The sequence below is a fragment of the Coffea eugenioides genome, chromosome 11 (genome assembly GCF_003713205.1).
Source record: "Coffea eugenioides isolate CCC68of chromosome 11, Ceug_1.0, whole genome shotgun sequence".
In the NCBI taxonomy this organism is placed as follows: Eukaryota; Viridiplantae; Streptophyta; class Magnoliopsida; order Gentianales; family Rubiaceae; genus Coffea; species Coffea eugenioides.
In genome coordinates, this window is record NC_040045.1 from 31,145,473 (window position 1) to 31,258,750 (window position 113,278).

General features: G+C 36.6%; 3 protein-coding genes and 1 pseudogene across 5 annotated transcripts; 3 read left to right on the forward strand and 1 right to left on the reverse strand.

Moving 5' to 3' along the window:
• The first annotated feature begins 29,674 nt into the window (after positions 1–29,674).
• On the forward strand, positions 29,675–33,117 carry LOC113753973 (receptor-like protein kinase FERONIA). Its single transcript, XM_027298255.1, has one exon. It carries the CDS (start codon positions 30,146–30,148, stop codon positions 32,819–32,821), a length of 2,676 nt encoding a protein of 891 aa, XP_027154056.1. The 5' UTR covers positions 29,675–30,145; the 3' UTR covers positions 32,822–33,117.
• Positions 33,118–38,275: 5,158 nt separating this feature from the next.
• LOC113753975 (NADH dehydrogenase [ubiquinone] 1 beta subcomplex subunit 7-like) lies at positions 38,276–102,123 on the reverse strand. Of its 3 annotated transcripts, none has more exons than XM_027298260.1 (2): positions 101,658–102,123; positions 38,276–38,472 (listed from the first exon to the last, which is right to left on the reverse strand). In XM_027298260.1, exon 1 carries the CDS (start codon positions 101,971–101,973, stop codon positions 101,665–101,667), a length of 309 nt encoding a protein of 102 aa, XP_027154061.1. In that variant the 5' UTR covers positions 101,974–102,123; the 3' UTR covers positions 38,276–38,472; positions 101,658–101,664. The 3 variants fall into 3 exon arrangements, with proteins under 3 accessions (XP_027154061.1, XP_027154059.1, XP_027154060.1); XM_027298258.1 differs by lacking the exon at positions 38,276–38,472 and adding an exon at positions 97,309–97,574 and having other exon boundaries at positions 101,658–102,122; XM_027298259.1 differs by lacking the exon at positions 38,276–38,472 and adding an exon at positions 97,309–97,569 and having other exon boundaries at positions 101,656–102,121.
• Positions 42,112–45,325, forward strand: LOC113753974 (receptor-like protein kinase FERONIA). The gene has a single exon (XM_027298257.1). It carries the CDS (start codon positions 42,522–42,524, stop codon positions 44,991–44,993), a length of 2,472 nt encoding a protein of 823 aa, XP_027154058.1. The 5' UTR covers positions 42,112–42,521; the 3' UTR covers positions 44,994–45,325.
• LOC113753972 lies at positions 88,035–91,109 on the forward strand (annotated as a pseudogene).
• Positions 102,124–113,278: the final 11,155 nt, after the last annotated feature.

The window sequence follows — 113,278 nt, forward strand, 5'->3', positions numbered from 1 at the left end:
GTCAAACCCCTTACTCTTCAGGTTTTCTTCTTACATTGCTTCTTCGCCATATTTTTGTCTATTTTCTATCCAGTCAAGATTTTCACTTATTAGACCAATATAATAACAAAATAAAGTAGTTTCCATTCAAAATAAAGCTCAAATAACATAATTAACTAGCAACTTATACATATAAATACACTAAATTTTATACCCTATCACATTTTTCCATAGAAAGTTGAAAATTTACCATTCTCACAACAAAATCTTAAGTCTCACAAACTCTGAGGATATAAGGCTTTACAGACTGTGAAAATGTGAAGAGGGAAGTAGTTGGATATTATTAGCAATCATTTTCTAAACATTGTTCCTTCTCTGAAACTATGGAGCATAGGTTATCCAAGATTATTAAAAATAGATTAACCAAAAAGCAAGGGGCAAAGTTGATTCAGAAAATTACTGACTTAGAGATTCAGCAAGCTTTATTCAGCATGAAAGAAGGTACTTCACCAGAGCCTGATGCTTTCACTGTGGATTTTTTCAAAAGAAATTGATGAATATTAGGTGCTGGTTTGATTAATGCTATATAGTACTGTTTTCATACTCAGCATATGGCTATAGGATTGAATAGTACAATCATCACTTTGGTTCCCAAGATAGCTTCACCTGTGGGAATGAAGGAATATGGTCTTGTTGCTTGTTGCAATGCACTCTAAGAAATATATTCTAATTTCTAGGGTGCTTACTGAATTATTTAAACAAATTTTGGAAAGTCTGATATCTAAGAGGCAAAGTGCCTTTTTAAAAGGTTGAAATATTTCAGATAATGTCCTATTGATGCATGAGTTTGTAAGGCCCAAAGACAACCTAAGATGGGGGTGAATTAGGTTGATTAAAAATACTTTATTAAGTTTATGCACTTTTTCTTTAATAAAAAATTTACCTTCTTTTCAAGTAGTGATCAGCCAAATAAATTTAAAGAAGAGAGCAATGTTGATCAGAAATAAGAATGTATATAGGCAATGAGAATTTTATTAAACTAAAAGGAGTAAGATAGAGTATCAAACCGATTGTCTACCAAGCTTTCCTCAAACTTGAAAACCAATCACAAAGATGAGCACCTTCTCTTTGATGAAAAATAATCAACTCAATGTACAATGAAGGGATCACTTCCTCCTTGCCCCAAGCCTCACTTAGTCAAGCTAGGAAGTTTTACTATCACTCAGAAAACTCTCAACAAAGCTACACTATTGAAAATTTCAAACACAAGAGAAGTGCTACAAGAACTTCACACTACTTGGAGAACAAACCTTGCTTAGGAGACTATTTTCTAGCTAAAATATCTCTTGAGATCTTGTAAACAAAGTGTGCAAAAGTCTCTCTCTGGTTCAGAATCGTTTGTATTTAAAGGGGACCAAAAATGGGTTTCATTAATGCTTCCAACGGATAGAAGGCAGATGAAGAGTCAGCTAGCCATTGGGGCTGTCGGACATCCGACAGCTTAGTCATCGTCTGATCCCATCGTCCGAAAATTAGGGCTGCAAACGAATCGAGCCGCTCGCGAGCGGCTCGAGCTCGAGCTCAAAATATTAAGCTCGTTAGCTCGCGAGCCGGCTCGCGAGCTTGGGTATATATATATATATTTTTTTATTTTTATTTAATAATAAAATTACGTATATTATATATTTTTTTCTTATTTTTTTTTTTCATAGTAAAACATTACGTATATATCCTTAATATTTATTATTATTAAGAAAAATATTATTTTATTTTTTTTTAAAAAATAAAATAATTATTTTTATTTTTTTTCGAACACCAGCTCGAGCTCGAGCTTCGGCTCGACTTGATTCGAGTCGAGCTCGAGCTCGAAATTTGCCGCTCGTCGAGCTCGAGCTTGGTAAAATTTAGTCGAGACTCGGCTCGATTAGCTCAAAGCTCGACTCGGCTCGGCTCGTTTGCAGCCCTACCGAAAATCAGCCAATGTTGACAGGTTGTCGAAGCCTGTGCAATAATAAAACCTGCTCAAACTAAAAGTAATTTCTGTAGATAGCAGTAAGCAGGGTCGAATCCACAGGGACTGGGAGTAATTGTTCCTTTCCAAATTCACAGTGACAAATGGGGTGTTTTATATCAGGAGTGACAATTTAAACAATTCAACTAAAAATAAAATGATAAAAATAAAATAGCCAACTAGAAATTAAATAACAATTTACTAAAATCTAATAAGTGATAATTAAGGATCTAGCCAAGGAATAACTTCAGCAATGGTTCACCTAGTTGATCATTGAAGCAAAGACAATTCCAATTATTCATCAATAAATAGGTTATAACTACCAAACAAGCGATGTCAGTCAACCCCTCCTTACTGTGTCGGTGATCAAGGTACGCCCGTTAATCACTGCTCTAATTGAGAAATAATCCTAGGTACGCCCATAGAATTTAATTCCCCAATTGCCTTACGTATTAGAGAAGCCCTATTCTGACCAAATAACGCACTACCAGGGTTATTTTAGATTAGCCCGCGTATCCCCCTGACACGACTCTGATCGTGCCAGTTGCCACTATTTTGAGGTAATTAAACAATTACGGATTTAATACTCCAATTGACAATAGATTACCTAATCAATTAATTATCCGGATCCAAGACAACCAATTAATTAAATAACCATAAGTATAGTAATCAGGGAATATGCGAATACCAATAAATAAAAGGAAAAGTTTAAATTAAATCGATCTCACAATTTTTAGGCGAACCAGAGCCTTCGTTGCTCCTTGACTAGAAGGGAAAAGTTAGTTCATACTTGATGAGCTAAACCCACCAGAAATTGTAAAGAGAGCTGCGGCCATCAATTCAGGAAATGCCCAACTTCAATCCGGTCAAAACAATAAAGCACAGTAAAGTTGCAGAGTACAATGGACTGTCCTTGCTTGTCGGCTCATCCGACGGAAGAAGAAAAAGAAAACACCTAAAAGCTACTAATGGAAAAGTCAAGGCTGATCCTACTTTTTCCTCACATACGTGAGAATGGCTATTCCAGGCTAAGCCAAGTCAAAATTGAAACTAGCTACAGGACGAAAAAAACTCCAAAACAAAGCCAGCCCCCAATCTGATCGTCTTCTTCTTCTCTTTATTGCGGCAGCTCACAGCAGGAAGAGAAGCCCTCCGTCCGTCATTCCTTTGCGAAAATTACCAAAATGGGCGTGACATCTCCCGTTCCAAAAGTGCCCTTGGGACAAGATTTATCATCTGAATTCTTTTCCTGTCAATTTGGCACCTGTTATCATATTTTCGTTCTACTCCCTGAAATATACGTAAATTAAGAAAAATGAGTAGAATCCAGCAATTAATCCACATCAAGTCAGGTAATAGGGGAAAATAAAAATAAAATAAATAGATAAATTTTAGCCTATCAATTCCCCCCACACCAAAACCATGCTTGTCCTCAAGCATAAGACACCAAAATTTGATAATGGTCATTGCCCAATCTACCAAACTGCAGCCGCGAGAGAGCAGCGGTCAGCGCAGGGGCAGAGTCGCGCAGTTGGGGTGCGCGTAGGTGGTGATGGGCCGCGATGTGCGGCAGCCGTGGCGGAGTGGAGCTGTGAGAGAGAGACGCACAGAGCAGCCGCAGCGCGCGATTTCAGCAGCGATGGCGTCGGCTTGGGCAGAGCGCGCAGGCGGAGCTGGGGTGGTCGGCGTGCGTCGCGGTTGGGCGGCGCAAGTGGATGGCAGGCGATGGAGATCTGCTGGTTGGCAGCAGTGGAGGCGTGGGTTGCGACTGATGGCTGCGGATCGAAGAGAGAGGGGGAGAGCTCGCGGCGTGAGCGGAGCTGGTGGGACTGATGGCGCGGCGCTCGGTCGGCGTGCACAGAGAGAAAGGGAGCAGCGGGGCCGTGAGTGTGTGGCAGCGTGCGTGAGTTGGGCGGCGGGCAAAGGGAATCGGACAACAGAGAAGAAGAGGAAACAAGGGAGAAGAAAGAAAGAAAAGGGAAAGAAGAAAGAAAGAAAGAAAGAAAAAGAAAGAAAAGAAAGAAAAGAAAAAGAAAAAGAGAGAAATTGATGTTTTTTTTTCAGTTATGAGGCTCTTTGAGCCACGGATATAATTTTTCGTTCTTTTTTTTTTTTTTTTTTTTTTGAAAATTTGGAAACTAAAGCTACGGTTGATAAGAAATGTTTATTCTATTTTTTTCTTTTGTTCAACTTTTTTTTTTTAAAATCCTTACCTTTCCCGCGAACGTGACGCGGGCACGTCAAGAGAGCAAGAGAGCTCCCAGAAGTTTCTGATCGTGAGCTTCCTGCACGTCACCACGCGGGCGCGTCATGACTGAAGGGCACCTATAAATCAGCAAAAACGAAAACTGAAACCCAAGATCAGTCGAATTCAAGGAGAAAACATCTAAACTACCACACGAAAATGAACAAACAATTAAAAGGAACAATTGGGTTGCCTCCCAAGGAGCGCCTTTCTTTAATGTCTTTGGCTAGACATGGTAAAGTGTCACTGATTAAGACACGGTGGTGCGTCTAGATGTACTGTCTCCACTTCTCCACCTGAAAAACTTTCGTAATAGTGTTTGAGACGGTGTCCATTCACCACAAACTTGTTGTCTGTCTTAGCACTTCGGATTTCGACTGCACCATATGGAAAAACGTGAGTAACAATAAAAGGTCCAATCCAACGGGAACGTAGCTTACCTGGGAATAGCTTGAGCCTTGATTGGTATAGGAGGACCTTCTGACCAACTTCAAATGTTTTTCTTGAAATTTGTTGGTCATGAAATGTCCGGCTTCTCTCCTTATAAATTAATGCATTTTCGTAGGTTTCGTTCTGAATCTCCTCCAATTATTGCAAATCCAACTTTCGTTGGGCACCGGCCTCCTCTAGATTCATGTTGTATTGCTTTATCGCCCAAAAAACCTTGTGCTCGAACTCCACTGGAAGGTGGCACGGCTTCCCGAATACCAGCCTGTACGGTGACATCCCTATAGGAGTCTTGTACGCCGTCCGATAGGCCCAGAGTGCATCCTCCAACCGTTGACTCCAGTCTTTCCTATCGGGGCGTACCATTTTCTCCAAGATGGATTTGATTTCACGATTCGACACCTCCGCCTGTCCATTGGTTTGAGGGTGGTACGACGTTGAGACCCTGTGGAGTACACCATACTTGCGAAACAATGCAGCTATGGTTTTGTTGCAGAAGTGCGTTCCCCTATCACTGACAATAGCTCTTGGCATTCCAAATCACACAAAAATATTAGCTCTGATAAAATCTGCAATTACTTTCGAGTCATTAGTCCTAGTGGCCTTAGTCTCCACCCATTTGGACACATAATCAACTGCCAGCAAAATATATAGAAAATCAAATGAAGTAGGAAAAGGCCCCATGAAATCTATACCCCAGACATCAAAAATTTCAACAAAAATCAACGGGACCTGGGGCATATGATCTCTACGGGCTATATTACCTACCCTTTGACAACGATCACATGACTTACAAAACACATAAGTATCCTTAAACAATGAAGGCCAATAAAATCCACTTTCTAAAACCTTATGAGCAGTTCTCTTAGGTCCAAAATGACCTCCACAGGCAAAAGTATGACAAAAAGTTAGAATCGATTGAAATTCCACTTCACTTACACATCTCCGCATCACTTGATCTGCACATCTCTTCCACAGGTACGGGTCATCCCAGATGAAGTACTTGGCGTCGCTCTTCAATTTATCCCTCTTCGATTTTGGCCAACCTGCAGGAAAATTACCAGTTACCAAATAATTGACCAGATCAGCATACCAAGGCAATTGAGAATTTAAAGAAAATAAATGCTCTTCAGGGAATGCATCTTTCAACGGCTCGCTATCCTCCCCAACTGGTATGCGACTCAAATGGTCTGCTACTAGATTCTCTGAGCCTTTTTTATCTCTTATCTCTAAGTCAAATTCCTGCAGTAGCAATATCCACCTGATGAGTCTCGGTTTGGCATCCTTCTTGGTCATTAGGTACCTTAATGCTGCATGATCAGAAAATACAATTACTTTAGCACCTAACAAATATGACCTGAATTTTTCTAAAGCAAAAATAACTGCAAGAAGCTCCTTCTCAGTAGTGGAGTAATTCAGTTGAGCTCCATTCAGTGCTCGGGACGCATAGTAGATGACGTGGGCTGCCTTTCCTATTCTTTGCCCCAACACAGCCCCTACAGCATGATCACTGGCATCGCACATGATCTCAAATGGTAGACTCCAGTCAGGGGGCTGGATGATTGGGGGTGAGGTCAACAACTCTTTCAACTTGTCGAAAGCTTTCTCACATTTGTCATTGAATTCGAAGGTCACCTCCTTTTGTAAGAGTTGGAACAACGGGGCCCCAATTTTTGAAAAATCCTTGATGAACCTCCGATAGAAACCTGCATGTCCAAGGAAAGAGCGTACCTCCCGCACACTAGCGGGGTAAGGCAAAGCAGATATAATATCTATTTTAGCCCTGTCAACCTCGATACCCCTAGACGATACAATATGACCCAGGACAATCCCGTGTTCAACCATAAAATGACATTTTTCCCAATTAAGCACAAGATTAGTCTCTATACACCTTGTCAGGATCAATTTCAGGTTATCTAGACATGTATCAAAACTATCACCATACACACTGAAATCATCCATGAAAACTTCAATTATCTTTTCCACATATTCAGAAAAAATACTTACCATACACCTCTGAAATGTTGCAGGTGCATTGCACAACCCGAATGGCATTCGTCTATAGGCAAAGGTCCCGAACGGACACGTGAAGGTTGTCTTCTCTTGATCCTCCAGTGCAATTGCTATCTGAAAGTAACCTGAAAATCCATCCAAAAAATAATAATAAGCTCTACACGCCAATCGTTCAACCATTTGGTCAATGAAAGGGAGAGGGAAGTGGTCCTTTTTAGTGACGGCGTTTAGCCTCCGATAGTCTATATACTGCCTCCATCCAGTGGGTTTGCGCACTGGCACGAGCTCACCCGTCTGGTTGGCCTCCACCGTCACCCCTGCCTTCTTTGGGACTACCTGGATCGGGCTCACCCAGGGGCTATCTGATATTGCAAAAATAATCCCCACATCTAGCAATTTTAGAATTTCTTTCTTTACAACTTCCATCATGAGGGAATTGAACCTCCTTTGAGCCTGCCGTACAGGTTTGGCACCCTCTTCTAGTCTAATTCGGTGCATACAGATGGCCGGGCTGATCCCCTTGATGTCTGCGATTGTCCAACCTATCGCCTCTTTATGCTCTCTAAGGACCCGGATCAGTTTCTCCTCCTGGGTTTTTGACAGTGCCGATGAGATAATCACCGGGAGTGTCTCATTATCACCCAAATATGCATATTTCAGGTGCTCTGGTAGAGGTTTCAATTCTAGTACAGGTGCCTGCACCACAGATGGCAATACCCTCTGGTGAGGTTCGGGAGTAAAAATAGGTAAGACTTCATACCTTTTCGTGGTGGTCTGCAATGAGTTTAATGCACCTATTGTGCATTTTAGATCCTCGCTCCACTCCACCTCAGGAGTTGTCTCCAACTCGAGGTGCTTTGTTAAAGCCACCTCTAACTCATCCCTGCCAACAGTTTCAAACACTTCCTGCACTACAGGGTCAATAGCACTCACAGAGAAAACTGAACTAAAGTTGGAGTTTGAGGGATATTTCATAGTATCAAAGATATTGAAATGCATAATTTTCCCATCAAATTCCATGGATAAGGTACCCTTATTAACATCAATTTTTGTTTGTACTGTGCTCATAAAGGGTCTACCTAACAACAAAGGTGAGGGATCGGGGGAGTGATCATCATCCATATCAAGTACATAAAAATCAGCTGGAAACACCAAATCATTAACTTTCACCAACACATCTTCAACCAACCCATCAGGATATGCATTAGTGCGGTCAGCTAATTGAATGATTATTCCAGTTTCTTTTAATGGACCTAACTTTAGAGAAGCATATATAGATTTAGGCATGACATTAATTGATGCTCCCAAATCCAACATGGCTCTTCTAATCACAGTGTTGCCTATCCTACAGGGGATAGTAAACATACCTGGGTCCCCACACTTTGGTGGAAGCTTTTTCTGCAGGACCGCTGACACATTCTCCCCAACAATGACCCTTTCATCTCCCCTCAATCGCCTTCGGTTGACACACAAGTCCCTTAGGAACTTGGCATATTTTGATACTTGTTTGATGGCGTCTAAGAGGGAGATATTTATCTCCACCTTGTGAAACACCTCCAAGATCTCCTTCTCCTTATCCTGTTTCTTCGATTTTTTCAACCTGTTAGGAAAAGGAGGTAGGTTAGTTTTAACTGTAATTACTGGGTCTGGAAGTACCTTTGGATCTGCACCACTGCTGTCCTCCCTCTCAAGCTCATTTTCGATCTTTTCCTCATCCTTATCCTTAGGGATTACAGGTTCAGGCCCCTGAATTTCCTTGCCACTCCTCAAGGTCATGGCGCTCACATTCTTCGGGTTCAACTCAGGCTGAGAGGGCAATTTACCCTGGTTTTGGGACTCCAAACGGTTGATTGATGTGGTCATTTGACTCATCTGAGTCCTTATGTCCTGCATTTCGGAGTCCGTCCTTTGCTGATTTTACGTAATGGTTGCCATCAGCTGTTTCATCATCTCCTCCAAAGATGGACCAGAACTTGGGGGCGGAGGTGGTCGGGGCTGGTATTGCTGCTGGTACCCTGGTTGCTTATTTGGCACGAAATTAGACTGCCTGTTCGGTGCAAAGTTGGGCTGCATATTTCCTCTATAGCTGAAATTCGGGTGGTCCTTCCAGCCGGGAATGTAGGTACTTGAATAGGGGGCATAGGGCCTTCGTGGCGCGGGCGCGTGACCAGCCATGTTCACTTGCTCTGCACTTTCTTCCTGGAGCATTGGGCACATGTCTGTAGGATGACCCATACCCGTGCATACCCCGCACACCTTGGCCTGAGATGCACTTCCTACAGCAAGTTGCCTAACAAAAGAAGTCAATTCAGTCAACTGCTGCTGGATAGAGGATGTCTCTACCTCGTTCACTTTGCGTACCGGGACATCCTCCCTTGTACCAAATTGCAGCGAATTCTCTGCCATCCCCTCTATTAACTCCCTTGCTTCCCGAGGGGTTTTGTTCACCAGTGCCCCTCCGCTTGCAGCATCAATTATACTCATATCTTTGAAAAGGAGCCCCTCATAAAAATACAATATGAGCAACTGCTCACTTATCTGGTGCTGGGGGCACTTGTTGCACAACTTCTTGAACCGCTCCCAGTACTCATAGAGTGACTCCCCTGGGTGCTGCTTGATCCCGCAAATTTCTTTCCTTAGACTTGCAGCCCTGGATGCAGGAAAATATTTTTCTAGAAATTTTTTCTGTAACTGGTCCCACGTGATAATGCTACCTGGTGGCAGGTAGTATAGTCAGTCCTTTGCAGAGTCTTTCAATGAGAAAGGGAATGCCCGTATTTTTATTTGCTCTTCTGTGATTCCCGGGGGTTTCATACTATTGCACACAACATCGAACTCCTACAGATGCTTATACGGCTCCTCACCTGGTAAACCATGGAAAGAAGGTAAAAGATGAATAAGGCCAGATTTTAATTCAAATGGAGTGCTATTATCTAAATTTGGGAAAGTAATGCACAAAGGTTGCTAATTTAAGTTTGGAGCAGCCAACTCCCTTAATGTTCGTGCATTAGCCCATGGTGCCTTCCTCCTGGTCAAGAGTCACTCGAAGTGTCACCAAACGATCTGTTGGTTCAACTTCTGACTCAGGTCCTGAGATGGCAGTACTGATGCTCCTCTCTAGGATGTCTGATTTCCTTCCTTGTCCTACGCGCGGTCTTCTCTACTTCAGGGTCAAAAACCAAATCACTTGTACGAGAAGACCGAGGCATACACTAGAAAAAAAAACCAGAAAATTAGAACAAAAAATGAGTTTAAAAAGAAACAAATAATAACGCCAGTCCCCGGCAACGGCGCCAAAAATTGACAGGGTGTCGAAGCCTATACAATAATAAAATTAAACCTAATTGCCAGTTAAAATGACCAAACCCAATTCCAAGTACTGGAGCAGGGACTCTAGGTGTGCAATGGGTTACTTGATTCACCATGTTCCCGAAGAGTTTGCTTGGTCCGATATACCCAAATGGAATGGTTATTTCTTTTCACAAATAATTATGAATTCGTAGACAGGGCAAGTACGGTCGTATCCACTGGGACTGGGTATACTTGTTTCTTAAGAAATTCAAAACAACACAAGGGGTGATTTTGTAGGAATGATAACAATCAAATAAATTCAAATAAGAAAATAAAAATGAAAATAAATAACTGACTAGAAATTAAACAATAATTCACTGAACTCAGAGTAACAATAATTAAAGGTCCAAATCAATTAAAACAAGGAAACACTTAAAAATAAAATAAAGTAGGCAACTAAAAGTCAAATGGCAATTCACCAAAATTAAGGTAATATTAATTAAAAGTCTAGCCAAGAAATGACTTTAGCAACGGTTCACCTAATTGATCATCGAAGCAAAGGCAATCCCAATTGTTTATCAATAAATAGGTTATAACTACCAAACAAGCGATGACAGTCAACCCCTCCTTACTGTGTCGATGATTAAGGTACGCCCGTTAATCACTGCTCTAATTAAGGAATAATCTTATGTACGCCCGTAAGATTTAATTTCCCAATTACCTTACGTATTAGTGGAGCCCTATTCTAATCAAATAACGCACTACCAGGGTTATTTTAGATTAACCCGCGTATCCCCCTGACACGAATCTAATCGTGCCAGTTGTCACTATTTCAGGACAATTAAACAATTACGGATTTAATGCCTTAATTGACAGTAGGTTACCAAATCAATTAATTATCCGGATCCAAGACAATCAATTAATTAAATAACCATAAGCGTAGCAAACAAGGAATATGAAAGGCGAATGAAAGTTACAGGTAACAATTGAGTCTCTTAATTGTTTCTAGCATCCGTAGAGCAAAGCTACTCAAAAGGTACAAGGAGGAAAAGTCAAAGTAGATAGCCTCCAATTCTCCTGACATGCGTGAGAACAAGCAAAAAGGAATTCTAAAGGAAGAAGCTAATGAAATGCTAAGCTAGTCCTCATTGAGTTTGTTTGGATAAGAGTTTATTTGGATGATTTATTTGAGATATTTACTGTAGCACTTTTTGTGATATGATGTATGTGAGATAAAAAGGTGATTAGGATTTGTGAGAATAAATTTTGCAAACCAAATTATCTCTGTCCAAACAAACTCATTGTCTTTCTCCCAGCCGTGGAGAATGCCTACAAAAGGCTCGGAGGAAAAAGTCAAAAAGTGCGGCTCTCCAGCCCCTGCTCTCTTCCTTCTCTTTTTTTTCTCCTAATTCCCCGCGGCACCTCAGCAGAATGAAGCCCTTCCAGCCGTCATTCCCTTGCGGAATTTACCAAAATGGACGTAACATCTTCTTTTCCAAAAATATCCCTGGGTCAATCTCTATCATCGGGACTCTTTTTCTGCCAAATGTGCACCTGTCATCATATTTTCGTTCTACTCCCTGAAATAAGTGTAAATTACGAAAAGTAAGTAGAATCTACTAATTAATCCACATCAGGTCAGGTAATAGGGGAAATTAATAATAAAATAAATAGATAAATTGCAACCTATCACTTGTTCAAATAATTAAATTGCGAGCACAATTTCCAGATTATCCAATAAAGAAAATTCGTCTAGATAATGCTGGTGAATATTCGTCACATGCTTTTGACGATTATTGTATGTCTATTGGAATAACTGTTGAACATCCTGTAACTTATGTTCACACACAAAATGGCCTAGCTGAATCATTCATTAAACGGTTACAATTAATCGCTAGACCATTGTTAATGATATCTAAAACTTCCTTCATCTGCTTGGGGACATACTATTTTACATGCAGCAACACTTGTGAGAATTAGGCCAACAAGTTATCATACTTATTCTCCCTTACAATTAACTTTTGGTTATGAACCCAATATTTTTCATTTACGAATATTTGGTTGTGCGGTATATGTTCCAATTGCACCGCCCCAACGAAGTAAATTGGGCCCCCAAAGAAGATTGGGGATATATGTCGGATATGAATCACCTTCAATCATTAAATATATGGAACCATTAACAGGTGATTTATTTACTGCGAGATTTGCAGATTGCCATTTTGATGAATCACATTTTCCGACATTAGGGGGAGATAAAAATCAACTGAAAAAGGAAATCACTTGGAAAATATCATTGAATTTTCTTGATTCTCGTACTAAAGAATGTGAATTAAAAGTTCAAAGGATTATACATTTGTAAAAAAATTACAAATCAATTACCGGATGCATTTAATGACTCCAGAAGAGTTACTAAATCACATATTCTTGCTGAAAATGCTCCGATTAAAATCGATATCCCTGAAGGACAAATTATAAGTGCTAATAAGTCTAAAGCACGCCTGAAGCGTGGGAGACCTCTTGGTTTCAAAGATAAAAATTCTCAAAAAAAAAGAGGAGTAGATGAATCAACAATTAGTGACAAAATTCAACATCCTGAAGAGGTCGCTACTAAAGAACCAATTCTTGAAGAAAATGAAATTATAGAAAACTCAATAAATTTTGTCACTTTAAGAAAAAGTTGGAACCGAAAAGAAATAATTATTGATAATATTTTTGCATATAACGTAGCACTTGATATTATGGCAGAGGATGAGGATTATGAGTCTAGATCGGTTGATGAATGTCGACGTAGAAATGATTGGCCAAAATGAAAAGATGCGATCCAATCTGAATTGGACTCACTGGCTAAAACGAAAGTTTTTGGACCTGTATTCCAAACACCTGAAGGTGTAAAGTCAGTAGGATATAAATGGGTATTTGTGAGAAAAAGAAATGAGAAAAATGAAATTATGAAGTATAAAGCAAGACTTGTAGTCCAAGAATTTTCACAAAGGTTTGGATTTGATTATAATGAAACGTATTCACCTGTAGTGGATGCTATCACATTTAGATATTGATAAGGATTTATTTTACGTATTTTTAAGTGCATTTTATTAGTTAATTTTGGTTTGATTATTTAGTTTTATAACTAAAATAACTAAGATTTTGGTAAAAAAACTACATTTTATATTAAAGTGGCTAAACATTGCATTTTATGGATTTTTATGGTAAAAACTTCATATTTTGTAGGTTTAATGATTCAATCATCAATGAAGTATATTGAGAAGATATTTGGAGGATTGAAGATGGATTAAAGTGGTGAAAATAAAATATGAAGTGTAAAAGAAGAAATGCAATTTGAATCAAGAAATATCAGCTTTGACAACTCAGACACATTTTCGTATTTTGACTATATCTGCAGTTATACATATTGGATTGAGATGATCTTTATACTATTTTGAAGCTAAGAGATAGATCTACATTTGGTATGAAGACATCAAAGTCCAATTCAGCCGTTTTCATAGTTCAAAAGTTGAAATACCGAAATTCAACTCAGCTGTCCAAAGTGGAAAATAGAGTTCTGACCAGTCTTTAGTATTTTGGTCATATCTCAGGCTACAAAGCTCTGATCTGGATGATTTTTAGAGCATTGGAAAGCTAACTCAAAGGGCTACAACTTTGGTGTTTTGCACAAAAGCCAGTTCAGCCTTTATGATAGAGAAAATCGCAGTTGAAGTAAGGACAAAGTGAATACGCGAGTACACAAAACGCGAGTTGTAACCGCGTTTTGTGTAGGCGCGTTTTCTGGCCGAAATTCTGCAATTTGCTCAGTCAATTCTCTTGTGTTCAGACTACTTTCCAGCTATAAGTTGCAAGAGAATTCGGTGCACATGCTTCAGAAGACAAAAGGGCAATAAAGATGGCTTATTTTCAAGTCAAAAACATTTGTTATTGACTATCTTAACAATTTCAGATTTGAGAACCCTTAGAGCAGCAAATTTGGACTAGAGAGGAGCTTATCATCAGCTTATATGCAGAGACATTTGAGGATGAAAAGAGATACGGGAGAAGCTTGAAGAGTGCAGAAATGTAGTTCTTCCATTTCCTTAGTGTAGGATAGTGTAGTAATTGTAGTTCATCCATTCTTGTATAATGGCTAGATTAGGATGAAAATGGAGATGAAGAAAGAGAAGTTGAAGCTCAAGTGACATGGGTTATCTCTTCTCCAACTCTTTATCTTTTGTATTGGATTCTTAAATATAGTTAATATGCAAGTTCTGGATTTTGTGTTTAATATGTGTCTTTAAAGTTTATGCCTAGAGTTATGGTTGAACTTGCTATATTTTGTTAATGATGTTTATTTGGTTATTTGGTCATATTATTTTGAGCAAGTTATTTATTACTTTTGGTTATCTAATCATGATTAATTGGTCATTAATTATGATAATCTTAAGGTGTTAAGTTTGCAATGAAAGTAGAGGTGCACCTATGTGGCTTAAGTGACTTGTTTCATGTAATTTCATAGAAGAAATGAACTTGTAATTAATTTCATAACCACGAGAGTAGGTATGGCTTAATTACAAGTATAGTTGATTCACTACGATACATTAGGAAATTACGCCATAACTAATCAAGATAATAGCATTCACTTAACCGATAATCTCATTTGCAAGAGTAGTAAGGAATTCCATATCTCTAGGAGCTTTCTAGTATTATTTTCTTAAATTTTATATTTGTGGTAGTCTAAATAATAAAAGAGTTTGAAAACATCGGTAATTGCATTCTTCCCTGTGGGATCGACCCGATATATACCCTAAACTACTAGTTGATCTGTATACTTGCAGTGAACGGGTGTAATTCGGTATTTTTTAGCTTGCACGTATGTAAAATACCCGTCAAGTTTTTGGCGCCGTTGCCGGGGAAGATTTGGCAATATCGGTGTGAAGAGTAACTTTTTATTAGTATTAGTTATTGTGTGAATGTTATTTTCTGTTATTTTAGTGTTTTTATGTGTATGTGTTTTATAACCTATTCTTCTTACTAATTTTGCTCTTAAGTTGTTTAAAAGCAATTTTAGGTGATGAGAAGGGTAGGTCAATTTGGAGGACAATGCTTGAGAAGTGGAAGATTGGCAATGGATGGTTACCAAGTGCAAAGCTCCTTCAACAGAGGTAACCAAGAATTTACTGAATGTATGTCTTTTGAAGATGGTTTGAAGGTGCTTAAAGGCAAAATTTGATGTAATTATGTTACAAGTTCAAATGGACACAATTATACATGAAATTGAGCAAGGGAGGAATGTTAATACTTTTAATTCTTATCATGTGATTTGTGACTTGTGTGGAGGTTATCATGCAACTAATACATGTATGCAAGCACAAAATGTGGATTACTATGATGAATTAGAGCATTACAATCCTTATTTTGATCAATACAGTGCTAATTGGAGCAATTCTCTTTCTTATGGTTGGGAAAATCAATGTGCATATAGTGATTATCCATATTTTTATGATTATCAATCTGAAAATGTCCAATATAAAGCAAAACCATCTTGGGAGTTAGCTATAGAAAAATTAGCTAATGTGACTTCCGACCGTTTTGATAGGATTGAGGAAAGAATAGATGAATTAACTTCTCACTTTGGCAGAATCAATGAGCAATTGAGTGTATTGTGTGAAGTTATTTCTTCTAATAATTTGCAAAATGATCCTAGCATGAATGGTGGAAATGTTGTATGTGAAAATGGATTGCATTTGGATGAAAATGATGAATCTCAATTATATTTCAATGAGCAAATATCCATTTCACATGATAATACTTTTGAAACTAACTTTGAGCCTCAAGAGGTGAGTTTTAATGACTCATTTTTCACCTCTCTTGAGGAGTGCAGTGAAAGTATAGGTTCTAAAGGTATTCCTGCCCAAGATACTCTCATGGCATTTCATTTGGTAAGTTCTCAAGTGGTGCATATTCAAGGTAATATCTATGAAACACTTGGGATAGGTAAGTCACTTTTATTTCTCATATCATTAAAACATGTGACTTTTACTATAAAGTCACCTTTTAATGATCCACCACGACCTAAAATGGTGGATTATTCTTTAACCAAGCCTCTTTGAAAAATGAGGTTCAATAGTCGAGCCAACGACTATAAACAAAAGCGCTTATTGGGAGGCAACCCAATGTTTTGGCTATTTATGTTATTTTTGCGTGATTTTATGTTTAAAGTATGTGTTTGAGTTATTTTGTTATTTTTCATTTGTAGGTATTGGAAATGGAAGCAAAAGTGACCAAATGAGGTGAAAAAGACGAAATTTGATCAAGGAACTCAACCCCTCGATTTGAGAAATTGTTGTTTTTGATCGTTAAAGGGGTTAAAATGCATGTTTTGATCATTTTACATGTGCATGCATTGAGTATATTAGCAAACAAATGATCTATGATGCATTTTGGGAAATTGGGGTATCATTTGTAATTATTCAAAAGTTAAATTTCTGCTAAATTTCGCAGCAGAAAACGCGTTTTTCAATGAAACGCGCCACTGAATCGCGTTTTCATAGAATCGCGTTTTCAAATCTGCGCCTATAATGAAGAAAACGCGCCTTCAAAACGCGACAGGAAGTCGCGTTTTCTACCAAGTCGCGTTTTACAGCCTGTTCAGAAACCAAAAACGCGCCTTCAAATACGCGACTTAAAGTCGCGTTTTCTCACGTAGTCGCGTTTTCAATGCTGCAAATTTTGTGAAGAAACGCGACTTCACAAAACGCACCTTGAGCCGCGTTTTCTTGAGCCGCGTTTTCTGAGCACTTTTTTTAAAAAAAAAAAAAGAAAAAATGCAGTTTCCTTGATTCTCTTTTTCTTCTTTTCCTCATATATTTTATTGTACCTTCAGTTTCTTATTGTGTATTTTTTATAGGTACATCACCAAAACAAGGGCTTGAAGTTACGGATCCCCATTTTGTTTTTTTAAGCCTTTGTTATCACTTTTGTTTCTCATTTTCCATTCTTAGGTTTATATGCTACGGTTATCACAATAGGAAACCACATGAAGCGATGAAGACAAGCGAACAACGTACCTTGAAGCTTCATATTCAATCACATCATAGGGGAGTATTACTTTCTTTATCTTGATTTTCCTTCTTACACATTGAGGACAATGTGCATGTTAAGTGTGGGGGGAAGAATTGAGATTATATACATTGTATGTGATTGACTTATTAGTTGCAAATATTGGACTTGTGTTAAAACTCAAAATTTTTCTACAATCTTGTCCAAAATTGCAAATTTGCCCCAAAAATTTTAAATTTTAAATTTTAAATTTCATCCAAAGAGGTAACAAAGTTCCATACCATTAGTAGTTCAAATTCCTTCTACATTTGAGATAAATATATGTGATTTGGAAACTTCTTTTCTCAATTAACTTGGAAATGACTATTATGTGATTATAATTTTTGCATTTGTAGGAAAGTATATCCTTTAAAGTGGACAAAATTATGCCTATATTTTTTTGCATATTTGATGAAATTTCTTCGCTTTATTTGATTTTATAAGTTAAGTGATAAATATGGTTAATAATTGCAATACTCTTCTCATGATTATGCTTTCAAGGGAATGTTATTATCTTTACTAAAAAATGAAAAATGAAAAAAAAAGATCTATTCTACTCCAATGATTCTTGTACTTAGTAACCGGGAGTCTTCATTTACAAATGTCGACTTTCGCGTAAAACAGTACTTGAATTAAGAGTATGCAAAGCAACTTGAGTATGTGAAGTGTTGAGTAACCGGTGATCTTCATCTAAAAATGTCGATTCTCGCATCAAAAGACACTTTCACAACTTAAGTAATATTTAGCTACGTTATATGAATAAATATCTGTTTAAGTAGAATAAAAAGATGATCATGAGTTTAGAAAGCATTTTATTGACCATATGAGTTACTTACTTGTAAGATTGGAAAAGGATGAGAAATTGAATTAAACTTGTTATAATTATGGTATAATTGGCTCTCCTTTACTTGATATTATGAGTACTTGAGGTTATTGAATGATTGCATAATAGTTATTTACTTTGTTTTGAGGAAATGAAGTTGAAATGCTACATATGTTTATTTTCAAATTTTGATCATTATTGGTTTGTATTTCTTATTGCTTGAGGACAAGCAATGGTTCAAGTGTGGGGGTATTTGACAAGAATATATTTTACGTATTTTTTAGTGTGTTTTATTAGTTAATTTTGGTTTGATTATTTAGTTTTATAACTAAAATAACTAAGGTTTTGGTAAAAAACTACATTTTATGTTAAAATGGCTAAACATTGCATTTTATGGATTTTTATGGTAAAAACTTCATATTTTGTAGGTTTAATGATTCAATCATCAATGAAGTATATTGAGAAGATATTTGGAGGATTGAAGATGGATTAAAGTGGTGAAAATAAAATATGAAGTGTAAAAGAAGAAATGCAATTTGAATCAAGAAATATCAGCTTTGACAACTCAGACACATTTTCATATTTTGACTATATCTGCAGCTATACATATTGGATTGAGATGATCTTTATACTATTTTGAAGCTAAGAGATAGATCTACATTTGGTATGAAGACATCAAAGTCCAATTCAGCCGTTTTCATAGTTCAAAAGTTGAAATACCGAAATTCAACTCAGCTGTCCAAAGTGGAAAATAGAGTTCTGACCAGTCTTTAGTATTTTGGTCATATCTCAGGCTACAAAGCTCTGATCTGGATGATTTTTAGAGCATTGGAAAGCTAACTCAAAGGGCTACAACTTTGGTGTTTTGCACAAAAGCCAGTTCAGCCTTTATGATAGAGAAAATCGCAGTTGAAGTAAGGACAAAGTGAATACGCGAGTACACAAAACGCGAGTTGTAACCGCGTTTTGTGTAGGCGCGTTTTCTGGCCGAAATTCTGCAATTTGCTCAGTCAATTCTCTTGTGTTCAGACTACTTTCCAGCTATAAGTTGCAAGAGAATTCGGTGCACATGCTTCAGAAGACAAAAGGGCAATAAAGATGGCTTATTTTCAAGTCAAAAACATTTGTTATTGACTATCTTAACAATTTCAGATTTGAGAACCCTTAGAGCAGCAAATTTGGACTAGAGAGGAGCTTATCATCAGCTTATATGCAGAGACATTTGAGGATGAAAAGAGATACGGGAGAAGCTTGAAGAGTGCAGAAATGTAGTTCTTCCATTTCCTTAGTGTAGGATAGTGTAGTAATTGTAGTTCATCCATTCTTGTATAATGGCTAGATTAGGATGAAAATGGAGATGAAGAAAGAGAAGTTGAAGCTCAAGTGACATGGGTTATCTCTTCTCCAATTCTTTATCTTTTGTATTGGATTCTTAAATATAGTTAATATGCAAGTTCTGGATTTTGTGTTTAATATGTGTCTTTAAAGTTTATGCCTAGAGTTATGGTTGAACTTGCTATATTTTGTTAATGATGTTTATTTGGTTATTTGGTCATATTATTTTGAGCAAGTTATTTATTACTTTTGGTTATCTAATCATATGATTAATTGGCCATTAATTATGATAATCTTAAGGTGTTAAGTTTGCAATGAAAATTGGAATTTAACACTAGTTCAAAGAAGTGATAAGCCTAGGGAGTACACTCACGAAAGTAGAGGTGCACCTATGTGGCTTAAGTGACTTGTTTCATGTAATTTCATAAAAGAAATGAACTTGTAATTAATTTCATAACCACGAGAGTAGGTATGGCTTAATTACAAGTATAGTTGATTCACTACGAAAGTAGGTTTCACATACATTAGGAAATTACGCCATAACTAATCAAGATAATAGCATTCACTTAACCGATAATCTCATTTGCAAGAGTAGTAAGGAATTCCATATCTCTAGGAGCTTTCTGGTGTTATTTTCTTAAATTTTATATTTGTGGTAGTCTAAATAATAAAGGAGTTTGAAAACATCGGTAATTGCATTCTTCCCTGTGGGATCGACCCGATATATACCCTAAACTACTAGTTGATCTGTATACTTGCAGTGAACGGGTGTAATTCGGTATTTTTTAGCTTGCACGTATGTAAAATACCCGTCAGATATCTTGTGAGTTTTGCAGTACATAAAAAATTAGATATGCGTCTAATGGATGTTGTTACTGCATATTTATATGAAAATCTTGAAAATGATATTTATATGAGAATCCCTGAAGGATTCAACATGCCTGAAGCATGCAAATCAACTGCTAAAGATATTTATTCTATTAAATTACAAAGGTCTTTGTATGGGTTCAAACAATCTGGACGTATGTAGTATAACCGCCTCAATGAATGTCTAACTAAAGAAAGTTATACCAATGATCTAATATGTCCATGTGTTTTTATCAAGAAAAATGGATCAAATTTTGTGATAATTGCGGTATATGTTGATGATCTAAATTTAATTGGAACTCCTGAAGAGATTCAAAATAGTGTTGAATATTTGATAAAAGAATTTGAGATAAAAAATTTTGGAAAGACAAAATTCTGGCTTGGTTTACAAATTGAGCATTTGAAAGGTGAAATTTTTGTTCACCAAACTGCTTATACCCAAAAGGTATTAAAACGATTTTATATGGATAAAGCACATATATTAAGTACCGCAATGATCGTCAGATCATTAGATCCTAATAAGAATTCTTTTAGACCACGAGAGAAAAATGAAGAGATATTTGGTCCTGAAGTACCATATCTCAGTGCAATTGGTGTACTAATGTATCTTACTAATTGTACAAGACCTAATATATCATTTGCAGTGAATTTATTAGCAAGATTTAGTTCCTTACCCACAAGACGACATTGGAATAGTATTACACATATTTTTCGCTATCTCCAAGGAACAATTGATTTTGGTTTATTTTATTCAAATAAATTCAAACCTGAATTGGTTGGTTATACTGATACTGGGAATTTATCTGACCCGCATAAAGCAAGATCTCAGACTGGTTATTTATTTACATATAGAGGCACAGTCATTTCTTGGCGATCTACAAAGCAATCACTAACCGCCACTTCATCGAATCATGCTGAAATAATAGTAATTCATGAAGTCAGTCGAGAATGTGTTTGGTTAAGATCAATGACCCACTATATTCGAAAGAGTTGTGAGTTATTCTCCGAAAAAGAAAATTCTCCAACTACATTATATGAAAATAATGCAACTTGTATAGCTCAATTGAAAGGAGATAGGACAAAACACATTTCACCAAAATTCTTTTTTACTCATGATTTGTAAAAGAATGGTGAAATTGATGTGCAACAAATCCGATCAGATAATAATTTGGCAGATTTATTTATCAAGACATTACCAACTGCGACATTTGAGAAATTGGTGAAGAGTATTGGAATGCGACAATTAAAAGATCTAAAATGACGTTTGCATCAGGGGGAGAAATTATTACACAAGAATAATGTACTCTTTTTCCTTCACTAGGGTTTTTGGTCCCACTGGGTTTTTTCCTAGTAAGGTTTTAATGAGGCATATTCTTTGTGTAATGGACATCCAAGAGGGAGTGTTATGAAATAACAAAAAAAATATGAATGTCCCTTTGTATTTCCAAGGGGATTAATTCATGATTTTATGGCTACATTATGTATAGAAGTTACAATCCATAAATCTATTCATGTAGTGGAAAAACCGTTTCATAAGTTTCTTCATATTATTGTAGTAGTGGGTGTTTAATATGATTTATGTATCTTTGATCTTGTAATACCTATATATAGAGGTACATTGACACCCTTTGGGAGCACTTTCGTATTTTGTTGGAATACAAGAATATCACTCTCCATTTCTCTACTTCTTTCTCCAATATTTCACTTGATATTATAGTAGCTTATTTTATTAGTTTTATAACAAAAAACCCTTTCTTAAATATTTTTTCTTGCGAAGTCAATAAGTATAATATGGCACGGTTTTGATCACTTAGGATTCGTTTGGTTCACGGACCAAATAAAATGGGATGACTCATGCTCGAATTATTAATCCTGAATTGAGTCATTTTCAAATAAATAATATAAGTTATCTAGTGTTTGATTGGTTATAAATTGGACAGGATATGTTGGGAAATAATCTTATCCCGTGTTTGGTTGGAAATTGGATGAGAAAAGATTACCATTTTAATGACCAAAGTACCCCTTAATTTGTAGAATTCTTTTTAATAAAATAATTTAATATTTTAAAAATATTAATAATTTATTATTAAAAAAATAATTTAATAAAAAATTTCATATTTATAACTTTTATTAAAATAGAGTAGTTTGAAACTTTAGAATTATAAAGTAAATCATGCGTTTTAATATATAAAAATTTGCATTCACTCAAACTCAACCCATTCGGGTTCTTAAAAATACATTTTTGACCAAGTTTTTGAATCTAAATTTGAAATTCAATTAAATAATGGGCTGAGCTTTGCTAAGGTAGGGTTAAATCGATTAAAACCTAACCCATTTAAGAGTTTTAAATGAGCGAACTCAATCTAATATAGAAGATTTTTCTTTGGACCGAGTTTGAGTTTATTGAAGTCCTCATTCGCAAAGGCCAATTGATAAGGTTATATATTTATATAGAATTTGGTTTAGAAAATAAGCTTAGTAAGGATAATTTAGTCCAAGGGCAATATAGTCCTTCTATTATGATGTTAGTATGGCAAATTAGTCAAAAAATTTAAATTAATTAATAGGGGTAAATTAGTCAAAATTTTAAAATAATAAATAGGAGCAAATTAGTCAAAAAATTATTCGTGCTCCGAGTCTTGATTATTCCTCAACTAGATAAAAGGATTTAGCCTTGCCGCATAATCACAAAGCAATTGAAGGCTTTCGATGGAATAGAATTTAGTTGATGGAAGAGGAAAAAGCCATGAATCTTTGACTAATGTTACGAAGAAGAAAAGAAAGACAAAAGTTTCCAAGCTAAAAGACCCAGCCCTAGTCTATTCTTGTTTTCTTTTAAAGCTCCGCCGCCGTCCTCTAGCTAGCCGAATTAGAGGTTGTTTCTCAAACGAATTGCTTCCTTATTTCCCTCCTTGAATTGCTGCCAAAAGTCGTCTTTGACTTTGTTTTCTTATTCCCGCAAGTTCAGAATTTGTTCCCAGAGAAAGGCGGTAGTTCCACGGATAGGACCCGTGGTCCGTCTTTTTCACGCAGCTCTGTATTATTTGGCGTGGGCAAGCTATAGAATGTCTAGTCTTCTGAAATTTGCCTCTTCTTGTCACTTTTAACACCACTCGTCTGCCAATAACACAAATACCAAATCTGAGCAGAAATCCAGTGTCTTGCACAATAAATGACCAAAATTAAGATCAAATACCAACGAATAAAACACACAATTATATCACTATCAAAGAGGGAATGGAACACATTGTACTGACAGTAGACATTTTGTGGCAGATATGAAAATCTAGAAACCACTTTCAGCTCAAGAAGGAAAGGAAATGTCCAGGAACAATGGCAAGCAAAGCAGTGCAAGAATGGCAAGAATATAGAGTAGTGCAAAGAGGGGAAGATGGGGAAACATGGAAAGATAAGGAGAATTCTGAGGTTGAGGTCAAGTGGAAACCACCTACAAATGGTTTCATTATGTTAAACATTGATGCAACTTTGGATAAGAAACAAGAGAAGGCTGGTTGGGGAATTGTAACAAGGAATGAACATGGAGAAGCAGTATGCACTTAAGCTGGAAATGAAAGCAAGAACAGTAAGGCTGAGATTGAAGAAGCGTTGCAATCAGAACTGCATTGACGAAGGCCAATTAGGAAGGTTGGAGGAAAGTTATAGTCCAATCAGATTGCAAAAATATGGTGGACAGGATTGCAGAGAGTGGTACACTTGATCTTGTGATAGGAACAATAGTTGAGGACATATTTAGTTTTATACAAAGTTTCAATAAATGACATCTTTCCTTTATCAAGAGGGAAGGTAACTATATTAGTCATCATTTAGCAAAATTTGCCATAAACCTGGTTAAGGAAGTCTGTTAAAGGGATTCTTTCCCTCCCTGGTTAATCAACTTAGCCAGAAATGAAGTAGGAGCAATTGCTCCATCCTTGTAATCCTTTGTGTTTGAAATACAAAGCTATTATTGTTCGGTAAAAAGAAAAACTTAGTTAACTCAATTAATTGAAAATTTTATGTCTATAGTTAACAATAGAACATTTTGAAAGACTACATACAACCTAGATTCTTTGTTGCATTCAGAGAAAGAAAAGGTCCAACCCCCATTAATATACCATGTGTTTTAGTCATTTTTTATTGAAAAAGAAAAAGAAAAAGAAAGCCATATTGAAGGTGACAGATTGTGATATTACTAGGCTATGGAAGTTGGCATTCAGCAACGTGTTTGCATTAAGAATAGGATAAATTACCTTTTACTTCCGTGGTTTGGTGTTTTATGACATAACTTCCCTATGACTTAAAAATTTATATATACTCTTCTCATGATTTGGGTTAATGTGTCACTATTAGTTTTTTGTCCAAACAAACAGCCAATAATAAAAAACAAATTTAAACTAATAAAAAGATAAATTTACTCTTTCATTACTTCTTTTTTTCGTCTAAACATAAAAAAGAAGAAATTAAAATAAAAAATAGATAATAAGAACTAGAAAATATCATTAAAATTTTGGTTTAAAAACATATAATGATATTTGTGGTCAAAAAAGGTTTGATATTTTTTGTTTCTTATTTATTTATTTTATGTTCCTATTCCATCTTTTTGGTTTCTTATTTATTTTTTTATTTCCCTTTCATCTCTTTGGTATTTGGAGAAAATTAAGATTTTATAGGTTAAAGTATAGATTTTCAAAATCATCTATTCTCTTCCCCAAAAAAAAAGAGAGAGAGAGAGAGAGTGAGAGAAAGAAAAGGAAAAAAGGAAAAAAAAAGTGAAAGGATGAACTGTCAATTTATTAGTTGACTTTGATATTTTATTATTGATCATTAATTTTAACAAAAAAACTAATAGTAACACTTCAACCCAAACTATGAGAAAATTATATATAAATTTTTTGTTCATAAGGGGGTTGCATGGTAAAATACCATACCACACCACGGGGAAGGGGATAATAGGTAATTTATCCTTAAAAATATAGTAGTGGTTAAGCATACAAAACAAGGATATGACTCTGCAGCTATATTCATGTAATCTAAATTTTGGCTGGGATATGAGAATTCACATTCACTTTCACACTTTGTATTTATGGTTACTGGGATACCAGGAAATAGCAGAACAATCCCTACATTGATTCATTTACTTGGTCTGACATATGCTCTATTTATAGGTTCAAAGAATCTGCATGGAGTTTGGTACTGCTTCAGGGGTCAGGAACATGGATAGACACAATTATGACACAAGATTTGAGTCTGGTTGCCATATTTTCACAAGAAAAGGTCCATTTTGCATCTGATCTTTTAAAACCAGTCCATGAGGCTTGCATTATAAACACATAATTCAGTAATCTGTGAGATACTGAGACAGCCTCCGAATAGACCAAAAGCTGTGTCCACAAGATGCTTAATAGAAAAACAAAATGCCAGAACAGGATCGGCTATCTCCAGGTAGCATTACATAGAAGAGTTTCGAACAGAATTTGATGCACTAATAATGACACAATCTCAGCAGCCTCAGCAACCTGTTAAGAACATTGAACAAACATCATTAGATACGTTGAAATGAAAATGATAAACAAAAAAGAGAAGAAAAATGTCACCACAATAAATAGTAGAACAACTAGAAACTGGTTTTCCAACATAAATCAGACCAGTAAATCCATTTTCCTTTTCCTGGTCCAAGAACTTCCACAAGAAAAAGACTTCAGGCCTCCAAATATGTATTTATATGCTCTATGGTGAACAAGTTCCTGCTACATGACAATTAAAGACGAAATTTGCCATCCTAAACGCAGCAATTGTTTAACACCAAAACACATGCAATTTGCTGTAACAGAGTGGAAAACTAAGTTACTCGGGCTTGGGTATGAAAGTCAGATATGGGTATGTGTCTAAGTGTCTAGTTCTTTAATCATCTAAAATCAGGATAAAGGGGCACTTCTAAAGAGTCGGATACTGGTACTTAGGTATGATGGACATTCTAGGAAATATACAAATTATGTACATCGATTGTTGTTTACTTATATACGAGCAGGGCACTTTTCCTTGGGAGCTTGTTAGATTTCATTTATACAAGGGAAATTCAGAATTTTAGATAGGTCTTCTTTCTCTCTAACATGAAAGTCCTAAAGTTTTCCACTTCACTTTACTTCTCTCGTCCCCCTTCACCATCAACATCCACTGACAAAAAAGAAAGACCAGTACCAGTGTCAAGTTATGTCGACGCGGGTACATTGGGGTACAACAAAGAGCCGGAGTAACATAGGTGGAAAGGTGATTTTCAGGTAGCTAATCTGTTAGTGTCACCAGTTTGACAAGCATGGTGCAGCTTATACCCATTATGGCAACAATGGCTTTCACCCTGACAAAATTATACATAACTTGATGACTATGTCTTGGAAAATCTTTTGCATTGCTCAGGCTTCCAAGAAAGATAGATGGTGAGAGACTGAGAGTGATAGCTGGAAATTTCAATCACTTAATAAAGCTCACTTCTCTCTTCCTTTCTACCTGGCACATTAGAATCAACTTTCCATTCCATGGAACTGGTCATGAAAAAGTTAATGTGTGTTAGGAACCAAATATACCCCTCATCTCAACACACATTATTTATATCTACAGCCAAGCCCCACAAAAACTTTGGTTTTAAGAGGACAGAAAGCAAACTCCTACAAAAACAGTTTCAAGATTATAATCGTGTTTGAAGTTACTGATGACAAGAATGATAAAATTCAGCTACAGCTTTGCCGAGTAATGTCATCAGAAAAACCACTTCTAACAGGCTTGAGTATCATTCTTCAATGCAAGTATAGATACCAAACCAGTAACATGCCAACTTGCACTCACAGCAGTTTTGTTACCAGCAGTTAGCCAGTAGGGTTTCAGACTTCAATCACAGTATGAGAGCTGCGAAAACACTATGCAATGAAAGTTGCTAATAAGCAACTGTTAAGAATTGAACTTTGTTCCAACCTCGAAAGGAAAAGATATCAGAAACTATAATACTCAACAACTGTTATTTGCCTATATCTCTCTCTGCCCCTAACTCAAGCATACTTCCCATTCAACTGTAGTTCAAACTCAATAAAAGCCCAGATTCCCAGGACTACAGCTTATTGTTAAATGTGAGTATTATCCTCAGCTATCTTTTCTGTGGAAAAGATGTTTAATCAGATTCTTTCCTAGCTGGGGATACAATGTATCTCTACATGCCCCTTGGAAGAGAGCTTTTGGCTACAAACCTCAATAGGCCACAATTGTTTTCCAGCTTAGCTCCACCACATGGATAATTTCCTATTTCTTTTTTTTTTCAAGTCCTTTTGCCCAGTATCAAGTGAAAAATGAGGCTCATAGAAGCAATGAAAGCTGTAACTGGGCAAATCTTGGTGGTATTGACCAGAACCAACTACTAAAGCACCCCAAATCCCATGGTTTTTTCTTCATGCGAGCAGTTGCACTTATAGCCAGTTTGTCACACATCACATAGTCTACTCACTTAATACAACTAAAAAGCAGTCACGAAACACAACTGCTCTTAGTAAAAAAAGAAGCCATCCATTTAGCTTGATGATTTCATAAGGTTCAGACTGATGCTTTGACAGAATTTGGTAAACATCAGGTACAAATGAAAATACCTAGACAGAAACCTGATGTACTGCAGGTGAACATTTATTATCTAGTACAAAGGCACTACATTTGCAATCTTTTCCATTTTTCCATTACAACAGAATGATTAGCTTCAATACTTCTGAGGTACAAAATTACCAAAATTTGTTCAGTTGACAACAGAAAACTAATCAGGCCATTATAGTTAGCACATCTAGATACAACTTTGGGAGTTAGAACATTCAAAGGTATCAAAAAGCTAAACACAGATCCACACAAAGCAAAGGAACTAAAAAGTTCTCTCGCTGAGTATGTCTGAGCTGCAACAGAGCAAATACATCCTAAAACAAGTACATAAACGTTGTCTCTAAAGTGGCACTATTCTTTGCCTGCCAACTGAAGCAAAACTCCAACCAACAAAAGTAAGGTACAAAAGAAGGATATAAGCTTTATCACAAAGAACCACATAAATGAGCAATGCAACACTCTTGAGTCTTGACAGATACAGAAATTCACTGAGAAACTCATAAACTTGAATTAAACCACATTCGATTGAAGAAAACGTAAATAACCAATTACAAAACTAAAACAAGAAAAATCCTTGATTAATACTCTCTCTGTTCCATTGACACTGTCATATTTTCCTATTTGTAACTTACAAAAATTGGCTAACACATTTGCATTCAATTCCTCCATTTACCGTTCAAACACTCCCTAAAAGTCCAATGCATGTGTCTTTTCATGAGCCCACAGATTATTACAAACGAAACTAAGACAACTTGTTTTGTAGTACGCGCTAGTTGGCATTAAGAAACTAAAAGCCATCAAGTGTTCTGATGCACGCGCTAGTTGGCAATCACATCTGCGATTGGACAAACATCTTGGCTCCACAATTCTTAATGTCTTAGTACAACACTTCAAGCTCTTCACGGGGGTGAAACGAGAAACTACAGCATCAATTTTCAAATTCTATCCACTCTTCATAAAAATTACAATTCCCGAAGTGCAATAAATTTTATGGGATGAAGCGAGTAATTCTCAATAGCAGACCAAAACTGTCATTAAATTGTCTATTATAAGAGTCATTAGCTCATAAATTGCAAGCACTTCAACCAAAAATTACATTTCTATGCCAAAAACCCCATTCAGAGATAACCTTAAGACTGTCAAAACATAGAGATTATAAATCGTAAAGACTGTCAATTTAAAAAACTAAAGCAAACCCACTTAACAAAACCTATCCAACCGTCACCCAAGAAAACAAAATTTTATGTACTTTCCCTAAGATTAAACCAAATAAAACTTGAAACCCAGAAAAATGTCAAAAAGCCTCCAAAAAAATCCCAGGTAAAATCATCCAAAATAAAACTCAAAGAAAAAACTAAAAAATAATTACCTTGTTTTTGTTGGGCTTCGGCTTCCCGGATCTTCTGCATCCGTTCCATGACAAGCTCGTACTCGCACTTCTTACCTGCTTGATTGATTAACAAATTGATAAGACCGAAACAAGTAATCTATGTGCATATGCCGCTCATATGCTCTGCCTAATCAATTATAAATGTAAACAAAATTCACCGCTCGAGGTGAAGCAAAAATCAAGAGTCGGCCTTGTTTGAATTCCCATTTCTTCCCAAAAAATTTTACACTTTGCGTTAATGCGTCTTTCAATCACTTTTTTTTACCTCATGTGTATCGTATAGTTACAATCCATTTTTTCACAAAAACTCCAGAAAATAGTAGTATCAATTTGCGATCCCAAAAGCAGCAGTCAAAATGACTGCTGCACTGTCCCACTCACATCGGTTGAGCTGAAGGAACTACAATTACACAGTCAAAATGACTGAAGCTCTAATAGAAAGGCCGCCAGAGTTGCTCCAAATTAACCGGTCCATATCCGCTGCTAGTACAGCAATGATACTGAAAGATGAAGTTGCAATCTTGCTGCTGCTAGTCTTCTCATTGAAATTAATAATGTCTTAGTATCCACAGAATTTTCTCAAGTACCCCACAGCTTTCTCTTCACAGACTCGACCACAATTACCATGGTCCCCCCAGCTCTCTATTGGACTCTTTTCTCATGGCAGCCGGCTGCCAACCAGGGTGATAGACTGATAAACCCAAGAATCTTTTTCTATTTTGCTAACTTCCAAGAAATAATTTCAAGCAGGAATTTGTCCCTTTCTTTACCTGCCTCCAAAAGAAATTATAGAAATTATTCTTTGGAGTATGGGAGTATAGTATAGTTTGAATCAGTCTAAAGACTTGACTTTTCCGACTTGGCAAGTCCACGCAGGAGTTTACAGTGACGGAGCCATCCTCACTTCATTTTCCAAGGACCAATAATTCCTCCCACCTCATCCTGCAAATCCTACACCAGCTTTAAACCGATCATCTCCATCGATGTAGGAGTAATCTGTGTGTTTTGGGGTACCCTCTTAATTTTGCTCCAATGTTTACTCTTCTTGTATACCTTTCCTTTCTCTTCAATCTCTTGTTCATCATCACTTCCAGCGGTACTCCGCCTTACAGCCCCACAGATTACATCCTGATCATTTGCGGATCATCCTCAAACGCAAACTCTACCGATGGCCGGAACTGGTACGGCGACGCCGGCTCAAAATTCACCCCTAAAGACATGGCGAATATATCATCAGCTGTCACAGCCACCGACCAAGGCCCTTCGGTACCTTATTTAACTGCCCGTATCATTCGTTCTAATTTCTCCTATACCTTCCCTGTCTCCCCCGGCAAAAAGTTCGTCCGCCTTTACTTCTACCCGGCCTCCTACTCCAGCGACTTCAACGCAACTGAATCTTTCTTCTCTGTCATGGCTAATAACTACACCCTTCTGAGCAACTTTAGCGCATTTTTAACAGTTCCTGCCGGGGACGATTCACCTGCCTACGTCGTTAAAGAATTCATCGTTAATGTTCAGGCTATGAATCAATTCCTCAACGTTACCTTTTTGCCCTCTACGCAGTCCTATGCGTTCATTAATGGAATTGAAGTTGTTTCAACCCCGGACGGACTCTACATGGGCAACCATGATACGTCCAGTAATCCCCTCAAATTCGTGAATGATCTCAACAATCCGTTCGAGTTTGATCAAAACGACACTGCCTTCGAAGCTCTTTACAGGCTTAACGTCGGAGGACAAGCTGTTTCTGCGTTAGATGATAGTGGGATGTTCCGAGCGTGGGCTTCCGATGACAACTTCACCTGGGGCGGAGATCAAGGGAATCCATTGAGCATTAATCAAATTGCTGTCAAGTACACTCCGCAAACCCCAAATTACACTGCGCCAGCGATAGTTTATGCTACCGCAAGGGCGATGGGCAACTTTAGCACCCGCTTCAACTTGAGCTGGATGTTCTCTGTTGATTCTGGATTTGATTATCTCCTGAGGTTGCATTTTTGCGAGATTAACCCTGATTTGATTACACAAGAGAACCAACGGGTGTTCACGATATTCATCAGTAACAAAACAGCTGAGCCAGAGGCTGATATTATATCTTGGACCGGCGGCCCCGGAATCCCGATTTTCAGAGACTACGTCGTGTTCGTTCCACACCCACAGGATGGTCGCCCGAGCAAGCAAGGCTTGTTTCTTGCTCTGCACCCAAATCTCGACGTCAAGCCGAAGTATGCTGATGCAATCTTGAATGGTTTAGAATTGTTCAAATTGAACAACAGCGACGGCAGTCTTGCCGGGACCAATCCTGATCCGGCGGCGGGTCCCAATTCCCTGATGCCCAACAGCAAGTCACCGAAAAAGAGGAGAGGTGTAAAATCTGTACTTTTTCCTATCGTGGGAGGGGTGGTCGGAGGGGCTGCCTTGGTTTTGATCATCGGTTTCTTTATTTCCCGGCGGCTAAGGAGACGGGTAAAAGATTTTGACCAGAAAAGTGCTTCAAAGTCATCCGGGGTCCAACTTTCAACCACGTCCAGGTCATCAAAGACAACAAGTGCATCAAGGTCTTCGTCACTGCCGCTAGATCTTTGCCGAAGATTTTCCCTGGAGGAGATCATCTTTGCTACGGCCAACTTCGATGCTAAGTTTGTGATCGGAACCGGAGGATTCGGAAACGTGTACAAAGGGTACATCGACAATAGTCTAATCACAGTTGCTATTAAGCGATTAAATCCTTCGTCAAGTCAAGGGGTCCGCGAATTTCGAACCGAGATCGAGATGCTGTCGAATCTAAGGCATCTTCATCTGGTATCCCTGATAGGTTACTGTGACGAGAAGGGAGAGATGATCTTGGTTTATGATTACATGGCCAATGGCACCCTTCGCGACCACCTCTACAAAACAGATAATCCACCCCTCCCGTGGAAGCAACGGCTTCAGATTTGCATCGGCGCAGCCAGAGGGTTGCATTATCTCCACACCGGCGCCAAGCACAATATCATCCACCGGGACGTCAAGTCAACCAACATATTGCTGGACGAGAAATGGGTGGCTAAGGTTTCGGATTTCGGTCTGTCCAAGCTAGGCCCCAGCGGTGGAATCCACAGCCATGTCAGCACGCAGGTGAAGGGGAGTTTCGGCTACGTAGATCCGGAGTATTACAAGAGACAGCAGTTGACGGACAAGTCGGACGTGTACTCGTTCGGGGTGGTTTTGCTCGAAGTGCTGTGTGGACGGGGAGCCATTATTCCGAACTTGCCCAAGGAGCAGGTGAATTTGGCGGAGTGGGGCAAGAGGTATTACGCAAAAGGGATCATCCACCAAACTGTAGACCCTCACATGAAGGGCGAGATTGCTCCCGAGTGTTTGAGGAGCTTTGCTGAAACGGCGATCAACTGTTTGAAAGATCAGGGGATTGAACGACCCGGAATGAATGATGTAGTTTGGAGCCTCGAATTCGCGTTGCAGCTTCAGGAGGCGGCTGAAAATGAGAGTGGTCGACGTCCATTTGCTTTCCGTATGCATGGGTTGGGAAGAGATGAGCAAGCTACAACTGAGGATGACGAGGATGTGTTCTCAGACTCGGGAGTTGAGAAAGATTCTGCCGCCATGATGAAGAGCCGTAGTATTACGACCGGGACATTCACGGCCAGTAGTGACATGTTAAAGTCTGATAATGTTTTCTCCGAGATCATGAATCCCACCGGCAGGTGAGGATTGTAATCAACAGATTAAACCTCAAAAAATGCACTTGGGATCCTCGGTGACATGTTTTCTATGCCAATCCAATGCCACCTATAGTATTGCGCCAAGTGTCCTGTTATTATTTACACTAGTATTAAAAAATGTACGTGGGATATTCATGTCTCAGGAGTCTAGCGTGCTATGTCCTTGTGCTATTTTTTTATTTTTTTTTGGTCTGTATTGGGCAACCTATTTGTAATGTCAAGATAGTATATTTTTGGAAATGTAATATTAATTAAGGAAAGTAAATAAATATTGGGAGTGTTTTTGAAAATGTAAAATCAATTAAAAAAAGTAAATAAATACGATAGAAGGTTAGTAAGATTAGATGGGAAAAGTATTAAATGCAATGGAAGGTGATAATTCATGCCTTAGGAGTCTAGCGTGCTATGTCCTTGTGCATTTTTTTTTTTTTGTATTGTGCAACCACTAAGATTTGACAAAAAAAAAAACCATTAAGATATATTTGTGGTGTTAAAATATATTTTTGAAAATGTAAAATTAATTAAGGAAGGTATATAAATATGAGGGAGTATTTTTGGAGATGTATGATTAATTAGGAAGAGTAAATAAATACAAGAAATGCTTGGTAAGATTAGATGAGAAAAGTATTAAATGCAAGGGAAAGTAATAGCTATTAGTATGCGTATATACATGATAGGTTAGCTGAATTTTAAATATCTTAATAAAATAAAAGTACCTAATGGATATGGGTATCCATTAAAAAAAACCCTTTCTTAAATATTTTTTCTTGCGAAGTCAATAAGTATAATATGGCGCGGTTTTGATCTCTTAGGATTCGTTTGGTTCATGGACCAAATAAGACGGGATGACTCATGCTCGAATTATTAATCCTGAATTGAGTCATTTTCAAATAAATAATCTAAGTTATCTAGTGTTTGATTGGTTATAAATTGGATAGGATATGTTGGGAAATAATCCTATCACGTGTTTGATTGGAAATTGGATGAGGTAAGATTACTATTTTAATGACCAAAGCACTCCTTAATTTGTAGAATTCTTTTTAATAAAATAATTTAATATTTTTATAAAATATTAATAATTTAATATTAAAAAATAATTTAATAAAAAATTTCATATTTATAACTTTTATTAAAATAGAGTAGTTTGAAACTTTAGAATTATAAAGTAAATCATGGGTTTTAATATATAAAAATTTGCATTCACTCAAACTCAACCCATTCGGGTTCTTAAAAATAGATTTTTGAGCAAGTTTTTGAACAGAAATTTGAAATTCAATTAAATAATGGGCTGAGCTTTGCTAAGTTAGGGTTAAATCGATTAAAACCTGACCCATTTAAGAGTTTTAAATGAGTCGAACTCAATCTAATATAGAAGATATTTCTTTGGACCGAGTTTGAGTTTATTGAAGTCCTTATTCACAAAGGCCAATTGATAAGGTTATACATTTATATAGAATTTGGTTTAGAAAATAAGCTTAGTAAGGATAATTTAGTCCAAGGGCAATGTAGTCCTTCTATTATGATATTAGTATGGCAAATTAGTCAAAAAATTTAAATTAATTAATAGGGGTAAATTAGTCAAAAAATTTCAAATAATTGGTAGGGGCTAATTAGTCCATTTATTATCATATTATTATGTGAGAGTATGGTTATATAATAGTTAGTATGAATTTGTATCACCCATAAGGGCAAATTAGTCTAAATATATTATATTGGTAGTAGGAGTAAATTAGTCAAAAACTTTAAAATTAATTAGTTGGGGCAAATTAGTCCATTCATTTTATATTATCATGTGGGAGTAGGGTAATTTAATTATAAGAGTATAAATTTATATTTTTTGTAAGAGTTTTTTTGTAAGAGTTAATTAGTCTAAAATTTGATCATCCTATTTGTTAGTTATCCCAGGATAACTAATATCACCTCCCCCATTTGATTATTTTATCCCATAAATAGGGGATTAGTTCAGTTAAGTAAGATGTGTCATCCTATATATAAAATGTAATCAAACATGAGATAACACATGATAATTAATCCAATTCTGTATCATTCTATGAACTAAACAAGTCCTTAGTACTTTGATAACTTCAAGGACTCTGGTCGAAATTTATATTTGGACACAATTGACCCCATAAAAATAAATCTATACTGGATGCAAATGTGCCCTTAGAATTTGTAAAATTGTGTGACTCTGCCATCATAGGAAAATATTGATAAGATGGGTAACATTGGAACAAATTTTGAGTTCTCAAGGGAAAAAAATAACACTTGAGGTTATTAATGGACATGAAATGATAATTTGGATTGCATTTTTCTGAATTTTTTGTAAAAAAATTATTATAACGATTTGATATATGTGAAGTAAAAAGATAATTGAAAAATGCGTTCAGAAAAACGTAACAATTTTTTTTTCCAAAAATTGCTTTCCAAACAAGACCTAAAGGCATTTATTGAAGGAAAAATTTCACCAACGATTTTGTGTAGCAATTGGATAATTGACATATTTAGAAGAAGCAATCCTAAACAATTATCCATACATACAGTATATATATAAGGAGAGAACAGGGTTGGTGTAAATTTTTTCGGTTACTTTTTGTAAATCCTATGTTATCCTTCAAATAAAGGGCAAAATGGTATTACCATCTCCCAAAAATAAACACACACACACACATATATATATATATCTCCCATTTTGTAAGTCTAAAAAAACTTCTAATATGGTAATAATGGCCAATAACTTTTTATCAAAAAAAGAAATCGAAAAACAAATTATTTTCATTCATATATCTAAAATAAATCCTCAATAACTACCAATAACTTTATTAACTTTCTCTCTAAAAATTTACTTATTTTAAATGTGTACACACATAGAATGTGCCCTTGTCACTAGTTCAGTATAATACTTTGCATGAGGATATGCATGTTTTCCGTTGAAATGTCATAAATGAATGGCTATTGAGTAGGGATATTAATTAGTTATTTGCTATTTAAGATACACAAATTGCTACTATTGTATCTACTATTCTATTTATTTCTTTGACATTGCTTGATAATTCATTTCAACATTTAAAACTTAATATATTACCTTAACATATTCAAACGTGTTTTTGAATTGTCTAGATAAAACTTACTCCAAAATATAAGTGATAAATTGTTCATTTATTACTTAATGCAGAATATGTTTAAATGTTAGGATTTCAGTACTCAACAAATCAATAATTTAATGGATTCAAATTTCAAAACTTTAAATTTCAAATTTTAGATTTTATTTTTATCAAATGCACCGTGTCCATTTTCAATATTTTCTTCAGTTATTGATTTTTTTTAATGTGTTCATAAAGGCAGGGTCTCTAGAGATGACAGTGTGCCACACTGCCACCCAACATGGCATGGCTGATCCATCACTTTCGTATTTGGGGTCCGCATCAGATGAATCTAATTCTTTCTCTGAGTGATAAAAATTTGTTTGGAGAGTTTTTCCTAACTTTTGACACTTTGATTTTTAGTTTCCTTTCAATTCTAACATTAGTTATGAAAATAACCCACATATGTTCTCTTGAAAAACCTTTTCGAATCCATTTGGATTAGTTGTTTTTTAAGGTGTTTTTGAAATATTTTACTGTAGTAATGTATACGAAAATTTTTTACTGTAGATGTTGTTTGTGGTGTTTTTGGAGGAATTTTTGAAATCTATTTTGGGGTACCTTTTAAATTAAAAAATATTTTAGAGTGCTTTTTAAAAATTAATACTACCACTTACAACCATCACCACCCCTACCTACAACAGCCACCACCCTCTCCCTCTTCCCCCTCCTCCCTTTTCCTTCTCCCTCTCCTTCCTCCTACTCTTTTCCCCTTCCCTCTTCCTCCTCCCCTCCCCTTCCCCCCAACCCCACGCCCTTCCTTCCCCCTCCCCTCCCCTTTTCCCGACCCCATCACGATTTAGTCCAGGCCAGATCAGGGGGCAGGGGGTGGCGGGGAAGAAGATGGGAGGAGGAAGAGGAAGAGGGAAGATGAGGAGGAGGTGGTGGTGAATTTTTGGTGATAGTTGGAAGATGTTGTAGAAAAGTTCTATTTTAAAAATTTTGAGTACAACAGGTAATCTAAAAATTTTGAGTACAATAATAAAAATTTTTAAAAAGTAATCTTAAAGGTAATCTAAAATTTAGTTTAAATTTTTTTAAAATTTTTAAAATATCTTAAAATATATTCTAGAAACTCTTCTACTCTTAAATATTTCAAAATATTTGCTAAAAATATCCCAAAATATGCTACAGTAAATTTTTTTAAAAATACCCCCAAAAATAACTAGTCCAAAGAGAGCCTTTCTTTTCAAAAGTTCCAAGTCAAAGAAAGAAACCAGAAAAAAGAAAAAGAAAAATCAATTTGAAGAAAAGGAAGATGACATTGACAGCCACCTAAACATGGTGGAGCTCTATTAAAGGTTTCTATCCGAAAGGGAGACCTAAAGTATTCTACTCTGTCCCAACTCCCAACTACAGCCATAGGTTCATTATCATCATCTAAAGTACGCAGAAGTAGCCACTGGGCCAAAGGCCTGGTAGTCACCCCCAAGCCTTTAAAAGTCTTGGCAATGCAGGAGATCAAAGGTTTGACTCTTGCCTCCCATCCAAAATTGTCACAATATTTGATGGTCTTAATTGGTCATATTCGATGGAATCTTTACTCATATCACTACAGAAGTAGCAGTAGAACTAGGGACAAAGGAAAAAGTTCTCCTGACAATAGATAGGGAAGGATGGAGAAATATCACTCATGAATATTATGAATATGTTTTTTTTTTAAATTATACCAATTTTATACCAATTTTAACTCTTATTTTTGTGTATGAGGTGTTAAATTTATCAAAATTTTATGGATTAACTTTTTATGTACTCACAATGTAATGGTAGTGTTTTTTTTTTTTTTAAATACTAACGGCTTTGAATGTATGCCGCATATGTGCATAATTTGAATTTAAAATCTAAATTCATATTATGTAATATGATCTAAACATGACAGTGTAAAAAAAATTATACATTGACAATGTATAAAAGAAGTTTTCCAAATTTTGTTACCTTATTACTTTTGTATGTGCATCCACAAAGTTAGGCTACATGTTGCTGTCATTTTATAAATAACTAAGAGGATAAGTCATTGTCCTTCTTGAAATTTTAAAATTTTTTTTCAAAAATTGATGTATAATTTGTAAAGAATACGTCAAAAATTTATTACGTGTTTCATAAAATTAATTAATTAAAAAATATGAGTATTTTTCAAAATATTCACTACATTGATTCATTTACTTGGTTTGGCATATGCTCTGTTTATAGGTTCCAGACATTCACAACGGGGTCATTCAGAAACATGATGAGACACAACTATGACAAAAGATTTTGAGTTTGGTAGCCAAAAACCAGTCCATGAGATTTGCATTATAAACACGTAACTCAGTAATCTGTGAGATACTGAGACAGCATCAAAATAAACCAAAAACCGTGTCCACAAGATGCTTATTAGAAAAAACTAAATTCCAGAACAGGATAGTCTAGTTCCAGGTATTACATCGAAGAGTTTCGAACAGAATTTCACGGATTAATAATGACACAATCTCAGCAGCCTCAGCAACCTGTTAGAACATTGAACAAACACCATTAGATACGTTGAAGTGAAAAAGATAAATAAAGAAAAAGAGAAGAAAAATGTCACCACAATAAATAGTAGAAGAACTAGAAACTGGTTTTCCTATTGATTTTTTTGTTCCGAAAGAAAAAAAGAAGATATGCAAACAACAATAACCGACTAAGAAGACCACAAAATTTCGACACGACTAAGAAGACCACAACTTTTTAGGACAATCCACTGTCCCAAACGGATCCCATACCAGTACCGGTGTCCAAGTTATGTCGACACGGGTACATTGGGGTAAAACAAAGAGCTAATCTGTTAGTGTCACCAGTTTGACAAGCATGGTGCAGCTTATACCCCTGATGGCAACAGTGGCTTTCACCCTGATGAAAATATACATAACTCGATGACTATGTCTTGGAAAATCTTTTGCATTGCTCAGGCTTCCAAGAAAGATAGATGGTGAGAGTGATAGCTGGAAATTTCAATCACGTAATAAAGCTCACTTCTCTCTTCCTTTCTACCTGGATCGTAAGAATCAACTTTCCATTCCATGGAACTGGTCATGAAAAAGTTAATGTGTGTTAGGAACCAAATATACCCCTCATTTCAACACACCTTATTTATATCTACAGCCAAGCCCCACAAAAACTTTGGGTTTTAAGAGGACGGAAAGCAAATTCCATCAAAAAAACGGTTTCAAGATTATAATCGTGTTTGAATTTACTGATGACAAGAATGATGAATCCAGCTACAGCTTTGCCGAGTAATGTCATCAGAAAAACCACTTCTAACAGGCTTGAGCATCATTCTTCAATGCAAGTGTAGATACCAAACCAGTAACATGCCAACTTGCACTCACAGCAGTTTTGTTACCAGCAATTAGCCAGTAGGGTTTTCAGACTTCAATAACAGTATGAGAGCTGCGAAAACACTATGCAATGAAAGTTGCTAACAAGCAACTGTTAAGAATTGAACTTTGTTCCAACCTCGAAAGGAAAAGATATCAGAAACTATAATACTCAACAACTGTTATTTGCCTATATCTCTCTCTGCCCCTAACTCAAACATACTTTCCATTCAACTGAAGTTCAAACTCAATAAAAGCCCAGATTCCCAGGAATACAGCTTATTTTTAAATGTGAGTATTATCCTCAGCTATCTTTTCTCTGGAAAAGCTGTTTAATCAGATTCTTTCCTAGCTGGGGATACAATGTATCTCTACATGCCCCTTGGAAGAGAGCTTTTGGCTACAAACCTCAATAGGCCACAATTGTTTTCCAGCTTAGCTCCACTACATGGATAATTTCCTATTTCTTTTTTTTTCAAGTCCTTTTGCCCAGTATCAAGTGAAAAATGAGGCTCATACAAGAAATGAAAGCTGTAACTGGCCAAATCCCATGGTTTTTTCTTCATGCGAGCAGTTGCACTTATAGCCAGTTTGTCACACGCCAAATAGTCTACTCACTTAATATAACTAAAAAGCAGTCACGAAACACAACTGCTCTTAATAAAAAAGAAGACATCCATTTAGCTTGATGATTTCATAAGGTTCAGATTGATGCTTTGACAGAATTTGGTAAACATTCAGGTACAAATGAAAAAACCTAGACAGAAACCTGATGTACTGCAGGTGAACATTTATTATCTAGTACAAAGGCATTACATTTGCAATCTTTTCCATTACAACAGAATGATTAGCTTCAATACTTCTGAGGTACAAAATTATCAAAATTTGTTCAGTTGACAACAGAAAACTAGTCAGGCCATTATAGTTAGCACATCTAGAAACAACTTTGGGGTTAGAACATTCAAAGGTAGCAAAAAGCTAAACACAGATCCACACAAAGCAAAGGAACTAAAAAGTTCTCTCACTGAGTATGTCTGAGCTGCAACAGAGCATATACATCCTAAAACAAGTTCATATACATTGTCTCCAAAGTGGCACTATTCTTTGCCTACCAACTGAAGCAAATCTCCAACCAACAAAAGTAAGGTACAAAAGAAGGATATAAGCTTTATCACAAAGAAGCACATAAATGAGCAATGCAACACTCTTAACAGATACAGAAATTCACTAAGAAACTCATAAACTTGAATTAAACCACATTCGATTAGAGAAAACGTAAATGACCACTTACAAAACTAAAACAAGAAAAATCCTTGATTAATACTCCCTCCGTTCCATTTCATTGACACAGTCATATTTTCCTTTTAAGTTCTCCCAAAATATTTATAACTTACATAAATTGGCAAACACATTTGCATTCAATTCCTCCATTTACCGTTCAAACACTCCCTAAAAGTCCAATGCATGTGTCTTTTCATGAGCCCACAGATTATTACCAACGAAACTAAGACAACTTCTTTTGTAGTACGCGCTAGCTGGCATTAAGAAACTAAAGCAATTAAGTGTTCCGATGCACGCGCTAGTTGGCAATCACATCTGCGATTGGACAAACATCTTGGCTCCACAATTCTTTATGTCTTAGTACAACACTTAAAGCTCTTCATGGGGGTGAAACGAGAAACTACAGCATCAATTTTCAAATTCTATCCACTCTTCATAAAAATTACAGTTCCCGAAGTGCGATAAATTTTATGGGATGAAGACCAAAACTGTCATTAAATTGCCTATCATACGAGTCATTAGCTCATAAATTGCAAGCACTTCAACCAAAAATTACATTTCTATGCCAAAAACCCCATTCAGAGATAACCTTAAGCTGTCAAACATAGAGATTATAAATCCTAAAGACTGTCAATTAAAAAAACTAAAGCAAACCCACTTAACAAAACCTATCCAACAGTCACCCAAGAAAAAAAATTTTATTTACCTTCCCTAAGATTAAACCAAATAAAACTTGAAACCCAGAAAAATGTCAAAAAGCCTCCAAAAAATCCCAGGAAAAATTATCCAAAATAGAAGTCAAAGAAAAAACTAAAAAATAATTACCTTTAGATCAAGCATTTGGCAGTTTGAGGAATAGGCTGCGCCGCTGGGGAGCCGTGTTTTTGTTGGGCTTCGGCTTCCGGGATCTTCTGCATCCGTTCCATGACAAGCTCGTACACTCTCTTCTTACCTGCTTGATTGATTAACAAATTGATAAGACCGAAACAAGTAATCTATGTGGATATGCCACTCATATTCTCTGCCTGATCAATTATACATGTAAACAAAATTCACAGCTTGAGGTAAAGCAAAAATCAAGAGTCGGCCTTGTTTGGATTCCCATTTCTTCCCAAAAAATTTTACACTTTGCGATAATGCATCTTTCAATCACTTTTTTTACCTCATATCATATCGTTACAATATTTTTTTAACAGAAACTCCAGAAAATAGTATCCAGACGGGCTATTTGCGATCTCAAAAGCAGCAGTCAAAATGACTGCTGCACTGCCCCACTCACATCGGTTGAGCTGAAGGAACTACAATTACACAGTCAAAATGACTGAAGCTCTAATAGAAAGGCCGCCAGAGTTGCTCCAAATTAACCGGTCCATATCCGCTGCTAGTACAGCAATGATACTGAAAGATGAAGTTGCAATCTTGCTGCTGCTGCTAGTCTTCTCATTGAAATTAATGTCTTAGTATCCACAGAATTTTCTCAAGTACCCCACAGCTTTCTCTTCACAGACTCGCCCACAATTACCATGGTCCCCCCAGCTCTCTATTGGACTCTTTTCTCATGGCAGCCGGCTGCCAACCAGGGTGATAGACTGATAAACCCAAGAATCTTTTTCTATTTTGCTAACTTCCAAGAAATAATTTCAAGCAGAAATTTGTCCCTTTCCTTACCTGCCTCCAAAAGAAATTATAGAAATTACTCTTTGGAGTATGGGAGTATAGTATAGTTTGAATCAGTCTAAAGACTTGACTTTTCCGACTTGGCAAGTCCACGCAGGAGTTTACAGTGACGGAGCCATCCTCACTTCATTTTCCAAGGACCAATAATTCCTCCCACCTCATCCTGCAAATCCTACACCAGCTTTAAACCGATCATCTCCATCGATGTAGGAGTAATCTGTGTGTTTTGGGGTACCCTCTTAATTTTGCTCCAATGTTTACTCCTCTTGTATACCTTTCCTTTCTCTTCAATCTCTTGTTCATCATCACTTCCAGCGATACTCCACCTTACAGCCCCACAGATTACATCCTGATCAACTGCGGATCATCCTCAAACGCAACCTCAGCCGATGGCCGGAACTGGTACGGCGACGCCGGCTCAAAATTCTCCCCTAACGACATGGCGACTATTTCTTCAGCTGTCACAGCCACCGAGCAAGACTCTTCGGTCTCCGGAGCCCCTTATTTAACTGCCCGTATCATTCGTTCTAATTTCTCCTATACCTTCCCTGTCTCCCCCGGAAAAAAGTTCGTCCGCCTTTACTTCTACCCGGCCTCCTACTCCAGCGACTTCAACGCAACTGAATCTTTCTTCGCTGTCATGGCTAATAACTACACCCTTCTGAGCAACTTTAGCGCATTTTTAACAGTTTCTTTCGGTGGATCCTCATCTGCCTCCCTTGTTAAAGAATTCATCATTAATGTTCAGGCTATGAACCAATTCCTCAACGTTACCTTTTCGCCCTCTCCGAAGTCCTACGCGTTCATTAATGGAATTGAAGTTGTTTCAACCCCGGACGGACTCTACATGGGCAACCATGATATGTCCAGTAATCCCCTCAAAAACGTGAATGATCCCAACATTCAGTTCGAGCTTGATCAGAACGACACTGCCTTCGAAGCTCTTTACAGGCTTAACGTCGGAGGACAAGCTGTTACTGCGTTAGATGATAGTGGGATGTTCCGAGGGTGGGATAGCGATGACAACTTCACCTGGGGCGCAGATGAAGGGAATCCATGGAGCAATAATAAAATTGCTGTCAAGTACACTCCGCAAACCCCAAATTACACTGCGCCAGCGATAGTTTATACTACCGCAAGGGCGATGGGCAAGTTTAGCACCCGATTCAACTTGAGCTGGACGTTCTCTGTTGATTCTGGGTTTAATTATCTCCTGAGGTTGCATTTTTGCGAGATTGACCCTGATTTGATTACACAAGAGAACCAACGGGTGTTCAGGATATTCATCAGTAACAAAACAGCTGAGGAAGAGGCTGATATTATAAATTGGACCGGCGGCCCCGGAATCCCGGTTTTCAGAGACTACGTCGTGTTCGTTCCACACCCACCGGATGGTCGCCCGAGCAAGCAAGGCTTGTTTCTTGCTCTGTACCCAAATCTCGACGTCAAGCCGAAGTATGCTGATGCAATCTTGAATGGTTTAGAATTGTTCAAATTGAGCAACAGCGGCAGTCTTGCCGGGACCAATCCTGATCAGGCGGCGGATCCCAATTCCCCGATGCCAAACAGCAAGTCACCGAAAAAGGGGAGAGGTGTAAAATCTCCGGTACTTTTTCCTATCGTGGGAGGGGTGGTCGGAGGGTCTGCCTTGGTTTTCATCATCGGTTTCTTGATTTCCCGGCGGCTAAGGAGACGGGTAAAAGATTTTGACCAGAAAAGTGCTTCAAAGTCATCCGGGGTCCAACTTTCAACCAGGTCCAGGTCATCAAAGACAACAAGTGCATCGAGGTCTTCGTCACTGCCTCTAGATCTTTGCCGAAGATTTTCCCTGGAGGAGATCATCTTTGCTACGGCCAACTTCGATGCTAAGTTTGTGATCGGAACCGGAGGATTCGGAAACGTGTACAAAGGGTACATTGACAATAGTCTAATCACAGTTGCTATTAAGCGATTAAATCCTTCGTCAAGTCAAGGGGTCCGCGAATTTCGAACCGAGATCGAGATGCTGTCGAATCTAAGGCATCTTCATCTGGTATCCCTGATAGGTTACTGTGACGAGAAGGGAGAGATGATCTTGGTTTATGATTACATGGCCAATGGCACCCTTCGCGACCACCTCTACAAAACAGATAATCCACCCCTCCCTTGGAAGCAACGGCTTCAGATTTGCATCGGCGTAGCCAGAGGGTTGCATTATCTCCACACCGGCGCCAAGCACAACATCATCCACCGGGACGTCAAGTCAACCAACATATTGCTGGACGAGAAATGGGTGGCTAAGGTTTCGGATTTCGGTCTGTCCAAGCTAGGCCCCAGCGGTGGAATCCACAGCCATGTCAGCACGCAGGTGAAGGGGAGTTTCGGCTACGTAGATCCCGAGTATTACAAGAGACAGCAGTTGACGGAGAAGTCGGACGTGTACTCGTTCGGGGTGGTTTTGCTCGAAGTGCTGTGTGGGCGGGGAGCCATTATTCCCAACTTGCCCAAGGAGCAGGTGAATTTGGCGGGGTGGGGCAAGAGGTATTACGCAAAAGGGATCATCCACCAAACTGTAGACCCTCACATGAAGAGCGAGATTGCTCCTGAGTGTTTGAGGAGCTTTGCTGAAACGGCGATCAACTGTTTGAAAGATCAGGGGATTGAACGACCCGGAATGAATGATGTAGTCTGGAGCCTCGAATTCGCGTTGCAGCTTCAGGAGGCGGCTGAAAATGAGAGAGGCTAATTGATTAGAATATAGGTGTAAAAAAGAAAAGTCAGATACTTGCGGATCTCACAGAGCCCATGTATAAAATTATGGGTACCGGGCTGTCTGATAGAGCCCATGTATAAAACTATGGGTACCGGACTGAGACAGCCCGACACCCGACAGAAACCCTTTTTTTTTTTTAACATGTCAGTGTCAGCCCGGCACCTGACACATTTTTTTTGAAAAAAGATGTCAAGTGCCGGGCTACACCTGACATCCAATTGAGTGAATTGCAATTCATCCAATTGAGTCAATTGCAATTCACTTTATTTGTTAAGCTAGTTGATAAATGCAATTCACTTTAATTAGTTTAGTGAATTAATTAGTTTAATTAATTGAGTGAAGTAATTTTAAGAGATTCGATTAACTGTATTTAATTAAAGTGATGGTTTTATTTGTTACTAGGTATTCTGCCCTGACGCTATGCATCAGGTAGGTTGGATCCGGTATTTTATTATAATGAGTATGAGTTTGAAAAATTGGAGGGCGGAAAGAATTATTCAATCGAACTTTAACGTCAAGTATGTCTTGAAACTCACTGCAACATCAAACAACTAAGATCCAGTACAGAGGAGGGAAAAAAAGGATAGCCCTCCGTCATAATAAAAGAACAAAGCCATAATTTTGTTCAAGGAAAGAGACCTTGGATCTGCCCAGAAAGAAGTTTTATCCAACTCAGGAACTATAAGCGACCATGTCTGGCAATTGCGACCATGTCATATATCTGTAACCCAATAACATAGAGGAAAAGTATAGGTTATCAAAAATTGCTGTCATAAGCCAGTTCAAACATGCAAGCCACATTATTAAGAAAGCTACTAATCGCCGCCCACATTTGGTTAAGGCCTCCGTTGCATGAAACCATTAGATAACCATTAATTGTTCTTGTAAACTCCTACATCAAAAGGTGCAAATTTCAAATCTGATTGTAGGTGGGGGAAAATAGTAGTCAAAATACCAAATACAATTCCAAGAAGGGACAAATTAATGATCCATGCTTATTCCAAATAAAACAAACAACACATTTATGATTAACCGCTGCAAATAGAGAAAGCAGCAAAATCCACTGATGCAGTAAAACAACCTAAGAGGTTTGTTATACCAATTACTTCATTTCAAAACAAAACAAAAGATAAACAACCACCGCAAACTCTCAATTCTGCAAGTGCTTGGAGCAACCAAATCTCTCAGGAACTTGCCGCATGCTTCTCAACTTTTCAATAATCAACCAGCAGTCCAAGTCAGTCGTTTCATCCATCGGTGTGTGAAATTAAACCCCACTTTCCTAAATTCAAAGACCCTTAGATTCTACATTATAAAGCACCATGAACACCACAAATACACCCACCTCATATCCACCATCCTTTCCGCTTACATTCACCAAAATATGAGCTTCTACTTCCCATCTTTTAAAGCGATCAACATCAACCATCAAAACAGCAAATTCATTACAGCGCCCAAAAATAAAAATCAAAGAGCAAAAACAGAATCAATCAAGTAGTAATACTCATTCTTGGGAGGAAGAACTCGAGCAGGGACATCTTCAGGGGCAGATTTAACATCCAAAGCGGAAGCAGAACCAGTAACAGAATCCTGAGAAAAGCAAGATGGCCATCCCTTCAAAATTCTAGGACCAAAACTTTCACCCAATGCCGTTAACTAAACCAAGCAATTCCACAACATCACAGATGTAGTAGCCCTTATCATCCATAGCTTCATTTCGACCGTGAAACCATGGAATTTTTAAACTTCTCTACTCTACTATGTTGAATAATATTTCCACCTTTCAACCCCATCACCCCACCTAATCCTAACCCTAGCCCCCTTAAACCCCAGTTCTTCCTCCTCCTCCAAACACTCTCCTCACTCTTCTCTTTCTCTATTCTGCACATATCCCCCATACATCAAAATTCCCCGCCTCCCCTTTTCTTCAAAAAAATCAACAACTTCTCATTAAATTCTGCAGAAACTATTACGTTTAATCTATGAATGAAAAAAAATCCCTGATCTTAATTTACAATCTAATAGAAAATTCAAAAGGAAAACAAGGGAAGGAAAAAACACCGCCCGGAGAAAGCTAAGAAGAAGAATGAGGAACGGGAAAGACACTGGTAAACAAGGCGAAGAAAAGAACGAGAAGAAACAAGACCGACAAAAGAATAGGAAAAAGTAGTAGCTCTTCGCGGCCCATTTTTTCGCGATGGAAAAATAAATAAGAAGGTGTTTATAAAAAAGATGTGATTTTATTTAAAAATAAATGGAAAAGGACCAAGAATGGGACTTAAAAAAATGCGACAATTTGGGTCCAAAATTTAGTCTAAAAAGGGTTTTTAAGAAAAAATAGGAGTCGCCACTTGGTATTGAGTTTGGGTGTACCAAGTCACCAAAAAAGTGTTTTTTAAATAGAAATAAAATAAAACCCTTTTTGACGACTCCAGGTCTTTGAAAACAGAGAAAATAAGTTCGGGAGTCACGGTTGAAGAAAGAGAAGGCAAAGGTTCGATTAACTCAAACCTAAGGCACCCTTTCAACCTAGTCTAAGCCAGTTGCGTGGTTTAGTCAAAATTTTCTTAATTTAACCCTTAAATTTATCACATTTGGATATTTCCTATATGGATGCAAAAATAAAATATCGAATAGGACAAAATATCCATTCAAGGGTTTAATTGATATCAATCGCATTGATTGCGAAGGCCAAAATAATTCATTGAAGGGGTCACGAATATGCAAATGATGAAATTGAAAGAAAATAAAATAAAAAAAAATTAAATTATATACATAGGTATAAGTGATCAAAGAAAAAGGAAATGCAGCATAATGGGTACGGGAGACAAAAACTCGTGACATAATTTTCTTATACAAGGATTAATGGGGTATTTAAACTAAAGAGTTATAATCACCTATATCCATGTTCAAAAATAATTCTCCTAATATGAACAAGCAAATGAACTAACTTATTTCATAATTTCTTAAATGAAGTGCAATTCTAAATGATTTGATTAACACATATAGAGGGTAGGGGGTAGAGGATAATATAATAGAAAATATCATGCAAATGAGAAAATTCTAAAAAATAAAATATACATGGAAATGTAATGGATATCATACAAAAGATGAATCTAATGCATGAACAATCTAAGGGTCTAGCGTTGGACTAACCCATTTCTAAAGGTCCTTACTAGCATTGGACTAGCAAGTAAATGGAGGGAGAAACCACAACTAGCGTTGGACTAGTGTGGTGACGTCATGCATTAACAGTAGTGTGGTGACGTCATGCATTAACAGTACATAGTAAACAAATAAAGTATAAATTAGGATAAATAAACACATAAGAGCACGTAGCACATAACACATAAGCATAATATCTAAATGCAAATATCCTAAGAAAAGCAGTAACACAGAGCAAGTAAGCATGCAAATCACAACAAGCAAATAAGGCAAACAAGCCCTAATTATTACATTAGGGGGAGGGCCTACTACAATCTAAAATGGGAAATAAAATAAATAGTTAAAATAAATACCTAACTATTACAATTGTGGCATTTAATTGCCTTCCCAAATAATTTCGAATCAAATTAAAATAAATATACAAAATTAAAACAAGTAAATAAATAAATAAAAACATTCAAGAGGCATGCAATTAAGCACATAAAGTCACATAGGGCACATAGGGTCAAATAAAGTCAAAAATAAGAGAAAGAGTGTACCTCCCCTGAATTGGTACCCTAATGAAGTAAAATTACTTATTTACCCTCCAAAAAATAAAGAAAAGGTCAAGGCATCACTTTAAGTAACCAATAATCACATAAAAAGGGAATGAATATGAAATTGAATTAATCGAGGCACTTAAATGAAGGTGAACAAACCATGTCTATGAAATTAAAACAAGTAAGGATTTAATTGTAAAAATTAATAAAGTTTTGAGGCCAAAATTAAAGAAAAATAAAGTTAAGGGACCTATTTGCAATTAAAATAGGGACATAATTGAAAGAAATCAAAGGCCTTAGGGTCACAGTATACTTAATGAAAAGTACAGGGACCATTCTACAAATTCGTTGACCAGATACTTGGCTAAACAGGCCGTTGGGCCATTTTTCTTATTTGTTTGGGCCGAAAGCTTCCTAGCCCAACTGAAAGCCCTAAGAAGACAAGCAGGCCAGCCTATCTTTGGTCCAAGCGAAACCCAGCTAAAAATATATATGGGCTTTATTCCCAAAGCCCATGTCAACAACCCAGAAAATAAGTCATCAATTCATTTGTCAAACCCAACCAACAATTCCAAATCAAATCACATCTTATTTATGAAAACCCAACAAGATAAAAACTCAACTAAAAAATTACTAAACTCTGATTATGCATTAAATCCCAGAATTAATCTACTTAAAAACGCATTTAAACATGGGAAATAGGATCAGAACTCAATTGCAAAATGGTTCAATTGCAAAAGTTTTTGGGCCATATTAGAATTAAGTAAAAGTTGGGGGATCAAAAGTGTAATTTTTCCAGATTTTCATCCAAAAATCCAAAGAAGATTTCTGCAATCGGAAGTTTTATGCGACTCCTGAGTTCATCATCCCAGACACATTTATACAAAGAAAACTCAAACAAAAGCCAACCATTTGTCAACTAAATCAACACAAAAACTTCGACTCATTTCCTCAACAAAATTTTATGATAAAACATTCCTTATGACTTTTAAAAATACCACTATAATTTTAATTTCATGAAAAAAATAAAAAAAATCAAAAGTCTAGATTACAAAATCGACAAAACTTAACTAAACAACCTCTCCAAATATTGAATAGTCAGGATTATTCATTTTTAACAACAATATATGCACAAAAATAACATTTTTATTCGACTTTCCATTTAAATATTTTTAAACAGTTTGCATGCCTACACAAGAATCATTTCTTTTTCATTGATCTAACTTAACACATTTCCAAATTTTCACCAATACAACCATAATAAAAACAGCAACAGTAAGAGAAATTAAACAACCAAAATATGTCTAATAAAAAAACTGAAAAATACCTCAATGAAAGGGGAGTTTCTTGGCTAAAGCTTTGAATAAATTCCTAAGCCTCAACCGTTTATTTGTTTGTTGTTTTTACCTCCTTCAAGCTTTCTTTGATCAAAGGACCAGTGTCTCTGCAAAATTTGTTTTCTGTCCGTTGGCTCTGCCCAAGCCCCCAAGAGAAGAAGGATTCCCGTCGTCCCTCAAATGAGTTTCCCTTGAGTCCTTTTTATGCAATTTTCTTCTTATTGGATCCGTTGAGAGCCTTTCCTAGTCAAAAGGTGGTGATGCCATCATGAGTCATTATGATGGCTCATTATTATTATTATTATTATTATTTTTTTTTGAATCCAAGGAAAGAAAGACCATAATTTTTAAATTTTTTTTTTAAAAAACAAACCTGCAAAAATGAGATAATACACGTAAAATGTAAGAAAATAAATAACACCTTAAATGAAAAATAATTAAGAAAATATTAAATTTTGCCAAAAATTTGGTGTCTACAAGCTCCCAAAACTCTGAAAGGGCGCGTACTGGATTCAGCTCAACTCACCAGAACAGAACGAAGAACGCTAAGAACAGAACAGAACAGAACGAAGAAGAGAATGAGAGGAAATTGCTGACCGTCAAAATGTTGCCATCGAAGAGAGCCACGCGGACAGAAGTGAATTTCCAGCAAAGCCATTGCCATCCAATCCCAAAATGCCCCTCAAAGTCACAACAATCGCAGTATAACCGGTCCATTGTCCACTGTTCATAAGCTATTCATGCTTTATATATGTAAGATTTATTAAATATTCATTTATTTGTTATAAATGATTTAATTATTTAATTATAATGCATTATTTGTTGTTATTTGTTATTATTTGTTGTTATTTAATTACACTTTATTTGTTGTTATTTGTTATACTATTTGTTATTATTCGTTGTTATTTAATTACACTTTAGTTGTTGTTATTTGTTATATTATTTGTTATTATTTCTTATAATTATAGAATCGCAATTATTTATTTATTTGTTATAAATTATATATATTTGATTCAATTAATTAATTATTCAAATAAGCATATTAATGAGGTTCTAAAATGCTATCAACACTCGTCTCTAATAGGTATAACATGTCAAGTGATAATTGCTTGGTGATTCAAGTATATTGGGGTGGAAAAATTATAAACGAAGGAGGGTCAATTTCATATGATCCTTCTATACCGAAACAAGTGTTGTTCCTTACAGAGATGGTAGGTTATGATGATTTGGTAGACAAAATATATAATCTTCTGGGTTTAGATCGGAATCTTCTGGGTAGACAAAATATACAATCTTCATTACATGTTTGCTAAATATCAAATATTATAATATGGGAATTTAGCCTTTTATTATTTGAATGCTTATCGTTATTTTTATATTTAGCCATTTCACCGTTGTCACGCTATGCATTTTTTCCTCTTTTTTTGGTCCTTTTTTTTTATATATTGCACAATAAATTTAGTTTTATAAAATTATAGTGAACATTAAAAATTACATAAAAATTCTAACAAATTATTTCTCAACAATTTGAGAACTACATCTTATTACAAAATGAATGGTATATTTTGTTTGAAAAACATTTTCGTAGTTTAATATCCTATAGGAGTAATTAGTGATTTTGCACAAATCTATTTTCTTCTTTTTCTTACGTTTCAACTTTGAAATGTAAATTAATTAACTTAAATTTCAAAGTATTTAGTACTTCAGGTCGACTCAACTTTTTATTAAACTTTTTTTCTTGTTTTGGTTTTTTGAATGGGAGATTTATGAAATTATCCTCACAATACAAACTACGAAAAAAATTCAGAACTTAAATAGATGTTCTATTAGTATGCATTATGTTCAATTGGTAAAATGCAAAAATTCAATATAAGTACCAACACGAGAATGAATACAAAATCTAAAATGTTTAGGGTTTATGGTTAGGGTTTTGGGTTTTGGGTTTAGGGTTCAAGGTTCAGGGTTTAGGGTTTAGGGTTCTGATCTTTAGGGTTTAGGGTTTTAGGCTTTAGGCTTTAGGCTTTAAGGATTAGGGATTAGGGTTTTAAGGTTTAGGGTTTAGGGTTTAGAGTTTAGGGTTTAGGGTTTAGTGTTTAGTGTTTAGGGTTTAGGGTTTTGATCTTTTGCATGATGCAACATGTCACAAATTGCGATTGATAATTACTAATCATATCACAATTTCAGCCTTACGATATTTTCTTGAGAATAAAATGAGAAGCTATAAATGAAAGAGGAAAATTCAAAATTAAAAGAATATGAATACTAGATAATTGTATTTCAAGTCAAGTGATTTGAATTCTACTGGGAAAGTTTCACTAAGAATTTTTTGTTACTCGGCACATTTTGTTTGGTAGACTTATTAATTTTTTTTTATTTTTCAGAAAAATTCGGTCAGGTACCGGGCTGACACAGTCCGACACCTGATAGATTTTTAAAAAAAAAATTCCTGTCAGGTGCGATTCTATAATTATAAGAAATAATAACAAATAATATAACAAATAACAACAAATAAAGGGTAATTAAATAACAACGAATAATAACAAATAGTATAACAACAAATAATGCATTATAATTAAATAATTAAATCATTTATAACAAATAAATGAATATTTAATAAATAACAAATTAAACCTAATTCATCACCTTAATTAAATGCATTTAATCGAATCTCTTAAAATTAATTCACTTAATTAATTAAACTAATTAATTCACTAAACTAATTAAAGTGAATTGCATTTATCAACTAGCTTAACAAATAAAGTGAATTGCAATTCACTCAATTCGATGTGAATTGCAATTCACTCAATTGATGTCAAGCCCGGCACTTGAGATCTTTTTTTTAAAAAAATGTGTCAGGTGCCGGGCTGGACAGCCCGGCACCTGACATGTTTTAAAAAAAAAAAGTTTCTGTCAGGTGCCGGCTGTCTCAGCCCGGTACCCATAGTTTTATACATGCACTCTGTCAGATCCGCAAGTGTCTGACTTTTCTTTTTTACACCTATATTCTAATCAATTAGCCAAAATGAGAGTGGTCGACGTCCATTTGCTTTCTGTATGCATGGGTTGGGAGGAGATGAGCAAGCTACGACTGAGGACGACGAGGATGTGTTCTCAGACTCGGGAGTTGAGAAAGATTCTGCCACCAGGATGAAGAGCCGCCGTAGTATTACGTCCGGGACATTCACGGCCAGTAGTGACATGTTAAAGTCTGACAATGTTTTCTCCGAGATCATGAATCCCGCCGCCAGGTGAGGATTTTAATCAACAGATTAAACCTTCAAAATTGTACGTGGGATATTCATGTCTCAGGAGTCGAGCGTGCTATGTCCTTGTGCTATTTTTTTTTGGTTTTTTTTTGTCTGTATTGGGCAACCTATTTGTAATGCCAAGATAGTGTATTTTTTGAAATGTAATATTAATTAAGGGAAGTACATAAATATTCGGAGTGTTTTTGAAAATGTAAAATCGATTTAAAAAAGTAAATAAATACGATAGAAGATCAGTAAAATTGATGGGAAAAGTATTAAATGCAAGGGAAGGTTAGTGTTTTTGATAATTCATGCCTTAGGAGTCTAGCGTGCTATGTCCTTGTGCATTTTTTTTTGTATTGTGCAACCATTAAGATATATTTGTGGTGTTAAAATATATTTTGAAAATGTAAAATTAATTAAGGAAAGTATGTAAATATGAGGGAGTATTGTTGGGGATGTATGATTAATTAAGAAGAGTAAATAAATACAAGAAATGATTGGTAAGATTAGATGAGAAAAGTATTAAATGCAAGGGAAAGTAATAACTGTTAGTATGTGTATATATGATAGGTTAGGTGAATTTTAAATGTCTTAATAAAATAAAAGTACCTAACGGATATGGGTACTCATTAAAAAAACTGTTATGAAATAACAAAAAAAATGTGGATGTCCCTTTGTATTCCCAAGGGGATTAATTCATGCTTTTATGGCTACATTATGTATAGAAATTACAATCCATAAATCTATTTATGTAGTGGAAAAATCGTTTCATAAGTTTCTTCATATTATTGTAGTAGTGGATGTTTAATAGGATTTATGCACCTTTGATCTTGTAGTACCTATATATAGAGGTACATTGACACCCTTTGGGAGCACTTTTGTATTTTGTTGGAATACAAGAATACCACTCTCCATTTCTCTACTTCTTTCTCCAATATTTCACTTGATATTATAGTAGCTTATTTTATTAGTTTTATAACACGTTATCAGCATGAGTATCTACTTTGGAGCAAAAGGTGAAAACGGAGGCGCTACTTTGAACAAAAGTAAAACACAAGATTTTGCCGAAATTCTGCTTGTATTTCTTCAAGTGACTTTTGAGGTAAATTTCTAACTCAAAAACTTATTTTAATTTCTTATGGCTAATCTTACAAAACAAGAGTTCGTACCTCTTGATATTTCTGGAAAAAATTATTTATTATGGGTATTAGATGTTGAAATTCATCTTGAGGTAATGGGTCTTGGTAACACTATTGTTGAAAAAAATGAATTCTCAAACCAAAACCGTGCCAAAGCTATGATTTTCCTTCGTCATCATTTAGATGAAGGATTAAAAATAGAGTATCTTACTGTCAAAGATCCTCTTGTCCTTTGGCAAGATTTGAAAGAAAGATTCGACCATCTGAAGTTGGTCGTTCTTCCAAAAGCCCGATTTGATTGACTTCACTTACAGCTGCAAGATTTTAAATCTGTCAATAAATATAATTCAGTCATGTTCAGAATCACTTCTCAATTATCATTATGTGGCGAAAAAGTTACTGATGAAGATATGTTAGAGAAAACATTTTTTACTTTTCATGTCCTAACATGCTCCTGCAGCAGCAATATCGAGAGAAGGGATTTAAAAAATATTCTGAACTTATCGTATGTCTTCTCTTGGCTGAACAAAATAATGAATTATTGCTGAAAAATCATAAGTCCCGACCAACTGGTACAAGTCCATTCCCTGAAGTGAATGCGACTCAATTTCAAAATTCTGGTCGAGGTCGTGGACGTGGCCGTAGAGGTGGCCGTGGAAGAGGCCGTGGACATGGAGGTGATCGTATTAAATTTATGCCCCGTGAAAATTTTAACCGTGGCAAACAACAAAATGTTTCCTAAAAAAGGAAAAATAACTACGATCAGAAAAATGGAGGAAAGAAAGTTTATAAAAAAAAATGCTATTGGTGTGGTATGGAAGGTCATTGGTCTCGTACCTGTCGTACGGCCGAACATCTTGTTGATCTCTATCAAGCATCATTGAACAAGAAAGAGAAAGGCGTTGAGACAAATTTCATTAATCAAAAGAATAAGGGTAAACAACAAAAAAGTCCCCTGTGATTAAGCAATCATACATAAAAACCCCCTGTGATTTCATATCATACCAGTCGATACCCCGTGGTTTGAATTAACCTGAAAAGTGGACAGAAATCGTCAAATATTCGGCGTGTGTCTTAAACGAACTGCAAAGGCGCGTGCATATGCGAAAAACAGATTTCCACCACCAACTTTCATCTGATATGCCTACTTTACCCTTCACTCTTTAATAATAAGAGGCCAGCTTCCAAGTCTTCCGAGTCTTCATGTTCGGCCAAAATTGAAAATTGAAGGCAGCATTCGAAATCTGTCCAGGCAGTTCAATCAAGCAGAGCTTGCAGGCTAGCAAAGGAATTGCAGGAAACAAAGCCTTAAGGTAAAAATGTGAACTGTATTTGTATATATTGGGTCTGCAAATTCTGAAGGAAAAGTGGAGAAAGTACCCCAAGATGTCTTCCTCAAGCTCTCGACCAACAAGCGGGGGAAATGGAGGCAGAGGTCTTCGATACCAGTACAAGGTATGTAATTGTCGAAGGAAGGCAAAGCTAAAGATTGTTGAGTCGGAAAAGCCATCGAAAGGATTGTTATATTTTGTGTGTGAAAAAGATGAATGTGGGTTCTTTTCATGGTGTAACCCAATTTACAGAGACGAGCCAAATCGAGATGCACCTGTTCCCGTAGTGAGCCAACCTGTTGAAGAAAATGCGTATTTGGGTGGCGTGCTCTCGAAACTGGAAAATTTGGACAATGAAATGAAGAATTTGAAATTGCTAGTTGGAGGTTGTGTTATGGTATCTATCTTTTCTATTTTACTGTTGTTGATGTCTACCAGATAAGATAATGGTAGGCTGTTGTTGATGATGTAGTTCTTCATCTATCAAATTGCTAGTTGGTAGGCTGCTGGTGATGTATGGAGTTTTGTTGCAGTGAAATTGAACAAAATTGGTAATCGACATTTTGTAGTTTTGTTTTGGTAATCTGCATTTTGAAAACACCAAAAAATGAACGAAATAAACTAGCTGGAGTTTTGTTTGCACATTAGTAGTCTTAGCTCAACTAGCTGCATTTCAGCAGGTAGTCTTAGCTCAACTAGTTGTGGAGTTTTGTTTGGTGTCTACCCCAACCGAATAATGGTCAGATTTGTTCTAGTGTTTCCACTACGGGTAAGAAATATACCTGCTAAAAATTGGACAACAACCGATACAGAAGACAAACAAAAGAAGATTGGACAGCAAGTAATATAGAAGACAAACAAAAGAAGACAAAATTGAATCTAGTTGCCAGTTGCCATTCTACATAACATTCATCTCAACTTGCCAAGAACATAGATTCAGAACTATTTCCAGAACAAAGAGTGTAACTACAAAATCTGTTTCCAGATTATTTAGTAACTACAAAATTTGGTTGCCATTTTAGGGAACCAAAATCTGGTACCCAAGAACTTCATTCAGTCACCACAAAAATAGTAAATACATAAGCTAAGTGTATGCAGAACATAGATTCCATCACTATTTCCAGAATCATTCAGTGACTACAAAATCAGCTTGCTATTTCACACAACCAAAATCTGGTACTCAAGAACTTCATGCAGTCACCACAAAGAGTGTAACTACAAAATCTGTTTCCAGATTATTCAGTAACTACAAAATTTGGTTGCCATTTCAGGGAACCAAAATCTGGCACTGTTGAACTTCATTCAGTCACCACAAAAATAGTAAATACATAAGTCAAATGTATGCAGAACATAGATTCCATCACTGTTTCCAGAATCATTCAGTAACTACAAAATCTGGTTGCCATTTCACACAACCAAAATCTGGTACCCAAGAACTTCATCCAGTCACCACAAAAATAGTAAATACATAAGCTAACTGTATGCAGATCAGTAGACATTACATTTTCATCGACAACCAATCATTGTACATTCCAGATAGTTGCAGATATCATTGCAACTGCATGTAATATTCCAAAATGAAGGTCTAACTACAGCTAGACAACTATTAGGCAGGTAATTAAGGCTGGATAGCTTTTGATCTCTTTGGCCTTAACTTGCACAAGACATCAGTAATAGTTGGAGCTGTGGCTGTGGTTGCTGTTGCAGTGGTGGCATCGGCACTGTTACTCCCACTCATATTCGTACCATGCACAGCTGCAATTACATATATAAAGAGAACATAGATGTATATCAGAACTCCATTTGTTTTTATGAAACTCATTAAATCAATGTAAAAGCTTGGTTGAGTGTACACCTTCCTAGCATGTTTGCTAGTCATTGTGGTACTTTGTGCAGTAGGAGCTCCTTTACTAGTTGACTGTGGTTGAGTGGACGACTCAGCAATTGGTTCAACTGCACTTGCTTCAGGTGCCTATAAGAATGATATTTAACATTATTAATACATACAGATGCTATACAAATGACATTTAAGTGTACAAGGAAAATTACCTTATAAAATTTGGAGTTAGGGTGAATGGGATTCTTGCACGTCCGTGAGTTATGCCTTGGCTGAAAACATCTCTTGCAATGTACCACAAGCCCCTTTCTAGTTGATACTTGACCCTTCTTAGGCTCATCTTGTGCTCTCCGGCGTAGTTTCTTTGGTCTACCAGGCATTCTCCTAACCGCAGGGAGGTTTATGGACTCTTCTTCAGCTGTTATCCAGTAAATATCACTTGGAACAGGTGTGATAGTATATGCATATGTTTTCAGATATTCTGCTCTAGTGTAGCAAGCATGCACGTAATTTTTAATAGGTAATCTACACACTCCTATCGCCGCACATGCATGGGCACAAGGATAACCTGTTAATTGAAAATATCCACAGGTACATGTCCACTCACGCAAGTCTACTACCACACATTTTCTCATACCACAGTCGACCTCATACTTGTGACCACCGTCCCAGGTCGTAACAAATGTCCTACTCAACTTCTGATTCTTGTCGATCTTTTCTGCTATATTAGGACAGATCTCTCCTTGAAACTTTTGCATTCCAGATCTCTTTGTTTGAATTCTCTGCATCAATCTCCTCCTTATTCATTCAAGCATTCCAATGATAGGTAACTCTCTTGCTTCTAATATATAGTTGTTGAATGACTCATTTAGGTTGTTTACCAGAATGTCACATTTACTATAACCTGTAAAATGTGATCTACTCCAAAGGGCTGGTGGAATTCTGCTCAACCATTCAGCAGCTTCTTTGTTTGTCTTTTCTAGTTCAATCATTGCCATTTTCCATTCCCTTTCATTGCCAGCGCTTGCAGCAGCCCAAAACATGTCTTTCATTTCCTTTCCTTTGAACTTTTGGTTAAAATTCTGGTACATGTGCCTCAAGCAAAATCTATGCTCTGAATTTGGAAACAGTTCATTCACAGCATGCACAAGCCCTTTCTGTCTATCTGAGATAAAGGTCCAAGGAATGTTATCTCTTTCCATGCCCAAATCAGCCATTAGCAACTCCAAAAACCATTTCCAGGAGTCATACCGCTCTACCTCTACCACTGCAAATGCTATTGGCACCATGTTGTCGTTGCCATCTCTGCCAAGTGCTGATAATAATTGTCCACCAAATGCTGTCTTAAGGAAACAGCCATCTAGATCAATTATTGGTCTACAACCATCAAGAAAACCCTTCTTACAGGCATATAAGCAATAATATAACCTTTGAAATGTACCCCTTGAACCATCAGGAGGCTTGTCAATCTGCATTTTTACAGTACTTCTAGCATTTGTGTCTCGGACTGTGGCTGCATAACTCCAGAGTTTTTGATACTGCTCCATGTCCGTGCCTAGCATCATATCCTTTGCCTTACGTTTAGCTCTACCAACCTTAGCAATTGACACATTAATCATTAAATCTCTTCTGATGTCATTCTTCAACCCCATCAAATCAACTTTTGGATTATCCCTGATCTTCTCTTGATATTTGTTGCTCAGATATGAGGCTGTTGCATGCTTATTTTGATATTCTCGAGCACACACATGCTCACCCTTCAGTGACTTTATTTGGAAGGTCGATTCATTTTGAATTGGTGTTGCCCGAATCCTCCAACTACAACCTTTTGCACAGATGGCAATAATTTTTTTGGAGTAGTTTTTCACCCAAGTAACTTCATAACCCTCTCTTACTAGCCATTCACACACACAGATCTAAACACTCTAAAATTAGTAAACTTCTGCCCCACTTTCAACTCAAAGTGTGGCTTCCCAAACTCAACTTCAGGATTGAAGTCAAGGCAGTAATCTTCTTCTCCACTACCAGATCTAAATCTGTCCAGCAAATCTTCATCTGGAACCACAGGTTCTTGCCAATCCTCTTCAGTCACCTCAGTATTCCCTACCCTTTCATCTTCTTCTCTCAAATCTGATTCTCTAAATGTTGCAGAAGATTTTTTGATGTTTGCAGCTTCATCTTCTAATGGCCCTTGAGATGATACAGGTCCTTTTTCAATGCTTACATCTTCAGCATCTGATGGCCTTTGAGATGAAACAGGGGGGTCAATTTGCCGAATCACATCTGGCCCTCTAGATTGTGAAGTTTTCTGGAACCCCTTTTAGAAGAACTTTTTTCATCTGTCTTTCCACCAAATGAGAATATATGCACTGGCAATTTTTTTATGTCTCCATCTGCCCCTGCCCCACCTTTTTTGTTATAGTTGCTGGGTCCAGCAGTATCTTTCTTGGGGCTAAAGATGTCTTCATCTTCTATTGTTTCCAACCCATCTTTTAACCATTCTGGCTCTTCATCATCTTCACATGCACCTGTCCCCGTAGTGTTAGTGACCCCACTATTTTCATGTCCACAGGTTGTATCAGGGCCTTCATTTTTTATTCCATTACTGACCCCACCATCTTCTGGCTCCTTTTCAAATGGCTCATCCCCACTACAAGCATAAATTAGCCTTTCCATTGGCAAGTTCCAGTAGCACTGCTTCATTAAATTAATATCATTATTGTCCCTAATTAGGTGTAGACCACCTTCTAAATCAACATCTGGGACACAAAATCAAAACGTTACTTTATTTGCTCCTTCATCTACTTTTTTAAACATTCTGCACAGGCTCACTATCGACAACTGATCTTCAATTCTGTCTTCGAAAATAGCCATGTGGGTTCCTGTGTAGTGGAGCCTTGGTTTTTCTCTAAATCTCCCACCAAAATGCATGTGTATCTCAACTTTGTCCTTGGATTTCTCCTCTGTGATACCTGACAAGCAATAAAGTTCTCAGAGTCTTTCACAAGTACACAAGAAACTAACATAATACAATCAGAACAAACAATTGGGGACCACATTGGACCACAACATGTCTCGATATAAGCCATATTAAGATAATGACAGATTACAGAAACTGGCATGCTTGACTAATCATGGCATTTAACAGTAGTAATTGATCAATGGAAGTAATACTGCACTTTGATAGTATAACTTCAAGCCAAAAAGACGGACTGTCAGACTCAACAATTGAGTCTGACCAAAAACAAGGGATAACCAGATTAGGACCTGAAACACGTAGCCTTATCATCCCAAACAACTGAGGCATTGGAACCAAAGCTGCTAAACGCGTTTTTGGAGGGACCTCTTCTATAAAGCTGTCTCTTTTTAAGCTTTCAAAAATTATCAAAACTTTACCAATTTGAAAGGGACGCTTAAACTATCTATCTATGCAGCTAGGTTTGCTGGGCATACGTCAAAAACCTTTATCTTCATTAACAACATTCGTAAATACATCAAAAAAGCTATCTTTGTTAAATAATGGCCTCCCAATTTAATCTGAAATCAGTAAATAACAATTTTTCTTGTACAACATACCCCAAAACCCGAATCGAAATAGATGAGAGATGATATACTAACCCATTTTTCTTCGATTTTTTACCGCAAATCTTCACTTTCTCGTATTCTCCGTCGATCTTGATATTTGATTGAAATAACAATCGAAATTTTTGCTGAAAATTGGCTACCAAAGGGGCTGCTCTATCTCTCTCTAGGGTTTCCTATTTCTTTCTCTCTCTCTTCATTGGTTTCGATAGAATGAAAGTGCAAAATTACTTTCGTCTATTTTCGTTTATATCAAAAGGGTATTTTCGTCTATTCACTCAGTTCCGTCTGTTTTACCGATTTCCGTCCACTTTTCAGGTTAATTCAAACCACGGGGTATCGACTGGGTATGATATGATTGCTTAACCACAGGGGGCTTTTTTGTTGTTTACCCAAAGAATAATTATAATGATGGTGATGATGCTGATATGACACACCTCGATGTAGCTGATTTTTTTGAGCATCCTGAAGATGTCAACAAATATCTCATGATTATTTAGATATTTTTATGATGTTTTATATCTTTTATGTAATTTTTTTTCATTGAATATTTATTTTCGCATCTTTATTAATATTTATTTTTGTTTGAAATTTTCTTCCTGAATAAGAAATGGATGTCAAATATTTGGGATTAAATAATGGTGATGATGATATTTGTCTAATTGATAGTGCTACTACGCACACCATATTGAAAAATAAAAAATATTTTTCTTGTTTGAAAATGGGAGAAACAAACGTTAATACCATTAGTGGTAGTGCAAAATTGATTGAAGACTTCGGAAGAGCCACTTTATTTTTCTCTTAAGGGACTAAAATTATTGTAAATAATGCACTATTCTCTCCCAAGTTTCGGAGAAACTTATTAAGTTTTAAAGATATTTACGAAAATGGATATCATATCGAGACAATGATTGAGACAAATGGTGAATTTTTATTAATCACAAATATCATTTCTGGGAAAAAATGCGTAGTAGAAAAATTACCTTCTTTTTCTTCTGGCTTATATTATGCACAAATTAATGCAATTGAAATTCATTACCTAGTAGACCAGAAGTTTACTCATCCTAATGATTTTATAATTTGGCATGATCGTCTCGGACATCCTGGATCTATAATGATGAGACGAATAATCGAGAATTCGCATGGCCACTCATTGAAAAATCAAAAGATATTAAAAGCAAATGAATTCTCCTGTGTTGCTTGCTCTCAAGGAAAATTAATTATTAGACCATCACAAGTTAAAGTTGAGATTGAATCCCCTACATTTCTAGAACGAATTCATGGTGATATATGCAGACCTGTAGATCCACCATGTGGACTATTTCGATATTTTATGGTGCTAATTGATGCATCAACTAGATGGTCACATGTATGTTTATTATCTACTCGCAACCTGGCGTTTGCGAGATTGCTTGTTGACAGGGTGTCGAAGCCTGTACAATAATAAAATTAAACCTAATTGCCAGTTAAAATGACCAAACTCAATTCCAAGTACTGGAGCAGGGACTCTAGGTGTGCAATGGGTTACTTGATTCACCCTATTCCCGAAGAGTTTGCTTGGTCCGATATACCCGAATGGAATGGTTATTTCTTTTCACAAATAATTATGAATTCGTAGACAGGGCAAGTAGGGTCGTATCCACTGGGACTGTGTATACTTGTTTCTTAAGAAATTCAAAGCAACACAGGGGGTGATTTTGTAGGAATGATAACAATCAAATAAATTCAAATAAGAAAATAAAAATGAAAATAAATAACTGACTAGAAATTAAACAATAATTCACTGAACTCAGAGTAACAATAATTAAAGGCCCAAATCAATTAAAACAAGGAAGCACTTAAAAATAAAATAAAATAGATAACTATAAGTCAAATGGCAATTCACCAAAATTAAGGTAATATTAATTAAAAGTCTAGCCAAGAAATGACTTCAACAATAGTTCACCTAATTGATCATCGAAGCAAAGGCAATCCCAATTGTTTATCAATAAATAGGTTATAACTACCAAACAAGCGATAGCAGTCAACCCCTCCTTACTGTGTCGATGATTAAGGTACGCCCGTTAATCACTGCTCTAATTAAGGAATAATCCTAGGTCCGCCCGTAAGATTTAATTCTCCAATTGCCTTACGTATTAGAGGAGCCCTATTCTAACCAAATAACGCACTACCAGGGTTATTTTAGATTAGCCCGCGTATCCCCCTGACACGAATCTAATCGTGCCAGTTGTCACTATTTCAGGACAATTACGGATTTAATGCCTTAATTGACAGTAGGTTACCAAATCAATTAATTATCCGGATCCAAGATAATCAATTAATTAAATAACCATAAACATAGCAAACAAGGAATAAGCGGATATCAATAAATAAAAGGGAAAGATTAAATTAAAACGATCTCACAATTTTTAGGCTACCCAAAGCATCCGTCGTCTCTTGACTAGAATGAGAAAATTAGTTCATATTTGATGAACTAAGTCCGCGGGAAATTTCAGCAAAAGTCACGGCCATTGTCTGCATTTCAGGAAGCCACAATTCGTCGAACAATTGAAAGGCGAATGAAAGTTACAGGTAACAATTGAGTCTCTTAATTGTTTCTAGCATCCGTAGAGCAAAGCTACTCAAAAGGTACAAGGAGGAAAAGTCAAAGTAGATAGCCTCCAATTCTCCTGACATGCGTGAGAACAAGCAAAAAGGAATTCTAAAGGAAGAAGCTAATGAAATGCTAAGCTAGTCCTCATTGTCTTTCTCCCAGCCGTGGAGAATGCCTACAAAAGGCTCAGAGGAAAAAGTCAAAAAGTGCGGCTCTCCAGCCCCTGCTCTCTTCCTTCTCTTTTTTTTCTCCTAATTCCCCGCGGCATCTCAGCAGAATGAAGCCCTTCCAGCCGTCATTCCCTTGCGGAATTTACCAAAATGGACGTAACATCTTCTTTTCCAAAAATATCCCTGGGTCAATCTCTATCATCGGGACTCTTTTTCTGCCAAATGTGTACCTGTCATCATATTTTCGTTCTACTCCCTGAAATAAGTGCAAATTACGAAAAGTAAGTAGAATCTACTAATTAATCCACATCAGATCAGGTAATAGGGGAAATTAATAATAAAATAAATAGATAAATTGTAACCTATCAATTCCCCCCACACCTAAACCATGCTTGCCCTCAAGCATAAGAAAAGTGTACAGACACCAAAATTTGATAATGGTCATCACTCTATTCTACCAACTTGCCAAGATATCAAGAAAAACCATATATCGAGCACTAGTGATCAAAATCTGAGGAGCATCCCCCCAGTTAGCCTCTAAACTGCAAACTCCTTCAATTTCCAAATTAGCTAATCTAAGAAGAAGGAATGACGCATAACACTTATCAGCAAACAATTCAAATATTAACCAAAGCCTCCATATTCAGTCCATAAATGGGCAAGCTGACCTCTAACATATTACACAACCTGCACTTTTCTGTTTTTTTTTTCATTTCCAATAATAATAACAATACACAAAAGACTTAGTCTCTAGCCGTTGGAGCCTTTTGACGCGAACTCCAATATTTTTAGATGAAGGAGCCCGGTTACTCAGCTCTCACCGCTATACGACCACGTACTCATAAAAAGTACCACCTTTTGACGCGAGAATCAACACTTTTAGGTGCAGATTCCCGGTTACTCTGTAGCAACTATTAGCGGAGTACAGTCAAGCTTATTCACAGCCAAATAATGCAAAAATGCAAGATAACAACACTAATAACCACGCATAGGAGCAGCTCGCCTCATTATTGCCAAACATGGAGAACTGGAGTCAATATTGGACCAGTTCACATTAAAATGCCAACAGCCATTCCCTATGCCTAGAAAAGTTAACAAAGAAATCAAAAGAGCCAAGCAATCCGATATTCACCAAGGAGATATCTTGGACCCAACCACATTAACCCGATACATTTTTATTTTAAAAACTTGGCAAAAATAGAATTAGAGGCAATGAACCAACATCCATTTTTTTTTAACATTTTTTTTTTCACATGAGGGATAAGCACCAAGAAAAGAAAGTAAGCAAATGATCAACTAGAAATAAAACTAAAAACTTGTCCTCAATGGACACATTGTCCTCAATGGGTCAAATAAACAGCACAAGTGAGAGAGAAAGCAACCAAACTTCCCTGAAGCAGGGTCAAAGAGGTGGGTGAGGTGGAAATGGAGCAGCGAAGCCCGTGTGAAACAGAAACTGCACCAAATTCTGTGCCATGCCTGCGACATTGGCGTCAACGTTGACCATTCGAGCCTCCAAAGCCCGAACCTGCTCCCGGAGTTGCTGCCATTCAGTCGTCCCATGTGGTGGAGGTGGCGCAGAAGATGATGGCCCAGCTGTGTCCTCGGCTGACTCATGAAATGAAGAGGACCCTGCTCGGGTCGAAGGGTGCACCCCTGGAGCTCGAACTGGTCCCAGAGAGGTAAACTGGTAAGAACCATCGGGTAGGCGCTCAACGACTCCCATTTTCTCTAAGCAGTCCACGTCCAGGAGCTCCATCTCGAATGCCAAATGTAGGTCGTGGTCCTCCAGGTTAAGAACTCCCAACTGTGTCGCCAAGTGTGTGATATAGGACCCAAGGATCAGGGGTTTGTTCTTTTTGGCTAAGACGGTCTTGAACTGTGCCGCCAACCAACACCCCAAGTTGACCTTGTTGTTATTCTTCATACTCCAGATGAAGAAAAACTCGGGTCGAGAGAGAATACCTGAGCTATCCTTGCGACCGGAGTAGCTGTAGTCTAAGAATCGCTGAACGTATCGGGCGCTAGGGTCCTTAAGAAAGGAGCTCCTAGACCTAGAAGGGTCGTAGCGGTGCCGATCGGTAGACATGTCTTCCCACATAGTGCGGTAGCGGGAGAGAAAAGGCTCTATGTAATCACAGGCACTCTCACCATACTCTCTAGTTTCAGCATACTCCCGAGTAATAAATCAAATGCCAGATTAAATTGGGTAATCGAAAAATTAAATTCCCGACCCATCAGACGGAAGCGGATGACATTGGGTGTCTCAAGGGTGTACCTCGTGGGCAACTCAAACTCAAAGGTAGAATAAAACTCCCGAGTGAGCTCGACAAAGGCGGGGCAGAAGATATAGAGATACGGGCGCCACCCGATGGCTGTAAACATCTGCTCGACCTCCTCTCGTATGCCTAGGCCCATCATAGCTAGTTTACTACAAGATTTACAAGGTATGATACGCCGCTCACAGACCTTAGCATATCTCTGCTGATCGGCGGGTCTAGTGAAGGTTAGGTGCCCTCCAAAGTGAGTTGGGGTATCTACCTGGGCACCCCTACCCCTACTCAAGCGGGTTCGGACATTAGAAGAGAAGGGTAGATTAGTAGGTGTATTCACAGGAATAGATGCATGTGGAGGGGGTTGAGAACGAGGGGCCCTAAACCTTGAGGATGATTTAGGTCTCACCATGTCTCCCAACAGTCAGCTCAAAGCAACAGAAGATCCAACAGGTATAGAAACCAGCAAAAGCAACTAGCAAAAGAAGCTCAGCAAAAACAAATTAAAAATCTCCCAGTAGTAACCCAATCAATAACAAACAAAAGAGTTCCAGCAAGTAAAAATGCCCAATGCCCCACAGAAGGCGAACAAACTGTTATGAGCTCAATGACTATAGCAATGAAAGTAACCCCAGCAAGTATGCCAGTCCACAGAAGTCAATATGTAGCCCGATATAGTAAGGCCTTCCCAATCAGCAATTCAACAAGTAATTAAACCGAATATTACCAATATCAACAAGTAATTCACGCGGCCAGCCTCTCTAATTCAACAAGCAATTTCAGAAATAACTCAACCAAAATCCCAAAAGAAGCCTCAGCGAGTCTTCCATCAATTCAAGCAGAATAGTGCCCAGCAATTCACTACGAGTCAACCAGTTTTCACAAGCAAAATGAGGTTCAAAATTTCCTCCAAAGTTAGCAAACAACCACTGCAATTCAGCTCACCCAAAGTCCCAACAAATGGCTCCAGTTGGCCAATTAATGCCTTAACTCAGAATTAGCAATTTCAACAATGACAGCTTAGATATTTGACAATAATAACTTAGCCAACCAAAATCGTAGCAAAAATTCCACAAAATCAACAATTCAGGCATTCAGACTCGGACAGTGACAAAGGAATTCCAAACCTTCAGCTTCCTATTAACCAGCCAATAAGAGAGGAAGGATCAAATGTAGTCCAAATACCCAAACAAGGCAATGACTGGACTCAACAGGCAGTGCACAACCAATACAGCTCAACAGACCTAAGCCAATAGAACTCAAACCCACCCAAAAGTGCGACTAAAATATGCAAGAAAATGGCCAACCAGTAATCAACAAAGTCAGGGCAAATAACACAACCAATACCACTAGTTGACCACACAATTGAAGAAATAACTCCCACGACCACCAATACCAATTGTGGAGGGGCTCAAACAGCACCAAACAATATTAGAAATCGGGGGATAAATTCCAAATACCTCCACCAGGACCACGTCGGGCGGCGAACAGAGCAACGGGCAGAGGTCAGCGTGCTTCTGTGGCTTCGGGAGGCAGCGGCGGCGTGGGGCTGGTCGGCTTGCTGGAGGCACGAGGAGAGAGAGATGATGGACAGCAGCCCGCGACCCCCAGTTGGAGAGTGGCGGCGACAGTCGTCCGGCTGCAAGCGACGCGTGCCCGATCACTCGCGCCTGGCGAAACGAGGCACGCGGTTGCAGCTCACGGCGAAGATGGTGGCGGCGCGAGGTAGAAGAGCGGCGTGCGCAGGTGGGGGGAAGGAAAGAAAAGGCGAATAGGGGAGCGGCGGCGCTGTAAAGTGGGTCGCTGCTGAGAGAGGGATAGCTCGCGCGAGGGAGGTGCGTAGAGCAGCGGCAGCGTGCAGGGCTGAACAGCGGCGGCGCGCAGCGGGCGGCTCACGGGTGTCGGCGTGCGCAGGGCGAAACAGAAGAGAAGAAAGAAAGAAAAGAGAAAGAAAGGAGAAGAAGGAAAGAAAAGAAAAGAAAGAAAAGAAGGAAAAAAGAAAAAAAAAATTTTAGGCTCCATATGCGCTACGGTGAGAAATATTTTCTTTTTTTTTTTGTTTTATTTTTTTTATGAAAATTAATAAATTTTTTTTTTGAATCCTTACCTTTCCCGCGAACGTGACGCGGGCACGTCAAAAGGCAAGAACCCCTTTTGACGATTCTGATCGTGAGCTTTCTGTTCATCACGACGCGGGCGCGCCGAGTCAGACAGACACCTACAACTTACCAAAAACGAAAATTTCAAGCCCGAAACCAATCAAACTCAAGGAAAACAAAGTGAAACTATCACACAAAGCCAAACAAACAATTAAAAGAGATTGGGTTGCCTCCCAATGAACGCCTTTCTTTAATGTCTTTGGCTAGACATGGTAAAGTGTCACTAATTAGGACACGGTGGTGTGTCTAGACTTACTGTCTCAACCTCTCCACTTAAGTAACCTTCGTAATAATGCTTGAGGCGGTGTCCGTTCACCACAAATTTGTTGTCTGTCTTAGCACTCCGGATTTCAACTACACCATATGGAAACACGTGAGTGACAATAAAAGGTCAAATCCAACGGGAACGTAGCTTACATGGGAATAGCTTGAGCCTGGATTGGTACAGGAGGACCTTCTGACCAACTTCAAAGGTTTTTCTAAAAATTTGTTGATCATGAAATGTCCGGTTTCTCTCCTTATAAATCAGTGCATTTTCATAGGCTTCGTTCCGAATCTCCTCCAATTCTTGCAAATCCAACTTCCGTTGGGCACGGGCCTACTCTAAGCTCATGTTGCATTGCTTTATCGCACAAAAAGCTTTGTGCTCGAACTCCACTGGAAGGTGACACGGCTTCCCAAATACCAACCTGTACGGTGGCATCCCTATAGGAGTCTTGTACGCAGTCCGATAGGCCCAGAGTGTGTCATCCAACCGTTGACTCCAATATTTCCTATCGGGGCGCACCATTTTCTCCAAAATGGACTTAATCTCCCGGTTCGATACCTCCGCTTGACCATTGGTCTGAGGGTGATATGACGTTGAGACCCTGTGGAGTACACCATACTTGCGAAACAACGCTGCTATGGTTCTGTTGCAAAGTGCGTTTCCCTATCACTGACAATAGCTCTTGGCATTCCAAATCGCACAAAAATATTGGACCTGATAAAATCTGTAACTACTTTCGAGTCATTAGTCTGAATGGCCTTAGCCTCCACCCATTTAGACACATAATCAACTGCCAGCAAAATATATAGAAAACCAAATGAAGTAGGAAAAGGCCCCATGAAATCTATACCCCAAACATCAAAAATTTTAACAAAAATCAACGGGACCTGGGGCATATGATCTCCACGGGCTATATTACTTACCCTTTGACAACGATCACATGACTTACAGAACACATAAGCATTCTTAAATAATGAAGGCCAATAAAATCCACTCTCTAAAACCTTATGAGCAGTTCTCTTGGGTCCAAAATGACATCCACAGGCAAAAGTATGACAAAAAGCTAAAATCGATTGAAATTTCACATCACTTACACATCTTCTCATCACTTGACCTGCACATCTCTTCCATAAGTACGGGTCATCCCAGATGAAATATTTGGCGTCACTCTTCAATTTATCCCTCTTCGATTTCGGCCAACCTGCAGGAAAATTACCCGTTACTAGATAATTGACCAAATCAGCATACCAAGGCAATTGAGAATTTAAGAAAAATAAATGCTCTTCAGGGAATGCATCCTTCAATGGCTCGTTCTTTTCCCCAACTGGTATGCGACTCAAATGGTCTGCTACTAGATTTTCTGAGCCTTTTTTATCCCTTATCTCTAAGTCAAATTCCTGTAGTAGCAATATCCACCTGATAAGCCTCGGTTTGGCATCCTTCTTGGTCATTAGGTACCTCAATGCTGCATGATCAGAAAATACAATTACTTTAGCACCTAACAAATATGACCTGAATTTTTCTAAAGCAAAAATAACTGCAAGAAGCTCCTTCTCAGTGGTGGAGTAATTCAACTGGGCCCCATTCAAAACCCGGGATGCATAATAGATGACATGAGCCACCTTTCCTACTCTTTGCCCCAGTATAGCCCCAACAGCATGATCACTGGCATCGCACATGATCTCAAATGGCAAACTCCAATCGGGGGGCTGGATAATCGGGGGCGAGGTCAGTAGATCTTTCAACTTGTTGAAAGCTTTCTCACATTTGTCATCGAACTCAAAGGTCACATCTTTTTGTAAGAGTTGGAATAACGGGGCCCCAATTTTTGAAAAATTCTTGATGAACCTTCGATAAAACCTGCATGTTCAAGAAAAGAACGCACCTCCCGCACATTCGCGGGACAAGGTAATGCAGATATAATGTCTATTTTAGCCTTGTCAACCTCAATGCCCTTAGACGACACAATATGACCCAGGACTATCCCGTGCTCAACCATAAAATGACATTTTCCAATTAAGCAAGAGATCAGTCTCTATACACCTTATCAAGATCAATTTCAGGTTATCTAGACACGTATCAAAATTATCACCATACACACTGAAATCATCCATAAAAACCTCAATTATTTTCTCAACATACTCAGAAAAGATGCTTACCATACACCTCTGGAATGTTGCAGGTGCATTGCATAACCCAAATGGCATTTGTCTATAGGCAAAGGTCCCGAACGGGCACGTGAAGGTTGTCTTCTCTTAATCCTCTGGTGCAATTGCTATATGAAAATATCCTGAAAATCCATCCAAAAAGCAATAGTAAGCCCTACAAGCTAAACGTTCAACCATTTGGTCAATGAAAGGGAGAGGAAAATGGTCCTTTTTGGTGACGGCGTTCAGCCTACGGTAGTCAATACACTGCCTCCATCCAGTGGATTTCCGCACTGGCACGAGCTCACCCGTTTGGTTGGCCTCTACCGTCACTCCTGCCTTCTTTGGGACAACCTGGACTGGACTCACCCAAGGGCTATCTGATATTGCAAAAATAATTCCCACATCTAGCAATTTCAAAATTTCTTTCTTTACCACTTCCATCATGAGGGGGTTGAGCCTCCTTTGAGCCTGCCGAACAGGTTTAGCATCCTCTTCCAGTCTAATCTGATGCATACAGATGGCCGGGCTGATCCCCTTAATGTCTGCGATTGTCCAACCTATCGCCTCTTTATGCTCTGGAAGGATTCGGATCAGTTTCTCCTCCTGGATTTTTGACAATGCCGATGAGATAATCACTGGGAGTGTCTCATTGTCACCCAGATACGCATACTTCAGGTGCTCTGGTAGGGGCTTTAACTCCAATTCAGGTGCATACACCACAGATGGCAATACCCTCTGGTGAGGTTCGGGAATAAAGATAGGTAGGACTTCATACCTTTTTGTGGTGGTCGGCAATGAGTGTAATGCACCTATTGTGCATTTTAGATCGTCGCTCCATTCCACCTCAGGAGTTGTCCCCAACTCGAGGTGCTTCGTTAAAGTCACCTCCAACTCATCCCTGCCAACAGTTTCGAACACTTCCTGCACCGCAGGGTCAATAGCACTCACAGAGAAAACTGAGCTAAAGTTGGAGTTCGAGGGATATTTCATAGTATCAAAGATATTAAAATGCACAATTTCCCCATCAAATTCCATGGATAAGGTACCCTTATTAACATCAATTTTTGTTTGTGCTGTGCTCATAAAGGGTCTACCCAATAACAAAGGTGAGGGATCGGGGGAGTGATCATCATCCATATCAAGTACATAAAAATCAGCTGGAAACACCAAATCATTAACTTTCACCAACACATCTTCAACCAACCCATCAGGATATGCATTAGTTCGGTCAGCTAATTGAACGATTATTCCAGTTTCTTTTAATGGACCTAATTTCAGAGAAGCATATATAGATTTAGGCATGACATTAATTGATGCTCCCAGATCCAACATGGCCCTTCTAATCACAGTGTTGCCTATCCTACAGGGGATAGTAAACATACCTGGGTCCCCACACTTTGGTGGAAGCTTTTTCTGCAGGACCGCTGACACATTCTCCCCAACAATGACCCTTTCATCTCCCCTCAATCGCCTTCGGTTGACACACAAGTCCCTTAGGAACTTGGCATATTTTGATACTTGTTTGATGGCGTCTAAGAGGGAGATATTTATCTCCACCTTGTGAAACACCTCCAAGATCTCCTTCTCCTTATCCTGTTTCTTCGATTTTTTCAACCTGTTAGGAAAAGGAGGTAGGTTAGTTTTAACTGTAATTACTGGGTCTGGAAGTACCTTTGGATCTGCACCACTGCTGTCCTCCCTCTCAAGCTCATTTTCGATCTTTTCCTCATCCTTATCCTTAGGGATTACAGGTTCAGGCCCCTGAATTTCCTTGCCACTCCTCAAGGTCATGGCGCTCACATTCTTCGGGTTCAACTCAGGCTGAGAGGGCAATTTACCCTGGTTTTGGGACTCCAAACGGTTGATTGATGTGGTCATTTGACTCATCTGAGTCCTTATGTCCTGCATTTCGGAGTCCGTCCTTTGCTGATTTTACGTAATGGTTGCCATCAGCTGTTTCATCATCTCCTCCAAAGATGGACCAGAACTTGGGGGCGGAGGTGGTCGGGGCTGGTATTGCTGCTGGTACCCTGGTTGCTTATTTGGCACGAAATTAGACTGCCTGTTCGGTGCAAAGTTGGGCTGCATATTTCCTCTATAGCTGAAATTCGGGTGGTCCTTCCAGCCGGGAATGTAGGTACTTGAATAGGGGGCATAGGGCCTTCGTGGCGCGGGCGCGTGACCAGCCATGTTCACTTGCTCTGCACTTTCTTCCTGGAGCATTGGGCACATGTCTGTAGGATGACCCATACCCGTGCATACCCCGCACATCTTGGCCTGAGATGCATTTCCTACAGCAAGTTGCCTAACAAAAGAAGTCAATTCAGTCAACTGCTGCTAGATAGAGGATGTCTCTACCTCGTTCACTTTGCGTACCGGGACATCCTCCCTTGTACCAAATTGCAGCGAATTCTCTGCCATCCCCTCTATTAACTCCCTTGCTTCCCGAGGGGTTTTGTTCACCAGTGCCCCTCCGCTTGCAGCATCAATTATACTCATATCTTTGAAAAGGAGCCCCTCATAAAAATACAATATGAGCAACTGCTCACTTATCTGGTGCTGGGGGCACTTGTTGCACAACTTCTTGAACCGCTCCCAGTACTCATAGAGTGACTCCCCTGGGTGCTGCTTGATCCCGCAAATTTCTTTCCTTAGACTTGCAGCCCTGGATGCAGGAAAATATTTTTCTAGAAATTTTTTCTGTAACTGGTCCCACGTGATAATGCTACCTGGTGGCAGGTAGTATAGTCAGTCCTTTGCAGAGTCTTTCAATGAGAAAGGGAATGCCCGTATTTTTATTTGCTCTTCTGTGATTCCCGGGGGTTTCATACTATTGCACACAACATCGAACTCCTACAGATGCTTATACGGCTCCTCACCTGGTAAACCATGGAAAGAAGGTAAAAGATGAATAAGGCCAGATTTTAATTCAAATGGAGTGCTATTATCTAAATTTGGGAAAGTAATGCACAAAGGCTGCTGATTTAAGTTAGGAGCAGCCAACTCCCTTAATGTTCGTGCATTAGCCATGGTGTCTTCCTCCTGGTCAGAGTCACTCGAAGTGTCACCAAACGAGTCTGTTGGTTCAACTTCTGACTCAGATCCCTGAGATACAGCACTGGAGTGCTCCTCTCTGAGATGTCTGGTTTCCTTTCTTGCCCTACGCGCGATTTTCTCTACTTCAGGGTCAAAAACCAAATCACCTGTACGAGAAGACCGAGGCATACACTAGAAAAAAAAATACCAGAAAATTAGAACAAAAAATGAGTTTAAAAAGAAACAAATAATAACGCCAGTCCCCGGCAACGGCGCCAAAAATTGACAGGGTGTCGAAGCCTGTACAATAATAAAATTAAACCTAATTGTCAGTTAAAATGACCAAACCCAATTCCAAGTACTGGAGCAGGGACTCTAGGTGTGCAATGGGTTACTTGATTCACCCTGATCCCGAAGAGTTTGCTTGGTCCGATATGCCCGAATGGAATGGTTATTTCTTTTCACAAATAATTATGAATTCGTAGACAGGGCAAGTACGGTCGTATCCACTGAGACTGGGTATACTTGTTTCTTAAGAAATTCAAAGCAACACAGGGGGTGATTTTGTAGGAATGATAACAATCAAATAAATTCAAATAAGAAAATAAAAATGAAAATAAATAACTGACTAGAAATTAAACAATAATTCACTGAACTCAGAGTAACAATAATTAAAGACCCAAATCAATTAAAACAAGGAAGCACTTAAAAATAAAATAAAGTAGGCAACTAAAAGTCAAATGGCAATTCACCAAAATTAAGGTAATATTAATTAAAAGTCTAGCCAAGAAATGACTTTAGCAATGGTTCACCTAATTGATCATCGAAGCAAAGGCAATCCCAATTGTTTATCAATAAATAGGTTATAACTACCAAACAAGCGATAGCAGTCAACCCCTCCTTACTGTGTCGATGATTAAGGTACGCCCGTTAATCACTGCTCTAATTAAGGAATAATCCTAGGTACGCCCGTAAGATTTAATTCCCCAATTGCCTTACGTATTAGAGGAGTCCTATTCTAACCAAATAACGCACTACCAGGGTTATTTTAGATTAGCCCGTGTATTCCCCTGACAGGAATCTAATCGTGCCAGTTGTCACTATTTCAGGACAATTAAACAATTACGGATTTAATGCTTTAATTGACAGTAGGTTACCAAATCAATTAATTATCCGGATCCAAGACAATCAATTAATTAAATAACCATAAGCATAGCAAACAAGGAATATGAAAGGCGAATGAAAGTTACAGGTAACAATTGAGTCTCTTAATTGTTTCTAGCATCCGTAGAGCAAAGCTACTCAAAAGGTACAAGGAGGAAAAGTCAAGTAGATAGCCTCCAATTCTCCTGACATGCGTGAGAACAAGCAAAAAGGAATTCTAAAGGAAGAAGCTAATGAAATGCTAAGCTAGTCCTCATTGAGTTTGTTTGGATAAGAGTTTATTTGGATGATTTATTTGAGATATTTACTGTAGCACTTTTTGTGATATGATGTATGTGAGATAAAAAGGTGATTAGGATTTGTGAGAATAAATTTTGCAAACCAAATTATCTCTGTCCAAACAAACTCATTGTCTTTCTCCCAGCCGTGGAGAATGCCTACAAAAGGCTCGGAGGAAAAAGTCAAAAAGTGCGGCTCTCCAGCCCCTGCTCTCTTCCTTCTCTTTTTTTTCTCCTAATTCCCCGCGGCACCTCAGCAGAATGAAGCCCTTCCAGCCGTCATTCCCTTGCGGAATTTACCAAAATGGACGTAACATCTTCTTTTCCAAAAATATCCCTGGGTCAATCTCTATCATCGGGACTCTTTTTCTGCCAAATGTGCACCTGTCATCATATTTTCGTTCTACTCCCTGAAATAAGTGTAAATTACGAAAAGTAAGTAGAATCTACTAATTAATCCACATCAGGTCAGGTAATAGGGGAAATTAATAATAAAATAAATAGATAAATTGCAACCTATCACTTGTTCAAATAATTAAATTGCCAGCACAATTTCCAGATTATCCAATAAAGAAAATTCGTCTAGATAATGCTGGTGAATATTCGTCACATGCTTTTGACGATTATTGTATGTCTATTGGAATAACTGTTGAACATCCTGTAACTTATGTTCACACACAAAATGACCTAGCTGAATCATTCATTAAACGGTTACAATTAATCGCTAGACCATTGTTGATGATATCTAAAACTTCCTTCATCTGCTTGGGGACATACTATTTTACATGCAGCAACACTTGTGAGAATTAGGCCAACAAGTTATCATACTTACTCTCCCCTACAATTAACTTTTGGTTATGAACCCAATATTTTTCATTTACGAATATTTGGTTGTGCGGTATATGTTCCAATTGCACCGCCCCAACGTAGTAAATTGGGCCCCCAAAGAAGATTGGAAATATATGTCGGATATGAATCACCTTCAATCATAAAATATATGGAACCATTAACAGGTGATTTATTTATTGCGAGATTTGCAGATTGCCATTTTGATGAATCACATTTTCTGACATTAGGGGGAGATAAAAATCAACCGAAAAAGGAAATCACTTGGAAAATATCATTGAATTTTCTTGATTCTCGTACTAAAGAATGTGAATTAAAAGTTCAAAAGATTATACATTTGTAAAAAAATTACAAATCAATAACCAGATGCATTTAATGACTCCAGAAGAGTTACTAAATCACATATTCTTGCTGAAAATGCTCCGATTAAAATCGATATCCCTGAAGGACAAATTACAAGTGCTAATAAGTCTAAAGCACGCCTGAAGCGTGGGAGACCTCTTGGTTTCAAAGATAAAAATTCTCAAAAAAAAAGAGGAGTAGATGAATCAACAATTAGTGACAAAATTCAACATCCTGAAGAGGTCGCTCCTAAAGAACCAATTCTTGAAGAAAATGAAATTATAGAAAACTCAATAAATTTTGTCACTTTAAGAAAAAGTTGGAATCAAAAAGAAATAATTATTGATAATATTTTTGCATATAACGTAGCACTTGATATTATGGCAGAGGATGAGGATTATGAGCCTAGATCGGTTGATGAATGTCGACGTAGAAATGATTGGCCAAAATAAAAAGATGCGATCCAATCTGAATTGGACTCACTGGCTAAAAGGAAAGTTTTTGGACCTGTATTCCAAACACCTGAAGGTGTAAAGCCAGTATGATATAAATGGATATTTGTGAGAAAAAGAAATGAGAAAAATGAAATTATGAAGTATAAAGCAAGACTTGTAGTCCAAGAATTTTCACAAAGGCTTGGATTTGATTATAATGAAACGTATTCACCTGTAGTGGATGCTATCATATTTAGATATCTTGTGAGTTTTGCAGTACATAAAATATTAGATATGCGTCTAATGGACGTTGTTACTGCATATTTATATGAAAATCTTGAAAATGATATTTATATGAGAATCCCTGAAGGATTCAACATGCCTGAAGCATGCAAATCAACTCCTAAAGATATTTATTCTATTAAATTACAAAGGTCTTTGTATGGGTTCAAACAATCTGGACGTATGTAGTATAACCGCCTCAATGAATGTCTAACTAAAGAAGGTTATACCAATGATCTAATATGTCCATGTATTTTTATCAAGAAAAATGGATCAAATTTTGTGATAATTGCGGTATATGTTGATGATCTAAATTTAATTAGAACTCCTGAAGAGATTCAAAATAGTGTTGAATATTTGATAAAAGAATTTGAGATAAAAAATTTTGGAAAGACAAAATTCTGGCTTGGTTTACAAATTGAGCATTTGAAAGGTGAAATTTTTGTTCACCAAACTGCTTATACCCAAAAGGTATTAAAACGATTTTATATGGATAAAGCACATATATTAAGTACCCCAATGATCGTCAGATCATTAGATCCTAATAAGAATCCTTTTAGACCACGAGAGAAAAATGAAGAGATACTTGGTCCTGAAATACCATATCTCAGTGCAATTGGTGTACTAATGTATCTTGCTAATTGTACAAGACCTGATATATCATTTGCAGTGAATTTATTAGCAAGATTTAGTTCCTCACCCACAAGACGACATTGGAATAGTATTACACATATTTTTCGCTATCTCCAAGGAACAATTGATTTTGGTTTATTTTATTCAAATAAATTCAAACATGAATTGGTTGGTTATACTGATGTTGGGTATTTATCTGACCCGCATAAAGCAAGATCTCAGACTGGTTATTTATTTACATATAGAGGCACAGCCATTTCTTGGCGATCTACAAAGCAATCACTAACCGCCACTTCATCGAATCATGCTGAAATAATAGTAATTCATGAAGTCAGTCGAGAATGTGTTTGGTTAAGATCAATGACCCACTATATTCGAAAGAGTTGTGAGTTATTCTCCGAAAAAGAAAATCCTCCAACTACATTATATGAAGATAATGCAACTTGTATAGCTCAATTGAAAGGAGATAGGACAAAACACATTTCACCAAAATTCTTTTTTACTCATGATTTGTAAAAGAATGGTGAAATTGATGTGCAACAAATCCGATCAGATAATAATTTGGCAGATTTATTTATCAAGACATTACCAACTGCGACATTTGAGAAATTGGTGAAGAGTATTGGAATGCAACAATTAAAAGATCTCAAATGACGTTTGCATCAGGGGGAGAAATTATTACACAAGAATAATGTACTCTTTTTCCTTCACTAGGGTTTTTGGTCCCACTGGGTTTTTTCCTAGTAAAGTTTTAACGAGGCATATTCTTTGTGTAATGGACATCCAAGGGGGAGTGTTATGAAATAACAAAAAAAATATGGATGTCCCTTTGTATTCCCAAGGGGATTAATTCATGATTTTATGGCTACATTATGTATAGAAATTACAATCCATAAATCTATTCATGTAGTGGAAAAACCGTTTCATAAGTTTCTTCATATTATTGTAGTAGTGGGTGTTTAATATGATTTATGTATCTTTGATCTTGTAATACCTATATATAGAGGTACATTGACACCCTTTGGGAGCACTTTTGTATTTTGTTGGAATACAAGAATATCACTCTCCATTTCTCTACTTCTTTCTCCAATATTTCACTTGATATTATAGTAGCTTATTTTATTAGTTTTATAACAAAAAACCCTTTCTTAAATATTTTTTCTTGCGAAGTCAATAAGTATAATATGGCATGGTTTTGATCACTTAGGATTCGTTTGGTTCACGGACCAAATAAAATGGGATGACTCATGCTCGAATTATTAATCCTGAATTGAGTCATTTTCAAATAAATAATATAAGTTATCTAGTGTTTGATTGGTTATAAATTGGACAGGATATGTTGGGAAATAATCTTATCCCGTGTTTGGTTGGAAATTGGATGAGAAAAGATTACCATTTTAATGACCAAAGTACCCCTTAATTTGTAGAATTCTTTTTAATAAAATAATTTAATATTTTAAAAATATTAATAATTTATTATTAAAAAAATAATTTAATAAAAAATTTCATATTTATAACTTTTATTAAAATAGAGTAGTTTGAAACTTTAGAATTATAAAGTAAATCATGCGTTTTAATATATAAAAATTTGCATTCACTCAAACTCAACCCATTCGGGTTCTTAAAAATACATTTTTGACCAAGTTTTTGAATCTAAATTTGAAATTCAATTAAATAATGGGCTGAGCTTTGCTAAGGTAGGGTTAAATCGATTAAAACCTAACCCATTTAAGAGTTTTAAATGAGCGAACTCAATCTAATATAGAAGATTTTTCTTTGGACCGAGTTTGAGTTTATTGAAGTCCTCATTCGCAAAGGCCAATTGATAAGGTTATATATTTATATAGAATTTGGTTTAGAAAATAAGCTTAGTAAGGATAATTTAGTCCAAGGGCAATATAGTCCTTCTATTATGATGTTAGTATGGCAAATTAGTCAAAAAATTTAAATTAATTAATAGGGGTAAATTAGTCAAAATTTTAAAATAATAAATAGGAGCAAATTAGTCAAAAAATTATTCGTGCTCCGAGTCTTGATTATTCCTCAACTAGATAAAAGGATTTAGCCTTGCCGCATAATCACAAAGCAATTGAAGGCTTTCGATGGAATAGAATTTAGTTGATGGAAGAGGAAAAAGCCATGAATCTTTGACTAATGTTACGAAGAAGAAAAGAAAGACAAAAGTTTCCAAGCTAAAAGACCCAGCCCTAGTCTATTCTTGTTTTCTTTTAAAGCTCCGCCGCCGTCCTCTAGCTAGCCGAATTAGAGGTTGTTTCTCAAACGAATTGCTTCCTTATTTCCCTCCTTGAATTGCTGCCAAAAGTCGTCTTTGACTTTGTTTTCTTATTCCCGCAAGTTCAGAATTTGTTCCCAGAGAAAGGCGGTAGTTCCACGGATAGGACCCGTGGTCCGTCTTTTTCACGCAGCTCTGTATTATTTGGCGTGGGCAAGCTATAGAATGTCTAGTCTTCTGAAATTTGCCTCTTCTTGTCACTTTTAACACCACTCGTCTGCCAATAACACAAATACCAAATCTGAGCAGAAATCCAGTGTCTTGCACAATAAATGACCAAAATTAAGATCAAATACCAACGAATAAAACACACAATTATATCACTATCAAAGAGGGAATGGAACACATTGTACTGACAGTAGACATTTTGTGGCAGATATGAAAATCTAGAAACCACTTTCAGCTCAAGAAGGAAAGGAAATGTCCAGGAACAATGGCAAGCAAAGCAGTGCAAGAATGGCAAGAATATAGAGTAGTGCAAAGAGGGGAAGATGGGGAAACATGGAAAGATAAGGAGAATTCTGAGGTTGAGGTCAAGTGGAAACCACCTACAAATGGTTTCATTATGTTAAACATTGATGCAACTTTGGATAAGAAACAAGAGAAGGCTGGTTGGGGAATTGTAACAAGGAATGAACATGGAGAAGCAGTATGCACTTAAGCTGGAAATGAAAGCAAGAACAGTAAGGCTGAGATTGAAGAAGCGTTGCAATCAGAACTGCATTGACGAAGGCCAATTAGGAAGGTTGGAGGAAAGTTATAGTCCAATCAGATTGCAAAAATATGGTGGACAGGATTGCAGAGAGTGGTACACTTGATCTTGTGATAGGAACAATAGTTGAGGACATATTTAGTTTTATACAAAGTTTCAATAAATGACATCTTTCCTTTATCAAGAGGGAAGGTAACTATATTAGTCATCATTTAGCAAAATTTGCCATAAACCTGGTTAAGGAAGTCTGTTAAAGGGATTCTTTCCCTCCCTGGTTAATCAACTTAGCCAGAAATGAAGTAGGAGCAATTGCTCCATCCTTGTAATCCTTTGTGTTTGAAATACAAAGCTATTATTGTTCGGTAAAAAGAAAAACTTAGTTAACTCAATTAATTGAAAATTTTATGTCTATAGTTAACAATAGAACATTTTGAAAGACTACATACAACCTAGATTCTTTGTTGCATTCAGAGAAAGAAAAGGTCCAACCCCCATTAATATACCGTGTGTTTTAGTCATTTTTTATTGAAAAAGAAAAAGAAAAAGAAAGCCATATTGAAGGTGACAGATTGTGATATTACTAGGCTATGGAAGTTGGCATTCAGCAATGTGTTTGCATTAAGAATAGGATAAATTACCTTTTACTTCCGTGGTTTGGTGTTTTATGACATAACTTCCCTATGACTTAAAAATTTATATATAATCTTCTCATGATTTGGGTTAATGTGTCACTATTAGTTTTTTGTCCAAACAAACAGCCAATAATAAAAAACAAATTTAAGCTAATAAAAAGATAAATTTACTCTTTCATTACTTCTTTTTTTCCTCTAAACATAAAAAAGAAGAAATTAAAATAAAAAATAGATAATATGAACTAGAAAATATCATTAAAAATTTGGTTTAAAAACATATAATGATATTTGTGGTACAAAAAGGTTTGATATTTTTTGTTTCTTATTTATTTATTTTATGTTCCTATTCCATCTTTTTGGTTTCTTATTTATTTTTTTATTTCCCTTTCATCACTTTGGTATTTGGAGAAAATTAAGATTTTATAGGTTAAAGTATAGATTTTCAAAATCATCTATTCTCTTCCCAAAAAAAAAAAGAGAGAGAGAGTGAGAGAAAGAAAAGGAAAAAAGGAAAAAAAAAAGTGAAAGGATGAACTGTCAATTTATTAGTTGACTTTGATATTTTATTATTGACCACTAATTTTAACAGAAAAACTAATAGTAACACTTCAACCTAAACTATGACAAAATTATATATAAATTTTTTGACGATAAGGAGGTTGTATGGTAAAATACCATACCACACCACGGGGAAGGGGATAAAAGGTAATTTATCCTTAAAAATATAGTAGTGGTTAAGCATACAGAACAAGGATATGACTCCGCAGCCATATTCATGTAATCTAAATTTTGGCTGGGATATGAGAATTCGCATTCACTTTCACACTTTGTATTTATGGTTACAGGGATACCAGGAAATAGCAGAACAATCTCTGCATTGATTCATTTACTTGGTCTGACATATGCTCTATTTATAGGTTCAAAGAATCTGCATGGAGTTTGGTACTGCTTCAGGGGTCAGAAACATGGATAGACCAATGTTTTTAAACTCGGACCGGTCAGTGAACCGGAGAGGTTGCCGGTTCGCGGTTCGACCGGTCCGACCGGTCCAACCGGCCGGTTCATAGGTTCACTGTTTTTTTTTTTTTTTTTTTTTAGTGTTAAGTACTAAGCAGGTTTCATTCTACACTTGAACTTTACCAACATAACTTAATTTAAGTTATGATAATAATAAATTTCGTAAAAGTTATACATAAAACATGGAATGATAAATATAATTAAAATATCATAATTCACCACAAGTTTTCATAAATTCATTATAAACATAAATAGATACAATCCAAATGTTCACCAATTATCACAAATAAAAACACAAAAAATAAATAAATTAAATATTGAAATTCTTTTACAACCCTTAAAAAAATCCATAAAAGAGTTCAAGTTAAGACAAACCATTTGAATAGCAAACTTTTATGAGTGGCATGATAAGCAACCACACCACCTTCACAATTTAATCAACTTAAGCTGAAAAAGTTAAAATTTTATTATAAAAATATAAATCTAATTGCTCAAACTAAAAAAAAAACTAAAAATTTTTGAAAAACAAATATACAGTTAAACACATAAAAAATTAATTGCTACTAAACATTACTAATTAACATGTTATATTAAATTCAATGATCCTATACCATTAATTATTTTAAATTCAATTATCAATAGCTTCGATTATGTGCCAACTACCATATTTTTTACCAGCCCAATGTTATTATTTGTAATTCCTACCCAATTCCTACATGGATGTGCACTACTTTTGCAAAAATTTCATCCTTAATTAATCAAATAAAAATAAAACAAAAAATGAGGGAAACATATGAAAATTGAGGGGAAAAAGAAGAAAATGCAAAAAAATCAACTAAAGATAGTAATATAGAAAAAAAAAGCCTTGAAAAGAAAAAAAATTAAACTTACCAAGATGTTGGAAAACAAGAAAAGTTGAAATTTTCAACTTGTTTACAATCTGCTAAAGATAATAACCTGATAATAATGGTGAAGACTTGAGAAAATCTTGTTGTGGATATTTGGGTTAAAAATGGTTAAGAAGAAAAAATTGAAAAAAAAAAATAAGAGAAGAACTTGATGTTTTAATATATTTTTTAGTCAAGTAGAATTCTCAACAAACTTAACTACAGTCTAGCGGTAAGATTGTCATATGCAAATTGGGAGACCCAGGTTCGAATCATGGCTACACCATTCTTGGTATTTTGTTGAAAAATTTAAAAAACCGCCGGTTCACGGTTCTTAACGGTTCACACGGTTCGTCCGGGTTTCAACGGTTCTCCATGAACTTCCGGCTTTAGCATTAGACCGGACCGGTGACATGGCCGATTCGCGGTCCAACCGGCCGGTCCGGTCCGGTTCTGAAAACACTGGGATAGACACAATTATGACACAAGATTTGAGTCTGGTTGCCAAAATTTCACAAGAAAAGGTTCATTTGGCATCTGATCTTTTAAAACCAATCCATGAGATTTGCATTATAAACACATAATTCAGTAATCTGTGAGATACTGAGACGGCCTCCGAATAAACCAAAAGCTGTGTCCACAAGATGCTTAATAGAAAAACAAATTGCCAGAACAGGATGGTTTAGTTCCAGGTAGCATTACATAGAAGAGTTTCAAACAGAATTTGATGGACTAATAATGACACAATCTCAGCAGCTTCAGCAACCTGTTAAGAACATTGAACAAACATCATTAGATACGTTGACATGAAAAAGATAAACAAAAAACAGAAGAAAAAAGTCACCACAATAAATAGTAGAACAACGAGAAACTGGTTTTCCACTTCTCAATGCTGCTCTGCACATAGTATCACCACTACTCTACATACAATCTTCTTCCCGTTTTGAATAAAGTAGGGTTCTCAACCATTATCTCCAACATAAATCAGACCAGTAAATCCATTTTCCTTTTCCTGGTCCAAGAACTTCCACAAGAAAAAGACTTCAGACCTCCAAATATGTATTTATATGCTCTATGATGAACAAGTTCCTGCTACATGACAATTAAAGACGAAATTTGCCATCCTAAACGCAGCAATTGTTTAACACTAAAACACATGCAATTTGCTGTAACAGAGTGGAAAACTATGTTACTCGGGCTCGGGTATGAGAGTCAGATATGGGTATGTGTCTAAGTGTCTAGTTCTTTAATCATCTAAAATCAGGATAAAGGGGCACTTCTAAAGAGTCGGATACTGGTACTTAGGTATGATGGACTTTCTAGGAAATATATATACAAATTATGTACATTGATTGTTGTTTACTTATAAACGAACAGGGCCATTTTCCTTGGGAGCTTTTCAGATTTCATTTATACAAGGGAAATTCAGAATTTTAGATAGGTCTTCTTTCTCTCTAACATGAAAGTCCTAAAGTTTTCCACTTCACTTTACTTCTCTCCTCCCCCTTCACCATCAACATCCACTGACAAAAAAGAAAGTACCCAAAAAGTTGTTGAAGTCCAATGCCTGGTCGACCTCTCCTGATGTATCTGTCAGTGAAGGAAGCATCCCATACCAGTACCTGTGCCAAGTTATGTCGACACGGTAGAGCCGGAGTAACATAGGTGGAAAGGTGATTTTCCGGTAGCTAATTTGTCAGTGTCACAAGTTTGACAAGCATGGTGCAGCTTATACCCATTATGGTAACAATGGCTTTCACCCTGACAAAATTATACATAACTCGATGACTATGTCTTGGAAAATATTTTGCATTGCTCGGGCATCCAAGAAAGATAGATAGTGAGAGTGATAGCCAGAAATTTCAATCACTTAATAAAGCTCACTTCTCTCTTCCTTTCTACCTGGCACGTTAGAATCAACATTCCATTCCATGGAACTGGTCATGAAAAAGTAAATGTGTGTTAGGAACCAAATATACCCCTCATCTCAACACACATTATTTATTTCTACAGCCAAGCCCCACAAAACTTTGGTTTCAAGAGGACAGAAAGCAAATTCCTAAGCCCAGATTCCCAGGACTACAGCTTTTTGTTAAATGTGAGTATTATCGTCAGCTAACCTTTCTCTGGAAAAGCTGTTTAATCAGATTCTTTCCTAGCTGGGGATACAATGTACCTCTACATGCCCCTTGGAAGAGAGCTTTTGGCTACAAACCTCAATAGGCCACAATTGTTTTCCAGCTTAGCTCCACTACATGGATAATTTCCTATTTCTTTTTTTTTCAAGTCCTTTTGCCCAGTATCAAGTAAAAAATGAGGCTCATAGAAGAAATGAAAGCTGTAACTGGCCAAATCTTGCCGGTATTGACCAGAACTGACTACTAAAGCACCCCAAATCCCATGGTTTTTTCTTCATGCGAGCAGTTGCACTTATAGATAGCCAGTTTGTCACACATCACATAGTCTACTCACTTAATATAACTAAAAAGCAGTGCTCTTAGTTTTGATTGATGCTTTGACAGAAATTGGTAAACATTCAGGTACAAATGCAATACCCTAGACAGAAACCTCATGTACTGCAGGTGAACTAAGTGGCTAAATGTGAAAATCATTTATTAGATAGTACAAAGGCACTGCATTTGCAATCTTTTCCATTGCAACAGAACGATTAGCTTCAATACTTCTGAGGTACAAAATTATCAAAATTTGTTCAGTTGACAACTAATCAGGCCATTATCGTTAGCACATCTAGAAACAACTTTGGGAGTTAGATGTAATATCAATGAACATTCAAAGGTAGCAAAACGCTAATCACAGATCCACACAAAGCAAAGCAACTAAAAAGTTCTCTCACTGAGTATGTCTGTGCTGCACAGAGCAAATACATCCTAAAACAAGTTCATAAACATTGTCTCCAAAGTGGCACTCTTCTTTGCCTGCCAACTGAAGCAAATCTCCAACCAACAAAAGTAAGGTACAAAAGAAGGATATAAGCTTTATCACAAAGAAGCACATAAATGAGCAATGCAACACTCTTAACAGATACATAAATTCACTAAGAAACTCATAAACTTGAGTTAAACCACATTCGATTGGAGAAAACGTAAATGACCACTTACAAAACTAAAACAAGAAAAATCGTTGATTAATACTCCCTCCGTCCCATTGACACGGTCATATTTTCCTTTTTAGTTCTCCCAAAATATTTATAACTTACATAAATTGGCTAACACATTTGCATTCAATTCCTCCATTTACCGTTCAAACACTCCCTAAAAGTCCAATGCATGTCTTTTCATGAGCCCACAGATTATTACCGACGAAACTAGGACAACTTCTTTTGTAGTACGCGCTAGTTGGCATTAAGAAACTAAAGCCATTAAGTGTTCTGATGCACGCGCTAGTTGGCAATCATATCTGCGATTGGACAAACATCTTGGCTCCACGATTCTTTATGTCTTAACACAACACTTAAAGCTCTTCAATTTTCAAATTCTATCCACTCTTCATAAAAATTACAGTCCCCGAAGTGCGATAAATTTTATGGGACAAAGCGAGTAATTCTCAATAGGAGACCAAAACTGTTCCTAAATCGTAATTTACTGTAATTTACTGTAAAAATTAAATCGTCTATTGTACGAATCATTAGCTCATAATTTGCAAGCACTTCAACCAAAAATTACATTTCTATTCCAAAAACCCCATTCAGAAATAACCTTAAGCTGTCAAAACATAGAGATTATAAATCCTAAAGACTGTCAATTAAAAAAACTAAAGCAAACCCACTTAACAAAACCTATCCAACCGTCACCCAAGAAAAAAAATTTTATTTACCTTCCCTAAGATTAAACCAAATAAAACTTGAAACCCAGAAAAATGTCAAAAAGCCTCCAAAAAATCCCCAGGTAAAATCATCCAAAATAAAACTCAAAGAAAAAACTAAAAAATAATTACCTTTAGATCAAGCATTGGCAGTTTGAGGAATAGGCTGCGCCGCTGGGGAGCCTTGTTTTTGTTGGGCTTCGGCTTCCGGGATCTTCTGCATCCGTTCCATGACAAGCTCGTACTCGCACTTCTTACCTGCTTGATTGATTAACAAATTGATAAGACCGAAACAAGTAATCTATGTGCATATGCCGCTCATATGCTCTGCCTAATCAATTATACATGTAAACAAAATTCACCGCTCGAGATGAAGCAAAAATCAAGATTTGGCCTTGTTTGAATTCCCATTTCTTCCCAAAAAATTTTACACTTTGCGTTAATGCATCTTTCAATCACTTTTTTTTACCTCACGTGTGTCATATACTTACAATATATTTTTTTCACAAAAACTCCAGAAAATAGTATCCAGACGGGTTATTTGAAATTAATGTCTTAGCATCCACAGAATTTTCTCAAGTACCCCACAGCTTTCTCTTCACAGACTCGACCACAATTGCCATGGTCCCCGCAGCTCTCCACTGGACTCTTTTCTCATGGCAGCCGGCTGCCCACCAGGGTGATAGAACTGATAAACCCAAGAATCATTTTCTATTTTGCTAACTTCCAAGAAATAATTTCAAGCAGGAATTTGTCCCTTTCCTTACCTGCCTCCAAAAGAAATTATTCTTTGGAGTATGGGAGGATAGTAGTATAATTTGAATCAGTCTAAAGACTTGACTTTTCCCACTTGGCAAGTCCACGCAGGAGTTTACAGTGTGACAGAGCCATCCTCACTTCATTTTCCAAGGACCAAATAATTCCTCCCGCCTCATCCTGCAAATCCTAACCTTTAAACCTATCATCTCCATCGATGTAGGAGTAATCTTTGTGTTTTGGGGTGCCCTCTTAATTTTGCTCCAATGTTTACTCTTCTTGTATACCTCTCCTTTCTCTTCAATCTCTTGTTCATCATCACTTCCAGCGATACTCCGCCTTACAGCCCCACAGATTACATCCTGATCAACTGCGGATCATCCTCAAACGCAACCTCAGCCGATGGCCGGAACTGGTACGGCGACGCCGGCTCAAAATTCTCCCCTAACGACATGGCGACTATTTCTTCAGCTGTCACAGCCACCGAGCAAGACTCTTCGGTCTCCGGAGTCCCTTTTTTAACTGCCCGTATCATTCGTTCTAATTTCTCCTATACCTTCCCTGTCTCCCCCGGCAAAAAGTTCGTCCGCCTTTACTTCTACCCGGCCTCCTACTCCACCGACTTCAACGCAACTGAATCTTTCTTCGCTGTCATGGCTAATAACTACACTCTTCTGAGCAACTTTAGCGCATTTTTAACAGTTCTTGCCGGGGACTATTCACCTGCCTACGTCGTTAAAGAATTCATCGTTAATGTTCAGTCTATGAATCAATTCCTCAACGTTACCTTTTTGCCCTCTATGCAGTCGTACGCGTTCATTAATGGAATTGAAGTTGTTTCAACCCCGGACGGACTCTACATGGGCAACCATGATATGTCCAGTAATCCCCTCAAAGACGTGAATGATCCCAACATTCAGTTCGAGTTTGATCAGAACGACACTGCCTTCGAAGCTCTTTACAGGCTCAACGTCGGAGGAAATGATGTTTCTGCGTTAGCTGATAGTGGGATGTTCCGAGGGTGGGCTTCCGATGACAACTTCACGTGGGGCGCAGATAAAGGGAACCCATTGAGCAATAATGAAATTGCTGTAAAGTACACTCCGCAAACCCCAAATTACACTGCGCCAGCGATAGTTTATACTACCGCAAGGGCGATGGGCAAGTTTAGCACCCGATTCAACTTGAGCTGGACGTTCTCTGTTGATTCTGGGTTTAATTATCTCCTGAGGTTGCATTTTTGCGAGATTGACCCTGATTTGATTACACAAGAGAACCAACGGGTGTTCAGGATATTCATCAGTAACAAAACAGCTGAGGAAGAGGCTGATATTATAAATTGGACCGGCGGCCCCGGAATCCCGGTTTTCAGAGACTACGTCGTGTTCGTTCCACACCCACCGGATGGTCGCCCGAGCAAGCAACGCTTGTTTCTTGCTCTGCACCCAAATCTCGACGTCAAGCCGAAGTATGCTGATGCAATCTTGAATGGTTTAGAATTGTTCAAACTGAACAACAGCGACGGCAATCTAGCCGGGACCAATCCTGTTCCGGCGGCGGATCCCAATTCCCTGATGCCAAACACCAAGTCACCGAAAAAGGGGAGAGCTGTACTTTTTCCTATCGTGGGAGGGGTGGTCGGAGGGGCTGCCTTGGTTTTGATCATCGGTTTCTTGATTTCCCGGCGGCTAAGGAGACGGGTAAAAGATTTTGACCAGAAAAGTGCTTCAAAGTCATCCGGGGTCCAACTTTCAAACACGTCCAGGTCATCAAAGACAACAAGTGCATCAAGGTCTTCGTCACTGCCGCTAGATCTTTGCCGAAGATTTTCCCTGGAGGAGATCATCTTTGCTACGGCCAACTTCGATGCTAAGTTTGTGATCGGAACCGGAGGATTCGGAAACGTGTACAAAGGGTACATCGACAATAGTCTAATCACAGTTGCTATTAAGCGATTAAATCCTTCGTCAAGTCAAGGGGTCCGCGAATTTCGAACCGAGATCGAGATGCTGTCGAATCTAAGGCATCTTCATCTGGTATCCCTGATAGGTTACTGTGACGAGAAGGGAGAGATGATCTTGGTTTATGATTACATGGCCAATGGCACCCTTCGCGACCACCTCTACAAAACAGATAATCCACCCCTCCCGTGGAAGCAACGGCTTCAGATTTGCATCGGCGCAGCCAGAGGGTTGCATTATCTCCACACCGGTGCCAAGCACAATATCATCCACCGGGACGTCAAGTCAACCAACATATTGCTGGACGAGAAATGGGTGGCTAAGGTTTCGGATTTCGGTCTATCCAAGCTAGGCCCCAGCGGTGGAATCCACAGCCATGTCAGCACGCAGGTGAAGGGGAGTTTCGGCTACGTAGATCCCGAGTATTACAAGAGACAGCAGTTGACGGAGAAGTCGGACGTGTACTCGTTCGGGGTGGTTTTGCTCGAAGTGCTGTGTGGCGGGGAGCCATTATTCCCAACTTGCCCAAGGAGCAGGTGAATTTGGCGGAGTGGGGCAAGAGGTATTACGCAAAAGGGATCATCCACCAAACTGTAGACCCTCACATGAAGGGCGAGATTGCTCCCGAGTGTTTGAGGAGCTTTGCTGAAACGGCGATCAACTGTTTGAAAGATCAGGGGATTGAACGACCCGGAATGAATGATGTAGTTTGGAGCCTCGAATTCGCGTTGCAGCTTCAGGAGGCGGCTGAAAATGAGAGTGGTCGACGTCCATTTGCTTTCCGTATGCATGGGTTGGGAAGAGATGAGCAAGCTACGACTGAGGATGACGAGGATGTGTTCTCAGACTCGGGAGTTGAGAAAGATTCTGCCGCCATGATGAAGAGCCGTAGTATTACGACCGGGACATTCACGGCCAGTAGTGACATGTTAAAGTCTGACAATGTTTTCTCCGAGATCGTGAATCCCACCGGCAGGTGAGGATTTTAATCAACAGATTAAACCTCCAAAAATGTACGTGGGATATTCATGTCTCAGGAGTCTAGTGTGCTATGTCCTTGTGCTATTTTTTGTTTGTTTGTTTGTTTTTTTTTTGTCTGTATTGGGCAACCTATTTGTAATGTCAAGGTAGTATATTTTTGGAAATGTAATATTAATTAAGGAAAGTAAATAAATATTGGGAGTGTTTTTGAAAATGTAAAATCATTTTAAAAAAAGTAAATAAATACGATAGAAGGTTAGTAAGATTAGATGGGAAAAGTATTAAATGCAAGGGAAGGTGATAATTCATGCCTTAGGAGTGTAGACTGTAGAGTGCTAAGTCCTTGTGCTTTTTTTTTTTTTTTTTTTTGTATTGATTTGACACAACCATTAAGATATATTTGTGGTGTTAAAATATATTTTTGAAAATGTAAAATTAATTAAGGAAAGTATATAAATATGAGGGAGTATTTTTGGAGATGTATGATTAATTAGGAAGAGTAAATAAATACAAGAAATGATTGGTAAGATTAGATGAGAAAAGTATTAAATGCAAGGGAAAGTAATAGCTATTAGTATGTGTATATATGATAGGTTAGGTGAATTTTAAATATCTTAATAAAATAAAAGTACCTAATGGATATGGGTATCCATTAAAAAAAACCCTTTCTTAAATATTTTTTCTTGCGAAGTCAATAAGTATAATATGGCGCGGTTTTGATCTCTTAGGATTCGTTTGGTTCACGGACCAAATAAGACGGGATGACTCATGCTCGAATTATTAATCCTGAATTGAGTCATTTTCAGATAAATAATCTAAGTTATCTAGTGTTTGATTGGTTATAAATTGGATAGGATATGTTGGGAAATAATCCTATCCTGTGTTTGATTGGAAATTGGATGAGGTAAGATTACTATTTTAATGACCAAAGCACTCCTTAATTTGTAGAATTCTTTTTAATAAAATAATTTAATATTTTATAAAATATTAATAATTTAATATTAAAAAATAATTTCATAAAAAATTTCATATTTATAACTTTTATTAAAATAGAGTAGTTTGAAACTTTAGAATTATAAGGTAAATCATGGGTTTTAATATATAAAAATTTGCATTCACTCAAACTCAACCCATTCGGGTTCTTAAAAATAGATTTTTGAGCAAGTTTTTGAACATAAATTTGAAATTCAATTAAATAATGGGCTGAGCTTTGCTAAGTTAGGGTTAAATCGATTAAAACCTAACCCATTTAAGAGTTTTAAATGAGTCGAACTCAATCTAATATAGAAGATGTTTCTTTGGACCGAGTTTGAGTTTATTGAAGTCCTTATTCACAAAGGCCAATTGATAAGGTTATATATTTATATAGAATTTGGTTTAGAAAATAAGCTTAGTAAGGATAATTTAGTCCAAGGGCAATATAGTCCTTCTATTATGATATTAGTATGGCAAATTAGTCAAAAAATTTAAATTAATTAATAGGGGTAAATTAGTCAAAATTTTTAAAATAATAAATAGGAGAAATTAGTCAAAAAATTTCAAATAATTGGTAGGGGCTAATTAGTCCATTTATTATCATATTATTATGTGAGAGTATGGTTATATAATAGTTAGTATGAATTTGTATCACTCATAAGGGCAAATTAGTCTAAATATATTATATTGGTAGTAGGAGTAAATTAGTCAAAAACTTTAAAATTAATTAGTCGGGGCAAATTAGTCCATTCATTTTATATTATCATGTGGGAGTAGGGTTATTTAATTATAAGAGTATAACTTTATATTTTTTGTAAGAGTTAATTAATCTAAAATTTGATCATCCTATTTGTTAGTTATCCCAGGATAACTAATATCACCTCCCCCATTTGATTATTTTATCCCATAAATAGGGGATTAGTTCAGTTAAGTAAGATGTGTCATCCTATATATAAAATGTAATCAAATATGAGATAACACATGATAATTAATCCAATTCTGTATCATCCTATGAACCAAACAAGTCCTTAGTACTTTGATAACTTCAAGGACTCTGGTCGAAATTTATATTTGGACACAATTGACCCCATAAAAATAAATCTATACTGGATGCAAATGTGCCCTTAGAATTTGTAAAATTGTGTGACTCTGCCATCATAGGAAAATATTGATAAGATGGGTAACATTGGAACAAATTTTGAGTTCTCAAGGGAAAAAAATAACACTTGAGGTTATTAATGGACATGAAATGATAATTTGGATTGCATTTTTCTGAATTTTTTGTAAAAAAATTATTATAACGATTTGATATATGTGAAGTAAAAAGATAATTGAAAAATGCGTTCAGAAAAACGTAACAATTTTTTTTTCCAAAAATTGCTTTCCAAACAAGACCTAAAGGCATTTATTGAAGGAAAAATTTCACCAACGATTTTGTGTAGCAATTGGATAATTGACATATTTAGAAGAAGCAATCCTAAACAATTATCCATACATACAGTATATATATAAGGAGAGAACAGGGTTGGTGTAAATTTTTTCTGTTACTTTTTGTAAATCCTATTTTATCCTTCAAATAAAGGGCAAAATGGTATTACCATCTCCCAAAAATAAACACACACACACACACACACACACACATCTCCCATTTTTTAAGTCTAAAAAAACTTCTAATATGGTAATAATGGCCAATAACTTTTTATCAAAAAAAGAAATCGAAAAACAAATTATTTTCATTCATATATCTAAAATAAATCCTCAATAACTACCAAAAACTTTATTAACTTTCTCTCTAAAAATTTACTTATTTTAAATGTGTACACACATAGAATGTGCCCTTGTCACTAGTTCAGTATAATACTTTGCATGAGGATATGCATGTTTTCAGTTGAAATATCATAAATGAATGGCTATTGAGTAGGGATATTAATTAGTTATTTGCTATTTAAGATACACAAATTGCTACTATTGTATCTACTATTCTATTTATTTCTTTGGCATTGCTTGATAACTCATTTCAACACTTAAAGCTTAGTATATTACCTTAACATATTCAAACGTGTTTCTGAATTGTCTAGACAAAACTTACTCCAAAATATAAGTGATAAATTGTTCATTTATTAGTAAACATAGAATACGTTTAAATGTTAGAATTTCAATATTCAACAATTCAATAATTTAATGGATTCAAATTTCAAGACTTTAGATTTTAGATATTATTTTTATCAAATGCACCGTTTGTCAATTTTCAATATTTTCTTCGGTTATTGATTTTTTTTTTAATGTGTTCATAAAGGCGGGGTCTCTAGAGAAGAAAGTGTGGCACCTAACGTGGCATGGCTGATCCATCACTTTCTTAGATGGGGTCCTCATCAGTTGAATCTAATTCTTTCTCCAAGTGATGAAAATTTGTTAAAAGAGTTTTTCCGGCTAATTACTCAGAATATCGTTGTAAAACAGAAAAGTCGGACGTTTATGGCTCTGACAAGTGACGCTGCAAATCTATGGCTACGGGCTGTGTCAGCCCGGCAGCGAATTTTTTTTTTTGTTTTTTTATAAAGTCCCTGGCTCCTGGGCTGACAAGGCCCGGCAGCCAGGGACTTTATAAAAAAAATCTGCACAAAACCTGCTAGATCGATTCTTAAGGGAAAAGGGCTTGAAAATATTCTTCAATTACTACTTACTACTACTAGTATTTCATCCATTGATTTTATCTCTCTAATATTTCAGCACCTTTCCATATAGTGAATTGCTCTACTAGCTGGTGAAGGCACCGGTTTTCCCTGGCCAAGTTTGCATCCTCATTTGCCAGTCTTGATTTTTCAGCACCACCATAAACTAATTATCAACTTTATTTCACCACCACCATAATTATCAACTAACTTGCATGATAAAGTGAATTGCATTAAACTAATATCACTAGTTTCAAAATTAAGCTATGCTAATTACATTAATTTTATGTATTTAATTTATTAAATGCAGCTAGTACTTCAAATACTTAAATTGCCCAGACTAAATGGCTATCTTAATCAAAACTCAATATATGCCTCGTCAAATACATCTAAATTCATTGAATCGAACCTCTTAAAATTAATTCATTCAACTAATTAAATCACTAAACTAATTAAACTAATCATATACTAAATAACATAAACTAATTATCAACTAACTTGCGTAATGAAGTAAATTGCATTAAACAAATAACACTAATTTCGTTAATTAAGTTGCGCTAATTACATCAATTTTATGTATTGAATTTATTAAATATGCCAATTTTAACGGATCAATTGCAATTAGAATAACGGATCAATTGCAATTAAAATAACGGATCAATTGCAATTAAAAAAAATTAATTGCAAAGCACTAGGATTTCCTTTTTTTTTTGGGTTATTGAAGTTGGCAAGAAGATTTGGGATGAACATAGTAATAGCGGATAAGCATGGTAATAACAGTTATGCAATGGTGGATGAGTATTGTAATAGCAGTTAAGTAAATATGAGAGTATGGAATATAAGATGATTGTATATTATTTTATCATACGAGGGTCAAATTAAAATAATGACATTTTTTTAACATCAAACCCATTGTCCACACATTGTATATAGAAAGATTATAAGTTAAAAATGGAAAAAAAAATTGGTTGATTTCTCTCTTTTTTTTTCCTTTTCTTTTGGGGTGTGTACATAAGTTGATTCTTTTCTCTCTTTTCTTTTAACAAATTTTTTTTTAGTTTCTCCTTTTTGTACTTGAGGTGTGAAAATATCTAAATTATTTTAATTCTAAAGTTTCCAGATGGTACAAAGGAGTGGGAAGAAATTCATGCAAGTGATATCATCATCATGTGCAACGAGAATAATTAAACCACAAGCTGTGGAATCTTTAATTGGGCATAGAAGTGAGTTAGTAAGAGGCAAAGTAGGAATTAATTAAAGAATGAAGAGATTCACTATATGGAAAGGTGCTGAAATATTAGTAGTAAGTAGTAATTGAATATTTTCAACCCCTTTTCCCTTAAGAATCGATCTGGCAGGTTTTGTGCAGATTTCTTTTTAAAAAAAAAAAAAAATTCGCCGCCGGGCTGACACAACCCGGTAGCCATAGATTTGCAGCACTCCTTGTCAGAGTCATAAACGTCCGATTTTTTTTTTTTACAACGATATTCTGAGTAATTAGCCAGTTTTTCCTAACTTTTGAAACTTTGATTTAGTTTCCTTTCAATTTTAGTTATGAAAATACCCCACACCACATATGTTCGTTCTCTTGAAAAACCTTTTTCTTTTTAAAAGCTCCAAGTAAAGTAAACTAATTGTTTCATAAGACACCTTTTCTTGTGGGGCGTAAAGAAGAAACCAAAAAAAAAAAAAAAGATTTTTCAATTTGAAGAAAAGGACGATGACATTGACAGTCACCTAAACATGGTGGAGTGGAGCTCTTATTAAAGGTCTCTATCGGAAAGGAAGACCTAAAGTAGCCTACTCAGTCCCAACTACAGCCACAGGTTCATTATCATCATCTAAAGTAAGCAGAAGCCACTGGCCATTTGGTCCGGTGGTCATCACTATTAAAGGTGATACTGGAGGTCAGGGGTTCAATCCCTGCCTCCCACAAATTTGCCACAATTTGTGGCGGTCTTAATTGACCTTCATCGATAGAGTCTGTACTCACATCGAACCCCCTCCCCTTCCCCTTAGACTAGGCTAGATTAGGTTATAGGACATCTATCGTTTCGACAAAAAAAAAAAATCTAAAGTACGCAGAAGTAGTAGTAGAACTGGAGAAGGCTATTAAGGTCTAGGGACAAAGGATAAAGTCTAGGGACAAGAGATAGGGAAGGATGGAGATTCATGAATATTATGAATATGTTTTTTTAAAAAAATATTATACCACATTTATACCAATTTTAACTCTTATTTTTGTGTATGAGGCGTTAAATTTATCAAAATTTTATGGATTAACTTTTTATGCACTCACAACGTAAGGGTAGTGTTTTTTTTTTTTTAAAACACTAATGGCTTTGAATGTATGCTGGGCATAATTTGAATTTAAAATCTAAATTCATATTATGTGATATGATCTAAACATGATAGTGTAAAAAAAAAAAATATTATACATTGACAATGTATAAAAGAAGTTTTCCAAATTTTATTACCTTATTACTTTTGTATGTGCATCTACAAAGTTAGGCTACATGTTGCTGTCATTTTATAAATAACTAAGAAGATAAGTCATTGTCCTTAAATTAAAAATTTATTTTTTTTTCAAAAATTGATGTATAATTTGTAAAGAATACATCAAAAAATTTATTACGCGTTTCATAAAATTAATTAATTAAAAAATATGAGTAATTTTCAAAATATTCACTACATTGATTCATTTACTTGGTTTGGCATATGCTCTGTTTATAGGTTGCAGACATTCACAGCGGGGTCATTCAGAAACATGGTGAGACACAACTATGGCACAAGATTTTGAGTTTGGTTGGCCCAAAACCAGTCCATGAGATTTGCATTATAAACACATAATTCAGTAATCTGTGAGACACTGAGACAGCCTCCGAATAAACCAAAAACTGTGTCCACAAGATGCTTATTAGAAAAAAACTAAATTCCAGAACAGGATAGTCTAGTTCCAGGTTGCATTACATCGAAGAGTTTCGAACAGAATTTCACGGATTAATAATGACACAATCTCAGCAGCCTCAGCAGCAACCTGTTAGAACATTGAACAAACACCATTAGATACGTTGAAGTGAAAAAGATAAATAAAGAAAAAGAGAAGAAAAAGTCACCACAATAAATAGTAGAAGAACTATAAACTGGTTTTCCTATTGATTTTTTTGTTCCGAAAAAAAAAAAAGATATGCAAAACAATAACCGACTAAGAAGACCCAAATTTCCTTACTATTATTCTTCCTTTCAAGGTTAAACATGTATCAACATTCATGTGGAAGATCTGTGATTAGAAATGGTAAATACAAGACAAACACAACAAATAATCTACTTCCCAACAAATAATCTTCTTCCGGTTTTGAATAAAGTAGGGTTCTCAACGATAATCTCTAACGCAAATTAGACCAGTAAATTCCATTTTCCTTTTCCTGGTCCAAGAACTTCCACAAGAAAAAGGCTCCAAACCTCCAAAAATGCCTATGGTGAACAAATTCCTGCTAGATGACAATTAAAGACAAAATTTGCCTTCCTAAACACAGCAATTGTTTAATGCAATTGTTTAACACAAACACATGCAATTTGCCGTAACACAGTGGAAAGGTGACTTTCAGGCAACTGATTTGTTAGTGTCACCAGATTGACAAGCATACTGCAGCTTATACCCATTATGGCATTACCAATGACTTTCACCCTGACAAAATTACACATAGCTTAATGACTAAATTCTTGCATTGCTCAGGCTTCCAAGAAATATAGATAATGAGATATAGCCGGAAATTTCAATCACGTATTAAAGCTCACTTCTCTCTTCCTTTCTACATGGCTCATAAGAATCAAATCCCCATGCTATGGAACTGGTCACGAAAAAGTTAATGTATCTTAGGAACCAAATATACCCCTCATCTCAACACACATTATTTAATTCTACAGCCAAGCCCCACAAAAACTCGTGCAAAAACAGTTTCAAGATTATAATTGTGTTTGAAGTTCCTGATGACAAGAATGACAAATCTAGCTACAGCTTTGCCGAATAATATGTCATCAGAAAAACCTTTTCAAACAGGCTTGAGTATCATTCTTCAACCTAAGTATAGATACCAAACCAGTAACTTGCCAACTTGCGCTCACAGCAGTTTTGTTACCAGCAATTAGCCAGTAGGATTTCAGACTTCAATACAGTATAAGAGCTACTAAAACACTATGCAATGAAAGTAACTAATAAGCAACTGTTAAGAAATGTACTTTGTTCCAACCTCAAAAAGATATCAGAAACTATAATAGTCAACAACTGTTATTTGCCTATATCTCTTTCTGCCCCTAAGTCAAGCATACTTCCCATCCAACTGAAGTTCAAACTCAATAAAAACCCAGATTCCCAGGACTACAGCTTATTTTAAAATGTGATTATTATCCTCAGCTATCCTTTTTCTGGGAAAGCTGTTTAGCCAGATTCTTCCCCGGATGGGGATGCAATGTTCCTCTACATGCCCCTTGGAAGAGAACTTTTGGCTACAAACCTCAATAGGCTACAACTGTTTTCCAGCTTAGCTCCAGGAAACGGATAATTTCCTATTTCTTTTTTTTTCCCAAGTCCTTTTACCCAGTATCAACTCAAAAACGAGGCTCATAGAAGCAATGAAAGCTGTAACTGGCCAAATCCTGCTGGTATTGACCAGAACCAATTACTAAATCACCCCAAATTCCATGGTTTTTTGTTCATGTGAGCAGTTGCACTTATAACCAGTTTGTCACGTATCACATAGCCTACTCACTTAATATGACTAAAAAGGAGTCACAAAACACAACTGCTCTCAATAAAAAAGAAGACTTCCATTTAGCTTGATGATTTGATAGGGTTTTGATTGATGCTTTGATAGAATTCGGTAAACTAATAGTACAAATGTAAAACCCTAGACGGAAACTAATAGTACAAATGAAATAAGTGGCTAAATGTGACCATCATTTATTATCTAGTAAAAAGGCACTACATTTGCAATCTTTTTTATTACAACAGAACAATTAGCTTCAATACTCCTGACGTACAAAATTATCAAAAATTGTTCAGTTGACAACAGAAAACTAATCAGGCTGTTACAGTTAGCACATCTAGAAACAATTTTGGGAGTGAGATGTGATATCAATGAGCATTCAAAGGTAGCAAAAGGCTAATCACAGATTCAACAAAGCAAAGGAACTAAAAAGTTGTCTCACTGAGATGTCTGAGCTGCAAGAGAGCAAAGACATCCAGAAGCAAGTTCATACACATTGTGTTTAAAGTGGCACCTATTCCTTGCCTTCCAACTGACCAAAGATTGCAAAAACTATGGCATCCTTAAATATTGCAATTAACTTTTTGCCTATTATTTTGTGGTTTAGGAACTATTTAACTTCATCCATTGAATAGAACAGGAATGCTCTCAGTATCAAAAAAGGATTACCTTGTGTCAAACCCGCATGCATAAGTAAATCTTAAGACCAATAGACCCACATATGATCATATCCTATAAACTAAATCATCTTGAATAAAAAATCCTAACTAGTGAAAACCATGAAATATCTAGTCTGATCACCACGTGTTGCACTTTGACCTATGATCAACAAAATTCTTGGCTGTCTCTTGACTAGGTCCCCTAATGTTCAGAATCCTTTATTTCAACAAAAAAAGGACCTTGAGTGTCCAACTTATTTTGGGTGACAAAAACCATGGGGAGGCAGGCGCCAGTGCCTTTTGGCCCATTCTCCTCCCCAACTCTACCACAGGACCCAACCTGAATCTGAAAAACAGCCAGTACCCAAGGACAGCACTCTGATGCAGAATTCTAAACCTCAAATTATCAAATAAAACCTACAACCTTAAACAGAACCAAAAGCTACCCTGACGTTAGTGGGAAAATTCCACAAGTGCAAGAGATAATATTTCATGCATCATGTAATCAATATTTTCTTTCCAGTCAAAAAATTTAGCAGAGAAAACCTGTTGCTTCATCCATCACATAATCTGTTCAATGAACATCCAACTCCAGTATTAAGTCTATTACTATTAAGTTGAAAATAAATGAAAATACTTATGTACTAAATCACTCCAACCCCATGTTTTCATCAAATGCTAAATCATCCCAACCATTACCCAAAAGTTAATAATAAGTTCACCAGTAAACCTTAAAAAAAAAAGAAAGAAAGAAAGAAAGAAAAGGAGATCCTAAACAACCAGTCAAACACTTATATCACCAACAGAAAAACCACCATACACACTGCATGACAAACCTCTTAGCTCAAAAATAAAGAACTGCAAAAGAAAAACCACTACTCAAAGCCTCATACATATTAAAACATCTTATATCACCAACAGAAAATTTAGCTAATAGGTCATATTGGAATAAAAAATGCAAAACAAAATTTCACTATTTTTGCAAAAAAACTACAAGCACAATGTTGGAAATAATTTGTTCAACGCATATAAATCTCAATATCCACAGACAGACATCAAAAGAATTCAAACACATAAAGGAGAATTACCAATGCAAATAAACAAATAGAAGCAAAACTCCAACCAACAAAGGAAGGTACAAAATAAGGGTATAAGCATTATCACAAAGAACCTCTTAAATGAGCAATGCATCACTCTAACTGATACAGAAATTTCCTAAGAAACTAATAAACTTGAATTAAACCACATTCAATTAAAGAAAACGTAAATAACCAATTACAAAACTAAAACAAGAAAAATCCTTTATTAATAATTCTCAATAGCAGACCAAAACTGCCATTAAATTGTCTATTATACGAGTCATTAGCTCATAAATTGCAAGCACTTCAACCAAAAATTACATTTCTATACCAAAAATTCCATTCAGAAATAACCTAAAACATTTTTTTAAAAAAAAAGAAAGTTTACAACAACAAAACATAGAGATTATCAATCCTAACGACTGTCAATTAAAAAACTAAAGCAAACCCACTTCACAAAACCTATTCAACAGTAACCCAAGAAAACAAATATTAATCTACCTTCCCTACGATTAAACCAAATAAAATTGAAACCCATAAAAATGTCAAAACAATCTCAAAAAAAGGGTAAAATCATCCAAAATAAAACTCAAAGAAAAAACTATAAAAGAATTACCTTTAGATCAAGCATTGGCAGTTTTAGGTATAAGAGGTATAGGCGGCTGCGCTGGGAGGCCTTGTTTTTGTTTGGCTTCGGCTTCCCGGATCTTCTGCATCTGGAGCATCCGTTCCATGACAAGCTCGTACTCGCACTTCTCATAGGAGTGGCGTTGGTCCTCACACTTCCAAGGAAGATAGAACTCCGCCTGCCTGCATTTGTTCAGTGGGATCAGCAAATGGGCACATTGGTCTCTGTAAGGGATTGGGACTTTGGCTTCCACCATTTCTTCTTGGGTTGCTATCATCTTCTTTGATGACCCTGGCACCTCCATTTCTACGGTCTCTGCTGATCGATTGCTTGATTTTCTAGGTATGCTATGGCAGTGTAATTGGGAGGTTCAGGAGGTGTTGTGGGGAAACTCTGTGCTCCTTTGATGGGCTGCAAGCTTGGAAAGTTTAGGCTTAATGCGGTTTGACCCCTGTAATTAGGGGTTGCTTGCGTTTTGCCACCCAAGATTGAGTTTATCTATAGTGTACTCTCAGAAACGAGGATTTGTTTTGGGAAGATTATTTGGAAAAACATTTTTTGTATTATGTAGTGTAATGTAATACTTTGTGATTTCTGATGTGATATATATATATAAAACAAAAAAATGATTGAAAAACATAAATATGGGATTGCGAGATTTTTATTTTTATTTTTTGCGAATAATGATACATAAACATATAGTTTGTTTGGATATGACTAGGGGTGAGCATCGAAATCGAAATCGATAATTCGGCTGATTAAATTCATTGATTTCGGTAATTTTTCTTGTGAGATTCCAACCTAATTCAATTTCGAATTGAAAACTTTTAGTTTCGATTTCGATTCAATTCGAAATTGGAAGAGTAGCGAATACCGAATTCAAAAAGAATAATGCATTTTGTTATATATTATAAAGTGCATCATAACATAATATAATGATATATTCTTATGATAACATTTAGTTTTACATAAAATTGAATGTATATAACATTCTAATATGTATTTTGCACATGCTATTTACTTATATATGGTATTCATGTATAATACGTACATGTCTAAATTATATATGTGTTGTTTAATATTTAAATATTTTTTCAATTCAAAATTAGTAAAATCCGACTTCAAAAACCAGTACCATTTTCATATCTATTTCAAAATACATGAATTCGATATCTTCGTCATCCTTCTAAATTTATGAATTACGAATTCTGAATTTTTGAATTCATTTGGAAATTGATTGGTAATTTGGTAAATTTTGAATTTTTACACCCTTAAATGTAACTTAGTATTTGGGAAATGTTGTCGAATTTTCTATGTTTACCTGCCTTAGGTTTGAAAAAAAAAATTTGGAAAAAAAATTTTACAGTAAGAACTTTTTAGTTTAAACATAGAGTGCTTTCTCTCAAAAAAAAATTACTATCCAAAAAACAATGATTTATATATTATTAGAAAGTTTGGTATAATGAACTTGTATGGAATAAAACAAGAAAATAAGGTACTAGTATTACCATTTAAGGTACTAGTTTTAACTACACTATGCCTTCTAACTAGGAGGTTATTCTACTTTGTCCAAACATCGTGTAATTTTTTCTTCCAACATTTTCCTAAAAAGGGTTGCAATGAGCGTGGTTTTGTGGATTATTAGAAGGTTGAGGTGGAATAGCCGAATAGGTGCCTCGAAACTCCAAATTGTGAAGAATTGTTTGCTTATTCCTAAGGCTCAACGAATCTTCAAAAAAATGGATTGCAGATAGCTTATGTCTAATGTACATCATATTCTTATTATTCATGAAAATACGCCAGCAGTTGAAAAGGAGAACCAAGAACTTCTTATGTGTACTATGTGGCTTCTCACGCTGATGATGTTGAACATGCATTGGTCATACAAACATATCTTAGATCTTTCATCGTTCACTACGACAAAGATATCCATAGGACTGTCAATAGAATCAGGCCAACCAGAGCTCAACCTGTTTGACCCGATAAAAGGTCCGATGAGCCTATGATATTAGTGAGTCGGTCTGAGTTTGACCCTGAAAACTAGATCCAAATTAAATACGAATCAAGTTTGGACCTTATTGGACTCAAGCCTAATATAGGCCCGAGCCTATATATATAGTATTATATAATATATATATATGTTTTTTATTATATATAATTAATTAATCATATATCCAAATATATAATATTTAGTCACTAAAACTAGATATACAAAAAAAGCCTTTTCTCTATTTAGCACTTAAGGCTTCCGGCTGCGGGTTCTCTTCACTAAGGAGTATTTGGTTTTCAATTCTTAACAGGAAACAAAGGCTCCATTGAAGTGATTCTTGTTTTCACTTCTTTAAAGTCACAAGAATAGTACATCCGAAGAACGGAAGAAGCGATAGTTTCTCAAACATCCGAATTTTGAAAGCCGAAACCCTTAATTTCATTTCCCTCTAATTCCCTCACGGTCGCTTCACCAAGACCTGCAATTCTTTCTTTGTCACTCGGATCCAATCTCCACCACCATAGATGAATGAAACTCCAAATTCTCCGCTTGCAACTTTCAATCCAAGTCTCCAAAATTAGGGTCAACATAACTTTCAATCCTGGTTTCCAAACCCTTTATCTCTCCGATCCAATGTGTTTTTCATTTAGGATTTTTTGGGTACTTTTTTCTTGAAATAATTAAACTCATACACCAACATCTACATGTGATTAACTAAATTTGATTATGAGAAAAATTTAAGAAAAAACATGTTTAGAATTAGAAGTTGTCCCTCAGACCATTTACCATGAGTGATTGTTTCCTTTCACAATTGTGAAAATGTCTCATTAGTATTCTAAGTGCTAAATAGAGAATAAGCTTTTTGTCATTTTTCTATTTTTGGGATGCAACAATGTTGATTTTTCTTAGATATAACTAGCCATATGTTATAGTTCTCTGCACCAACCATTGAAATTTGCCTCGATTTTATTTTAATGCCAAATATAATGGTATATCAAACCTGTGCAACAGAATTTGTCTAAGAAATTGACATTCTACAGGAACAATAATAGTAAGAATAATCTAGTCATATGTCTAAATAGTCCTATCTAATAAAAGAAACTACTAGTTATATCTAAGTATCAAAGTAACTATTAGTTATATCAAAGCAATCTCAGAAATGGATTGTTGGTCATATGTCTAATTAGTCATATGACCAGCAATCCCAGACATATAATGCATAATTACAAATTAGTCATTTAGAAAAGAAATTCGAAAAATATAACCAACTTATATAACTACTAGTTGCAGCAACATGACTACTAGTTAAGAGAAATTGACCAGTATTAAACTCTGTCCATTTTCATAATGAATTGGGTTGGATATCCAATTAGTTATTTTATTTTATCTTAAACTTGTTCATTGATTTTTTTTTATTTCTCAATCAAGGAAAAAATTACCCTATCAATCTTTTGACTGTTGTGTATATTTGAACCACTTTCTTAAAAATCAAAACTGAAAAATTCTGAAGTATGAATTTGTTGTATTTGCATGGTAATATTTTTTATACAAGGATCACTTTCTTATTCCTCTTATTCGTGTCAGTAAATACTTTACCTCCCTAACAATGTCCTTTTTTTTTTGCATTAGATGTCAAATGCAAACAATGAAGATATTGTTATTACAATCACAGATATTGAAGCAACAGAAACTACAGCCGAACAAGAACCTGAAGAAGAAGAAGCAAATAAGGGTGAAAAGAGGAAAAGAGAAGTTAAGGTGAGGTTCAAATTTTGGACCCATTTCACCAAATTTTCATCGAAGAAGGAAGAATGTACTTGCAATTATTGCAAGAAAGGTTTCTCCTACCGTAGTAAAGGAGGAACAACTCATTTGCATCAATATATATTTTGGGACACATGTGTAGCCTACAAAAGAGTTATGGGTGGACAATTGTCAAAAGGGCAAACGATTCTTAACTTTTCCAAAAGTAATTCAGATTAAGTTAGTAATTCTGTTTGAAAATTTTATTAAGAGAGTAGTCGAAAAGATCTAACAGAGCTTATAATTAATCGAGAGATACTATTCAATTTTGTTGAAGATGAATTATTTTCAGAAGTATGCTTTGGGTCTTAATCCAAATGTTGAATTTGTATCTAGAAACACAATGAAAAGTGACTGTACGAAAATATAAGAAGTTCAACCATGAGTTTGACACAGCTAGTAAGCAGGTTGCTAATACCAACGGGAGATCGTAAGTTCGACTCCTACATGTGACGTTTTGAAATATTCTGGGCCAATCCTTTACCCCCGAGTAAGAGTCGAACTCTGCGGACGCTTCCTGAATCGAATACAGATTAGTCTCACTAAAAGGTAGGGATACCGGATGCTCATAGCAAAAATATATATGTGTATATATATATATATATGAAGTTGAAAAAAGTAAATTGAAGGAGATTTTTTTGTAATCCAAGCCTAAAGTATGTTTGACAACAGATACTTGGACATCTAAAACGGATCTTCCTTTTATAGCATTGACTGCTCATTTCATAAATAATCATTGAAAATTGCATAAAAAAGTATCAATTTTGTCTTCGTTCCAATAAAGGCATTAGTGAAGAATCTATCTGATATAATTATCAATTGCTTGTTAGAGTGGAATATTGATAAGATATGTACAATAACTATAGATAATACTTCAACTAATGATGTTGTTGCTAAATGCTTACAAGAGCATTATTCATTTAGAGGTGCATTATTTGATTGTTCGTGGTTGGGGTCATGTTCTTAATTTGATTGTTCAAGAAGAATTGGATGAGATTCATGATTGTATTCATAGGATTAGGAATGCGGTGAAATATGTAAGATGATTCGCTAAGAGAAAACTTAAGTTTCTACACTATGCTGACCAGGAATGTATTTTCAGAGGCAAAATGTTATCTTTAGATATATGTATAAGGTGAAATTCAACATATTTAATGTTTGAATATGCATTGTATTATAGGAGAGTTTATGACTGCATGAAAACTCGTGATTTAAACTTCAAAAATCCTCCATTGGCTGAAGATTGGAAAAAAGTTCGAATAGTTCATGGTTTCTAGAAATTTTTACATTGTCACAAAATTTTCTCTGGCAACAAATATTGCATAGCTAATGTTTTTTTTAGTGAAATTTATCATGTATTTATGTTATTAAGGGAAACTTCTATAGAGGATAGTCCACTTCTTGAAAGCTGGCAACTAATATGTTGGTGAAATTTGAGAAATATTGACTAGAAAAAAAGCTAAATATCTTGCTATCTGTTGCTTTTGTTTTAGATATCAGGTTTAAAATGAGAAAATTAAAGACCATCTTTAGCAAGATCTATGAGAGATATTTAGTACCATGTATGTTACATCGTGCTCAAAAAACACTTCAGATTCTTTTCATCGAGTATGTAATAGCTTATGAAGTGAATTATCAGCAGGATATTGCTTCACAAAAGGAGAAAATTATAGGGGCAGGCAGCAGCACTTTTTCCACAGCAAAGAAGAATTACATGGATGATTTTTATAATCTTAACGAGGAGGAAAATAGCACTTGTAGTAAGACAAAGTTAAACTTTTATTTGGAGGAAAAGATCTATCCAAGCAAACCGCATGAAAAATGAGTGATGTATTGGCATTATGGAGAACTCATGCAGCCCAAGTTTTCAATATTGTCCAGTGCTATTCCTGTTTCTCAGTTGCAGCTGAGAGTCGGTTGTTCAGTACAGGGGATGTTGTCTTTGAACAAGGTTTCGAACTCATTGCATGGCCCTCCACTATTGAACACTAATTGTGCTTAGAATTGGAATTAACGATAGCACCAAAGAAAGTTGATCTTGAACAAGAATTTGCAACCCTGATTTTACTATAGTAGTAATCAATGGTTTAAAAAATTATTCTTATTAAAAAATTGTTTCATTTGTTCACGGTAATTTGAGACTAATAGATAAGTAGTGATTTACTCTAACCCGTTCACCGTTCTCAGTCCAAGATGTTAAAATCAACTTCTCTACCAATCTCTTTCTTGAAGACAAAGCCAATAGTGCGTACATGCAGAAACTGAAAACTGTCAAAACAGTTTCACTTATCATTCGAAGTAGGTTCTGTGCTAGTGGCATTAACTATGGATGGCCGATTCTCTTTTTGTCTAGAAACACAAATCATCAAGCATATTTGAATTCAAGTCACAAGATTATGAAAAATTCTAATATTTGAAAATATATTGGCTTATAACTCATATTTTATTACTATTTTTATGTATTTTGAACGAATTAGATATAAATATTGTTAAAAAAATTCTTGATTTATATGCTTTTTAAGAATTATTACTTGTTCATGTTTAGTTTTAATGCTGTAACCTTGTGAATGTTAAATTAGTTTTACAACTTAATAGTTATAACAATTATATTAAACAATTGAATAATGAGTGAGTTTGGACTAAATCCGAATAAAACTCACAATTCGAATATTATGTGAGTTTGAATATAAGTTTCACATTTATTAATCCAAAACTCATGACCCAAAATTTTCGAAGGTGTTGTAAATTAAATGAATTGACCTCAAACTTATAGAAGCTCGACTTATCAGATCCGATTAACAGGCCTAGATGTCTAGCAATCTGGACAAAATATTTCAAAAATCACCAAAATCATACAGGCCCAATTTTTCTGAGACTCCAAATATTTCCAATTTCTTGATCTAATGGGCCATTCAAAATATAATTAGGCCTGATACCAAGTTCCATGGGCCCATATCCATAATGATAGAAGACCCAAATCGAACTTGTAAGACATATTGGGTTAGAAGTCTGAATCTTCAGGCTTACAACTACTATGCAGGTTACATTGATTTGACTTATCACTATGATGAGATCTAGTATAACATGATAGATGACGTGAATCCTTAATTTCTAAAATACTAGAAGGAATTCATTGGGGCCCAACGAAATTGGTCCTGCAATTGTAAATATACCAAATTTAAAAGGGTAAAAGGAAAAATTTCAATAATCGTGCTTTGCAATTCTGAACCCAACTCCTCCTATCACAACTATTTAAGTACACTAGATCATGGCGATCTTCCCAATTGGACTAAGTAGAATGTCATATTCTATTTTCTTGAAAATCCCTTGTTCATCCCCAAAAATCAAGATCAGTTACCACCTGTCCAAGAAAAGAAAATAGAGCAAAGGAATTAGGTTCGCCTGTGGATGCTACTTGATGTACCGCAATGGATACAACAAGGGGTACTATGTTCTCAACTTTAATGCAACAAAGAAGTTATTCTTGAGAATTCAAGAAGAATCCCCTCCATTTTACCACGTTTTAGCCATACCAATCACTTGATCGGTGTCAATTTGAACAAATTATAACTTTCAGAGGAAGTTCAACTTCAACAAAATGTGGGTATGGATTCGACTCAGAACTCTCTAATTCTTGAAGGACGTGGATTCCAGTAAGATCAATGATAGAGTTAGGGCCCTTATTATGAAATAATTAAATAATTATGATGTTATCAGTCTGATTAATTTAGAATTAGTGTGTAATTCGTTACCCTATATCTAGATAAACTGTAACGATGCATCTTTCAAATTTGTACGCATTGAATTTCAAGATGAAATAGACTGACGTGTTTTTATTCCAATAATGCGCATTGAGTACATGTGGTATTACTACCTTGAATCCCTATCTACATATAAAAACGTTATGTTTATACCGTAAAATACAATTATATTGTATGTTATACATGTGAGGTCCACTTTTTCCACCGAATACACATTTCATGTGTTAGCAGCAGGTTCAATTGCTCTTCACTGAACTGGGATCCTTTGCATCCTCTCTAGACATCGGGCATGTTTGGAACCTGAGTTTTTTGGGAGTTTGTCTAAAACTTTAATGTAGTGCACTGTAGAAGTTTTTGAAAAAATTTTGTAGAAGTTTTTGTAAGGTGAAAATTTTTTTTGTAGAAGTTTTTGTAAGGTGAAAAATTTTGTAGAAATTTTTGTAAAATGAAAAACTTTTTTGATTCCTTTTCTTTTTTTTTTCTTTCTTTTTCTCTTTCTCTTTCTCTTTCTTTTTCTTTCTTTCCTTTTTCTTTTCTTTTCTCCCTTCTCTTCTTCTTCCTTTTTCTTCTTCTTCGTTCTGTGTAGCCTCCCCGTTCCCTCCCAGCACCGACCCCCTCTCCACCCTTTCCCGTTCTCCTCCCCTCTGCCCTCCCACTCCCTCCCCCGCCACCACCCTCTGCCCCGCCACCCCCTCCTCCTGCCCTTTCCCCTAACTTGATGACCTTTCCCCCCCGCCACCCCCTCTGCCCGCGACCCCTTCCCCCCGCAACCCCTTTGCCCCAGCGCGACCCCTCTCCCCGCCACCCCTCTCTGCCAGCGACCCCCTCCCCCCGCCACCCCCCTCTGCCCTTCCCCAGCCCGACCCCCTCTCCCCGCCACCCCTCTCTGCCAGCGACCCCCTCCCCCCGCCACCCCCTCTACCTTTTCTCCAGCCCGACCCAGGCGCCACCCCCCGCCCTTTCCCCAGCCCGACCCCCTCCCCCTTGCCCTTCTCCAGCATGCGCCTTCTCCATAGCCATCAACAAGCCATGCGCATCTCCGCACGATGGGGGACGAAACGGCGGTGGTAGTCGACACCGGCGGTGGTGGCGGGTTGGGATTGGGGTGGAAGAAGAAATAAAGGGAAGGGAATTTTTTTGTGTGTTGAATTTATTTTTTTTTTTGTGTTTTGGGTATTTTGAAGTGTGTAGATAAAAAACTTTGAAAAGATTTTTTGGGGTCCTGTAGCAAAAGTTGTTAAAAAACTTGTAGGTAAAAAACTTGGTCAAAAAACTAGCTTCCAAACAGGCCCATCGTCAGGGTCTCCTTCAAGACCCTTAATTAGTTTGAAGAGCAGATCCAATTTCACAATGAATAATATCCAAGTGCCCATACGATAAGCAAAATGTGCCCCCAAGAACACGACCTGCTATATCACAGTCTTTCACGATCCTGAAGAATCCTACTATATCTTTCATATTTATTACTCCATCCGTCCCATTGTTAATGTCATATTTCCATTTTTTGCTTGTCCCAAAATTTGAATCACTTTGAAAAGTCAAACCACTTTTAAAATTACTTTTCAGTTATGCCCTTCAATTGAAAAGTCAAGATTATTATTATTATTATTATTTTAGACACTCAAAAAGAAGTATTTCTGATACTCAAAGATTGCGTCCGTTGTCAATTTAATTATTGTGCGAATGTTGATACTAAACCAATTTTGCTCCAGGCTCATAGGTCTTCCATTGCTGGCAAAACCAATTTTGCTCCAGCCTCATTGGTCTTCTATTGTTGGTTTAGTGAAGGCAAAAAATACCAATCTTTACCAAGGAGAAGTGCGACCAAAGCAAGAAATCAAAACAGTACGACATCCAACAAAGTATTCATCAAACATAAAATTAGTTAAGGAGGCAATTGCATTATGGAAAGATCTCAAGTTATTCCATTTAAAAATCAGCCCATTGCATTGAAAAGCATTACTGCATCAAATCTACTATGCCCTCTGATGTTTACCATCATACTCTAATAAAATTTGACCGCATGAATTGAATGATTTTGTATTGGTTCATTATGCAATTTGGACCAACAAATTACAAAACAATCCCATAGGCCAATGATAGTAACTATTATCCCTAGAAGCAGTCAAAAGGAGTGTAGATTCATTATTAGAAGGTAAATTACACGCACATACACAAAACCTAAAAGGAATTGGGAAAACATAAATAGAGTTTCTTATAGAGGTACAATATAATGTTACAGTTCCAATAGTGTAATCTTCAGATACAAAATATGCTCCGAGCAATTTACTTCTGCTATCACTAGAACACTTCAATTTTAGAAATACACATGCATAACCCACAAAACAAAAGGATAACATTATTACATAATTTGGGATATCTAGGTCAACTTCAATTCTTTCCTTGAGTATATAGTGAAAATTGGCCATAATGTTTTTGATACATCAAATGGCAGTTGCAGCAGTCAAGTTTTTCTTGTTGGGTTTAAAGACATACTTAATCAGAGATCCCCTGATGGACAATAATTCAGGAAACTGTTATGGTACAGAAACCAGAGAAACCAGAGTTTGCAGGAAGCATAAGGAATTAAGCTCGAATGAAGGAAACCAATTAATGATGAATCGATCAAATAGTGAACGAATGAACTTCAACTTTCATTAATTGAATCTGGAAAACAAATTACAAGAACAGAAATAATGGATTTAGCTAAGAAGGGGAAAGATTGAAGGAAAATTTGGGAGGGAAAAATGAGGATTGCTCCTCAAGTTAATTCAAACGAATCTGAGGGAATAATTCCAAAAATTGATTACAACGAAGCAGAGATGCCTGCTTATAAAGGTATCAATTTCTAACAAACTCCTAACTACACCAATAAGAATCAAACACGTGGCCTTCTTTTATTTAGCTCGCTCCAGGACAAAGCCTCCCCCTTAAACAATCCTTGTCCTCAAGGATGTCAAACAAAGTTCCAGGCTTCCAAACAAAGTCTTCAGATTGATATTTGGCAGTTCGCAGCAAGCAAGTAGTATAAGAAAATGGCAAAGCTTGCTGATTCTTCTGAGATTGATCTTCCATAAGCACGTGCAAAAGAAGTACAGCCGCCAATTTTTTCATAGCTGAAACAAAAGAATCAAGTAAAGGAATTGGGAGTTCACAAGTTTGGTGGTCAGCCAGGCCTTGTGGCTCCAAAATGTTTACAACCTTTAAAGTTCTAAATTGCCCATCACTCTCAAAATCAGGTCCTGGAATTAGTTTTAGCTGAGCAACAAGAGCTGAAATTCTAGAAGTAGCACCACCAACCATATATAATCTTTTAAGAGCAACTTGATCCGGATAATGCAAACCAAGGAATTTCTCTACTGCCTTTAAAAGGTCTTGCATGTTAGCATCAACACAACCAAGCAAGGTTAGAAGTCCTGCTGTTACTCCTGGATTTGAAACAGATAGGAGAATTCCTATGTAGCCATTACAGGCCAAGCCAGCCAGAAATTGCAGACCAAAGTACCTATTTGTTGTCTCTTTTAATTCCAATAAATTAGCAAGTACTGGTATAGCTTTCACTGGTGCATGTACCTGTAGGATAGCCCTATCTTGAAACACTATTGCTGGTAATACGCCGCAAACCAATCTGCTATTATCCTTACTAAAGTCAATTTGACTACACCATAACAAAGATTGGGAAGATTTCTCATTAAGAAGTTCACTTTCCCCAACCTCCATAATCACAATTTTACTTTGGTGTCCACATATAGCAAGAGTAGAAAGTTGCAAAATGGAAATGCAGACACCATAGATAACTGTTGTACACTTCTCTACTTCTCTTTTCTGTGGACATCTTCTTTCAAGCAATTTGAAGCTGCACTCCTGTACATATTTCAATTGTCCATTGCTGAAGTTTTCAAGGAAGATGACCTCACCGGGGTTGAACACGAAAATGAATGCATTTGCATCTTTTTTCACCCCTAGTGCAATGTTTTTCACTATCCAAAATGAAGACAGTGAGCAGTACTCATCCACAGCAACATTAGGATTGCAGTCCTTACTTAATTTAGGCA

Excerpts from the sequence above, each read along its gene's own strand:
- LOC113753973 (XM_027298255.1), top strand. The coding sequence starts at position 30,146 with ATGTTTACTCTTCTTGTATACCTTTCCTTTCTCTTCAATCTCTTGTTC.
- LOC113753974 (XM_027298257.1), top strand. The coding sequence starts at position 42,522 with ATGTTTACTCCTCTTGTATACCTTTCCTTTCTCTTCAATCTCTTGTTC.
- LOC113753975 (XM_027298260.1), bottom strand. The coding sequence starts at position 101,973 with ATGGAGGTGCCAGGGTCATCAAAGAAGATGATAGCAACCCAAGAAGAA.